At 37.0% G+C, this 144,179-nt stretch overlaps 1 protein-coding gene across 1 annotated transcript; it reads left to right on the forward strand.

The window, feature by feature from the left end:
• Positions 1-130,299: 130,299 nt before the first annotated feature.
• On the forward strand, positions 130,300-134,274 carry LOC131051801 (linoleate 9S-lipoxygenase A-like). The gene is made up of 9 exons (XM_059216478.1): positions 130,300-130,740; positions 130,834-131,120; positions 131,215-131,455; positions 131,564-131,893; positions 132,000-132,085; positions 132,191-132,298; positions 132,402-132,706; positions 132,800-133,063; positions 133,223-134,274. The coding sequence occupies exons 1-9, from the start codon at positions 130,509-130,511 to the stop codon at positions 133,995-133,997; spliced, it is 2,628 nt and encodes an 875-aa protein (XP_059072461.1). The 5' UTR covers positions 130,300-130,508; the 3' UTR covers positions 133,998-134,274.
• Positions 134,275-144,179: the final 9,905 nt, after the last annotated feature.

Raw genomic sequence — 144,179 nt, forward strand, 5'->3', positions numbered from 1 at the left:
AGTGAAAGAACTATTGTTAGAAATTTATTTGATGTATATCAATCTATTGGTTCAAAATCACATAGTAAAGATTCTAATGCTACTCGATGTGTCATTACATCAACCATAATGAGCAAGAAAATAAAAAAAGATCATTTGATAAGCAAAATAAGTAAGTCATTAAATGTTAGTAGAACAACATTAAGTAAAGCATTAAAGAGGCAGGAACAAATAGAGGAACCTAACAATAATTCTCTTTGGGCATTCTCGGGTAGACTACCACGCAAAGACAAGGTTGTTGTTGATGCACTAAAAGCATTAATTGAAATTTTTTGGCATGACAACACAAGAGTATCGCCCAACCAAAGAGATGTTGTTAGAAGGTGAATTGGGTCTACAAATCATGAGCCACATGCCAAACACTATTTGGATATGACTCAAACTAAATTATATGAAAGATTCCTCCAAAATTTTCCTCAAATAAGAATTTCTCAAAGATTTTTTGAAATGGAAAAACCTTTTTATATTAAGATTAATCATGTACGCACCACGTGTTGTTGTAAGATGCATATTGAATTTTCCATGCATTATGATATTTTTCGTCATATTTGTTCTACTTTGCACACTAACGATGTTTTGCAAGAATGTAATATACAAGCACCTCCTAAGTCAGTAAGAGAATTTATTTCAAGTGTGCTATGTAATAGACATGATGGTTGCATTTATTATAATATGCCTTGTTTGGAAGGTTCTTGTGCTATATATGGTGGTTTGCAACATTTACCAAGATGCGTACATTTGGAGAGCACACATGAAATTGGTACAAAACTAGTTTCTTTCAGAAAATACAAGACAATCACATATGGAGTTAAAGATGGAAAAGATTTGAAGAGATGTGAGCTAGTGAAAAATGATATATGTGTAGCTCAATTTATGAAAATGTTTCAAGAGAAACTAGTTTATGAGTACATAATGCATACACATAGAGCTTGATGGTTAGATGAGCAATTCAAGTTATGTAAGGACACATTTCCTCTTGGCACCACTATCTCTATCGTTGATTTTGCTATAAATTATACACTACAACCTCAAAATGAAGTGCAATCCATGGATTATCACTCTACACAAGTTTCTATTTTTGTACACATAGCATTCATGCATGTAGATGATAGCAAAGAGGAGGATAGAAAGGTTGTATGAGAGTACCACTTCTACATAAGTGATGATCATACTCATTCATCAGAGTTTGTACAAGGATGCTTTGACATCGATTTGTGCACATGACGAACTGAATCAATTCTAGCCAATCTTGCAACTTTGCATTTCATGCAACTGATGGTTTTTGGAGTAGGCGAAAAAATGTTAATAATTAAAAATGGCTCCTAGTTGTCAAAAAAAAAGATAGGCCATTGTAAAGGAGCCTCATGTGACCCCATAGGATCAAATAAATCAACCATATGTGTCCTGGATTTGAAGAAATATCCCGTCAAGTTTTGACAAATTTTTGGATTCAGGGCAATTGAGAGATCGCATCGGTACGGTATGACTCTCGACGTTCCGGTGCTTTGGGATGCACGACAGGGGCATGCCTAGCATAAACCTTTCCACTCGGACATGCTCGCAATGTTGGTTTGTGCACACGATGAAAAAAAATTGACCATTGCAAGCGTGAGGGTGCTCTTGCACCAAACACATTGTTGTTTATATTCATATTGTCGATTTCTGTTGTTTATATTCATATTGTTGATTACATATGCAAATATTCATTTAAATTTATAAAAGGGTAGCCACCAAATACAGCGAATACACAATAATGAAGTGAATACAAGGAGTTTTGTAGGGTTAATTCAACATTTTAGAAATTTTATCAAATCATATTCCACAATTGCAATGTTTTATATCATATATTTTTGTTGTTTATATTCATATTGTTGATTACATATGCAAATATTCATTTAAATTTATAAAAGGACAACCACAAAATACAACGAATACAAAATAATGAACTCATTACACATTTATTAGATCGAATATCGATATTTATATATATATATATAAAGGCATGTTTGCCAAGTCAATACAAGTATTACAAAAATGTGGCATATGCCATGTCCAAATCGATATACAATAAAAATGTAGAATATATCTACATGTATTGGTCATTCTATGACCAAAACTAACACTATATGATCCTAAACTTGTGGTGGATCATCAAAATCAAGCCTCTTCAATGCAGTACGCGGCTCTGTAGATGGCTGCAAAACCACAATTCAAAAGCCAAGTTAGAATTCTTTTGTAGAAAATAGTTCACAATTAACAACATTAATATGCATTTAACTTTAGTTTCTTTTCAATTGAAATGTAGATTACCTCATCGGCTGATCTAGGAGCTAATGTCTTCACTCTCTTCTCCTTGTCACTCTTAGGAGTTGTCTTGAAGAGATACTTAAATGGATCCACATTATGGCTGTACCGTGAAGGGGTCTATTGTAGATTAAATGTACAATTAATACAATGTACTAACATAAATATATCAAAAACACTTAAAAGCTATAATATAGAGAACAATGACATACCTGTGCCTGAGATGCTTCTCCAATGGACTGAGGATGACTCACCATCGATGTAGAAACTGTCGCTATTACCTATACAAAAAATGTTCAAAGATTAAATACAATTAATATAATGATAAGTATTGAAGGTTAAAAAAATTAATTTTACATATCAAACAAAATTGTACCAGATCCTGAGATGCTTCTCCAGTGCAAGGAGGAGGGTTCACCATTAACGAAATAGGTATGGATATTTCCTGTATGAAAAAAAAAAAAGATTATAATATATCACAAGTTCACATGTATGCATGCATATAATCATGAAATTAAGAAAATAAAGTAGAGATACATACCTCCACCCTCTCTTGATCCATGGGCGAATCAGGAGCATTCAACAAATCCACAAAGCTCAATGGCCGTTGTACATGTAAAATAGACAACAAACACTAATCAATCTACAAACCCCAACTAATACTTTATTTCAACATTTTCAAACAATTGTACAACTAAAAATGTGTTCAATTACCTTCTTCCCACATTTTGGCATCTTCGAGGAATTCTTTTTCTTAGGACGAGCCCTAGACGCGGAAGGGGTACCCTAAAAAAAACAAAATTAACATGAGATATTAGTATAGATAATAAATTAAACATAATTTAAAAAATATAAAATGAAATGACTTGCATATTCCATCAAAATAATACATAAAAAGAGTTGTACAAAATATGATACCATATAGCCTTGTAGGCCAAAATTGATCCCTGAGAGCGTGATGTCATCAATATGGGACATTTTGTCCCTTGTCAACACCTACAAACCAGAAATTAGACCAAGCATTAAAGATAGTTAGTATATCTTGTATTTTTTTGAATTCAAAGTGTACTATTCTATTTTAACATGTTACAAAATTTATACCTCAGGCATCGAAATTGCAACTATAGTAACTAGGGGAGGTGTATGGGATACCGCTGCTACATCCTGAAATGCATATTATTTGTCTCAATTTAAATTGATGTATAAATGAAAATTCATTTATGTAATTACAAATTTAAAGTGACTAATAACTAAAATGTTATGAATTCAAATCAACACACTTGTTTCTATGGCTCATGGTAAAACACCATGTCCATCAACTCATCTGTCAGCGTGACATCCTCAACCATGTGAGCTTGACATCTACAACCATAAATCATGCACAGATGATACGAGGATCCATCTGCACTGGCTGCATCATCTATCCCTAAGCATATCCCCGAGCAACTGACACACATATGCTGGATGGGCTCTCTGTCACCCTATAATGGCTCATCATCCAATACAATAGGGTGTGCTAATGATGTCCCATGCTGGATGATGGCACCAGTCAATGATGTGGCCACCTGAAGAGTTTGTAGCTCCATCGACTCTTTCAGCTCTAATGGGACAACTTGATGCACCTTGGGTTTGGGTGCTAGGGGGCGGCAAATCTCCATGGGTAATTGCCTACGGGCTCCAGGTCTATCTTGGGTAGAGCCACCACCTCTACCATGAAACTCTCTCATGTCAAAATAGTTTAGCTGCACATTGAGCACAAACTCACAATATATTTTTCTCAAAAAATATAATGGCACCTCATAATTATTACAAGGTGGATCATCAAAGACCATCCACCACCTCTACCAAAAAAGATTCTTCATCTGCACATTGGTACACCAATGTATGGGAAACCTCTTTGCATTAAGAGGTAATGATTGACCAATTTTGGGATCAACAAAAAGGGCACATATTTGTTGTTTAGTAATATTTTTTGTTTTTTACTCCATCGTATGATAGCCCATTGGCATAGAATTGACAACACCTATCCCTAAAGCTTCCCCATTTGGTAATTTATGTGGAAACAACTATGGCACCACTAGCTAATGTTTCTAGGCCAGTGGCGAGGGATTGATGATGGTCAAGTTCAAAAGTTTTCAATTTAACAATCAGTCTATTGATTTTAGACGTATTTTGTCCTAACTGATTAATTAATTCTTCCTGTGTTTCGAGTGTCCGGTCAAAAGGAGGAATTGGGAGTTGTTCTTCTGTGTTTTTAGGAGGTGTATTTGGTTGTTCTTGTTCTAGATTAGAAGAATCTAGTTTTTGAAACAAAAAATGAAAAAACCTAATCAAAATTAATGAAATTAAATTCAAAATGTAAAACAAATTGCATAAACCGGAAAGAAAGACAAAAATAAACAAAAACTAACCTTGATCCATAGGTTGGAGGACAAATATAGCACCCCATTTATAGTTTAGGAGAGGAAATGGGGAAAAAACAAAGTTAAAAACGTGCTATTCATGGGTAAATGAGACCCGGTTAAAAAAAATAAAAAATTACTAGGCACTGCGTATGCGGTTTTATTTGGATTATTAGTGTGTATGCACTCATTTTCCTATGAGCAGCGCGTACACGCTCATTTTCCTAGGCGTAGTGTGTATGCGCTCATTTTCCTAAAGGCAGCACGTACGCGCTACCTTTTCTAGGTTCGGGAAGAACAAACCTATGTGCATACGTGAGAATTTCAAATTTTAAAACCGCGTATGCGCTGGTTGTTTTTCCATGTTTTTTTTGGGTGGTGTCTTGTTTTCTGACCACCATCTTTGTGCACACACCCAAGGATACATAACTAACACCCTTTGAACATAAGACCATACTGCAAGGTGTAGGTAGGAAATTCTCCATGAAAAGCATTTGCAAACTCACAGCATACCTTTATATATTTTCTTAAAATGTTGGTCCTCTTCATACAATCCTTTGAGTGCTCCAATACCCATACTCTGCAACTGCACTTCTTGCTTTGACAACACCCTCCTACTTAGAGCATATGTAAGCTTATTGGCTACCCCTTTCTTGTGCTTGATGATGAAGGTGTATTCTTGAATACTTTCAACCCATTTCAAATGTCTATGACCGAGTTTCTCCTATCCATTCCTAAAACTAAGAGCATGATTGTTAGTATAAGCAATAAACTCCTTAGGAAGCAAGTAATGCCTCCACTTTTTTAGAGCTTGTACCATGGTGTACAACTCTAAATAATATGAGGAATACTTCCTCTTTGCTTTATTTATTTTTTCACTCAAAAAGGCCACGGATCTCCCCTCTTGGCTCAATACTGCTCCTATAGACAAACCACTTGCATCACATTTAATGGTGAAAACCTTACTAAAATCAGGCAATACTAGGACTCGGTACTTGACAACTTTCTGTTTTAAAAACTCAAACTTCTTATCTACTTCTTTGTTCCACACAAACTTCACCTTACCACCACCCTTGATGGTTTCTAACATAGGTGCACAAATATCACTATAATTTATAATGAATTTCCTATAAAATATTTCCAAACGATGAAAAATTCTTACCTCTCTGGTTGTCTTAGGTGTAGGCTAGTTCAGAATAGCCTCTACCTTCAAATAATCCATCTTCAAGTCACCCTTAGAGATGACAAAACCTAAGTACACCAATTCCTACTTCATGAAGTCACACTTCTCTAAATTTATCATCAACTTATGCTCCTCCAGCCACTTCAAGACTATCTCCAAGTGTTTCAAGTGCTCATCCTTGCTCTTACTAAACACTAATATGTCATCAAGGTAGACTGCCACAAATCTCCCTATAAACTCCTGCAACACTTCATTCATTAGTCTCATAAAGGTGCTAGGGGAATTTGAATGACCAAAAGGCATCACAAGCCACTCATACAACCCTTCATTGGTTTTAAATGCAGTTTTCCATTCATCCCCCTCTCTTATTCTTATCTGATGGTACCCACTCTTGAGATCAATTTTAGAGAAATAGGTAGCTCCCCCTAAATAATCCATTAGGCCCTCTATCCTTGGAATAGGAAACCTATATCTAATGGTTATCCTATTGAGAGCCCTAGAATCAATGCAAAGCCACCATTTTCCATCCTTCTTTAGGGATAAAACAATAGGCATTACATATGGGCTAAGGCTCTTTCTTATCAACATGAGCCAATGATGCCTAGCTATTTCTTCATTCTGATGTGGGGTCATTTTATATGCTGCCTTGTTAGAAAGTACTGATCCTGGTATGAGGTCAATTTGATGACTAATATCTTTGATAGGTGGTAGGGAATTAGGTATATCTTCCACAACCACTCCTTTGTATCGGTCTAGCAGTTCCTGACCTTGTTAGGTCCAACCTCACTCACACCCTTCTTCCTTTCTTCCTTGGGCTTCACAATCAAAGCAAAACCTACTCCACATTCCTCTTTTAGTGTATCAAGGAATTATTTTTCTCCTAACATCATCACACTATAACCTACATGTTGTGGATCCTCTTGTACCACTGACTATATCCTAAAGGTCATACCATCCTTTTGGAAGGAGTAAGCATTATTTTCTCCACCATGATGAGTTTTTCTTTCAAACTGCCATGGTCTTCCAAGGAAAAGATGGAGAGCATCCATTGAAAGTATGTCACACAAAATTTTATCTTTATACCCTTCAGTACTAAACTCTACCCATGCTTGTTCATTGATGAGTATGTGTTTCCCTTTGTTCAACCAACTAACTCTATATGGACAATTATGGGGTATTCTCTTCAAGTTCAACTTTTTTACTGCTTCCAAAGATACAATGTTATCAGTAGATCTCAAATCTATGAATACTTTACAAACCTTACCTTGAATCTTGCAGTTGACTCTAAACAAAGCCTTCCTTTGGGGTGGCTCAGTCTTTACTGGTTCCTTGAGAAGTTCCCTCTTGATCATCAGGTTCTCTCCCATCTTTGATGTCAAATTCACTTCAAGAGATGTCACACTCCTTGCATCTTCTTGAGTCAAAGTGGTTCTCCTCTCATCACCATGAGAAGTTAAGGCCTTCTCGGGGCACTTGTAGGTTAGGTGCCCCATCTGATTGTAGCTATAACATCTCATATTGGAGAACTTGGATCCTCTCCCTCATCCATTTATTCCACCACTTCCATTAGGTCTTCTCCCATGGTATCGTCCTCTGGTACTTGAGTCCATAAATTTCTCTCCTTGGCTAGACTCACTAGTAGACCCTTGGTTAGGATTTCTTCCTCCAAAACTGCCTTTGCCTCTGAAAATTCTCCCTCCTTTACCTCTATTACTCTGCTCACTTCTTCTTTTTAGTTTCTCTTATGCCCTTAGGTCCAATTGAAAACACTTGTTCACTATCTCTGGTGCCAAGATGCTAATCTCATTTTCGATATTCATCCCTAGGCCATTCAAGTACTTGGCCACTTTCTTTGACTCTTCTTCTTGTCTCTTTGATATGAGTTTGAGTTTATGAAACTCCTCCATATATGCATTCACATCAAGGTCTCTCTGTCTGAGGTTCTACAATTTTCTATACATCTGCACTTCATAGTCAATGGGCATGAATTGTGCCTTGACTTCACCTTCCATCCTTTCCCAAGAGGTTATCATACTTTTTCCCTCCTTAACTCTCTCTCCTTGTACCTAGTTCCACCATGTAAGAGAAGACCCCTTCAACCTTTCTTTTTCCAACTTCAACCTCTTATCTTCAAGGATTTCTTTGTACTCAAAATGACTGGTCAATGCCTCAATCTAGTCTATCACCTCTTCTTCTTCCTTACTTCCACTATATATAGGCAACCCATCAATGGTGTCCCTATTGACTGACCTCATGGCATCTACAAATGCCCTCTTATCTGCACGTATCTCTTCTACTCGCTTAGAGGATTCCCCATATTCTTTATCCCCTTCTTCATTAGTGTCACTTTCATCTTTCTTATCCTTAGTCTTTTTCAATTCTTCAAGATTGGACTCAATCATCTCTTTAATCAACTTCTTTATCGTATCTTGTGACATGCTCTTAGGAGACATTCTATTAGTCCCTCTTTGAATCTCTTCCTCTGACATACACTAAGACCAAACCATCCAAGTGATCTTCAAAATCCTACTCTAATACTAATATGATGAGGAGGTAATAGACCGGAAGGAGGGTGACCTTGAACCAACCAACCTCTAAGGCTCACAGACTCAACCGATAATCCTTGTTTCCAAAAATACTTACACAATCATTAAGTTAAGCAATGGTTCAATGACACCAAAAAACACCTTGGAAAATCCCAAGCCTCCACTATGTCCACTTACAACTAGCTAACACTTCTCAAGTTCTTGTTTGGCTACACACACCCTTGCATACAATGAGTGGGCTACTACTAGGCTTAAGGGTTTGAATGACCCACTTGACCAATTCAATACAATAATCCTTGAAGGGATGTTCTCACAATATCTGAACACAAACAAAATAATATTTCATGGTTTAGATCCACCAGAACAACAATCTTGACTCATTCACCCACAAACCTGAACCGGTTGCTATTAGGGCTCCCTTTGAGGGAATCGGGTGATAAATTTTGACACCCTGCGGTTATATACAAACAAATTATGTTTTCAAATACCGTTTTGGGATTTCTCAACAATTTCTCAGTTTCTGGTACTAGATTAACTGGCAGATATTCCAACCGTTGCTGCACTAACAAACCTAATAGGGCTTTTAGACCTATTTGATTGAATGCCTTTCACAAACTAGTTTGGTTCTCCTAATGGGTGACCATCACTGACCATGAAATGTCATGAAAACCTCAAAAGTTCTCTTCTATCACATTCAAACCCTTTCCCAGTGCTCTATCTCTCAATTCTCATGCACTGCACTCATCAAACCGGTCTGTCACATAGAGATGCTAGACCTAAGGTTAGTTCTCCATCCTCTTCACCCTATTGTATCCTCTTAATGGCTTTTGGTACTGACATATGATACAGTGGTCTATCATCTCCGTGTTGTCCTTGATTTTAGTGGGGCTAAAATTGTGAGGCAACCCTACGAAACTGGTTTATTTCGTACCTTACATCCTCTAGGAAAGGTTGATTGACTCTGTCGGTTAGCCTCTTTTGCTTTTCACCTTTTTTTTTTTTTCTCATTTTTAGGTTCTTTAGATTTTACAGTTTTGCTTGTAGGTTAGACTTTAAAGTTCGACATGCAAGGTGTTTTGTTGTCAGAATGTGCAATGTTTTGGTTCATTTCCCTGTAGATCGGACTTTAAAGTCTGACTTACAGGCAGTTCTTTTCCTACAGATCGGACTTTAAAATCTGACTTAAAGAGAATTTCCAATTGCATATCGAGCTTTAAAGTGTGATGTGTAGCTTTGCAAAAAGGGAGATGCATGTCGGACTTAAAAGTTTGACTTGCAAGGAGTCTTTTCCCACATATTGGACTTTAAAGTCCAATATGTAGAGTCTGGTTTATCTGGTTGACATGTCAGGTTTTAAAACCTGACATGTCAACCTTTGTTCTTCCCCATGCACATCGGACTTTAAAGTCCGATGTGCATATTTCTTTTTGCATGTTTTTGTTGCACATCGGACTTTAAAAAGTCCAATGTGCTAATATCTTTCCCCCAATTTGTACATCAAACTTTAAAGTCCAATATACAAATTTTTATGCTTAAGGTGCAGATCGGACTTTTTTCCTCGACCTGCTAGTTTTTGATAGTTTTGTTCCTAAGTCCATTCTGGCTCCGAATTCTTGATCCATTTGATAAAATTCAGTTTTCTGATGATGATTATTGTCAAAAAAGATAATCCCCAGTGTTGGATGTAGTACTTTGCAAATGTCAAAGCCCTCTAAAGACGATTCAGAGCCTTCTTCAAGTCAATTGGAATCCTCCCCAAGCAAGTTGTCAGCAAAGAAGATGAAGTACAAGTATGATAAATACTTGAATATATATCCATAATGGTCATTTGACTCCAATATCAAGGAGATAAGAGATACAAAGATTGGTCATATGAGAATGCAAGATTTCATTGATCAAGTTGAGAAAGCTCCTTCATGTGTATCAAACCTGATCAAATCAGAGCTACACAAGTATGCTTCCTTTCCAGTAGCAGCTCATGATCCAGATTTCGTACTTGTAGTAGCGGATCATTTTGATCCAAATATGACATAGATAAAGGATGCTGACTATAATGTGGTCATGACATTAGACAACGTTTTCTTCAATAGTGTGTTCAAGGGTTCTACGGTTGAGGAGGTGGTTGATATTACTTAGGAGAGTGCTCAAGAATATTTTGAGAAAAATGATGTAAAGTGTAAGAAGATAATTGATACAATTTTTCTCTCTACTACCAGAAATTCCACCACTTCTATATGGCCAAAGTATTTTCATAGAAGTGACTTCAATGAAGAGTATAATGATATGGTAACCATGTTGGCATGAGTGAAAGGCCTGAAGGATTCCCATTATTTCTAGAATTGGATGTGTTACTACATGAATATAATCAGGAAAGGAGCTGTCAAGATAGATTGGGGTGAGCAAATCAATGATGCGCTTTGTGCACAACTAAAGAGGTCAAGGTAACACTAAATTCTACATGACCTCATACCTTGTATATGCAGCTGCTCCATGAGGCAATATCCAGGTCTGTCTACAAAGGGTGACAGAAGGTTAGTACCTGTTTGGAACTATTATGACCAACTCGCAATCAATAATCAAGGGAGTCATTTAAGAAGGGTTAATGACATTTTCTTTGTTGTATGGAAGTGTATGTTTGATAAAGACTTGTAGAACAAGAGACTATCAGAAGAAGCATATAGAAAGGTTTCTCATTTTGGATGTGTCTTTCTTCAGTTCCCTACATTCACTTACATCCAGATAGGATGTTTCTCAGGAGAACCCTTCATTTTGCCAAGATATCAATCTGACAAAATTATACTCATGAAACTATGTCGGCAATTGATTTATGTGCATGAAAAGAAGTCATAAGCTCATAAGACTGACTTAAAGTTACTAGAATCTATTGATCGGTATTCAATTATGACCAATCCCAAGGCTAAGAACATGGAAGAGGAAATGCAATGGAATACCATGAGGAGGTTCAAAGCCCAAAATAATTTTGATTTTCATGGCATAAAAATTAAAATCAAAAGGAATTACACTCATCTATTCAGATTTGAGGATGTATGGGCAGATTTCCAGGACGAAGAAGATGTAAGGAGAATGGATTTCAACCGCCTTAAATTGAAGCAAATTGAAAATCTAGATTTGGCCAAAATCCTGATGACCATGGAGGATACTGATGACATAGTAGACCTAGTCTATTATGAATGGAAAATTGATGATTCTCCACTCCCACTTGTGCAATGGTCAAAGAAGGAGAGTAAATCTATTACTCAAAGAATTGCCCCTATTTTGGCAAATACCAATGCATGGTTTCTAAAGAAGAAAATCATAATGAAACAACTTCCTTCTAGTTCTAATGACGATGAAAATAGTGATGGTCCAATTGGTAAAACAACTACAGCTGAAACAAGGACCAAAAGCAAAGCGGATCTGCAAGCGCCACCATCAATCCCTTCGACACAATCTAAGGGTAAAGGGCCTAAAATTAAATTCACAATCAAAGGGTCTAAAAAATGTGAGTCTTCTTCCATAGTGCAAGAGACAACAATGAAAGAGCCAGAGTAGTAGTTTATTAAGGAAAATAAGAAAGAAAAAGAACTAGAATAAGGGGAAATTCCTCATCAAGAGGAAGTATAGGTTGAAGAACCAACACATCAAGGAGAGGGTAATACTCCCACCACCTCATAGGTATCAACTCATTCAGGGGTGGTTATTTATTCTATTAAATCTGACTCAGATCAAGAAGATGAGGGATTTGATGATGAATAATTAGATATGGAAATGACACAATCAGAGAATTCTCAATAGTATCTCACACTATCCAATTTTTCCAGTTTGGATGATATTCCTTCATCCACTATTGAATCCTCGATGTTAGATTTTATTGAAGCTATGGAGCAGGCATTTGCAGAACAACAAATGGTGACTTTACCTTCCACAACGATTGTAGCAGAAGTTCCACCCTATGTAAGTACTAAGATTACCACCAGTGTACCTTCCATTCTTCCATCTATAGTGGTTACAAAGGAGGTGTCAATAGCAACTACTATTGCTACATCAACTAGCATATCACTGGACACTTCAACCTTGATACCGGTGACAACATCTACAACAACTGCAACTTCAAGTCAGTTTGCTTCTCAAATACCAGTTGCAACTCCATCTGCCAACCCAGAATCAACACCTTGGATGGATGTAGTAGCACCCAAAAGAAATAAATAGGTGATTTCACCAGATGAGTTTGATTTCGAACCATTGGTTCCTCCCAAACCCAAAGGTACTAAAAAGCCAAATATAGTTTCTCAGGTATCAGTGGATCCAGCTACCAAAAGGAAATATGTTGAGGTCATGGTACCTTCATCAGACAAGAATAAAGGTAATATACAACTTGAGGACTATACTATGCAAACTATGGAACTTGGAGTGGAAACACATGAAAGTGTCAAGTTGGATTCCCAAACTTCTTTCAACTCTTTGGTGTGGAGATTTTATCAGGAAAGAGATGAGAAGAATGAGTTAAAACAAAAATGTGAGCAATTAACAATTGTGCTTCTCAAGGTTACACAATCCTCCTAGGAAATCGAGCCAATAGTTTCCTCAATGGATATTGAGGCTCTCAAAAAGGTTGAACAAGTGGGAATCAAGGGCCAGGTAGTGGATGAGTAGATTGCTCGATTGAAATCAGAAGGTTCTCATCTTCTAGATTCAACAATTAAGTTGTTGGCTGATTTTGAAGCTATTCAAAGTCAAATGCAAGGTATTAAAACTTCTTTATCTCAAGAAATAGAAGATATTGAGAGAAGTGCAACTCTTTGGAATAAAATAGAGGATTTCAGAATTGACATCCTTGTGGAGATTAAGGTAATTTCAACCAGAGAGAAGTATATCCAAATCCTGTCATTATTGTCTCATAAGAAAGAAACAATAAGGTTGATGATTGCAGAGTTGGATCAAGAAATGAAGGAAGGTGATAATGAGATTGATCTCATTTCACCGAGAATTGCTGACATTCCTTGTTACTTATATGATGATAATCAAAACCTTGTGACCAGTGACACCATCACATAATATTTTCTTTCCCTAATGGATCATTGTACAAGACAAGATTTCTCTTTGAGTGCATTTGATAAATTGTTGGAAATTCAAGTCAGTTTTTAGATCCTTGCGTCCATGTTGAAAGATGGAAAAGAGAAATATATAAAGGTTGAAGATGCAGTTTCCCATGTTCACATCATCACCAACTCTACCCCAATGCCGGACAAAGCTGAGATGGAGGCCATCTTGGCCAAGTTTGAAGAATTTTAGAAATCTAATGAGTAGGAGAAAGATGAATAAAGTGTCCCCTTTTCAACATTTTCTTTTCATGTAGTTGCATAGTTAGATGCTGGAAGTTTTCTTTTTGCTATAGTTATAGTCAAGTGGGACTGTGCAGTTGAATTATTCAACTATGCCCACATTTTTCTCCACTCTTTTCCTATACAAAGAGGAACCTCATTTGTAAATATTTATCTTTTATTATGCTAAGCAAGACTGTGCCAAATTTTTGCCTCAACTAAGGCTTTGAGATTTTGTTGTGAAGATTCAATCAAGAAAATACAAAAAACAATTCTATTTGATCTCAAACTTTGTGTTGTGTCAAAGATTGTTTATATGAGTTAATGTTCCTATGTTGATTACTTATATATGTTCTTTAATTCCTTGATATTGGAGATATTGTTATGTGGGTAAGAGATCTCTCTAATTGTGAAAGTAGACTTTGTGCTCCTTGCATATTTTGGAAATTTTCTGATGTTAAGTGATTAGTGGTAGGATTTGTATTGCTGCTATTACTTGTAGTTTTAAGGATTGGGAAAGTACACTTGAAGACTTTGAGTTGCAAGTTGGATTTCTTACCATTTGTGATAATTAGTTAAGTTAGTGTTACATTCAAGAGAGACTTTGTGCTTCCTGATTGTAAGTTTTGGTATAGTTTGTTGGATTAGTTTGTTCATTTATTTTAGTATCGGAAGCGATATATAATTGTAATAAAGTGGAGGGAGAATACATAGACTTTGAAAAAAGAGAGTTATATGCCCAAAACTTACCCAGAGATTTTAGTTTCTTGTTAATTAGAGAAGAAATTTCAAAGGGAACCTCCCCTTGATGAGAGGAGAGATTAATTTCTCAACATAGTTGTGTGTGAATCATACATTTTGTCATTGGTATACTAGTGACAAAATATTCACCCAACACTCCTATAATGGTAGAGTGTTCAGTGAAGGATTGATAGGACAAAACCCATTATTGTAGTCAAACCCTAGCGGTTTAATAGTTTTAGGCTACTGGGTAGAGATTTGCTTGTAAAATAGGGCAGAGATCACTTCAAGACTTCACACTGAAATAAAAACAAAGGTAAACTAATCTAGTTACAGGATTTATGCCATGAGCACTCTTACCAATCCACCTTCAGTATGCAATCAATAGAAATTAGACATTTTTTCAGAGTTTTCCAATAGTTCTTGATGCTTCAATTTCCTTTTCAAAACAATCAACTCAACCAACATACATTATTCATTGTTGGGGCCTTTAAAGGTGTTTCCCAAATGACCACAACCTTGTCCAACTGTTTTTCAACCTAAATGACCATTGGATAATCCCGATTTACAAAAAGTGAAAAACAATATGACAACTTTTGCATAATTCGATCAACTTAGACTCTAGACTCTCATAGTCCCCCAAAATAATTACATTTGATTCTAAAACATCAAAAATGACTCAAATAGACTTGTGGTCACTTGATCCCTCAATTTAGACCATTGTGACCCTTATTGACTCAATTTTCTCTACCAGACCCTAGATGACAATTTGACCCAAACATGAACAAACTTGTCACACTCCTATGACATTGAATTACAAAAAGGACTCATACAATCTTATTACATTGCTTCTAACTAATAGAAATTCATCTTGTTCCTGGCTCATGCCTTCACAGGTAGGTGCTCCTACACCATACTCCCCAGATCAAATTTGTGTCAAGTCCTCTTAGAGACTAACTACTACAAATCACCACCTTGCTTCTTGATATCTTCCTCCAGCATCCAGGTAGCTTCTGAGTCAAGAAGGCCATGCCATTTGACTAAGTGCTGAAGATAGGTCATGTACCTTATTTTCTTGGCTTCCCTTCTGTCCAAAATGCACTCCATTTTAGGCGTCTCCTTAGATGGTAAGTGTTTTAACCATTCTTCACTTTACTGAATAGATTCACCTGCACATTCTCCTACAGTAGGACTCCTATACAATGTTAGATCAAAAACATTAAATATAGGTGAAATAGCAACATCATCAGGGAGTTCAATTTTGTAAGCATTGGGACCACATTTATCCAAAATTTTACAAGGTCCAATTCTTCGCATCCTCAACTTTCTATGGCTTCCCTTGGGCAACTTGTGCTTGATAAGATGAACCATTACCATGTAACCCACTTAATACTGCACATCTCTCCTTCTCTGATCCACTCTTGGTTTAACCTTTTGCCTATTCTATTGTACGGTATCTCTGACTTGTTGATGCACCTCTTTTATAGCCTCTGCAAATTCATCAACATGTCCACTCCTATTGTCCAACCCCTGGACATCTCTCAATTCAAAGAGTCCTCTTGGATGACTACCATACACAATCTTAAAAGGACTTAGACTTGTACTCCTATTTATTGAATCATTATAGGCATACTCTAACTGAGGTATCACCACATCCCAACTACTTCTGTGATCCTTTGTCAAACATCTAAGAAGATTTTCCAATGACCTATTCACAACTTCAGTTTGGCCATCGGTCTGAGGGTGACAGGCTGAGCTAAAAGATAAATTTGTAGCCAACCTTTTCTACATAGCTCTCCAAAAATGGCCTACAAACTTGCCATCCTGATCATATATAATACTCAAAGGGAACCCATGGATTCTAACAATTTCTTTGAAAAACAATGTTGAAATATAGCTAGAATCATTTGTGGTTTTACAAGGAATAAAGTGAGCCATCTTACTGAACCCATCAACCACAATAAACACACTATTATAGCTTGTCTTTGTCTTGGGTAAGCCCATCACAAATTCCATACTCAAACTTTCCCATGGTCTACTCGGTATAGGCAAAGGTTGTTACAATCCTGCATTGGTTGAGCCCCCTTTTCTCTCTGACAAACAATACAACTTTCCACAAACTTTTTGATATCAATCGACATTTTCAGCCAAAAGTAAAATCTCCTAACTAGGTCCAAAGTCTTAGTTATCCCAAAGTGACCTCCTAAACCACCACTATGTTTCTCCTTTACTACATTATCCTTCTTTGAACATCTAGGGGTACATAACTGACACCCTTTGAACAAAATACCATCCTTCAAGGTGTAGTCAGAAAATTCTCCATGAAAAGCATTTGCAAACTCACAGCATACCTTATATATTTCCTTAAAATCTTGGTCCTCTTCATATAATCCTTTGAGTGCTTCAACACCCATACTCTGCAACTGCACTTCTCGCACTATCAACATCCTTCTACTTAGAGCATCTGCAACCTTATTGGCTACTCCTTTCTTGTGCTTGATGATGAAGGTGTATGCTTGAAGATTTTCAATCCATTTCATATGTCTAAGACTGATTTTCTCATGTCCATTCAAAAAAACTAAGCATGATTGTTAGTATACACAATAAACTCCTTAGGAAGCAAGTAATGCCTCCAATGTTTTAGAGCTTGTACGATGGCATACAACTCTAAATCATATGATGAATACTTCCTCTTTGCTTCATTTATCTTTTCACTGAAAAAGGCCACTTATCTCCCATCTTGGCTCAATACTACTCCTATAGCCAAACCACTTGCATCAAATTCAATAGAAAAAACCTTACAAAAATTAGGCAATACTGGGAATGGGTACTTGGCAATTTTTTGTTTTAAACACTCAAAACTCTTATTTGCTTCTTTGGTCCACACAAAATTCACCTTACCACCATCCTTGATGGTTTGTAACATAGGTTCACAAATATCACTATAATTTCTTATGAATTTCCTATAAAGTGTTTTCAAACTATGAAAACTTCTTACCTCTCCGACTGTCTTAGGTGTAGGCCAGTTCAGAATAGCCTTTACCTTGGAAGAATCCATCTTCAAGTCACTCTTAGAGATGAAAAAACCTAAGTACACCAATTCCTGCTTCATGAAGTCACACTTTTCTAAATTTATCATCAACTTCTTCTCCTCCTGTCGCTTCAAGACTATCTCCAAATATTTCAAGCTCTCCTCCTTGCTCTTACTAAACACCAATATGTCATCAAGGTAGACTACTACAAATTTCCCTATAAACTCCTGCAACACTTTATTCATTAGTCTCATAAAGGTTCTGGAGGAAGTTAAAAGACCAAAAGACATCACAAGCCACTCATACAACCCTTCATTGGTTTTAAATGTAGTTTTCCATTCATCCCCCTCTCTTATCCTTATCTGATGGTACCCACTCTTGAGATCAATTTTAGAGAAATAGGTAGCTCCTTCTAAATAATCCATTAGGTCCTCTATCCTTGGAATATGAAACCTATATATGATGGTTATTCTATTGATAGTCCTAAAATAAGTACAAAGCTGCCATTTTCCATCCTTCTTTGGGGCTAAAATAGTAGGCACTGCACATGGGCTAAGGCTCTTTCTTATCAACCCTCTATGAAGGAGCTCTTAAATTTTCCTAGCTATCTCTTCATTCTGCTACGGCGTAATTTTATATGCTTCCTTGTTAGGAAGTACTGCTCCCGATATGAGGTGAATTTGATGAGTAATATCTCTAATAGGTGGCAGGGAATCGAGTATATCTTCCACAACCAGTCCTTTGTACCGATCTAGCAGTTCCTTGACCTCGTTAGGTCCAACCTCACTCACACCCTTCTTCCTTTCTTCCATGGGATTCACAATCAAATAAAAACCTTCTCCACCTTCCTCCTTTAGTGTATCAAGGAATTATTTTTCTCCTACCATCATCACACTAGATCCTACATGTTGTGGATCCCCTTCTACCAGTGATTGTATCCTAAAGGTCACACCATCCTTTTGGAAGGAGTAAGAATTCTTTTCTCCATCATGATGAGAATTTTTTTCAAACTACCATGGTATACCAAGAAAAAGATGGCAAGCATCCATTGGAAGGATGCCACATAGAATTTTATCCTTATACCCCCAATACTAAACTCTACCCATGCTTGTTCATTGATGAGTATGTGTTGCCCTTTGTTCAACCAACTGACTCTATATGGAAAACTATGGGGTATTCTCTCCAAGTTAAACTTGTTTATGGCTTCCAAAGATACAATGTTATGATTAGATCGTGAATCTATGATAACTTTACAAACCATACCTTGAATCTTGTAGTTGACTCTAAACAAAGCCTTCCTTTGGGGTGGCTCATTCTTTATTGGTTGCTTGAGCACTATCCTCTTGATCATGGGGTTCTCTCCCATCTCTGATGTCAAATTCACTTTGAGGAGATGTCACACTCCTTGCATCTTCTTGAGTCAAAGTGGTTCTCTTCTCACCATCATGAGAAGTTGAGGCCTTCTCTTGGCACTTGTAGGTCGGGTGCCCCATCTGATTGCAGTTATAACATCACATACTGGAGAACTTGGATCCTCTTCCTGATCTATTTGCACCACCTCTTCCATTAGGTCTTCTCCCATGATAGTCTCCTCTGCTAATTAAGTCCCCAACTTTCTCTCCTTGGATAGACTCACCACCAGCTCTTCGGTTAGGACCTCTTCCTCAAAAACTGCCTCTTGCTCTGAACCTTCTCCCTCCTTTACCTCTTATACTCTTCTCAATTATTCTTTTTAGTTTCTCTTACACCCTTAGGGCCAAATTAAATCACGTGTTCACTGTCTCTGGTGCTAAGATGCTAATTGTTAGGAACCAAGAAGGACAACTAAGAAGGGGGGGTGAATCAGTAATCAATAAATTATAACCCAAAACTAATTATTTCAACTTAAAACTTAGTACAAGTAAAACAAACTTAATGGCAGTAAAATAGATTAATAGTTATAGTAGTACAGGTATAACTTAATGCATGAAACATAAAGCAAAACACATCCACAACACGACACATAGATTTTGATGTGGAAACCTTGTAAAGGGAAAAACCATAGTGGGAAACCTTACCCACAATCAGATGATACTACTATAGATAGTAAGTGAATACAATAAGGGGTCTGTACATGCAGAAAGGCCAACCTCCTAGAGTTCATTGCTCAATCAAAAAATAGGAGTCACACTGACTACAATTGGATTCTTAAATCCAATAACAATGTACTGTTACTACTTATCAAGTTGCCATTAGTTTTATGTCAAAGTTATTCTATATACTCTAGTCGGTTACTACTATCGAAACATTCAGTCGGTATGAATAGTCCAGTCGGTTATTGAAGAAAGTAGTCTCAAAACATAGTATACACTGAGCTGTCTACTGAGTATCATTCCATGTCTATTGAGTAGCAAAGATGACACACTGAGTGAAACGTGTTACCAGATTCATTGAACACAGAGGTCTATTTATACAACATGGATTAAGATCAGAAATATACATATAGCATGATAGAAAGGAAGATATAGAGATATATGAAGCAAGACATGTGAAAGCACCAAGTGTTATGACTGTTACAGAGACACAGAGGTCACCGAGAAGGATTTCAGAGAACAATCAAAGAACAGAGTAAACAGAAGGGTTTACTGAGTTACTATATGGGTTACCGAGGTATGCTATAAGCAAGGTAATCTAATTTTGAGCACATAGAATCTACTATAACATTCCAGATGTAAAGTTGCAGATAATTGTAATGATTTATTGTAATATTTTGAAGTTGTAAGAGAAACCTTTAATAGGGTAAAAGACTCTAATCAAGTCTATAAATTGTAAAGCCTTTAACCAGGTGCAACATTTAGATTAAGTGTTGTAATATCCTTTAGCAAGGTAGATCTAACAGGTCTTGTTACTCCTAACAGGGTAAGCTATCAGAAATAGGTAAACATGTAGCTCTTACTGAGCACTCTTTATTATTGCAATAGTGAAGTTGTGGGTGCCATCCCCACCATAGTTTTCTCTCTAACTAAGAGTTTCTACGTAATCAAAATATATGTGTTATGGAGTGAATCATGTATGATTGTTATCTATTTGTTTTAGCTTTATATTATGTTACTGCACTATTCAGTTGATGCATAACAGTAAAGTTATTATTGAAGAAAAGTTTTGAAGTACTGATTCACCCCTCCCCTCTTAGTACATTAGCTTTCCATATTGGGCCTAATAATTGGTATCAGAGCTTGAATCTTGGAAAAGGGTTTAACTGCCTAAAGAGAAAGATCTTATCAATGGAAGGCTATAAACAATCTTGGAGGATTGTGCATCTGCAAGAAGAACTAGATCATGCTAATCAAGTGATTGCAGACATGCAAAGACAAATGCAAAGATCTCTGAAAGTAAGAAGAAGATTATCTAATGATTTCCAAGACTCTCAAGAGTTAGTGGAACAAATTGAGACATGATCTGAGAATAGTATATCTAAAGAGACTGAAGAAATGATTGGAGTATTGAAAGAAAAGAACAAAGCACTGGCTGATCAACTGAAAGCAATGAAAAGAGAACATGAACATTTCAGCACACAGATGACTGAAAATCTTGATGCATTGAGGACAGCCGAGGATAAAGTACGAGATCTACAAAGAGAGAAACAACAACTTGAAGTCTTAGTATCTGATAAGAATGATGAAATCACAAGGTTGACTGGAATTCAACAAAATCTATCAGATCAACTAGGTTATGCACATCATGAAGCAATTCTGAAGGATGATGAGAATCAAGCAATGAAACTTGAAGTATCAAGGTTGACCGATGAACTTGAAACAAAGAAGAAATCTAAAGAAACACTGAAGAAGAGTTATGAAGCATCAAAGATGTTGGATGAGCAACTGAATACAAGAAGACCCAACAAAGATGTAGGACTTAGTTACAAAGGAAACAACTCTAACGAGAAGGGAATTCATACTATCGAGAGAGGAGAATCATCAAAGCAAGCTAGAAAGAAGAATAACATCAAAAGAAAGAAGCCTATTTGCAACTACTGTGGAAATCAAGGTCCTACTGCCAACATATGCCAAATCAGAAAAGGTAAGCAACTGAATGTTACTAAGTCCAATGGTTATTGTTACAACTGCAATGAATATGGTCACACATCTAAATAATGTAGGACAAAGTCTGTAAACAATTATCAGAAGGCAAAATTCAAAGGGTTTTGTAAAAACTACAATAGATATGGACATAGTACCGAGAAGTGTTGGTTTAAGCAAAAGAACTATATGTGGTATGGACACCGAGCAAATTCTAGAGGTTACCGAACTCACACAAATCCTTACTGACAGTATTCTGCAGTACCATGGGATTACAATACAAGGATATGGTGTAAATGTTGTGGAAGACATGGACATATAAGTGCCAACTGTTTTATAAGGTTTGGAATGAACAACCGAAGATCATGGAGAAATCCTGGTATGGCATGTTTTCATTGTCACAAAGTTGGACACTTAGCTGGAGATTGTAGAGATCAACCTAGAAAAGACACTGAAGAAATAAAAGAAAAATTATAGATGATTTGGAAAAAGAAGGAAATTGTGTCAAATGAAGAAAGCACCTTACCTACCGAGTTAGGTGCACCTATTCCAAATTAATCGGTAAAGGTATGAAGGGACTGCATTATCTCAAGGTTAAATCTTAACAGTTCCTATTTTATTATTTACTTAATTCAAATCTGCATAATTAAGATGTATTATTAAGATTGAAATTCTATCAAAGTCTTTTGGAGCACTTTACAGGAAACCTGTCAAGTCGGTGTATACAGGAAACCTATCTAGTCGGTGAATGAAGGAAGTTTGGTTACTTGATTAAAGTGGAAAAAGGAAAGAAAGTTAAGTGGAACTGAGTGTATTGAATATTTTTGATCTAACCCACACAAAGCCCGATAAGGTATATTGTGTACTTAAAAGCACTTTCGCTATCATTTTTACTTACCAAGTATTCAAGAAAGCAGAGCAAGTGAATCTAAGGTGATCAAACCTCCTACAGAGCAAATTAAAGGTATTTACATCAATCTCAATGCATTGTTAAACTAGTTTACCGATCTTATCAAGTTGCTATTATTTGCTAAGTGTGAAGCATCTGCCGTTTGAAATCCTAAAACCCTAAGGATCCTTTGTTATCTTTTATCTGAAATCTACAATGGCATCTAAAATCCAAGATCCCATTGTTGTTAAGAATGTAGAGAAGCCCTCACTAAAATACTCTTTGACTCCCAAAGTTGCATCTAAACTAGATGACAAAACCGCATTTTCACTCATCCCCGATAGAGTGTTGTTAGCCGAGGATGTGAGATTCTTCACCAAATGTCATGTTGAAGAACTCGGTCATGTTGAAATCAAAGACACCTATGATGAACTGTGCATAGATGGTAAATTGAATAGCAAGTATGAACACATTAAGATCAAGGGATTAACTGAAGCCCTAACCTATCCCTGTGTGTTCAAACCCCAGTGGGTAAAGTTTGTTCTGAGCAGAGTTCATGATGATTTCATGTGGCTAGAAGAGAAACCATTTAAGATTACCAAGGAAATCATTCATTTGATTATCGGTTACCCCATTTATGATCATGCTCGAGCCCAAAAGATGATATCACAAAAGGAATTGATCAGTTTAACCAGAGTGGAATCAGATTGCAGAGGATTGAAATTGAACAATGTCATAGATGAAGAACTAAAATTTTCCATAAGAGTAATGGGTTATTGTTTCTTCCAATCAGCAAGGGAAAACAGTGTGCCCTATGCAGCAGTAGACCTGGCATACAAAATTGTGAAAAAGGGAATGAAAATTGATCTATGTGAGGTGTTGCTGAAGAACCTGTTTGAGAATCTGAACACCATTAGGAAGCCGAAGAAGAACAACTCGCGTAATACACTAAAGTTTGGATCATTATTTGTATGCATGTTTTTCTATTTTAAAAAATTCTTTCCATCAATTGGTAAAGTTGTTTGGGAACTACACCGACCAATCACCCATAAGATCAATGACTTCATCAAGAAGTTAGGTGATAATTTCAATGATATTATGGATGATTACTTCAGAAAGTTCCAAGATAAAATGCATAACAGATATAGGATTCCACCCCAGCTAGTGGAGAAATACAAAAATGACATATGTTTTGAAGTAGACACTGATTACTGTTATGTGAATGCCGCGGAACCAAGAACTCAATCTTTGTCACCGATGGGTTATGAGATTGATTTTGACATCACACAACAGCAAATTGATGCATTTTTTACATTAGCGAGGCATGCTACCAAGCTGAGGTATGGAACCTATGAAGAAGTAAAGGAAAAAGTAAAGATGAGCATTGTAGTACCCAAAGCTACAAGAAAGGTAACAAAGATGATAAAGGCATTATCGAAGAAATTCAGAGAAGATTCTTCCTCCACACCTATCAAAAGCACTTTAGCTATTACCGAAGAAGAATCTGAAGCCCAAGAGGCAGCTATAACACTGAGCACCAAATTGCCTAGGGGAAAAGTGTTGAAGAGAAAGAAATAGGACACATCAAAGGCCTCACCGACTCCACCTCCAAAGCAACCTAACACTAGAGTATCTGCAACTTCACCGAGTAAGAAAAAAAAGAGTGTTACTGTTCCCAAGGTAACAAAGACCTACAAGAAATCTACTCGGAGACTCATTTTGGCAAAAGAGTCTAGTGATACCCGATGCTTTGCAAAAAGGGAAGGTTAGTCAATGATATCAAGACACAAAACAAGAAAATAAAGGAAACCATTAGTATCAGAAATCACAAACAAAATACTTTCCTACACAAGCATATCAAAAGAGATATCAAAAGCATGATGAAACATCTAACTAAAAAGGTAAATATGATGAGGCATCTCCAAATTCCTCCTAACATGCTCTTGGTTTCTTCTCCCTTGTTTCTCTCCTCTCCAAGTTCCAAAATAGTGTAGCTCTTAGCAGCTTTTTGCACTATGGATGCTTATGGAGGTTTGAGATTGAAATATTGCTCTAAATGTAAATAAAGAAGCTAATATTAAGCTATTGATACTAAAATGATTTATTTTAACCAAAATGATAATATATGAGTTGATTATGCTAAAATGCTCTCTCAAAATGCCTATAGCTTAAATGCATACAAGTTTTCAGGATCTGGTTTATGAAGAAATGGGCTCTATTTATAGGAAAAATGGAGCAATGGATGGTTGAGATTGAGTAATCTCAACAAGGGTCAGGATTGAATGATTTTCAATCCATGTGAGGGCTTTCAACCCAATCCCAAGATGACAAGTGTCCATGTGAGATAGGTTGAGAGGAGAGGGAATAAGTATTAAATGCTTAACATGACCTTGGGAGTTAAGGTCAAGGTTAGTTGAATGAATAAACTCTTTATTCAAAGAATAAAACTTTTATCCAATGGATAAAATCTTGTGCAAAGGCAAAAGGGATAAACATGGTCAAAGAAATAAATGCTTGAGGAGACAAGTTGAATTAACCATAAATGGCTATGTAAGAGCCATTAATGGTCATGTAAGAACCATAAGTGGTTTGGAAGACTTTGGAGGTTAAATTGTTGAACACACAAAGCATTAAATGCTTTTCAACTTTTCCTCTTTTAAATAAATTAACAATTATTTAAATCATTTACCCCCCCACTTGCATTTTCCTACAAATGCAACTTGCACACATTTATTGAAATAAATAAATTTTTATTTTAATAAAATTCTATTTTCCCTCACCCACCAAATCCACTTGCAAACCTAACCCCCTTCTAGATTCTTCTAAACCCTTCCTAATTAGCCTAATCCATTCCCTAATTTTTGTCATGTTTTTTGCTGAGTCCAAGTTGAGTCAGAACAATAGCGCTAAAACTACGTTTTGGCACTATTGTCCAATTAACTAGCACTATTATGCCGCAATGGCGCTATTGAGGTGCTGTTTGAGCGCTTTTGAAAATTGTAGCGCTATTGTAGGCTAGTTTAGGCACTTTTGATGGATAAGCACTATTGAGTGCCTAATTGAGCGCTTTTGTCATGAATCAGTGCTATTGTGTTGTTGTTCTAGTGCTTTTGTAGTTTGAGCGCTATTGGATAGCTGATTGAGCGCTTTTGTTAGGAGTTCAGCGCTATTGTAGGTAAGTAGCAATTTTGTGTGCAAAATAGCGCTTTTGTTTGCAAGAAAAGGGATGCCCCAGTTTGTGTGATAATCTACTGATGCCAAAGATGGATGGATAGGGAGGCGAAGTGGGGGTTGTTTTGAACCATAGCAGCTTGATGAGACTTAGGTCATTTGTAAGATAAATGCCTGTTGAAGTCTAGGTTGCCATGATTGCTTACCTGTTGAGACCCAAAGATACTTGATCAAAGTATCTATGGATAATCTAGGTTTAAACTTAAGAAAGTTTGAAGCAAAACAACTGATGTTGATTGATTGATACCCATGTGCAGGAGGATCTACATGTGTTGCAGTTACGCAAGAGATATCCGGTGACACAGGGGTTGTGGGATCGGCTGATAAAGGCCAAGATCGATTGTATAGCCGCGACTAGGTTATATGATGTGATGCACATGCCCATGATTCAGATGAATCATGGATTGATTACTGCATTAGCAGAGCATTGGCACAATGAGACGTGCACTTTTCATCTTGCACAGGGGGAGATGACAGTGACCCTGGAGGATGTGTGGCGCATCCTGCGTATTCTAATTCGGGGGGAGTTGGTCACATATGACAGATCATGGGGGACTCTAGCAATTCAGAGATTCTTCGATGAGGATGTTTTCAGTGATGATGGCTCCATTGCTTGGGAGGAGATCGCTGGTTTATATGAGCCTTTACTGGCAGTCGTGTCTAGCATTGTGGGAGGACTACTGTGTCCTGATAGGCGATGACATGGTCTGGACATTAGTTGGGGGTAGGTGATCAAGATGATGATTACCGAGGGGACCCGATTTTCTTGGGGGCCGTGCATGCTGGCGCACCTTTATCAGGAGCTGCATGAGGTGGTATACCATGGGAGGGGTTCCTTAGTAGTGGGAGTGACGCTGCTACATATTTGGGCATGGGAGCACCTACCAGTGACTTGACCAGTGAGTCTCTGGTTCCAAGCAGTGGATCAGCCATATATGTTTATGTATAATGATATGATGAGTCAGCCCCACCTAGGGAAGTTAGAGTGGTGGCAGCGGGCATTAGATGATCTTGATACAGTTATATGGAGACCTTACCTGGAGTGCAAGCCTTGGGATGATGATGTGGAGGCACTGCCCTATATGTTCATGACCCGATTCCTCATTGGGAGGACCTCGTACCATGTAGAGAGACAGGTGCCTGGGAGAATCCTGAGATAGTTTGGGTGGCGACAGGGGTTACCGAGTGGATCAGGGGAGTATGCTTGGGTGATACAAGAGAGATATGCATGGGGGCCAGTGCTACCATATGACTAGGCACTTACGGAGTTTCGGATGCTACAGGTGAGACCTTGGGACATACGACCGAGGGTCGTGGATATAGGGGTATCAGATGAGTACACGCAGTACCTGGCGGTGCATCCGATTCTACGGATATCTGATCCAGCAGAGCCAGTGCCTGATTTTGAGGATGAGAGGGGATGGAGATGGAGGAGGGCAGGAGGTCAAGGACCAATGGTAGCTAGATGAGGTAGAGGAGAGGGTGGAGATGGGGGAGGAGATGATGGAGGAGGAGGGGGGGATGGTGGAGGTGGTGGAGGAGGTGATGGAGGAGGTGGAGGTGGTGGTGGTGGTGGTTTAGGCTTTTGGGGCCAGCGGAGAGGGAGAGGTGGATTGCCACTATGGATATCATAGGGACCCTTGATGCAGGGAGGAGTTAGATTAGGTGGTAGAGGTATGGAGAGGGAGATCCCAATGGATAGAGGGGAGAGAGCCACTGAAGAGGGTGATACAGGTGAGGCCGCTATGGATACAGGGGAGGGAGCCACTGGAGATCTTAGGGATCATATGATAGTACATTTGCAGACCCGTGTAGAGGATTTGGAGGTGGAGGTTGTAGCTAGAGATGTGTAGCTATTTGCACGGGAGTCAGAGCTGACTATAGTGCTGCAGGAGAGAGATCAGGCCATGGAGAGGGTGATTCAGTTGCAGGAGAGAGTGAGGGTTTTGGAGGGAACACAGGGACAAGGGCCATCTATGGAGGCATTGGTGAGGGAGATACAGAGAGCATGTGAGGAGGTGGTTTACTGGCGGGGCTTATATGAGCAGGTGGTACCATCTAGTCAACGAACATTGAGCTATTCGTAGATGTGGCAGGCTAGATCAGAGCGATCACAAAGGGTGCAGAGCAGTGGGGGTGTGATGGGTCCTCTACGGAGGGATAGATCAAGGGATGTAGGAGTGAGTGGGGGTTTGATGGGGCCTCCATGGAGAGATAGATCGGATGGTGCAGGGACCAATGGGAGATCAGGTGGCTATGGTGGTGCAGCTTCTGGTCAGAGTGGCATCTGAGAGAGCATTTTTTGCATATATGTATTTCATCATTGTTTATTTTTGGACTGTATCTTGGATGCCTCGTGGTAGCCGATATTGTGGACTTCATTGTACTCTGATACATGAGATGATATATATATATATATATATATATATATATATATATATATATATATATATATATATATATATATATATATATATATGAGGAGATCCCATATTTTGATGATATGCATTTGTGCAGGATGGTGATTGTATGAGTTTATTGCTTAGATGGATATGTATGCATTGATGAGATGATTCTTATATGCATGTTTTTATGATGATTTATGATGTTGGATACTAACATATGAATGCAGGTTTATATATGCATGATTTGTTTGATGCATTGTTTTTATGTATGTAATGTCATGATGAGGATGTATGCATAATGATGATTGATGAACCGGATTTTGGTGTTTCCTATTTTGATATAATGATGAGATAATGATATGCAATGATGTTAATGCAATGTTTGAATAAATGATGTTATGTATGATTATGCATCTAGATGTTTTTAAATGAATGTAATATGGATAAACAAAATGTAAAGTACAAATGTTTATATGATGATGTCTAGATGAATGCATATGTATAATGGACATATAAAATGATATGAACCAATGTTTTTGGAAACAAATGGTTTTATGATTTTTAAATGCTTAAATATGATTAAGTAAAAATGATAATGTGATGATACTACAATTTATGGTTTAATAACTGCACCTTAATGCAATTAAAAAGAGGATAATGAATGCAATGTAAATGAATCCTAAAATGAGCATAATAAGATACTTAATAATGGATGAATGAATGCACCTTTTAACTAATGAATAGATAAATGAATGTATGCAACAATAAATGATAAAGGATAATGAAATGATAATGGATAACTGACACTAAATGAATGCATAGTAAATGGTTTAATACAATCAAGGACAATTTGATCCTATGAATGAATCTAATTATTTATGATTATGCAATGATGCAAATGATTAATGAAGACTAATGTCAATAAACTAAATGAACTATATCCAATTTAATTAAAATGTCATGAATGTACTTAATGCAAAATGCAACTAAATGTAATGATGATATGATCCTGAGGAAGGCAAGGTTTTTGAGACTTTGCATGATGCATTGATGATGTATCAGAGTACTCGATCGTGATTGTATCCAAGACCAGCTTAATGTTCACATAACTGTTCATATGAACCTTGCTCACATTTGCATATAAATCATATATATGAATGAGTGAATGGATGGGTGATATGCAACAGAATGAAATATATAAACAGATGAGATGAAATGACGATCCATAGTGCTCTATTTTCATCATTGAGCTTTAAAATGTTGGAAGAGAATACAAGCATCTTGACATAATGATTCAAGATGACCTGAGTATTTCTTACATGGATTTTATATAGCAAGTTAATACAAACAACTTGATATAAGGGTCAAGTCAACCAGAGTATTGCTTGTGGAATAGACAAGGATCATCATTGTTCATGCATGACTTGGATCATCCTCCTTGATCTTAGGTTGATCATATCCTAAGACAAGTGCATACCGTAATAAGAGATAAAACCTTTATACAAATTGGATGAAGAGGAACCAAAGAAGGAGCATTGTTCATCCAAACAAACAATATATACATAAAGAATAAAGAATATGGATCCTTGGTAATGGTTCATGCTCATATGGTTGAGGTATATGCTATAGTCAGCAAGCCATAGTGATCTATGACTGTATTTTTGCCTATGATTACTTAGCTTAGTGAAATTCCCACATAGACACCATTAGTACATGCCCCAGAACTTCATCGAAATAATGCGCGGATGACACACAAACAATGTGGTAAGAACCTGATACATATAAATGAATAAATTAATTCACAAATCCACCAAGTATTTGATAGCTTAACACAATTTTCTTGTCAAAGAAAATGTCATTTTGTCTTTGTTTTGGTAAGGAAGGATGCATCCTTGTTAAAGACAGTTTGATTGTTGATGTCGACTGTTTTGGTCAATTTGAGAAGTGATCATCGTGCGAGGATTTTTCAATGTTGGTTTGGCATCTTCTTGGATGAGTATGTACAATGTGTTGCCATGTTTTTGTGTGATTTTTGATGTTTTTTTTTTTTTTAAATTTTTTGAATTGTTTTGAATGTTTTTGGATTTTGAATTGTTTTGAATGTTTTTGGATTTTGTGAGATAGTTTTGAATGAATAACTTTGAATGAATCATAAGACAATGTAGAATCCACCTCCATCAATAGGTTAAGGCAATTGCCCCTAGTTTAGGCATGACTATAAAAAAGCGGGATGCAGGATGCATGCAGTACTTTCTTGGATTTGTAGATTTATAACAAGCCATGGTTGATGGATGGATGGATGTATGTATGAAGTAGATGTGATCGCAACAAGTCTGAAAGACAATGGAGCCATAGCCTTTACGAGTGGCACCTGTTTGCCAGGTTTTCACCATCGCACTTAACCAAGGTGCCACTGGAGTGGTTGTTCACCATTTGGATGCATGATTTTTCTTTACTTTTTTTTGATGTTTTTGTATTTTCTTTAGGTCATTTATCTGGATGTTTTTGGTATTTTTGCCAGTATATATGGGATCCTGATGCTCTATGCAGCTTATGTGTAAAACCGTTTGAGGTGCATGTTGTTGATTGGATCTGCTAGTGGTTCTCCTTCAGAAGTAGCCAATTGATATGCCCTGGACCCAAATACAGTAGTGACAACATACGGGCCCAACCAATTTGATTCAAACTTTCCTTGACATTCTCTGTTTGGTTGTTTATGAGGATTTTCTTGAAGAGCAAGATCACCCACCTCGAATGTACGAGGTTTAACTCGATGATTGTAGCTTCGGCTCATGCGTTGTTGATAGGCTTTGAGGTGGTTGTATGCAGCTTGTCGCTTCTCATCAAGTAGTTCTAAGTCCTGAAGATGGGATACTTTGTATGCTTCATCATCAGTGAGATTGTACAAGGAAACCCGTAGTGATGGGATCTCTACCTCAGTAGGTAAAATAGCTTCGGCACCATAGACCAATGAGTAGGGAGTTGCACCTGTAGGGGTTTGAATGCGAGTTTGATATGCCCATAGTGCTGGATTCAATTGAATGTGCCAATCACGGCTAGCATCATTGACTGTCTTCTTTAGGATCCTCAATATGTTTTTATTCGATGCTTCGGCCTGACCATTGCCTTATGGGTAATAGGGAGTGGAAAAATGGCGTTGGATGTGAAATTTCTCACAAAGTTCACGGACATCTTGATTTTTGAAAGGAAGACCGTTATCTGTGATGATGGACATGGGTACACCATACCAGCAGATGATGTAATTGAGGATGAATGAGGCGATCTGCTTGTCAGTGACTTGGGTAAGTGGAACAACTTCGATCCACTTTGTGAAGTATTCGGTGGTGGTAATAATGAATTTATGGCCATTGGATGAAGGTGGATGGATTTTACCCACAAGGTCAAGACCCCATTGACAAAAAGGCCATGGTGTTGTGATGGGTTGCAATTCTTGTGCTGGTGCATGTATCAGGTCGCCATGAACTTGGCATTTCTTGCACTTTCTGACAAAGTAATATGAGTCTTTTTCCATAGATGGCCAATAGTATCTAGTGCGCAGGAGTTTCTTGGCTAGTGACAGACCACTTGCATGGGTTCCGCAAATTCCTTCATGTACTTTTTCCAAGGCCTTTGTTATCTCATCTTGTTCTAGACATCGAAGGAGAGTACCATCAAGACTGCGTCGGTATAGGGTTTCGGCAATAATGGTATATCAAGCAGTTTGGCGAATGAAGGTTTTACGTTGGTTATTCGATTGGTTGGGAGGAAGGGTGTGATCATGGACATAGGTGTAGAACTCACCATACCATGGGGATTTAGAACCGACAAGGCGACATATCATCTCGGATTCAGGGATATCATAAGCGGGGATCCAAAGTTGTTCTACCAAGATCTCATAGCGTGTTGAGTTCTATGGAAGATCTAGGAGAGATGCGATGGTAGCCATAGCGTCAACAACTCAATTTTGATCTCTTGGTATCTGCTCAAAGGTAATTGTAGTAAACGATGCCTTTAGATTGTCCACCATTTGCTTATATGGCATGAGTTTATCATCCTTGGTTTGATATTCATCTGTTGCTTGTCGAATGACCAGTTGTGAGTCACCATATACTTGTACTTTTTGTAATTTCCATTGTATGGCTAGCCTGAGTCCTGTGATCAAGGCCTCATACTCTGCTATGTTGTTAGTGCATGGAAATGTGAGCCTATAAGACTTCAAGATGCTGTCACCTTGAGGTGTGATAAACAGAATGCCTGCCCCCGAGCCATGCCTAGTGTATGAACCATCAAAGTATAGTTTCCATGGTTGTGCTGTTGTGAACATGAATATCTCTTCATCTGGAAAATTGGAAATGAGAGGATGATCACCTATGAGTGGTGCATTGGCCAACTGATCTATAATAACTTGACCTTTGATAGCTTTACGGTCTACATACTTGATATCAAATTCACTTAGAATCATCACCCATTTGGCCAAGCAGCCTGTCAATGCTGCTTTGCTGAGTAAATACTTTAGTGGATCAATCTTTGCAATGAGTTGTACCTTGCGTGTTAATAGATAGTGCCTCGGTTTAGTGGTTGCCAAGATTATTGCTAGGCAAGCTCGCTCAATAGGTGTGTAATTGAGTTCATAGCCAACCAGTGTTTGAGAGATGTAGTAAACAACACATTCTTTCCATTCGGCATTATGCTGTGCCAGTAGTACACCCAATGCTATACTTGTTGCTGAGATATAGAGTAATAACGGTCTACTTGGATCTGGTGGGATCAACAATGGTGTATTCATGAGATAGTCTTTAAATATCTGGAATGCTTGCTGGCATCTAGCATCCCACTTAAAGCAGATGTTCTTGTGTAACAGGTGTGTAAAAGGATGACACTTATCTGCCAGTTGTGCAATGAATCTTCGGATGGATTGTAGCCATCCTTGTAATCTCCTTAGCCGACTGATGTTCTTTGGTGGTGGCATTTCCATGATTGCTTTTACCTTTGCTGGGTCGACCTCAATACCTTTGCTTGAGACAATGTATCCTAGAAGCTTCTCGGAGGTTACTCCAAAGACACATTTCTTTGGGTTGAGTCGAACATGATATTGTTCCAATCTATCAAATATTTTATCTAATATGTCGAGATGACCTTCTCTAGTGAGTGATTTTGTTAGTAAGTCATCAACATAATATTCCATCATAGTATGCATCATGCCATGGAAGATGGTGGTCATTGCTCATTGATAGGTTGCTCCTGCAATCTTGAGGCTGAAAGGCATTATATTCCAGCAATATGTGCCCCATGGACATGTGAAGGCTGTCTTATGTTGGTCCTCTGGTGCGATCTTTATTTGATTATATCCTGAAAAGCCATCCATGAGTGAAAGCATGGCATGTCCTGCTGTTAGGTCCACTATGATGTTGATATTTGGTAGGGGGAAGTCATCTTTAGGAAATGCCTTATTCAGATCTCTAAAGTCGGTACAAATGCGGATGCCCCCTTTTGGTTTGGAGACAGGCACAATGTTGGAGATCCAATCTGCATAATCAATTGGTCTAATGAAACCAACATCTAGGAGTTTCTTGAGTTCTGTTTTGACTAGCACTGCAATCTGAGGATGCATCTTACGAAGCTTCTGCTTGACAGGTTTGGCTCCTTCTGCTATGGTGAGGTGATGCATGACTAAATCAAGATCAAGCCCAAGCATGTCTGCATATGACCATGCAAAGTTGATCTGATGCTTTTGAAAGAACTCTATAAAGTTAGGTTGTTCCTTTGGAGTGAGAAGAGATGCCAGATGTATGAGGTGGGGATTTTCAGGAGTTCCCACATTGTATTCTTTGGTTATCTCGATGAGAATTGTTGATCGTTCCTGTTGTGTACTAGCAGGGAGAATGTCAAACCCTTCATCCTCAGGCACCTCAGAGAGGTTTTCACCCTTGGATACGCTCTTTCTTTTTACTTTTGTTGAATCAAACAGTGCCATGGTGTGGTTTTCACTGGAAGATCTATGATTTACTGTTATATTTTTGCAGTTGAAAGGTTTGGCATCTACTTCGAAGTATGCTGCGCTATTTAGTTCTATGGCGAATGCAAATTTGTGATCCCCACTTGGTAGGTTATCCCTTAATTCCAAAAAGTCAATGATGGCCTCATCATTTTGGAAGAGGTCAAGACATGGGGGATTCGGTTGGTTCCATTCGATGAGTTCAGGATGGATAATGGGCATTACTTCATCGATTAGGTTAAGTTCATTAGATGCATTAGTGAGGGTTAAGATAGTGTGGTGAAGGTCATTGAAGGTACTCTCCCTATCAGAATCAGGCATTGGATGAGACATAGGTTCTATGGAAGATGTTTCCAACTTAGGAACCCAAGAAGTCTTTATCTGTGCTTCTCTATAAATAGGGATGTCTTTGCGTGGTGGAGGTAGTGATGTGTCTTCCTCATCTGAAGTATTAAGCTGTATGGAATCAAATTCCCATTCATGTGAGTCAGTCTCTGAATCACTTTCTAGCATCTGATTACTATACCATACTGGGATGTCCTTTGTGTTAAATACTGCAGGTGTGATCAATTGATGTACCTTTGTAGATGAAATGATCGGTGCTGCAGGAAGGATGATGGGGATCAATGAATCTGATACGAGGAGTGTTGGTATTGTTGACTCAGTTGCTTCTACTGGAACTGTTGGTGTTGTAGATGCTACTGTGGGTTCTGACACAGTTGCTACTGGTAATGGTGCTATTGATGTTATTGTTGTTGCTGATGGGATTACTGGTTTGTTTGGTGAGATGATTGGCATTGTAGATGGTTGTGTTGGGATTTCAAGCCTCGCTGGGGTAGTTGCAATGGTGTTTGATGCTGCTTTGATAATGAAAGGTCCTCTTTGCAATAGGATGATATAGTGGTTTGCTGGGTTTTCCTTTGAATCTGAGCTTAGGAAAGATCGCCCTTTCAAAGCCTAGGCCTGTATTATCTTTGGGCTTTAATTCTGGTAGAAATGGCTCATGTCTTCCTTGTTTGCAAGATCCTAAAGCACTCTGACCATCATAACCCATTCTTTGCATAATGAGGAGGCCTTTGCCATATTGATTCGTGGGAAGTGTAGCTTGCGGCATATCAGTGGTGATAGGATCTTTATAGATCCATTCCACTAAGTCCTCATCTTGGGTTTCTTCTTCTTGACTCTTTCCAAGGATGAAAGGCATCAAAGCACATGCTAGCATGATCAGTGGTTGTTGGCATAACTGTTGTGGTTTACCATGTGTTCTAGGAGAAGTGGGCATTTGTCCCACACAAAAGAGTTGACTCAAATTGTATTCCCTAGGACCTTCCTCTGCTATTTTCATTTTAAGATTTTCTTGCTTGGGTATAGTGGTGTTCGAACTAGCAAGAGAGGCGAGACTTATATATGATGTGGAGGAAATGGCTTCTCTATTATTAGTAATGGTAATCTTTGGTTGATGGCTGATATAATGACAATATGCAAAGGGATTTGTATCGCCCAGGATTGTGATCTCTACACAATAATGTGGGAACTTGATACATTGATGGTAGGTAGATAGAATGACTTGCATGACATGTATCCAATGTCTTCCTAACAATAGATTGTATGGCAGAGGAAGGTCCAAAACCTGATAGATGATGTGCTTTACCACAGGGCCCACTCGGATTGGTAGTACCACAACTCCTTTGGAGGAGCGTTCTGCATCATCATAGGCTTTGATTGCAATCTTCTTGCGAGGATCCACTAATTCTATTGCATATCCCAATGCTGTGACCAACTGTAGTGTACAAATATTCAGGCCTGCTCCATTATCGATCAAGACTCCCTCGATCCTATGTTGGTTGATAAAGCCTTCAATGTGTAGCGAAGCATTATGAGGTTGCTGGAAGGACAAGTTGTCACTTTCGGAAAAAGTGAGAAAAGGTGATGACTTTAGACTTCCAACCATGGCTTGAAATTGGTTTATATTCAGGTTTGCAGGGACTGACACCTCTTGGAGAGCTTGATCCAAGATTGTTTTATGAGATGGCGATAGGCGCAATAGCTCTAAAATGGATATAAGTGTGGGCGTTTTATCTAATTGTTCCACAAGATTGTACTGCTTTGGTAGGGAGGTGGTGCCTTGTGGAGCTGCCTTTATGGTAACCTTGCCGTGACGTGTAACAACATTGCAATTGGAATTGGGATTCTTGATGGTTATAGTTGCCATTTGTTCACTGGCATCATACAGGTGATTTATAGTGTAATTATATGCAGCCTGCGTATAATCCGTGGTATCAGTGCCTCTCTTGGAAGTGGAAGGACCCCTTTGATCTTGTGATGGAAGTGGATTTTTGAACATCAGATGATCATTGTTTGTTGTTTTTGGGTCATGTCCTTCTATTTCAATTTCTCCTCGGTCAATGAGATCCTGAATAAGATCTTTCAATCTGTGATAATTACTAGTCTTGTGTCCTCTTCCTTGGTGGTAATCACAGTGTTCAGTATCTCTCGACCATGCAGGTTTGACCTGAGGCTCATAGTTTGATGTTTTAGGTAGAGTGATCAAATTTTGAGAAATGAGTTGTCACAATACTATTTCAATGGGTTCCCCTAAGGGAGTGTATGTTCATTTTTGTTTTTGCTGATGAGGTCTAGGTTCGTCGTGAGATGTGATGCAACTTGGATTTGAAGGAACATTTGTGTTATTCTGAAGTGGAGGATTCTGTCCTACAAACCAAACCACAGGTTGTGCACTTTTGATAGTCCTGGCATCCACAACCCCATCGTTGACGATATTCTTGTTTTTGTTCCAGAAGCTTGGTTTATCACAATTGAAGCATGGGCAATGACTATCATTTGGTTCATTATAGATTTTGATAAGTCCTTTCTTGATGAGGGCCCGCTCACATTTCAAACCCTTGGTGATCATGTCATTAAAAGAGTCTGTGTCATTGACATCCAGGTGAAATTCCATTTCTTCGTTTAAGTTGGAAATGAATATTTCCACTAGTTCTCATTCAGGTAACTAAAGAGAACATCTGCTAGACATTTGACGCCATTGTTGCAGGAATATTGAGAATAGTTCACCTAGTTTTTGTTTAGTGTTGCACAGATCAGCCATGGTGATGTCGCGTTCAATGTTATGAGAGTAATGTGCTAGGAACTTCTGGATGAGTTCCTCAAATGTTCTAATGCCACCTAGTAGTCAGGAAAACCATGATGTGGTTGTTCCTCCCAAGCTTTGGGGAAAAAGGCACATTAGGTATGTGTCTTCATATGCCACTTCGAGGCAAGTGGAATGAAATTCTCTGACATGATCACGAGGATCTCCCTTTCCTCTATTTTTTGAATTTGGGTGTTTCGAATCCTCATGGAAAGGGTGGCATATAAAGATTCCTATCAAAAGGATAGGGACAGATGTCATTGAGTGAGAATTGGTTAGTCTTGACACCACTATGAAGTTGTTGGGTGAGATTCTCGACTTGTTGCCGCAACATCTCCGTTTCATTTGGAGGAGGAGGTGGTGGGTTACCTCGAGGAATGTTATATCTGATGGGATCTCTACCTCTTTCCTCTTCATGGTGACTTTGTCATTCCGATGCTTGTCTTAATTGGGCAAGATCAAAGTCAGAGGGGAGTATTGCTCCTTCTTGAGCGAGCTTTAAAAAGTGAGCATCCGCATTGCTCCTGAGCATTTCATCAAAAAGTCTGTTAAAGAGAGGGTTATGCTGGGCCCTTTCTATTGTTACAAGAGTGGGAGTACTTGGGTTTCCATCATTCGCATTTCCTCCAAGTGCTTCTTGGAATTCATTGAGATTTTCTTCCTCTTCTTCTTCAATTTTTGCTTCTCATTGCCTTGAGTGTGATTGGGTGTGAGCCATTTTGTTTACAAGTTTTTGTTGAAGTTGAGTGAAAATGATGATGAGTTGTTGATGAAATGAAAGATTGATGGTTGGTGAATTGTGTTGCATGTGGATCTCTAGCACTTTTAAGGTAGATGTAACTGAAATTCCTTCTTTGAATTGCTTGTTCATTTTTGATAAGGTTTGATGTGATAAGGTGTAGAGAAATCTGAGATGTGTTACAGATTTAACTACCTAGTAATGAGAGGATTCACTCATGAACTAGTTTTAACCTATGTAGATGTGTCTCTTAGGATGAGCTTATCCTAGATGTAGAAACAATCTAAAAAGTGATGTGATGTGTTTGATTCAAGCAATATCTAAAAAGAGAACTTGGGACAAGAACCTCTTAATGTTTTGAGAGTTGGAACAGATTGATAATGAAGTGATGATGTATGAGTGAGATAATGGATGAAATGTTTTAACTTCAATAAAAGCTTTGTGTCACGAATGGAATGAATTCTATCTCTTCCCTTTCAGATGTTGGTGGCATTTCTCGAGCTATGTTATATGTGATACAAATGTTTGGGAAGAAGTTGGGATTAATCTTGCCTCCTTGGTTTTTGTGATAACTCAAAGCTCTATATTGCATAAAATCTCTACGGTTCAATGACTTTGAATCAAATTCGTTTGTTTTGCCTTGAAGGTAGAGACGCATGTGATGTAGAAAAACTCTATGGGAGACAAAGATTTGTCTATTTAGATAGAATAATTTCCTCCTTTTGATCAAAGCCTTTGAGCTCAATGGTCTTCTTTTCAAGTTGATGTTTTGATGACGATTCTTCTTTCGCAAGATGTGAAGAATGGTCATAAAGTTTGATTCTTTTCTTTTTTTTGTTTTTGATCTTTTGGTTGTTTTGAAAGATGCTTGGTTGTGTTATCACTAATTACAAATGGGTTTTTTTTTTCCCATAATTGGCTATGGTTTTTTGAAATTTTGAGTAAGGTGCATTTTCAATTGCTTCAGCTCTGTGTAGGGTCTTGAGGGTTTAGGGTTTTTGATTTTAAATCGCATAATGTCTATTTAAAACCCTTTGGTTTCTATTCTTTCATTACTTTATCCACTTAAGTAATGGGTCATGGGATCGTAGGAAGTTTCCCCCCTTGTTTTTGCCTAGGCGGTCATGTTAATTAATTGCAAAAAAATTATGCCTTATGTGTATTCCTCCTAAAGTTGGCGGGCCCAGTAACTAGTGTGCATCTCGCGGATGGATCTACGGCTTTTGCTATTTTGCTAGGCGAAGTTGCGCGTAGTTTAAAGTTGCGAAAATGACATGGCATGCCACCTAAGCGGTCTAGATGGTTTATGAGAGCAAGTAAAATGGCGACACGCAGCATAAGTCACAATAGTTAGCAGGTCGGGACTAAAGGTTAAAAGGCGGGCCCCAGAGGTGAGTTAGGTAGCAAGTTAGGAGATGACCTGGCGGATACAGGTGTCAAGAATTAATTGGAGCCCAGTGCTTTCTCTTGGTAAATGAAAAGGCGACATGTTAGCTCTAAAGGTGACTGGATGCCAGGTGTTCAAAGTGAGTCAGAGGTCCCACCCCTCCCGGAGCCTATTCAGATGGTTAAAAGCCGATCAACTAAAAAATTATCTGACGGCCCGTGCTATTTCGCAAGGGTAAGATGCTCGTGCTTTATACCTTGCGAAATAGCGAAAGTGAATGAGGACCGTCCATGTGTCATGATAGATGGTAACATGTTCAGAGACACGTGGTCTTAGAAGAAGTCGTGGGCCCGTCAAGGTGGAACCGGCGGTATAAAAAGGAAGACACGCGGCCGATGTTGAGTTTAATGTGAAAAGTATTTCAAGGCCAGTGGTTGAGTGCCACGTGGTAGCACGTAGCCAATAGAGAAGTGGGACCCAGTGCGGAGCCAAGGCTGTTAGTCGGTGTAACGGTCGATCAGGTTTCTTTTGATCGGACGGTCGGCGCTATTTCACAAGACCAAGTTGCCCGATAGTTAGGCTTCGCGAAGTTGCGAAAGAGTGAAAAGAAAGACTTGCAAGAACTTTGTGACCCGTTGGTGCGAAAAACATGAATTCTCCTATGAATTCAATTTTGAAGGGACAGCCGAAGCATGCAGAATCAATGTTGTAGTTAAGACCCTGGGTACAATATATGATTTTCCTATCAACCGGATGAAGATATCCTTTAAAAAAAATTATTGCAGAGGAACGGATACAGAGCTATCTTCTTTAGATACAGAGCAAGTCAATTCAATTGCAGAGCAAATTCCTTCAAGTTAAGAACAGGTTTTCTCATACTCTTGTGTAGTAAATTTCTATGTGGTGTGTTTCAGATAAGATATTGATTCATCATAGAATTATTTAGGGGTGGTATTCATTTCTTACATTTTTTCAAATGGCACCTAAAAGAGAATTTTCTAGCAAAGTCAATTATTCAGAAAGAAGTATTTGTGATGATTTTCTTGAACAATTGACGTTGTCAACTAATCCGGCATCGAAGGCAAAAGCATTAGTGCCTAGAGCTCCCTGTTTGAAAATAGGAGAAGGACTGTATGACAAGGGTAACTGGTTGAGAGACCCACAAGTTGGATTGTCTGGGCTGGGGTTATTTAAGGTTGGATTTGGAATGAGAAATTCTCCAGCCTCGCAAAACAGTATTTGGGAATTAGATGTTGGGAAGTTGGTAGTCCCAGGGGTATTTATGGACATAGATTTGTTGACCCAAATAGCACTCAACTATGATCCAGTCACAAGAAGCATTCGAGACATAAATGGAAAAACCCTTATTGAGATTAATGCTGAAGAATTCAGAAATGCTTTTGGGCTTAATGAGTTTACCAATTTTTTAGAACCCATAAATTTCAAATCGTTAGCTCAAATTTATAGTGCATAGAGGAGTCATCTCAGGAATGGGCCTCTCAAGGAGTTTTTTGTGAAGATAGGTGGGTTGACAGTTGTAGGACCCAACACAAAAGAGCCCGTTTCATTGAGTATGTTCACCCTTAGGGCTAAGGGAATGTATTGGGCACTTTGCCAAATTTTGGGAGAAGATGCTGAAACAAATATGCCAAATCACTACCTGTTAATGATTGCTCAGATTTTGAATCCTTCTCTTGCAATTACATTTGATTATACTTCTTTCATTGCTGATGCTATCCATGGAGGGTTAACAGGAATAAAGAATGGAAAGGTGGATAGGCCTTTCAGATGGTACTCACTCCTGATGCATCTATTTCTTTTCAAAGGTGGTGATTACTTTGCCAGTGGATTGGACTTTATCAAGGAGAAAGAAGGAGAAAAGATGCCAGTACAACTATGGAGTACTGTGTTGTCATGGGATAGAGAGGATGCCAGTTTCTTTAAGTTTGACAAATACTTTGCATCCAAGATCAGGACTCTCCTCTACTCGAAGAACCCAAGAATCCCCAAGGTTCTTTTGGAATTCATAAGACCAAAAGAATTTGCAAAGAACATAAAGATTGTTCACAATTGGGGTGATATTTATTTGTATCCAGTCTCAACAGTCTTCAGAGTGTTTGGTTTTAGAGGCACCCCATTCTTGTTACCTTATCAGGTTCCTCTCAAAGTGGGAATTGCAGAGATCCTTAGACAAATTGGTGGTGTACAAGAGGCAGAGCTGACAGGTAGGGGTAAAGGGACTATTTTCCCTACAACTACCATAGCCCACTAATTTGTAATAACAAAGGGAGGTTGGAATTTCTTTGAGGATTTTTTCAAGCCTTATCATTTGTCTACTGCAGTGTCCAGGTGTGCTGATCCAGAAGACTTCTTCAACAACATGTTTAGAAAGAAAGCAACATGCAGAGGTAGGCCCCATCAATTTCAGTTTCCTGAAGACCTCATCAGAAATGAGTTTGATCTAGATGAGCAGGAGCTGAGGAAAGAGAAATGGGTGGCTTATAAAAAATCCTTGGATTTTGTGCATCAGTTTGATGCCAGCTATGACCCATTGTCTAGTTTCTTCCCTCTGGAGGAGAAAATAAAGTTTTTAATTATTTTCTTTGAGGATGTGATGTAGACCCTGAAGGAGAAGAGGGAAGCTGTGATTAAAGGCAACCCTGAAAAGATAAGAGTGATCTTAAGTAGGCCAACTTCCAGGAAAGAAATGCCTCCTGGTGATTATACACTGCACAAGAAGTCTAGTTATAGTGTGCTCATGCCTACAATAGGGGAGCCCTCTACCTCTAAAGGAAAGATGAAGATACAAGATATCATTGATATCTAAGAGAACCCAAAGAAGAAAAGGGTAGGGAAAGAAGTACAATCAGATGCACCTTTGCATTCTCCATCCCAATCTCCTATCCACATAGGAGATGAGCAAGCAGCAGCTGAGCAACTCCTACAATTAGGCAGTCTAGGGGAAATTGCCTACACTTATGATGAAGTGGAGGAAGGGATGCCAGAAGAACCCCTTGCTGCTGAAATGGACATTACCACCACTAAACTCAAAGGCTAGGAGTGGGATCCAAAGATAAAGCAGGCAAGTAATGCCTTCTTGGCTGACAACAATTTTGTCACATCAGAAGCATTTATGCAGTTTATATGGAAGCATAACATAGATAAATATAATGCTAGATGTGAAAAGAGAAAAGCTAAGCAGCCCAATAAAGATCCAGCCCTAGTAGAAGAGGAAATAAAGCAAGAGATGATGGAAGAATTCAAGACCATCACCCCTGAGCAAGGGAGAGATATGGTGGCACAAGATGGAGTGCTTATTTTACCCGAGTGGGATATAGCAGATGCCCTGGTACTAGACGTAGTGAGGAAGGAGACTAAACCCATGGAGGGAATTACTTTCAGTAAGGATAATGTTGCACTTGTCATGTGGTCTCTCAAAAGAAATGAGAGTAAGAAAAGCAAAGATACCCCAAGGTCAAGTTACCTCGGTGGAATGATGGTGAAAAGAGTACAAAATATAGGGGTAGTGGAAGCTACTAGCACTGTGCTAAAGACTGCAAAATTTAGTGTTGCAGTAGCAGAAAAGGAAGCCAAAGAAAAAGAGATCCTCCAAGTCAAGTTGGAGACAATTTTGAAGGCCTATAATAGTGTTAAGGAGGAGGTAAGAGGCAAGGATATCATCATTGCTAAGCTGCAGAGGCAGTTGACTGGACAATACCATCAAGGTGAGTCTTCAACACTAATGATTTCCTCTTCTCCTGCAAGACCTCCACCTACTAGCCCTATCATTGAATTTCCACCATCTCCAGGACCTTCCAACTCTCAAATGGTCGAGATTACTCCTCAAGAATTAGAAAACTTAAAATAGGCTCAGGCCTTATATGCAAACAAGTATGAGGAGAGAGTAAGGGCTACAATTTCCAGTTTTGTAGATACAATGAATGCGTCATTGCTCTACAACAATGTAGGTAAAATTTTGGATATATGGAATGAGCTCAGGGGAGACAAGGCCATTTTGACACCTATTTTTGACAAATGGAGGCCTAGGGAGCAAGATTTAGAGTTTATGTGTGTATCTTGTGATGAAGCAAGGGCCAATCCTATCATTAGATCCACTTCTGACATCACTAAAGATTTAGTACAATTAGCAGCAGGGGTGGATAATGTTGATAGGAAAGTTAATTTGTGCAAAAAGGAATATGCTGATCAAGTTTTTGAGTTGCTCCCAGGAGTTTTTACTAGCCCAGATCAACTGAAGGACAAACAAATGTGGCTTAAAGAGGTAGAAGCCAAGCTGTCAGCAAGAATTGAGGGAATTATTGATCTAAATTATGCTTCTTTCTTTGTTTTGACAATACAAGAGATAGAGAAAATTAAGTCACATTATGGTTTTCTCAATTCAGAAGTCAACAAAATGAGAAACTCTTGGAAAAGGTTGACCAAGGCTAAGGATAAAGTGATTAATTTCTCATGGCCGACAAAATATGTGCATGATGAGTGGACAACAAAATATGCCACCCATGATCCGGAACAGTTGGAGAGCGCCTCTGAAAAGGTAGAAGAGGTTGCAACCGAACAGCCTGTTGAAGAAGCTGCAGAGGCTGAAAAGAACTTGTAACTGTTTTTGTTGAAGGCTTGTAACTTATTTGTTTTGAAAGAAATGATTGTAACAAACTCTCCTTGAAAATTCTGAAGCTTTGTGCATCCATGTTGTTATAAATGGATGCCAGGACTAGAGGGAAGAGGATCGCAAAGAATTGTAAGAAAACGCTGCAGAAATTTATCTGAGCTTTTCTAAGTCTAATGGAGAATATTCAAAACTTCTTGTAATATTTTTCTGAACTTAATATCAATATACAGACCATCGGTTTTGAGTGAAGCTTTGTGTCATCTTCAAGTGTGTTTACAATTTTTTTACTGTTTTCATTTTGAATAATCTAGGGTTATTTTGTTTGAATGAGATTGCAAGGCAATTTTCAGTAGAAGTGTTCGCTAGCTTTTCTCTTTAGGAGGGAAATTAAAGATGCAGAGATCACTCATACCAGTAAACTCTTTGGAACAAACTTTGAATCTTGATGATCATAGTTTAATTTGGAATGCATAAATTCTTATAGGTGTCAGACATATACAAGGATTAATAGAAACCAAGCCAATGGGATGCGTAAAGATATTTTGTTTGAGGAGTATTATCTGAGTTTAGATGACTCTATGACCTTGGATAAGGCACTGGTATTGATTGAAGTTGTTTATTGCATGTTTTGTTGATCGAAATGCCGAATTTAAGTATAATTTCCATTATTTTGTTTTCAGTTAATTTCAAGGTGAATAGATCCACTGGTTTTCTGGACTGGTTTGCTGTGGGTTTATGTTTGAAAGTGTGAATTTAATTCACAAAGGTATACCCACCTGGGCTCTGAGTAAGTCCGAAGTGTAGAAGGTTCAATCAAACCTTGTCATATATTGTCTTGAGAATTTCCTTATCTTTGATATCTCTTCTGCACCAAGTTCAATCATATTATTTTAAGGATGTTAAAGAGAATCAGATTTTGAGGACAACAGGTTGGATGAACACTTGTGTTGATTTTTGATTCTTCTTTGACAAGAAAACAAAGCAAGCACACAAACACAAGAATGTTGCCTCAAAAAGGCACAAATGAGTATGGGTCTAGATCAACCCAATCTTTGAACTTTTTATGACCCCTTCCTTTAAGTGTATTTTAGGTGTTTTCTTTCCAAAGTCTGAAGTCAGCTCAATTTGTACTTGGTCTTGACTAACACGAAAACACTTTAAACATTTTGTATCCTTAAGGTCAAATGGCCAGTTGTGATAAATTCAGCCCACATCTTGATATTTCTTCGACTTTGGTACTACATACCTTATGAATCCAGCCGTGATAGGTAAGGATGTGATATACTAAGTCTTGCATGAGTATAAAAAATAGATTATCCCTATGATGGAGGAGTCACCACTTTTATCAAGCCACACGTGACCTTTCAAAAAGCTATATTTCTACTCAAGGAAATATGTATGGTGAGTATCTTGGGAGCAAAACCATCTATGCTCTTGCACTGAATTATATCTCAAATATTCTCAATCAATAGAACAGGTGGGCTACTACTTAAAGGTGTTTAGTTATTTTTGATGTCTTTGGACATAAGTTCATTCTGCAGTGACTCACTTAAGAGCCTTGTAACTTGTGGTGGGGCCCATTTGTCCTTTTGGCAAGTTACACTATAGGAACAACTATACCCAAGGCTACAACTTTCGCTCTCACCTAATTTCTATAGTGGCTCGAAGGATTTACCGCGCGAGGTCGTTCCCAAGAGTGATGTGTCTCTTGGCAGGCCTCTATTCAAAAGATAAAATTTTTGAGTGTTACTAACACTTTTCTCTTGCACCTAGGACCACGAAAGCCAAGGGAGAGGTTAGTGTGTGTTAGAAGTAGGACCACTCGACCAACCTTTTGCATAAGTGTGCCAATCACGAAAAACAATTGTTCTTTTTAACTTGTCATTGCAATGATTTTCTATCTAATTGGAGATGTTGCTCCAACAACCATGATGTTCTTTTTAACTTCAAAGGCAATATGTTTAAGTAAACTAGAATTTTGAAAATCCTGGTCAACTGAAATTGAAGCACGTATGCATGAAGGAAATTTGCTTTGCAAAATTTAAACAAGTTGATTGTGAATTTAATTTGCACCAAAAATTGAAGTGTGGATTGTAAATTCTTAGTTTGATGCAAGAAAGAAATTTGCCTTGTTGATTTTAAGCACCAAATAAAGTGTGTCTCCTAACTTGCAAGAAAACCAATTTTGTTTTGTTCAGTTTTAAGGCACCAAAAACAAGTGATCCTAACTGGAAAGCAAGGGAAAGTTTGCTTGTTCAATTCTTAAAACACCAAAATAAAGTTTTTGATTTTAAAGAGGTGAGTTTTAAACCTGCCAAACAATAACCAGTTAGTAAAAATTCATACCTAAGGGGGGCTTCCCCAAACCTAAAATATTTTAAATTTTTTATTACAAGGCCTTCCTTACAACATTCTGTTACAATAGCACTAGTCTGTGTGAAAATAAAAGTGCTAGTTTAACAGAAGCACGTTTTTCTTATGACAAAAGTGCTAAAAGACCAATATTGACTGAAACAACAAAAGTGCTAGAACAGGTTCAAAAGCGCTAAAAGAATATCAAAAGCACCTAAACAAGCACAATAGCGCTTAAATAAATGACAATATCGCCAGGCTTGGTACAATAGCGCTATTGTAAGAACAATAACGCTAGAATATCAAGTTTCAATAGCGCTAAAACAATATCAAAAGTGCTAAAGCGCAACCTGTGTGTCAAGATCAACATTCAAAAAGTAAGTTGTGTCAAAAAAAAATAATTTTTAGGTGTTTGGAGATTCATGTCGGGTTCACCAAATGATTCTCTGCAAAAAGGGAAGGTTAGTCAATGATATCAAGACACAAAACAAGAAAAGAAAGGAAACTGTTAGTGTTAGAAATCACAAACAAAATACTTTCCTACACAAGTATATCAAAAGAGATATCAAAAGCATGATGAAACATCTAACTAAAAAGGTAAATATGATGAGGCATCTCCAAATACCTCCTAACATGCTCTTGGTTTCTTCTCCCTTGTTCCTCTCCTCTCCAAGTTCCAAAATAGTGTAGCTCTCAGCAGCTTTTTGCGCTATGGATGCTTATGGAGGTTTGAGATTGAAATATTGCTCTAAATGTAATTAAATAAGCTAATATTAAGCTATTGATACTAAAATGATTTATTTTAACCAAAATGACAATATATGAGTTGATTATGCTAAAATGCTCTCTCAAAATGCTTATAGCTTAAATGCATACAAGTTTTCAATATCTGGTTTATGAAGAAATAGGCTCTATTTATAGGAAAAATGGAGCAATGGATGGTTGAGATTGAGCAATCTCAACAAGGATCAGGATTGAATGATTTTCAATCCATGTGAGGGCTTTCAACCCAATCCTAGGATGACAAGTGTCCATGTGAGATAGGTTGAGAGGAGAGGGAATAAGCATTAAATGCTTGACATGACCTTAGGAGTTAAGGTCAAGGTTAGTTGAATGAATAAACTCTTTATTCAAAGAATAAAGCTTTTATCCAATGGATAAACATGGTCAAAGCAATAAATGCTTGAGGAGACAAGTTGAATTAACCATAAATGGTTATGTAAGAGCCATTAATGGTCATGTAAGAACCATAAGTGGTTTGGAAGACTTTGGAGGTTAAATTGTTGAACACACAAAGCATTAAATGCTTTTCAAAGACTTTGAAGTCTTTGAGAAGTGACCCCAAGTTGCTTAGGAATGTGACAATAATTAGGGAATGGATTAGGCTAATTAAGAAGGGTTTAGAAGAATCTAGAAGGGGGTTAGGTTTGCAAGTGGATTTGGTGGGTGAGGTAAAATAGAATTTTATTAAAATAAAAATTCATTTATTTCAATAAATATGTGCAAGTTGCATTTGTAGGAAAATGCAAGTGGGGGGATAAATGATTTAAATAACTGTTAATTTATTTAAAAGAGGAAAAGGGAGTTTAATTAAATAAATAGATTTTATTTATTTAATTAATTATGAATTTGGTATAGTGAATTAATTAAAATAAATTGAATAATTTATTTAATTAATGGGAGAATGTTTGAAGATGAATTAATTAAATATTAATTTAATTAACTGATGGCTAGTGAATTTTTAATCAAATAAATAGCAATTATTTATTTAATTAAGCTGGACAGATTTGTGTGACTACAATACCGAATCAGAGGATGCAAGCAAATTTCAGATTGTCAAGAGCAAGAAGGTAAATGTACATTGTGTTGAAAACTTCTGTGCTAATCTGAAAGAATATGGAGGATTTGGATCATTCAGATATGTAAAGTATGAAACCAGAAATAATGATGAAAAGAGACAAATTGAAGAAGCTATCATCTGCATACTTCTAAAATTCTAGTTAGCTCCATTGGAACTAGCTAAGTCACTTCCAAATGAAATTTATTTGCATATTGATAATAGGTGGAATTATGCAATGGACCTGGAGAAATAGATCAAAGAAAGAAGTCTGGTTCATCTCTTTCCTGACATGTCAGTAGCTAAAATAAAAGAACATCTGACAACCTACAACTCAAAGTTTCTTGTCAAATAGAGAGCCTTTAAACTGATAAATGGGCTATATATTGAAGTTGAAAATGAGACAATAGCAAAGTGGCAGGAAATCTTTAAAATCAAGGATGCCGGTGAGCAAGCTACAGTTGAAATTGTCGATGTCACCGAGCAAGATACTGAGGCTACCGAGCAAGACCCTGCTGACACGATTCAAATAGATGAAGATGTCATGGATATAGAGGCACCGAAACAGGAAATGATAGAAGGCAATGCATATGCAAAACTTGTATCTAGTGAATCAGTCTTGAAACAAGTTCAGCCTTATCCACCGGTCAAGCAACCTGTCTCAACCGAAATCCCTCAGGATATGGAGCAAGGCACCAAAGGTCACAAGTCTACAAAAGGAGAAGGTACTACTCAAGAACAAACATCTCAAGCACCTTCTAGCACTGAAAATGTTGCAACTGAGACACCGAGTACTGAGACACCAAAGGACTCTACAGAGGCTAAAGAAACCGATCAAAGTGTTGCCTCTACCAAGCAACCTATCGAGGGTCATCAAGCCTCACAAGCCATTGTCTTAGTTCCATCGGTGAAAGGTAAAGAAAAGAAGATGAAAAAGCATAGTTTTAAAGTTGATTTGTCAAAACCAATAGTATTTCCCAATGTAGATATATCAAAATTAAAGGGGCAAGTACTCATTGATTTCGGTGAACTATGCAAAGCAAAGGCTGAACAAGAGAAGTAAATGACAATTCAAAAGAAAAATAAGGTACTTCAGAAGGTAAAAGCACTCTTAATAGATATGCTACCTGAAGCTACAGTGTCAACAGATGCAACCATCCACATTCAACTAGATGAACTCCTAAAAAAGATAGAGACATCTGGAGTAGATGCATCAGAGTATTTGAGCAAGCTAAAAGACAAAGAGCTCATTGCAAAAATGTTATAGAAGAGGTACAGAAAGCTATAGCTATTGGCAAAGTTAAACTTGTCAAATTTATTGTTGAGTTGACTCCTCAACTCAAGCACATTCTTTATTTATTTCAGAAACTCTGCACATTTTCTTTATTCATTAAAGACATTAAAAATAAAACAAAGGCAATTGAGAAAGAGATCACCAATCTCTCAAATAAGTTGACCATAGAGCCAAATTCAGTTCAGAATTTCTATACAAGGTTACAATAGCTCATGGCTCAACAATTGGACCTAAGAAATGAAGAACACAAGATCAGGATGGACATAATGACACTTTAGACATTATTCCTTCCTCATCTTTCATCCATCCAAGAACAGATCAACCGAGCCACTTCCTTATGTACTACACAAGAGGGAAGCACTCTAGATGGCTTAATATCATTATTGACTGATATTCAAGCACATAATTCTTTAATGGACAGTGTAAAGATTGCACTCTCTGTCACTCTCACCGAAGCCCAGACCAAGTACAAATCAATTTTTGACCAGTTACCACCCCCGAATGGTAATTAAGTTTTGATGTTTGTCAAAAAGGGGGAGTGATACAGTATTGGGGGAGTGATATAGTATTCAAAGTATCAAACAAAAGGACTATAGTATACAGGAGGAGTATACCGTGCAGAGTAAGCAGAGTATCCAAGAGCAGTGAACTGAGTAGTAAACAAAACAGTAAGCAAAGAACGAGAACAAATCACCGAGCATACAGAATCAAAGTTTTGTACAATATATCAATAAGGGGAGTATATCCGGATTTACTATTTTCATTGACTATTATATATATTGTTAGTATAGTCAAATTTTGCAAGTATATACATTATTGAGTTATAACTTTGAAAGTAGTTTTTGTCAAACATCTCAACTAATGTCAAAAGGGGAGATTGTTACTACTTATCAAGTTGCCATTAGTTTTATGTCAAAGTTATTCTATATACTCTAGTCGGTTACTACTACTGAAATATTCAGTCGGTATGAACAATCCAGTTGGTTATTGAAGAAAGTAGTCTCAGAATGTAGTATACACCGAGCTGTCTACCGAGTATCATTCCATGTCTACCGAGTAGCAAAGATGACACACCGAGTTGATATACACCGAGTGAAATGTGTTACCAGATTCATTGAACCTAGACATACATATAAAAACATGTTACAAGATCGAGGAACATCTAACCATTATCACATTGGAAATTGCACTTAAAGATTGTGTATGATTTTGAGGTCATCTAACCAATGAAATATTTTGCATGGTTATTCATTTGATAAAACATGTTTGTAAGATCGAAGCAATGAAAGGATCACCGTCATAAGAGATCTATTTATACAACATGGATTAAGATAAGAAATATGCATGTAGCATGACAAAAAGGAAGATATAGAGATATATGAAGCAAGACATGTGAAAGCACCAAGTGTTATGACTGTTACAGAGACATAGAGGTCACCGAGAAGGATTTCAGAGAACAGTCAAAGAACAAAGTAAACAGAAGGGTTTACTGAGTTACTATATGGGTTACCAAGGTATGCTATAAGCAAGGTAATCTAATTCTGAGCACATAGAATCTGTTATAACATTCCAGATGTAAAGTTGTAGATAATTGTAATGATTTATTGTAATATTTTGAAGTTGTAAGAGAAACCTTTAACAGGGTAAAAGACTCTAATCAAGTCTATAAATTGTAAAGCCTCTAACCAGGTGCAACATTTAGATTAAGTGTTGTAAAATCCTTTAGCAAGGTAGATCTAATAGATCTTGTTACTCCTAACAGGGTAAGCTATCAGAAATAGCTAAACATGTAGCTCTAACCGAGCACTCTTTATTATTGCAGTAGTGAAGTTGTGGGTGCCATCCCCATTGCAATTTTTCTCTCTAACCAAGAGTTTCTGCATAACTAAAATATATGTGTTATGGAGTGAATCATGTATGATTGTTATCTATTTGTTTTAGCTTTATATTATGTTACTGCACTATTCAGTTTATGCATAACAGTAAAGTTATTATTGAAGAAATTTTTTGAAGTACTGATTCATCCCTCCCCTCTCAGTACATTAGCTTTCCATATTGGGCCTAATATGCACTGCTTCAATATAGCATCTACAATGTTGGATTCAGTACCAGTTTAGGCTCTGACCATGAGTGCCAAACACCTTCATAACCTTTCCTTCAACCTTTAGATGATGTTTGCGTGATTCGCATAAGGATCTGCTTCTTTTCGCTCTTCATAATGATCTCCAATATTTGCACACACTCATAATGATCTTCAAATAAGATCTTACAATTATATATACAAAACCTAAGACCTCATGATTAGGTCAGCTCCCTAAAGATATTACATTTACAAAATAAATCTTGATGCAATACAATATGTTGGCCTCAATACATTTATACATTATCCAATCAATAAACCATTTCCAAAACATGTTGTGCTGATCTGGAACATGATATCTTGTACCGGTCCATAACCTAGAACTATCTGTTGGTAAAGGCAAATACGTAAACTAGATCAGACTAATAAGCAAAAAACAAAACGTAAACATCCAATCCATGTCTTCGAAATAACCAAATGATCTCTAGATGATAACAAGTCATCATCAACTTCCTGAGTTGTCGGTGAAACATATATCCTACTGGTGAAACATATACTGGTGAGTGTGCATAAGCCAATATCCATATCGAGACCACAATGTGTCGGTTCAACAACAAACCAATATAACTAGAGTGCCAAATCAACAATATAGACCTCCAAAAAAATAAGTGTTGACATCAATGACAAAACCAATACAACACATGACGAAGTCATCCATAATGCCAAAAATCTCCCCCTTTAGCATTGATGGCAACACTAGATGGAAAAATATCTAAGTGCCAAAAACAAAATGCCAAATACCAACAATCTCCCAAAATAGATCAATAAAAAGTTCTATACCAAAACAGAAACAATATAACCAAAACCAAAATACATCTCTCCCCAATCTTCAAAGTACAATGTTTTTCTATAGACATCTCTCCCCCTTTGACATGAAATGCCAAAGTAGTCAAGAATCAAAATTAGAACATGACATAAAACTAACTACTCCCCCTGAGCAATAGCTCTCCCTCATCAAAGCCGAAAAAATATTTTTCCGCTAGTCCCTGCCATTTTGATGTCAATCTTTATCATTCAAGTCTCTGCCGGTGTGGTGATTACCCCAATCTTCTCTCTAAGATATTCAAATATTTCCTTAGGAAAAAGCTTTGTAAAAATATTTGCAATTTGCTCTTTAGTGTTCAAATAAACCAATCTCACTTCATTTGCTTCAACATTTTCTTTCAGAAAATTATACTTAATAGAAACATGTTTTGTTTTTAAGTGAAATACCGGATTCTTTGATATATCTATTGCTGCTGAATTATCACAATGAATAATTATCGGTTCATTGTATTTTACCTTTATATCCTTCAACATTTTCTTGATCCATAATACTTGAGTGCAATTAGTTACTGCTGCAACATATTCTGCTTGTCCTGTAGATAACGATGCACAAGTCTGCTTCTTGTTGATCCATGAAATTAATCTTTTGCCAAGAAAGAATGCACCGCCAATGGTACTCTTCCTGTCATCCACATCTCCTGCCCAATTTGCATCTGTATATGCACATAACTCAAAATTGTCATCCTTAGGATACCATAAACCAAGATTAGTTATGCCTTGTAGATACAGGAAAATCCTTTTTACTGCAGTTTCATGATTTTCTTTAGGATTGCTTTGAAATCTTGAAACAATACACACTGCATTCATTATATCAGTTCTGGTTTGTGTCAAATATAGTAACCCTCCAATCATAGATTTGTACCTTGTCAGATTTATAGGAGCTGAATCATCCTTTAATGTCAATTTATCAGTTGTAGTCATAAGAGTGCTTGTCGATTTGGAGTTTTCCATTCCAAATTTCTTCAAAAGTTCCTTCAAGTATTTTGTTTGACATTTGAATATACCTTTATTTATTTGAGAAATCTACAAACGTAAATTTTTTTTTATCTCTCCAATCATAGACATTTCGAATTCTTCCTGCATCTTGTTAGCAAAGTCTTTACATAACCCTTCTTCTCCTCCAAAAATGATATCATCCACAAATACTTCAATAACCAAAATGTCATCATTGGTAATTTTATAATACAAATTACTGTCATCATTACCTTTTGTGTATCCGAGCTTTAGAAGATATTTATCTAGTCTAGCATACCAAGCTTTGGGATCTTGCTTCAATCCATATAAGCTTTCCTTAACGTGCAAACCATATCCTTATCATCTATAAATGAAAATCCATCAGGCTATTCAATGTAAACTTCTTCTTCAAGATCTCCATTCAAAAATGCATATTTTACATCTGTAAAGCGGAAAATCGCGATCGAACCCTAGTTGCTCTCCCCTCTTCCAACTCCAAGGAGAGAGAAGGGAGATTCACTAGGGTTGATGGTTTTCCCTTAAGGGAGAGACTTTACATTCAAAAGAGGGGTTGAAACCCACAAGATCCAATCCCACACAATGCAAGATTGGATGCTAAATGTGTTTCAAGGGTTAAGACAGCAAGGCTACCCTCTTTTGTAAAGAATGTTGATAGAAGAATTAAGCTAGGAATGCATAGAAAGTGACAAAGATTCGCTTATAAACTGAGATGGGGATATAGGATGAAGCTGCGGACCTGGAATTAGCAGTAAAATGTCGATACGGCGCTGCCCTGCAAATTTGAGCAAAAGTTGTCAGGACGATGGCGCCCGGTGCCACGGTCCTCCGAAAAATCCGCGAAACGAAGGGGGATCTGTTCGTCTCTGCACAAGGATTCCAGATCTTCAATTTCAGCCGCGTACCTGCAACCTACACACAGAAAAGCGAAGACAATTGGGGGGTTAGGGATTAGGGGTTTGCCTTTAGGTCAAACCCCGGTTTTGGAATTAACCAAGAAATGAGCAATGCTGTAAATGTAAATGTCTGTAATGTAAAACAAGTACTAATACCTTGTTGTAAGGATGTTTGTATCCTTATGTGTGAAGGTATAGATGTTGTATGTTGTATGTTGTAGTAGTATGTAGTAAGTGATCTCCTCTTCAATGGTTGAATCCTTGTCTTGAATGCAACACTTAGCCTTGAATGGAGACTTAGAATGATCAATTTCTTGAAAGAATGCTTGAATGCTTGAATGCTTGAGTATAGTTTTCACGCCTTTTCCCTCATGTATGTATATATCCAAATGAGAGAGGAAAATGTAGTTTATATACTTGCCAATTAGGGTTAAAAGACTGATTTTCCCGACCTTAGGCCGACCAGGAAAGATAATTTTCCAATTTGCAAACATAAAGACCCGAAGTCCAAAAGAGACCGGGCCCAAAATAGGACCCAAGGACCAGGGCGCTGGGCGCCATGGTCCTGGGGGACCAGGGCCGCCCTGGTCCTGAAGGACCAGGGCACTGGGCGCTCTGGTCCCACCTCCCGGGACAACAGGGTGCAAAGGAGGTTCAGGCCAGGGTGCAAGAAAATGCAGTTTTCAGTGTCATAATCAAGTTTCGGGGTCTCCATTCAGGTTGCGTGTTGCGTCGCCCTTGTGAAGACCAAAATGCAGTCGAAATTGCAAGTGTCACAATTTTAGGACGCTACATTTAGCCCCCACTTTAGCGGGAGTATGTATGCTCATACTTCCGGTAAAGTACAAGGAAACAATATTGAAAGACTTTCACCACATCAAAGAGGCAAGATACACCAAGCCCCCAGTGGACTAAGGATCTTATGACTTCGATTGACAAAGTAAAAGGGAAGATCACGAGGGAGAACCATGACTGTCAATAGTAAGGTTCCCTCACTATGAGTCATGCAAGAGAAATACCGAAAATTTTCAAGGCAAAGCTGAGTTCTCCAAGAAATTTTCATGTATCTTGAAGGGATAGACAGGGTGTATGCCCCCCTACGTTAAAGCGATTGCACACGCCTCAATGGGGGTGATTGCTTTAAGGTAGTGATAGATATAAGAATGAGAAAGGAAAGGAGCACGTTATCACAAGGATTTAGCCCCCAAGTGTGAGATAAGCCCAAGGATAATAGACACAAAACACAAAGAACAAGGTGACTTCGCTTTCCTCGGGGTCAGTATGCTGTATGATAATTCATGTATATATATCATATGTATGTATGCATAATTGTTCTTCATTCCCCAATCAAGGAAGGTCACCTAGAAGAAGGGAACACATGTGTCTTTTGAGTCAACATGAGAGAGACCAAAAGAGATCTCAATGCTTTGCATCGTCCTCAAGTAGACAACACCAAGGACAACAAATAGAAGAATGAGAATAACGTATAGAAGAAGTAACACAAGAGAGGAGGAGAGAATCTGCTATGCTAATGTAACTAGTCTAGCACGTCATCTACCCCACGATCTTACTGATCAATGTTTCGGGAAGGTAGGGAACACGCTAGAGGAGGAACATCCAACACAGCAGATGGAGCTATCACAAGATCCAAACAAGGGCTATGTTCATGTTCCAAGCAACGTTGTTCTTGTCTAGGAGCTAGGATAAGTGCTTTAGAAAATTTATTAGATAAATGGTTATCAATATCAACAAGTTCATATTCACTATCAGAAGCAAGAGGAGTAACATGAATAACATTTTCATCTATAGCATCATCAAGATTTATAAAAATAGGGTCTTTAATTCGCACAGGATCAAGACCATCATGCATCTTATGTTTTGGAGATTTTGGAGAAAATGGAATAATGCTTGTTGAAGGTGTTTTTGGAGATTGCAAAGTTTGAGAAGCAGCTGCTTGAGCTCTAAGACGACGCTTTCGTCGACGTTCGCGTGCAGAACGATTTCGTCTAGTCTTAGTAGGAAGTGGAGAAGATTGAGGAGGAGGAATGTTCTCATCCTTATCACTTGGGTGTTTAGGTTGTGGTCTCTTAGGCTGAACAATAGGAGAAGAAGAAGGTCTCTTCTCTCTATAGAAGAAAGGAGGTGGAACTGCTCCATATAAAGGAGGAATATTTAGTTTAGGAAGGAGACCAAGTCCATCATGACGAGGAGGGATAGGTCTACTTTTAGGAAGTTTATTAGATATAGACATAGTCACATCCATAGGGATGGGTTGGGAATCTTCTTGAGGAAAGACATTAGTTTTATCTTTCAAAGGAAGAACTTCCTTCTCAAGAACGATAGGAATATCAAGTTTGGGTGTTCTAGGTTCACTTAAAGATAGGATCATATCTGTTTTCCACTTTTGATAAGATTTGAAAAGATGATCACTTCGCGGAGGAAGAGATTGGAATTGTTTAGGCCAAAAGTAATCAATAGGAACGCTAGAAGTTCTTTCAGCTGGTTTAAAGAGACTATGATTGACAATAACAAATTCACCATTATGGGGAAATTTCAAACACTTATGAATAGGAGAAGCAATAGCTTTCATGGAAGATAGCCAAGGATAGCCAAGCTTCACACGAAATTGTTCGGAAGATGGAATAATAGCAAAGTTCACATCAAGGGATTTGTTATGGACCTCAATAGGGAATGTAATAGAACCAATTGCAGGAGAAGAAAATGCATCAAATAGTTTCACAATCACATCTGTTTTGTCATATATAACTTGATTCAATTGCAAAGTAAAAAGAAATTCTTCAGTAATGACATTAACCATACAAGAAGGATCAATAAGCACTCCACGGCAAGGTGTGTTCTTGACTTTTGCAACTATATATAAAGGACCATCAGGTGCCCTGATAGTTTCACTGGAATCAAATGTGATGGAAGGTTCTTTAGGGATTTCTTGCTGCTCTACAAAGTTAATCACATTTGGAGTCATAGACACAAGACCATCAGATGAAAAAGAGGAATCATTAGTCTCAATCGCATTAGAGGTATGAGAAGGTAATGGATCAGTGAAAATCTGAAGATTTTGATTAGGAGGAGCTACAGATGTATTGCCTTTATCATTCACTCTAGAAACAGAAATAGTATTATTATCAATCAAATCTTGAATTTTACCCTTTAAAGAAAAACATTTTTCAGTATCATGCCCAGGCTGACGATGAAATTGACAAAAAGCTTTGTTATCAAAATAAGGTGAAGTAATCTTTGCAGGATCAATTTTCCTTATAGCAGGAAGAGTAAGCACATTTTGTTCCAATAACTTATTCATAATACTATGCAATGATTCATTCAAAGGAGTATACTTTCTTTCTTTCTTGAAAAACTTAGAAATAGGAGGCACACCTGATGCTACATTCACATTGTTGTTGATGATGTTTTCATTGAATTTGATGGAATCTCTGTTCGGTTTAAACTGCCCAAATGGTTGTTGACTGCTATCACCCTTATCACTCGGAGCCATAGGATGTGATTGTTCCATTTGACTCACAGTCAGTTGATAATTGTGAAGAGTTGCACACAACTGTTGGAAAGAAGTAAAATCAGAAAATAGAAGTTTGTCTCGAATATCTTTTTGTAAATTAAAAATAAAGATTCTTTGAATATCATTGTCAGGCACTGGAAAGGAAATTTGAGCATACAAATGCTTATATCTACCAATGAAATCAGTCACTTTTTCTTTAACACCTTGTTTGCAATGCATTAAATCAATCAAAGTAACTTTAGGACTTATATTGTTTTGAAATTGTTGAATGAAAGCATTTGCAAGTTGTTCGAAAGAAGTAATAGAATAGGAAGGCAACGAGAAATACCATTGTAGGGCTTTGTCTCTTAATGTTCTAGTAAACAATTTTGCAAGCAACCTTTGGTCATAGGCAAAATCGGTACATATTGTTTGAAAGGTCTTAACATGTGTTAGAGGATCACCCTTACCATTATAAAGCTCCAAATGTGGAATTTCAACATGTTTAGGGGGAATAGCTCGAACAATATCAACAGAAAGTGGGCTCGCAACATCAAATGTGGGCACACTAAACTTAGATTGATTCATAGAGGCAATTTGTTGCTATAAAGAAGAGACAGTTTGTGCAAGATTGTTAATGGTCGCTTCAGTCGAAGAGTTCATATTAGATATGTTAGATTGAGATGGAGGTGTTATGTTGTTGAAAGAAGGTAAAGAGTAAGGTGGTGGGACTCTATGATAATTAATCATAGGAGATGATTGGACAGGAGGAACACTACAAGGAGGAATGGAATGGTTAAATGAATTGCCCCCTTGCATCATGTTCATTTGTGGAGATGTAATAGGGACACTCATTGAAGGAGTGAATGAAGAAATCGGATTGAATGAAGAAAGAGGGTTAATTGAAGAGGAAGGATTGCCCCCATGACTGGTGATCACAGGAGGAATGTCTTGTGTAGAAGTAGCCATTATGTTTGATGTAAAGGTAGGTATGCTAGCAATAGAAGTCATCAAAGGAATAGAATGATTGACTTGAGTAGGAGGTTGTGTATAACCCATATTTTCAGCACAACTCTTCATAGGCATCACATTCGAATCCACAATGTGTGCAATACCACGCAAAATATCAATTCCATTCTTATCACTTTGAAGCATACGTTTTAAACCCTCAATTAAAGGAAGAGCTTGACTATCGGGGTATTCTTGAGACATCCATTGTCGAAAATCGTCAAATTGGTTATCCAATTTTGAAAGTTGTTCTTCAGAAACCTCATGGAGAGCTTCTTCATCATTAGGAGGATTAGAGGAATTACCCATGTCCTTGTTAAAAAGGCTATTCAAATTAGGTTCCATTTCCTCGGTAATTAAACCTCAGAAAGACTTAATTCTATGGCTTCGTCTAACGGGAATAGTGTAAGTAGGGCTTATTGTTGTAAAACTCATGCATTAGAGAGGGAGAGAAAATCTTGATTTTAGAGGTAGTAATTTTCAGTAAAATCAGCCAATCTTCCAGATTTAAGCTGTTAAATACAATCAGGACAATCTCCCGAAATTTCAGAAAAAATGTCAGGGACCGTGGCGCTTCGGAGTGCACACGGTCCCGACAACTTTTTTCGAAATTTGCAGGGATGAAAGTTATGATGATTTTGGAGCTAATCTGAAAAAATTGAGTGGTTTTACGATCTGTAGATAGGCCAAATTAAAGTTGCAATCTCGAAATTGAACCCTACCAAGATTGTCGAAAAATGCAAAAATTTGAATTTTGAAAAAGAGAGGGAAACTGAAATTTTGAATTTTATGATTTTAGAGGGAATACCGAAAGCAATGCAAGTTTTGAAATTCAAAAGTTCACTCAATTTCACGCAAAATTCAATTTTGAAAGCGGAAATTGAAGTTGTTGTAATTAAGCACTTAATTTCAAAAGTCACAAATTGCAAGAATTTAAATAAAGCACTGAAATTTTGAATGAATGATAACACACTTTTCAGATTTAGGATAGTAAGAACACAATTTTGACACAAAATTTCAGTTTCACCAATTTTTGAATGTTTAGAAGCCTTAATCCAAGCAATCACAAGACCAACTTTGACTGTAATTTTGAAGGTGTTAAAATTGATAAAATCAGCCAAAATTCTGGATTTTAGCAGGAAAATATAGTAAGATCTCGCTCCCAAAATTTCGGAAAAAATGTCGGGGACGATGGTGCTCGGAGTGCACACGGTCCTTGCAACTTTTTTCCAAATTTTCAGGGATGAAAGATATTGTAATTTTATTGCGGAATCCAAAGTTACAGCTGATTTGGAGATGTTTTGATTAGTGAAATTGTCAGACAAAGGTTGAATCAAGAGGGTTTCAAAAATTAGGGTTTTGACACTTAACCACTTAATTTTCAAAATTAAAGCATAGATATGAATTGATAATTTGTAATAGAAGGGTAGATCTGAAACAAGCATTAACATTTAGACATTTCACAAGTTCAATTACTAAAAAGAAAATTTAGGGTTTTTATGCAATTAACCTCTAAAATTTTGCAAAAGATCAAACATGGAAATGTAATCGAGGAATCCAATTTTCAGATCTAACTATGAATAATCAGAAAGGATGTTCACATCGGGTTCACCAAAATGTAAAGCGGAAAATCGCGATCGAACCCTAGTTGCTCTCCCCTCTTCCAACTCGAAGGAGAGAGAAGGGAGATTCACTAGGGTTGATGGTTTTCACTTAAGGGAGAGACTTTACATTCAAAAGAGGGGTTGAAACCCACAAGATCCAATCCCACACAATGCAAGATTGGATGCTAAATGTGTTTCAAGGGTTAAGACAGCAAGGCTACCCTCTTTTGTAAAGAATGTTGATAGAAGAATTAAGCTAGGAATGCATAGAAAGTGACAAAGATTCGCTTATAAACTGAGATGGGGATATAGGATGAAGCTGCAGACCTGGAATTAGCAGTAAAATGTTGATACGGCGCTATTCTGCAAATTTGAGCAAAAGTTGTCAGGACGATGGCGCCCGGCGCCACGGTCCTCCGAAAAATCCGCGAAACGAAGGGGAATCTGTTCGTCTCTGCACAAGGATTCCAGATCTTCAATTTCAGCCGCGTACCTGCAACCTACACACAGAAAAGCGAAGACGATTGGGGGGTTAGGGATTAGGGGTTTGCCTTTAGGTCAAACCCCGGTTTTGGAATTAACCAAGAAATGAGCAATGCTGTAAATGTAAATGTCTGTAATGTAAAACAAGTACTAATACCTTGTTGTAAGGATGTTTGTATCCTTATGTGCGAAGGTATAGATGTTGTATGTTGTATGTTGTAGTAGTATGTAGTAAGTGATCTCCTCTTCAATGGTTGAATCCTTGTCTTGAATGCAACACTTAGCCTTGAATGGAGACTTAGAATGATCAATTGCTTGAAAGAATGCTTGAATGCTTGAATGCTTAAGTATAGTTTTCACGCCTTTTCCCTCATGTATGTATATATCCAAATGAGAGAGGAAAATGTAGTTTATATACTTGCCAATTAGGGTTAAAAGACTAATTTTCCCGACCTTAGGCCGACCAGGAAAGATAATTTTCCAATTTGCAAGCATAAAGACCCGAAGTCCAAAAGTGACCGGGCCCAAAATAGGACCCAGGGACCAGGGCGCTAGGCGCCATGGTCCTGGGGGACCAGGGTGCTAGGTGCCCTGGTCCTGAAGAACCAGGGTGCTGGGCGCTCTGGTCCCACCTCCCGGGACAACAGGGTGCAAAGGAGGTTCAGGCCAGGGTGCAAGAAAATGCAGTTTTCAGTGTCATAATCAGGTTTTGGGGTCTCCATTCAAGTTGTGTGTTGCGTCGCCATCGTGAAGACCAAAATGCAGTCAAAATTGCAAGTGTCACAATTTTAGGACGCTACAACATCCATCTGATAAACCTTATAGTGATGAATACTAAGAGGGGGGCTGAATTAGTATACCAAAAATTACTGTACTCAAACACTTTATCAGTCTAGCAGTAAACCGGTATAATATTTTAACTAACAAACCGATTAACACAAATGCAAACCAAACAGCAAGTAAGGCATTCACCCACAGAAGCACAATCACCATAACACAAGAGATTTTGACATGGAAACCCAAATGGGAAAAACCACAATGAGATGAAACTCACAAGTAACTATCTGCAGAATAATAACCAGACCGGTTAAGGTCAGACCGGCTAAGGTCATACAGTGTTCTTTACTAGAATAGATTCTGTTAGGAATCTCAATCTCTGTTAGGAGATAAGTCTGATTAAAGACTACCTTGTGAGAGGATTTTAGATCCATGGATGTGAACCACGTTGTTAGAGGATTTACAAAGGCTTTTTTGGGCCTACCCGGTTAAGGGTTTCTAAGTTGTCAAAGATGTGAGTAATCAATAAGTGAATGATCTAGCAAATAGTATAGTCTGCTTGGTTAGATCCATGATAGCTCATTGCTAATGTATTTCAACATTACTTCAGCCTTCAGTAAATCCACACCCTGTTTCAGTACACAGAATTGATCTTTTCTATTAAGATCGAGCATACAAGAACTCATGAACCACTTCAAACTCTAACAACTACACACACATATTGAAACCTTAGATATGATGTCCTTAAAAGGAATCTGATTTCATGTCGGTCCAATAGGATTATATTGCAAGTTCCTAGGTTCATTGTATCTAAACACATTTAGTAAGACGACACAAAATCACCGTCAAAGTGTTGGTGGATGGTAACTCATCACAAAGATATACCGGTTGGTAACTCATCACAGAGTGTTACAGGTTTATACAACTTTACTAATTGCTGGTTGGTAACTCATCACAGAGTGTTACAGGTTTATACAACTTTACTAATTGCCGGTTGGTAACTCAGAGTAATACTGGTTTAACAGATTACCAGTTGATAGAAATGAAGACTGAGAAAATGATAACTGCCGCTTCTAGTTCCTTTGCTTCGTTCCGCTTGAGGTCCTCATGCTGCTTGAGATCCTCATGCCGCTTGAGATCGATAAACACTTTCTGCAAGACACGATAGTCTAAAGACTATAACATAATACCGGTTTGAAACAAATACCGGTTGAGTATAACTCATACATACAAAAAATGATCTCATAGCAAGTGTGTGTCCATCAATGACAATCACAACATAATCATCAAAAATGCCAACAACCTCCCGCTTTGGCATTGATGGCAACGCTTAGGAAAATTTTGATGTCTAAGTGTTTTTACAAAAGAAAATATGCCATAATAAAAAATACTCCCCCTAAGCATATACACTATCCTTTTGCAAAAAAGAAAATGTATACTACTTCCTTACAGAGATAAACATGAGTATACATAGCATGCATCAAAATTTTAAATACCAGAATACTTCTCCCCCTTTGCCAACAATGACAAAATACAGCTAAATAACCCCTGTTTCTATTAGCTGAATAAATGTTTGTGACAATAAAGAGTGAAACTTGTCAAAAACTGATTTAAAGTCCTGCATAAATTGCTTCATGGATAAGGGCCATGACTCAAGTAATGAGGTAGCAACCTCACTCTCCGTTTGCATCTGGGATACCTGTTCTTCCATGGCATCCAAAATACTCATCTCTTGAGTAACCGACAAGGCATCTAGATTGAGATAGCATTTCTGAAGTATTTGCAGTCTTGGTAGTAGAACTAGTTGTAGTTCCTGCAAATCCTTGGTCCGATTGCTGATCTCCAAATCAATTCGTGCAGCCTGAAGTTTAAACTGGTGAACGGTTTGACCATAAGCGGTAAAGGAGTCAAATGGGGTCTTGAAGGTGCTTTTGAAAGTCTGCAAATCAGTTTGCAATTTGTCTTTCTGGGCAAGCATATCATCACAGAATAGATGGGGTAGACATATCTTACTGAGCAACAATTTTCCCTCATCCATTGCATCTTTGATGTCCTTCTGTGCCTTTTGCAGATCAGACCGGAGCTCATGTAACTTTTTCACCAAGGCAGTGTTTAAAGCCTTTTGATGCTCCTTCTTGGCCTGTGCTTCAACAACCTCTTCCAAGCTTTGTACCTGGTCCTCCACAACCATGCATAAAAGTTTTAGTTGGGCTAGAGAGGAATCGGTACTGGGGAGGTTGGTACCGGGTATCAAACCGGTAAGAGTGTCCACTACAGCTTGGATGTAAGGTCTACCCCTGACTTGACTTGTTTGACTAGAGTTGACCTTTAATTCATGCGTGATAGACACTATTGGGAATAGGCTATTTCAGATTATTTATAGGATGTTGATACTATCATTAATGATTGTGTGATTTATTAGACACTATATGCTTATTATGTGATTGACTATCGAAAGATTATATTGATCATGTGATTTGATGAGCATAATTATTGATGGATTTTACATGCCTTACCATAATCGTGAATTATACTAATCCTACACTTGATGATGTTTTTATGTACTAACTATATTTAATGATTATCTGTGATGAGTTGATCTTATGGTGTGTTTGATTGTTGTATGGTTGTCTTCAAGATAGAGACAATTCCACATCACTCATTGCGAGCGGGATGTGTCGTTGCAATTCTCTAACCCTTGACATATGCTTATATATATATATATATATAAGCATATGTCGTCTTGTTGCTTTGTGGATGCAGGATTTGCAGGTACCAGACATCGACTCCACCTGGCTCCATAGGTCTGAGCATGTCTTTAAATCCCAATGGTATGTGGTTCAGAGTTGGCACAATTTCCCCTCACATATTTTAGGTCTAAGTTGTTCACTGTGAGTCGTTAGTGTCTTGGCGCAAGTCATCATGATAGTTAGTAAGCTGGGTTTCTTTTGTGTTGTGAGTATGTTAGTATTGGTTGGTTAATCCTGTTATGTTGAGGCTGATTGATTATTGATGCGAGATTAAATAATTAATGATGTTTATTTTAATTATTTTGATTAATAGCGATTTGATTATTTGGTTATCTAATGTTTAATTTAATTTATTGGATTCTTGCCTTTTTGGTTATTTGATTATTTGATATTTAAATGTTTATTTATTTTAATGATGATTTAATATTTATTTAATTTTTATTGTTTAGTTTATGATGTGTTTTATATTTATTTGTAATTTGACCTTTATTGGTATTTATTTATTTATTTAATCGCCTATGGTTTAATATTTTTTTGGCTTTTAATGTTTATCTGGTTTATTAATTCATTTATGAGACTTTGGTTTATTTAATTTAATTTCCCCATTTGATTTATTTAATTGTGGCTCATGTTTTATTTATTAGTTGACTTTTATATTAAGTAGGTTGTATAAATAATAAAATGATAAAACATTCCCACCAAAATGTAAAAGCATGATTTATATTTACCTTACCTACCCTCTTCTCTTATTGGTAATTTAAAAAAGGAGGTAAAACTATATTATATGGTGGGGTTGGTAAACTACATTATAGATTGGAATATTTTGATTGGCTGAGATTGAGGCTAGGGTTTTTGGTTAATGTTTGTCTTTTTATTTTCTTTTCCATAAAGTTTTCAAGGGTTGGTTCCTCTCTGGAAAATTTTTTCCAGCAAGTTTTCTTTTTGGTTTTGGTTTTCTTCTCTCTTGGATTTTGGCTAGAGCTTGGGTTGGATTTGGTTGGCTGGTGGAATCTCTTCTTCAGCTTCTTTCATAACATGGGTTGCAGGTTGGAGATGTATTCTACCTTTATATATTTTATTTTACAATTTTCCTGTATGCTCCATGTCTACAGATTGAATGTGTGAGCTTGGGGAAATGAATCTAAAATTTGTATAGTGAGGAAGGAAATATTTGAAGGCATAAATTTGTTATAAGGTTTTATTTTATAGTTTGTGGGAAATATTTGTATTTTTGGGTTTGCTGAAGCTTTCTGAGTCTGTGTCGTGCATGGAGTTTTGATTTAATATTGGCCTTCAAGTGTTTATTATTTCTTTAATGTTGAAGTGAATTTTATTTATTGGGTAATATTATTTTACCCATTAAGTAATTAAAAGGGGGTAATTTGTATTCTGTTATTTAAAAGTTAGTTTCACCCCAGGTCAATGGTTTAATTTATTTTACCTACCCTTGGATTTAATTGGCTGGAAGTTTATGGTAGGTAGAAAATATATTTTATTTTAGTGAACTTTGGGAAGGTAGGTATGGAATATAATATTTTTGAAATATTTTGATTAGAGCATGGTTTTGCTTGGTTTTTTTTTTTTTTTTTGATTTTTTATAAATAGGCCTTCATTTGCTAGTTGCTTGATTGTGTGGTACTTTCTGGATTAATTCTTGTACTAGAGGCATTGTTGAGGGTGTTGATGATTTATAGTTTTATATCTGATTTTATTTGATGTATTTTGTTGGTTTCAAGCATATTTGCCTTCCTATGTTATTGGAGAAAGAATTGTGCTTTCATCCATATTGATGTGCTATGGTTGGGGAGTTGGAAGTGTTGCGGTTTTGGGGCAACAAGTGAGTTGGCCTTGCTGTGTTTTTACTTTCATTAATGACAACAAATTTAATGGCTTGATATGCCTTTGTTTATTGCTAGCCAAGAGGCTCATTTTGTTATATTGATGTTGTTGTAGCCTTGCATATGTTGTGAGAGTATGTGTGGAAGTTATTGGCTGCATTGAGTATTATTTTAATGTATTTATTGTCGGCATATGGACACTCCAATGAGACATTGTGTGTGATTGAAGATTTTGTCATTGATGGCAACCTTGCAATCCTATGGCACCAGCAAGACATTATACTAGCAAAGCATTACACAGGCAACCTTGCAATCCTATGGCACCGGCAAGACATTATACCAGCAAAGCATTACATAGGCAACTTTGCAATCCTATGACACCGGCAAGACATTCTACTAGCAAAGCATTATTCAAGCAAGACAGTGCACCGACATCAGCAAGAACAATCTACATCGGCACCGACACAGAAGAAAAGATGTATACCGGCATAGAGGCCGATAGGATTTTTGATATGTAATATTTTGTTTATTATTGTAAGGTGACTTGGCAAATTGTAAAATGACTCTTGTATATAAAAGAGATCATTGTAGACATTTGTAGAATATAGATATGAAGCATAAAGAAAATTATTAGGCAGACCTAATGTGCGAATTATATGTCAAGGGTATATGTAAAGAACAGAGCAAGAACCGGTACTGAATCTGGCATTGAAGATGCTATTGTAAAGCAGTACAGATCATTAGATTTGCATAATCCTCATTGTAAGTCAGTGTGACTTCTTATTGAGCAGTGTGCTCTAGGCAGTTGGCCTTTCTGCATGTGCAGGCCCCTATTGTAAGTAATATTCTCTTATTGGCTAGTAAGTGAATATTGTGGGTCACAAATCCCACCAAGGTTTTTCCCACACTGGGTTTCCTCATTAAACATCTTGTGTTATGGTGTTCTTTTCATGTGGATTCTTTTGATTATGTTAATTACATTAATTCTTGCATACCGGTATACTGTTACTTTATGTTCTGCATGTTTTGTATTAAGAAAGTCACATTACCGGTCAGATACTGATTCACCCCCCCCCTCTCAGTATCTATGGGAACCCTAACATTTATGTTGGTAGAGCCTCTTGTGATGTGTTGTTGGGCCATGTTAGGAGGAGTGGGCTTCCTTGTGATGACCGGGGTCATGAGAGATAGGCTGGCATGAGGTTCCTTGTAAGGATGCATGAAGTTTAGACCACTAGGGCACATTGGGGTTTTCCATGATTTGTAAGCAAGTGATAACATTGATAATGAATTAATTGGGATGGGAAAATTATAACTCACTTAAACAAGATAATGAATAGTTTTGAGCCTCATGACTTATGTCCTAGGGAGGATGTTTTAGGATAAGCATGAGAAGGCCATGAAGACGGTAAGCTAATCTCCCTTGGTCTCTCATAGGTTGAGATGGTTCCACATGTCCATTAGGCTAGTGCCTTGTGTTATTATGTTATGAGGATGGCATGTGATGACACTCCACTCTTACATGTGTTCCCCCTTTATGATTTATGATTATGCTTATTGGATGCATTTATGTCCTGATGAGTTTTACACCTCTGGGAGTTTATTCTTGTGGCTCTATGTGAGTTCTTGCTTTGGAGTCCTTGTTAGTTAGTCTCTTTGGTTTTGAGTGTCAGCTGTCATGCCCAAACTTTTGGGCACAAACAAAATAAATTTTTTTTTTTTTTTTTTTTTAAATACTTAACTTAATACAACTAACTTAATAAAATAATGCAAACTAGTTTGGTCTTAACTATATTTTGAGTAAATCAAACCATTAATTTAATTTGGTGATAAAATTAACCAAGTTATAAGCGAGCTAATATTACTTCAAGAGGTTTATTACTAACTTCCCCTAACAAACAATTAAAGTCTCGAACCTAACAATTAATCTCAAATAAAAATGATCAATATTTATTTATAGTTCTTAAATTACCGTGGGTCTAAAATTGATTTACCCTAACTCTTTGATTTACAAATCTATTAAATAAAAATATCCATTAATGAAAAAGTGTCTAATAAATTTCAAATAAATGGACCAACAGGGCACTACATAAATCATTATGTTTTCCCAAGGGTTTATCCTACCCAACGTTTTGAGTTTTTTTTTTCACTAGATGCTCCTACATTCATTTATTAATTAAAAGCACAATCTTTATCTTACAACTATCTATTTGAACCCAAATAAATATAGAAATTAAACTTCATACATATATATATATATGCTTATGAATATATTCTAAAGAGAGAGGGGGGGGAAGTCTTTATTTTAATTAATTAACCCCTTTTAAACATTCCCACATACACATTCCTATTTTAAAAGCCTAAATGTGTTTTGCCCTAACCCGAAAATAGGGTTAGGGCATGTGTGTAGAAAACAACATTCACACTTTCTCCTTTTTTTTGTGTGTGTGTGCTGTTTGTGTATGCTCCTATTTTTTTTGTGTATGTGTGTACAGGTGCGGGCGCGGTGGCCTGAGCTTCATTACCCAGCGGCGCATGCAGGCCGAGCTGGGGGGTTTATTTTTTTTGTGTGGCGGAGGAGTAAGGAGGGGGCGAAGCGGAGTATGCAAAGGGAGGCAGTGCGGGGGTGCTGCAGGCTGCGGACAACGCCACCCACAGACTACGGCTCTCGCAGGCTGCGGACAGCGCCGCCTACTATCTGCGGGTTCCGCAGCCTGTGGACGGTGCCGCCCACAACTGCAGCTTCCCATAGCCTATGGACGTCGCCGCCCACAGCTGCGGGCTCCCGCAGACTGTGGGCGTTGCTGCCCAAGGCTGCGGCCCCCGCCATTTGCCAAACGTTATTTTTTTTGAAACTCCTTGTTTCATGTTAAAATAAAATACGAAATTCTTTTTTTTTCTTTTATATATATATATATATATAAAGGTAAGGAATATATATATAGTTTTATTTGAAATATACAGATTTCACAAATAATGAATGATATATATATATATATATATATATATATATATATATATATATATATATATATATATATATATATATATATATATATATATATATATATATATATATATATTTGAATGGCTTGATTAACTAGCTTATTAGTTTTCCCCTTTTTTTTTTATAAACAGGTTTTCAGAATGCCTTTTAAAGGAGTAATATATATATATATATATAGATATATTGCTGCATTTTTAAACTATAACTCATTTAGGCCTTCTTTTGAGTTTATTATTTTTATATTTCCCTAAAATGCATGCAAGGATTTCCTAATGTTATTTGCAAATTGAATAATGGGGGAAATATATATATATATATTTTTAAAGAAAACGGTTGAAGAAATATATGTTGAATATTCTATTTTTTTTTGGTTTAAAAATAGCTTTCTGCAACTAACATTTACAATGCATCCTAACAGCAACTTAATATATATATATATTTTTTTTTGTAGGCAAAATAAACTAAGACTAAATGCTAATTTTTTTTGAAAAGAAATAGACTACTATAATAAGTTTCACTTTCAGCATTAAATGGGAAAATAAATGACTGATTTATTTATTTTGTAGCAGCATAAATAACAAAATAATCATGTAGTAATAAACTAAATTTTATTTTCAGAATACACAAAAATGCATCTACTTCATTTTTTTTGTAAAACATGAAGATTTAAATACAAGCTAATACTTTTCTCCTTTCATTTTGCAAAACTAACCAAGTAGGAAAAATATATATTTCTTTAGCAAAGGTAGATACAAAGTAAATATGAATACAAATGGGTTTGAAAACCCAACAATATTTTTCTTTTCATGGTAATATGAATAAAATAACTACACTTCTTTTCTTGAAAATTAATACAACATAGCACACATCCCTTTTCTTTTATACAAGCTACAACATTGAATACATTTTTTTTTTTTTCTTCAACACTTTTCTGCAACACAAAACAGCAACAAGCTCTTTATTCTTTCTTTTCCCATCTCAAGCAACCTGCAACAAAAACACAACTTGACCATGGAGAGCTCACCTCCCAGCCTAGGCTTACTAGAAGCCACCCCCGAGCTTGGAGAACCAAGCACTAGACGGGTTATAAACAAGCAAACAACACAACAAATAGGGCAAACACTCAACATGCATCTTCCCATCCCAGGCTACACTTTCACCACATCTTGTGATGATCTTTCCACGGGTTGAAGTGGACCAAGTACCATTGGGGAGATTGCAAGCCAAAAAAAATTACAACTCAAGCCACCTCATGGAAATACAAAATACAACAAAGATACATCTCCATACCTTATGGCCCCCAAAGGCTCAAAGGCCATATTTTCTCCCCTTATGACCCCCAAATGCATACACAAGGCTATGCAGCAAGGGTCACAAAGGACACCCTTGAGATCACTCTCCATAAGGAGAGCCTCTCACCCAAGGCTGTCATACTCCTTCCACCCCAAGACCATCCTACTCCCCGAAGAGTAGGAGATCTTGGACACTCCCAAAAAAAAACAAGAACACATAAACCAAACATAGAAATGAAAGCTATATTTTTTTTTTCAACAACAATTTACATAAACACATCTTTTTCAACAAGCATTTCTTTCCTTCAACAAAACAACATATACAACATAAATATGAGGAATTAAAAACCAACCTTATTCCACCAATAGGTATGTTAGATTTAGTTCGAGATGAACTGCCCAAATCCACACAAACTTTTCTCCAATCTTTCCCAAAAATTCTATTCTACTACTAATTTTCAAAACAATGCATAATCTCCAACAATGGAGAGTGGGTGATTGCTCACTGAGTCCCTAATCCTTGCCTAAGAAGAATTCTCACACATTTCCCAACCCCTTGGGTGAGGTGAGAGTTCCCATTGGTTGCTCTTCCCAAACTCTTACACATTACTAAAACTGGAAAGGGAAAAGGAGAGAGAAGATGGGGAAGAGAGTTTGACATCAAAAGGGAAGGTTGTCTATCCTTGGAGGAACTTTCTAAGTTGAATTTTCCTTTACCTTGGAAAAACCACTTTTTGAGGTGACTAAACAGTCACATGGGAGTAGTCACATGTTTCAAAATACCCCTAACCCATAGGTATACCCTTTGGACCTTTGGAAAAGCCCTAAAACTGACCCTAGGAGTCCATTTAACCCCTTAGAAAGCCAACTGAAGTTTACCTACGGGTCAGACCTGAGTTGACCACTCCCAAGACTCCCTACCCAAAGAAAATTTGGGACCAAACTCCTATGTTTGAATGGCTTTGGTAGAAACAAAACTCCCTCCAAGAGACAAGTCAAAAACAATGACACTAATCAGCACATGTGTCAAGTGACACAATAAAATACAATATAAAAATCACACATGGAATTTGTCTCTTGTAGGATTACACATATACATAAAAAATTAATTTTAACATTCAAGCATCATACACTTCACAAATAAAATACATTACAAACGGGGTGTTGTCTCTCCAAATAGACAACCCCTGACTTAACAAACGTACATTGGTCTAGGTTTGGTTCTCCATATAAATTCCATGGTCACATGGATAATTTTCCTGTGCATCTCAATTAACACATTAGTAATTCCAAATATTCACAATTATACATAATTAAATACATGGATTTCATTACACATCAAACACTCATACATTTGGAAACAAAAATTCAATATCTCATTCATTCAAATTCTATTCCACATAAGCAATTAACATAATTCTCAAAATTGAACCATTCATAAAATAAGCATCATCTTTCTATCATCAAAATGAAGTCCTGCAATTCCAATAATGACATTCACCATTTCAAAGTAATTCTATTCTAGCAACATATAAAGTTTCATAATCATCATGCATAAAATAAAGCATCAACATATGTCAATGTGAACCAAATCATAGAATCATGTAAGTTCTAAATCCATAAAGCATAAAATAAAGCATCCATAATAGTCTCAATATGCAAATAACTGAAAATGTCAAACTGAGTTTGGGTAGGGCCTCACACCCTCCCCCTCTAGGCATGAACTTCCTCCTAGAGTTCATCAAAAAGGTGGGGGTACTGTGATCTCATACGTGCTGCATCCTCCCATGAGGTTGTGACCTCATCATAGCAATCCCGCTGGATCCTAACTTAGTCTAGCTCTCGACCTCGAAGGCCTAGTGTCCGGCGTGCCAAAATGCGAATGGGCTCCAAAGCTAGCTGCACATCCGACTCCACCTACAAGGCATCCCAATCTAGAATATGAGACTCATCATAGATATACTTCCTCAAAACTGAAACATGAAACACATCGTGGATGCGTGACAGGCTAGGTGGCAATGCTAAACGGTAGGCAATAGGTCCTATCCTCTCAAGGATCTTGAATGGTCCTACAGATTGAGGTGTGAGCTTAGAACCCTTTCCATATCTGATTGGACTCTTATGCGGTCGCACTCTCAAGAAGACTCTGTCTCCAACCAAGTAGCTACGATCTATCCTCTTCGCATTTGTATATTTCTTCTGTCTATCCTATGCCTCTCTAGGACACTGTCTAATCAAATCCACCTGCTGCTCCATATCCCGAACTATCTCAGGACCAATAGCAACTCGGTCCTCAATGCGGTCCCAACTCAATGATGTCCTACAAGGTCTACCATATAATGCCTGATAGGGTGGCATCCCCAAGGACATGTGATGCCCATTGTTATAGGAAAACTCTACTAAGGGAAGGTACTCTTCCCATCTGGTCTAGTGATCCATGATATACATGCGAAGCATATCCTCTAACACCTGATTAACCCTCTTTGTCTGGCCATCCATTTCCGGATGATAGGCTGTACTGAAATTGAACTTGGTACCCATAGCTCCCTATAATGCCTTCCAAAAAGAAGATGTGAAGAGGGAATCTCTGTCGGAAATGATCTTGCATGGAACACCATGAAGTCTGACAATGTCTCGCAAAAACACTTGTGCTACTGCTGGTGCTGTGAAGGTGGTACGAACTGGTGAAAAGTGAGCCACTTTGGTCAACTTGTCAACCGTCACCAAGATGGCATCATGGCGATGAGATGACATAGGGAGACCAATGATGAAATCCATGGATATAGTATCCCACTTCCACTCTGGTATAGCATGAGATTGGAGCAACCCACCTGGATGGCGGTGCTCCGCCTTGACTCTCTGACACTCAAGGCATCGGGCTACCAACTCGGTAATAAGCTGTCGCATTCCTGGCCAATGGTATAATTCCCTAAAGTCTGCATGCATCTTCTTGACCCCGAGATGTGCTACATAAGGAGCTCTATAAGCCTCTGAGACAATGAACTCCGACAGTCCCCCGGAAGAAGGTACATAGATGTGCCCTCTATGGCGTAATAAACCATCGGACTCTAAGGAATAATCCGCATATTTCCCTTCTAAAGTTTCCTGAGATTGTATAGCCTGGCAAACCTCTAAATACCATTTGTCCTCTGGCAACCGCTGCATGATCTGATCTCACAAGTGCATGCACTACTGCTACAAGCTCAAGGTCATGAGTAGGGTAATTAAGCTCGTGATTCTTGAGTTTCCTAGACTCAAAAGCTATAGCTCCGCCACCCTGCATAAGGACTGCTCCTAAACCCTCTAGGGAAGCATCTGTGCAAACCATGAAATCAGCTGAAGGATCTGGTACTACAAGGATAGGTGTAGTAGTAAGTGCCTTTTTAAGTTCCTGAAAGGCCTTCTCGCAGTTCTCCGTCCACTCAAATTTCTTCCCTTTGCGTTGAAGAGAAGTAATAGGATGAGCAACTCTAGAGAATCCCTCAACAAAACGTTGGTAATAACCTGCTAAGCCCATGAAGCTCCTAACCTCTGTCACACTGGTAGGTGCTGGCCAATCCATAATGACTCTAATTTTCGATGGGTCCACTGAGATCCCATCACTAGATATAATATGACCAAGGTACCTGACATCTATTCTAAAGAAAGCACACTTCGACAAATTGCCATACAACTGATTTTCCCTCAAACATTGCAAAACCTGTCTCAAGTGCTCCTCATGTTCCTCCTCATTCCGTGAATATATCAATATGTCGTCGAGAAACACAATCAAAAACCGAGCGAGGAATGTGCAGAATACTCCATTCATGAGACTCATGAAAACTACTGGGGCATTCGTAAGACTGAATGGGACCATGGTGAACTCATAGTGGCCATAGCTAGTGTGAAATGTAGTCTTGTGGATATCACTATCCACTATCCTCAACTGATGGTACCCTGACTTTAGATCAATCTTGGAAAATACTTTGACACCCTGAGGTTGGTCGAACAGATCATCGATTTTGGGCAACGGATAATGGTTCTTGATGGTTACTTTGTTCAACTGATGGTAATCCATACATAATCGGAGAGATCCATCCTTCTTCTTCACGAAGATGACTGGTGCACCCCAAGGAGATACACTAGGGCGAATGTGGCCCTTCTCTAGGAGTTCCTCAAGCTGTATCTTGAGCTCATTAAGCTCATTTGTGGTCATTCTATATGGTGCTCTTGAAACTGGTTCGGCTCCTGGAACAAGGTCTATATGAAAATCAATCTCTCTATGGGGCGGCATACCGGGTAACTCTGAAGGAAATACATCTGAAAATCCCTTAAGGATAGGATGGTCGTCAATAGATGGTTCCTTTTCCTCTTCTTCTACTCTATCACTAATCGTGATGGCAAATAACTGACATCCCTTTCGCATGCTCCGCTTAAGCTGCATGGCGGAGATCATACGAAGAGACATGGGTCTCTGAGTTCCTGTGATCACTATGGGAGAACCATGATCATCCTCACACTCGATCCTTTTCAGGCGACAATCCATCTTGGCTCTGTGGGCATAAAGCTAATCCATGCCAAGTACGATGCCATATGATCCAAGTGGTGTAACTCTAAGGTCTACTATGGTGGTGGTATTACCAATCTGAAGCTGACAACCCTTAACCTCTGATTCCACTGACACTCTAGCCCCTGTAGCTAATTCCACTTCCCAACTAACCTCTTGTCTAATTGCCACTAGCCCGCAACGCTCCACAACCAATTGAGATATAAAAGAGTCAGTAGCTCTTGAATCAAATAATATAGATACATTGCTACCTCTGATCATACCAGCTACCTCAATAACCATGGCCTGATGCTCTGCCTGGCGGTTGTCAACCGCTGCGAAGACCCTATGGGACTTGCCCATATCCCCAACTGTCGGCTCTGATGCTGCCATCCTCTGATTTCCTGCCATCTGACCCTGAGGACACTCTCTCGCCATGTGTCCCATGGCTCCACATGTGAAGCAAGCGCCACGTGCCTGAAACTGCACTCCCTGTTGTCTGGAGAAAGACTATCCCCCTGTCCTACTAGAACCACTGTACCCACCTCTGGAGGACTGCTGAGTCCTCGCGGGAGGTGTGTAAGGAGCGTGAGATCTCTGATCTCGCCTCTGACCCTATGACTGCCACTGCTTGGGTTTTGTGCCCTGCGGACTCTGCGGAGGCCTTTGCCTCTAGTTTTGCTGTGACTGCTGCAGAGGAGGGGGTTTGGAGAGCCCCGATGCGTGTCTGTTGTTACCTTTCCAATGGGGTTTCTAAAACCCGTAAGTCTGTGGTGTAGGGTTACGGTTCTGGAACCGATCCCTCAAATCCTGGGGTCTGACCTGAGTCTCCTCGGCTATCAAAGCCTTCTCCACGGCAACCCAAAGGCTCCCTGGAGCTGCCATTCTCACTGGTCCTGCTATGCCGGAATTCAATCCTCTGATAAATCGGTTGACGAGAAGATTCTCATCTTTCAGGTAGTCTACATACGGTAAGAGTTTAAAGAACTTGTTTTTGTACTAGGTCACTGAAAGACCCTTCTGCTGGAGGTCATGAAACTCATCCACCCTACGCTGTCTGAAATGCTCTGATAAATACCTCTCCCTGAATCTCTCTGTGAAAATTTCCCAAGTGAGGGTTTCTATCTCTAAGCCAAACTTATACTCTTCCTGTCTCCACCATGTGGATGTTGTTCCTCGCAATAGGTGAACTGCTGCACGTGCTTTTAGATTGCTCTCATAAGAGCGCAATGCAAAGCACCTATCTAGGCTTAAAAGCCATGCCTCTGCTTCTACCCCGTCGGTAGATCCCCCAAAAGATGGTGGCTGAAGATGCATAACCTCTTTGATTAGATCCCCTGGATCTCGACGTGCCCTCTCAATATACACTGGTGCTACGGCTGGAGGTGGTGCTGGTAGGTGAACGGACTCGGGCTCATGCCCAGCCTGACTCTCTACGGGATTAGGAGGTGGACTCCTACTCCGTTCCCGTTCTACTATTCTATGGCTTCGTAAGTTTTGGTTCTCAACATTATGATCTACTGTCGAAAGCCTATCTTGAACTATGCCAATCAGGGTCTGAAGAGCTACCAAGATGTCTCGGTTTGGGTCAACTGATCGTTCGGGAGGAGCTGCTGGGTTCACTTCCTGAACCAATTCCTCCCTAATGACCTCTTCGCGTGCCATGCATTCACGCCTAGGGCCTCTACCATGTTTGCGAGCTTGTCGCGTAGTTGGAGGCATCGTTTTTAAGAAAATAAAATAAAATGAAATAAATAAATATTCTAGGAGAAATATTTTAGCTAATTTAAAAATAAATATAATAAAATTAAATATAATTTAATTAATTAAATAATTATAGCGAAACGTAATGGAGTAAGGTTCCTAGTGTTGGTAACCTTGTTTTGATACCAAAATGTCATGCCCAAACTTCTGGGCACAAACAGAATAATTTAAAAAAAAAATAAAAAAAAATACTTAACTTAGTACGACTAACTTAATAAAATAATGCAAACTAGTTTAGTCTTAACTATATTTTGAGTAAATCAAACCATTGATTTAATTTGGTGATAAAATTAACTAAGTTATAAGCGAGCTAATATTAATCCAAGAGGTTTATTACTAACTTCCACTAACAAATAATTAAAGTCTCGAACCTAACAATTAATCTCAAATAAAAATGATCAATATTTATCTTATAGTTCTTAAATTACCGTAGGTCTAAAATTGATTTACCCTAACTCTTTGCTTTACAAATCTATTAAATAAAAATATCCATTAATGAAAAAGTGTCTAATAAATTTCAAATAAATGGACCAACAGGGCACTACATAAATCATTATGTTTTCCCAAGGGTTTATCCTACCCAACGTTTTAAATTTTTTTTTTTCACTAGATGCTCCTACATTCATTTATTAATTAAAAGCACAATCCTTATCTTACAACTATCTATTTGAACCCAAATAAATATAGAAATTAAACTTCATATATATATATATATGCTTATGAATATATTCTAAAGAGAGAGGGGGGGGGGGAAGTTTTTATTTTAATTAATTAACCCCTTTTAAACATTCTCACACACACATTCCTATTTTAAAAGCCTAAATGTGTTTTGTCCTAACCCGAAAATAGGGTTAGGGCATGTGTGTAGAAAACAACATTCACACTTTTTTTTTTTTTTTTTTTTGTGTGTGTGCTGTTTGTGTATGCTCCCATTTTTTTTTTTGTGTGTGTGTGCAGGTGCGGGCGCGGTGGCCCGAGCTTCATTACCCAGCGGCACGTGCAGGCCGAGCCGGGGGTTTATTTTTTTTTTGTGGCGGAGGAGTAAGGAGGGGGCGGAGCGAAGTATGTGAAGGGAGGCGGTGCGGGGGTGCCGCAGGCTGCGGACAGCGCCGCCCATAGACTGCAGCTCCTGCAGGCTGCGGACAGTGCCGCTCAAAGTCTACGAGTTCCACAGCTTGTGGATGGTGCCGCCCACAGCTGCAGCTTCCCGCAGCCTGTGGACGTCGCCGCCCACAGTTGCGGGCTCCTGCAGACTGTGGGCGTCGCCTCCCACAGTTGCGGGCTCCTGCAGACTGTGGGCGTCGCCTCCCAAGGCTGCGGCCCCCGCCATTTGCCAAACGTTATTTTTTTTGAAACCACTTGTTTCATGTTAAAATAAAATACGAAATTCTCTTTTATATATATATATATTTATATTTATTTGAAATATACAGATTTCACAAATAATGAATGAAATATATATATATATATATATATATATATCATTCATTAATATATATATAAATATATATATATTATATATATATATATATATATATATATATATATATATATATTTGAATGGCTTGATTAACAAGCTTATTAATTTTCCCCCTTTTTTTTTTTTATAAACAGGTTTTCAGAATGCCTTTTAAAGGAGTTATATATATATATATATATATTGCTACATTTTTAAACTATAACTCATTTAGGCCTTCTTTTGAGTTTATTATTTTTATATTTCCCTAAAATGCATGCAAGGATTTCCTAATGTTATTTACAGATTGAATAATGGGGGAAATATATATATATATTTTTTTAAAGAAAAAGGTTGAAGAAATATATGTTGAATATTCTATTTTTTTTGTTTGTTTAAAAACAGCTTTCTGCAACTAACATTTACAATGCATCCTAACAACTTAATATATATATATATATATATTTTTTTGTAGGCAAAATAAACTAAGACTAAATGCTATTTTTTTTTGAAAAGAAATAGACTACTATAATAAGTTTCACTTTCTGCATTAAATGGGAAAATAAATGACTGATTTATTTATTTTGCAGCAACATAAATAAAAAAATAATCATATAGTAATAAACTAAATTTTATTTTCAGAATACACAAAAATGCATTTACTTCATTTTTTTTGTAAAACATGAAGATTTAAATACAAGCTAATACTTTTCTCCTTTCTTTTTGCAAAACTAACCAAGTAGGAAAAATATATATTTCTTTAGCAAAGGTAGATACAAAGTAAATATGAATACAAATGGGTTTGAAAACCCAACAATATTTTTCTTTTCATGGTAATATGAATAAAATAACTACACTTCTTTTCTTGAAAATAAATACAACATAGCTCACATCCCTTTTCTTTTATACAAGCTACAACATTGAATACATTTTTTTTTTTCTTCAACACTTTTCTGCAACACAAAACAGCAACAAGCTCTTTATTCTTTCTTTTCCCATCCCAAGCAACCTGCAATAAAAACACAACTTGACCATGGAGAGCTCACCTCCCAGCCTAGGCTTACTAGAAGCCACCTCGAGCTTGGAGAGCCAAGCACTAGACGGGTTACAAACAAGCAAACAACACAACAAATAGGGCAAACACTCAACATGCCTCTTCCCACCCCAAGCTACACTTTCACCACATCTTGTGATGATCTTTCCACGGGTGGAAGTGGACCAAGTACCATTGGGGAGATTGCAAGCCAAAAAAAATTACAACTCAAGCCACCTCATGGCAATACAAAATACAACAAAGATACATCTCCATACCTTATGCCCCCCAAAGGCTCAAAGGCCATATTTTCTCCCCTTATGACCCCCAAATGCATACACAAGGCTATGCAGCAAGGGTCACAAAGGACACCCTTGAGATCACTCTCCATAAGAAGAGCCTCTCACCCAAAGATGTCATACTCCTTCCACCCCAAGACCATCCTACTCCCCCAAGAGTAGGAGATCTTGGACACTCCCCCCAAAAAACAAGAACACATAAACCAAACATAGAAATGAAAACTACATTTTTTTTTTTCAACAACAATTTACATAAACACATCTTTTTCAACAAGCATTTATTTTCTTCAACAAAACAACATAAACAACATAAATATGAGGAATTAAAAACCAACCTTATTCCACCAATAGGTATGTTAGATTTAGTTGGGGATGAGCTGCCCAAATCCACACAAACTTTTCTCCAATCTTTCCCAAAAATTCTATTCTACTACTAATTTTCAAAACAATGCATAATCTCCAACAATGGAGAGTGGGTGATTGCTCACTAAGTCCTTAATCCTTGCCTAAGAAGACTTCTCACACACTTCCCAACCCCTTGGGTGAGGTGAGAGTTCCCATTGGTTTCTCTTCCCAAACTCTTACACATTACTAAAACTGGAAAGGGAAAAGGTGAGAGAAGATGGGGAAGAGAGTTTGACATCAAAAGGGAAGGTTGTCTATCCTAGGAGGAACTTTCTAAGTTGAATTTTCGCTCACCTTGGAAAAACCACTTTTTGAGGTGACTAAATAGTCACATGGGAGTAGTCACATGTTTCAAAATACCCCTAACCCATAGGTATACCCTTTGGACCTTTGGAAAAGCCCTAAAATTGACCCTAGGAGTCTATTTAACTACTTAGAAACCCAACTGAAGTTTACCTACGGGTCAAACCTGAGTTGACCACTCCCAAGACTCCCTACCCAAGGAAAATTTGGGACCACACTCATGTGTTTGAATGGCTTTGGTAGAAACAAAACTCCCTCCAAGAGACAAGTCAAAAACAATGACACTAATCAGTACATGTGTCAAGTGACATAATAAAATACAATATAAAATTCACACATGGAATTTGTCTCTTGTAGGATTACACATATACATAAAAATTAATTTTAACACTCAAGCATCATACACTTCACAAATAAAATACATTACAAACGGGGTGTTGTCTCTCCAAATAGACAACCCATGGCTTAACAAACGTACATTGGTCAAGGTTTGGTTCTCCATATAAATTCCATGGAGACATGGATAATTTTCCTGCGCATCTCAATTAACACATTAGTAATTCCAAATATTCACAATTATACATAATTAAATACATGGATTTCATTTCACATCAAACACTCATACATTTGGCAACAAAAATTCAATATCTCATTCATTCAAATTCTATTCCACATAAGCAATTAACATAATTCTCAAAATTGAACCATTCATAAAATAAGCATCATCTTTCTATCATAAAAATGAAGTCCTGCAATTCCAATAATGACATTCACCATTTCAAAGTAATTCTATTCTAGCAACATATAAAGTTTCATAATCATCATGCATAAAATAAAGCATCAACATACGTCAATGTGAACCAAATCATGGAATCATGTAAGTTCTAAATCCATAAAGCATAAAATAAAGCATCCATAATAGTCTCAATATGCAAATAACTGAAAATGTCAAACTGAGTCGGGGTAGGGCCTCACACCCTCCCCGTCTAGGCATGAACTTCCTCCTAGAGTTCATCAAAAAGGTGGGGGTACTATGATCTCATACGTGCTGCATCCTCCCATGAGGCTGTGACCTCATCATAGCAATCCCACTGGACCCTAACCTGGTCCAGCTCTCGACCTTGAAGTCCCAGCGTCCGGCGTGCCAAAATGCGAATGGGCTCCAAAGCTAGCTGCCTGTCCGACTCCACCTGCAAGGCATCCCAATCTAGAATATGAGACTCATCATAGATATACTTCCTCAAAACTGAAACATGAAACACATCGTGGATGCGTGATAGGCTAGGTGGCAATGCTAAACGGTAGGCAACAGGTCTTATCCTCTCGAGGATCTCGAATGGTCCTACAAATCAAGGTGCAAGCTTAGAACCCTTTCCATATCAGATTGGACTCTTATGCGGTCGCACTCTCAAGAAGACTCTGTCTCCAACCAAGTAGCTATGATCTATCCTCTTCGCATCTGCATATTTCTTCTGTCTATCCTGTGCCTCTCTAAGACGCTGCCTAATCAAGTCCACCTGCTGCTCCATATCCCGAACTATCTTAGGACCAATAGTAACTCGGTCCTCAATGCGGTCCCAACTCAATGGTGTCCTACAAGGTCTGCCATATAATGCCTGATAGGGTGGCATCCCTAAGGACGTGTGATGCCCATTGTTATAGGCAAACTCTACTAAGGGAAGGTACTCTTCCCATCTGGTCTGGTGATCCATGACATACATGCGAAGCATATCCTCTAACACCTGATTAACCCTCTTTGTCTGGCCATCCGTTTTCGGATGATAGGCTATACTGAAATTGAGCTTGGAACCCATAGCTCCCTGTAATGCCTTCCAAAAAGAAGATGTGAAGAGGGAATCTCTATTGGAAATGATCTTGCATGGAACACCATGAAGTCTGACAATGTCTCGCAAAAACACCTGTGCTACTGCTGGTGTTGTGAAGGTGGTATGAACTGGTGAAAAGTGAGCCACTTTGGTCAACTTGTCAACCGTCACCAAGATGGCATCATGGCGACGAGATGACATAGGGAGACCAATGATGAAATCCATGGATATAGTATCCCACTTCCACTCTGGTATAGCATGAGATTGGAGCAACCCACCTGGATGGTGGTGCTCCGCCTTGACTCTCTGACACTCAAGGCATCGGGCTACCAACTTGGCAATAAGCTGTTGCATTCCTGGCCAATGGTATAATTCCCTAAAGTCTGCATGCATCTTCTTGACCCCGAGATGTGCTACATAAGGAGCTCTATGAGCCTCTGAGATAATGAACTCTCGCAATCCCCCGGAAGAAGGTACATAGATGCGCCCTCTATGGCGTAATAAACCATCGGACTCTAAGGAATAATCCACATATTTCCCTTCTAAAATTTCCTGAGATCGTATAGCCTGGCAAACCTCTAAATACCATTTGTCCTCTGGCAACCGCTGCATGATCCGATCTCTCAAATCCGTGCTCATAGACATGGTGTATACCTCATGATGTCTCCTACTCAAAGCATCTGCAACTACATTTTCTTTCCCTTTGATGTAGTGAATGTCAAAATCATACTCACACAAGAATTCCATCCATCTCCTCTGACGTACATTAAGATTCGGCTGAGTGAATATGTACTGAAGGCTCTGATGGTCTGAGTGCAACTCAAAATGATGACCTAAAAGGAAATGTCTCCATCTCACAAGTGCATGCACTACTACTGCAAGCTCAAGGTCATGAGTAGGGTAATTAAGCTCGTGAGTCTTGAGTTTCCTAGACTCAAAAGCTATAGCTCCGCCACCCTGCATAAGGACTGCTCCTAAACCCTCTAGGGAAGCATCTGTGCAAACCATGAAATTGGCTAAAGGATCTGGTACTACAAGGATAGGTGTGGTAGTAAGTGCCTTTTTAAGTTTCTGAAAGGCCTTCTCACACTTCTCCGTCTACTCAAATTTCTTCCCTTTGCGCTGAAGAGAAGTAATAGGATGAGCAACTCTAGAGAATCCTTCAACAAAACGTCTGTAATAACCTGCTAAGCCCATGAAGCTCCTAACCTCTGTCACACTGGTAGGTGCTGGGTAATCCATAATGGCTCTGATCTTTTATGGGTCCACTGAGATCCCATCACCGGATATAACATGACCAAGGTACCTGACCTCTATTCTAAAGAAAGCACACTTCGACAAACTACCATACAACTGATTTTCCCTCAAACACTGCAAAACTTGTCTCAAGTGCTCCTCATGTTCCTCCTCATTCCGTGAATATATCAATATGTCATCGAGAAACACAATCACAAAATGGTCGAAGAATGTGCGGAATACTCCATTCATGAGACTCATGAAAACTACTGGGGCATTCGTAAGACCCAATGGGACCACGGTGAACTCATAGTGGCCATATCTAGTGTGAAATGCAGTCTTGTGGATATCACTATCCACTATCCTCAACTGATGGTACCCTGACTTTAGATCAATCTTGGAAAATACTTTGGCATCCTGAAGTTGGTCAAACAGATCATCGATCCTGGGCAACGGATAACGGTTCTTGATGGTTACTTTGTTCAACTGACGGTAATGCATACATAATCGGAGAGATCCATCCTTCTTCTTCACGGAGATGATTAGTGCACCCCAAGGAGATACACTAGGGTGAATGTGGCCCTTCTCTAGGAGTTCCTCAAGCTATATCTTGAGCTCATTAAGCTCATTTGTGGTCATTCTATATGGTGCTCTTGAAACTGGTTCGGCTCCTGGAACAAGGTCTATATGAAAATCAATCTCTCTATGGGGCGGCATACCGGGTAACTCTGAAGGAAATACATCTGAAAATCCCTTAAGGATAGGATGGTCATCAATAGATGGTTCCTTTTCCTCTTCTTCTACTCTATGACTAATCATGATGGCAAATAACTAACATCCCTTTCGCATGCTCCGCTTAAGCTGCATGGCGGAGATCATACGAAGAGACACGGGTCTCTGAATTCCTGTGATCACTATGGGAGAACCATGATCATCCTCACACTCGATCTTTTTCAGGCGACAATCCATCTTGGCTCTATGGGCATAAAGCCAATCCATGCCAAGTACGATACCATATGATCCGAGTGGTGTAACTCTAAGGCCTACTATGGTGGTGGTATTACCAATCTGAAGCTGACAACCCTTAACCTCTGGTTCCATTGACACTCTAGCCCCTGAAGCTAATTCCACTTCCCAACTGACCTCTTGTCTAATTGCCACTAGCCCGCAACGCTCCACAACCAATGGAGATATAAAAGAGTCAGTAGCTCTTGAATCAAATAATATAGATACATTGCTACCTTTGATCATACTTGCTACCTCAATAACCGTGGCCTGATGCTCTGCTTGGCAGTTATCAACTATTGCGAAGACCCTATGGGACTTGCCCATATCCCCAACTGTCGGCTCTGATGCTGCCATCCTCTGATTTCCTACCATCTGACCCTAAGGACACTCTCTTGCCATGTGTCCCATGGCTCTACATGTGAAGCAAGCGCCACGTGCCTGAAATTGCACTCCCTGTAGTATGGAGAAAGACTGTCCCCCTGTCCTGCTAGAACTACTGTACCCACCTCTGGAGGACTGCTGAGTCCTCGCGGGAGGTGTGTAAGGAGCCTGAGATCTTTGATCTTGCCTCTGACCCTGTGACTGCCACTACTTGGGCTTTGTGCCCTGCGGACTTTGTGGAGGCCTTTGCCTCTGGTTTTACTGTGACTGCTGTGGAGGAGGGGGTTTGGAGAACCCCGATGCGTGTCAGTTGTTACCTTTCCAATGGGGTTTCTGAAACCCGTAAGTCTGTGGTGTAGGGTTACGGTTCTGGAACCGATCCCTCGAATCCTGGGGTCTGACCTTAATCTCCTTGGCTATCAAAGCCTTCTCCACGGCAACCCGAAGGCTCCCTGGAGTGGCCATTCTCACTGGTCCTGCTATGCCGGAATTCAATCCTCTGATAAATCGGTTGACGAGAAGCTTCTCATCTTTCAGGTAGTCTACATACCATAAGAGTTCAAAGAACTTGTTTTCGTACTGGGTCACTGAAAGACCCTTTTGCTGGAGGTCATGAAACTCATCCACCCTACGCTGTCTGAAATGCTCTGATAAATACCTCTCCCTGAATCTCTGTGAAAATCTCCTAAGTGAGGGTTACTATCTCTAAGCTACACTTATACTCTTCCTGTCTCCACCATGTGGAGGCTGTTCCTCGCAATAGGTGAACCGCTACACGTGCTTTTAGATTTCTCTCATAAGAGTGCAATGCAAAGCACCTGTCTAGGCTTAAAAGCCATGCCTCTGCTTCTACCCCGTCAGTAGATCCCCCAAAAGATGGTGGCTGAAGACGCATAACCTCTCTGATTAGATCCCTTGGATCCCGACGTGCCCTCTCAATATACACTGGTGCTATGGCTGGAGGTGGTGCTGGTAGGTGAACGGACTCGGGCTCATGCCCAGCCTGACTCTCTACGGGATTAGGAGGTGGACTCCTACTCCGTTCCTGTTCTACTGTTCTATGGCTTCCTAAGTTTTGGTTCTCAACATTATGATCTACTACCGGAAGCCTATCTTGAACTATGCCAATCAGGTTCTGAAGAGCTACCAAGATGTCTCGGTTTGGGTCAACTGATCGTTCGGGAGGAGTTGCTGGGTTCACTTCCTGAACCGATTCCTCCCTAATGACCTCTTCGCGTGCCATGCGTTCACGCCTAGGGCCTCTACCACGTTTGCGAGCTTGTCGCGTAGTTGGAGGCATCCTTTTTAAGAAAATAAAATAAAATGAAATAAATAAATATTCTTATGAGAAATATTTTAGCTAATTTAAAAATTAATATAATAAAATTAAATATAATTTAATTAATTAATAAATTATAGCGAAACGTAATGGAGTAAGGTTCCTAGTGTTGGTAACCTTGCTCTGATACCAAAATGTCATGCCCAAACTTTTGGGCACAAACAAAATAATTTTTATTTTTTTTAAAAAAAAATACTTAACTTAGTACGACTAACTTAATAAAATAATGCAAACTAGTTTGGTCTTAACTATATTTTGAGTAAATCAAACCATTAATTTAATTTGGTGATAAAATTAACTAAGTTATAAGCGAGCTAATATTACTCCTAGAGGTTTATTACTAACTTCCACTAACAAATAATTAAAGTCTCGAACCTAACAATTAATCTCAAATAAAAATGATCAATATTTATCTTATAGTTCTTAAATTACCGTGGGTTTAAAATTGATTTACCCTAACTCTTTGATTTACAAATCTATTAAATAAAAATATCCATTAATGAAAAAGTGTCCAATAAATTTCAAATAAATGGACCAACAGGGCACTACATAAATCATTATGTTTTCCCAAGGGTTTATCCTACCGAACGTTTTAAGTTTTTTTTTTTTTTCACTAGATGCTCCTACATTCATTTATTAATTAAAATCACAATCCTTATCTTACAACTATCTATTTGAATCCAAATAAATATAGAAATTAAACTTCATACATATATATATATATATATATATATATATATATATATATATATATATGCTTATGAATATATTCTAAAGAGAGGGGGGGGAAGTTTTTATTTTAATTAATTAACCCCTTTTAAACATTCCCACACACACATTCCTATTTTAAAAGCCCAAATGTGTTTTGCCCTAACCCGAAAATAGGGTTAGGGCATGTGTGTAGAAAACAACATTCACACTTACTTTTTTTTTTTGTGTGTGTGTGTGCAGGTGTGGGCATGGCGGCCCGAGTTTCATTACCCAGCGGCACGTGCAGGTCGAGCCGAGGGTTTTTTTTTTTGTGTGGTGGAGGAGTAAGGAGGGGGCGGAGCGGAGTATGCGAAGGGAGGCAGTGTGGGGGTGCCGCAGGCTGCGGACAGCGTTGCCCACAGACTGCGGCTTCCGCAGGCTGCGGACAGCGCCGCCCACAGTCTGCAAGTTCCGCAGCCTGTGGACGGCGCCGCCCATAGCTGCGGCTTCCCGTAGCCTGTGGACGTCGCCGCCCATAGCTGCGGCTTCCCGTAGCCTGTGGACGTCGCCGCCCATAGCTGCGGCTTCCCGTAGCCTGTGGACGTCGCCGCCCATAGCTGCGGGCTCCCGCAGACTATGGTCATCGCCGCCCAAGGTTGCGTCCCCCGCCATTTGCCAAACATTATTTTTTTCGAAACCCCCTGTTTCATGTTAAAATAAAATATGAAATTCTCTTTTTTTTCTTTTATATATATATATATATAAATGTAAGGAATATATATATAGTTTTATTTGAAATATACAGATTTCACAAATAATGAATGAAATATATATATATTTATATATATATAAATATATATATATTAATGAATGATATATATATATATATATATATATATATATATATATATTTGAATGGCTTGATTAACAAGCTTATTAGTTTTCCCCCTTTTTTTTTATAAACAGGTTTTCAGAATGTCTTTTAAAGGAGTAAAAAAAAAAAATATATATATATAGCTACATTTTTAAACTATAACTCATTTAGGCCTTCTTTTGAGTTTATTATTTTTATATTTCCCTAAAATGCATGCAAGGATTTCCTAATGTTATTTGCAGATTGAATAATGGGGGAAATATATATATATATTTTTTTAAAGAAAAAGGTTGAAGAAATATATGTTGAATATTCTATTTTTTTTTTGTTTAAAAATAACTTTCTGCAACTAACATTTACAATGCATCCTAACAACAACTTAATATATATATATATATATATATATTTTTTGTAGGCAAAATAAACTAAGACTAAATGCTAATTTTTTTTGAAAAGAAATAGACTACTATAATAAGTTTCACTTTCTGCATTAAATGGGAAAATAAATGACTGATTTATTTATTTTGCAGTAGCATAAATAACAAAATAATCATGTAGTAATAAACTAAATTTTATTTTCAGAATACACAAAAATGCATCTACTTCATTTTTTTTGTAAAACATGAAGATTTAAATACAAGCTAATACTTTTCTCCTTTCTTTTTGCAAAACTAACCAAGTAGGAAAAATATATATTTCTTTAGCAAAGGTATATACAAAGTAAATATGAATACAAATGGGTTTGAAAACCCAACAATATTTTTCTTTTCATGGTAATATGAATAAAATAACTACACTTCTTTTCTTGAAAATAAATACAACATAGCTCACATCCCTTTTCTTTTATACAAGCTACAACATTGAATACATTTTTTTTTTTTCTTTAACACTTTTTTGCAACACAAAATAGCAACAAGCTCTTTATTTTTTCTTTTCCCATCCCAAGCAACCTACAATAAAAACACAACTTGACCATGGAGAGCTCACCTCCCAGCCTAAGCTTACTAGAAGCCACTCCCGAGCATGGAGAACCAAGCACTAGACAGGTTACAAACAAGCAAACAACACAACAAATAGGGCAAACACTCAACATGCATCTTCCCATCCCAAGCTACACTTTCACCACATCTTGTGATGATCTTTCCACAGGTGGAAGTGGACCAAGTACCATTGGGGAGATTGCAAGCCAAAAAAAATTACAACTCAAGCCACCTCATGGCAATACAAAATACAACAAAGATACATCTCCATACCTTATGCCCCCCAAAGGCTCAAAGGCCATATTTTCTCCCCTTATGACCCCCAAATGCATACATAAGGCTATGCAGCAAGGGTCACAAAGGACACCCTTGAGATCACTCTCCATAAGGAGAGCCTCTCACCCAAAGCTGTCATACTCCTTCCACCCCAAGACCATCCTACTCCCCCAAGAGTAGGAGATCTTGGACACTCCCAAAAAAAAACAAGAACACATAAACCAAAAATAGAAATGAAAACTACATTTTTTTTTTTCAACAACAATTTACATAAACACATCTTTTTCAACAAGCATTTATTTCCTTCAAAAAAACAACATAAACAACATAAATATGAGGAATTAAAAACCAACCTTATTCTGCCAATAGGTATGTTAGATTTAGTTGGGGATGAGCTGCCCAAATCCACACAAACTTTTCTCCAATCTTTCCCAAAAATTCTATTCTACTACTAATTTTCAAAACAATGCATAATCTCCAACAATGAAGAGTGGGTGATTGCTCACTAAGTCCCTAATCCTTGCTTAAGAAGACTTCTCACACACTTCCCAACCCCTTGGGTGAGGTGAGAGTTCCCATTGGTTGCTCTTCCCAAACTCTTACACATTACTAAAACTGGAAAGGGAAAAGGTGAGAGAAGATGGGGAAGAGAGTTTGACATCAAAAGGGAAGGTTGTCTATCCTAGGAGGAACTTTCTAAGTTGAATTTTCGCTCACCTTGGAAAAACTACTTTTTGAGGTGACTAAACAGTCACATGGGAGTAGTCACATGTTTCAAAATACCCCTAACCCATAGGTATACCCTTTGGACCTTTGGAAAAGCCCTAAAACTGACCCTAGGAGTCCATTTAACCCCTTAGAAACCCAACTAAAGTTTACCTACGGGTCAAACCTGAGTTGACCACTCCCAAGACTCCCTACCCAAGGCAAATTCGGGACCAAACTCATGTGTTTGAATGGATTTGGTAAAAACAAAACTCCCTCCAAGAGACAAGTCAAAAACAATGACACTAATCAACACATGTGTCAAGTGACACAATAAAATACAATATAAAAATCACACATGGAATTTGTCTCTTGTAGGACTACACATATACATAAAAATTAATTTTAACACTCAAGCATCATACACTTCACAAATAAAATACATTACAAACGGGGTGTTGTCTCTCCAAATAGACAACCCTTGGCTTAACAAACGTACATTGGTCTAGGTTTGGTTCTCCATATAAATTCCATGGTCACATGGATAATTTTCCTGTGCATCTCAATTAACACATTAGTAATTCCAAATATTCACAATTATACATAATTAAATACATGGATTTCATTGCACATCAAACACTCATACATTTGGCAACAAAAATTCAATATCTCATTCATTCAAATTCGATTCCACATAAGCAATTAACATAATTCTCAAAATTGAACCATTCATAAAATAAGCATCATCTTTCTATCATCAAAATGAAGTCCTACAATTCCAATAATGACATTCACCATTTCAAAGTAATTCTATTCTAGCAACATATAAAGTTTCATAATCATCATGCATAAAATAAAGCATCAACATATGTCAATGTGAACCAAATCATGGAATCATGTAAGTTCTAAATCCATAAAGCATAAAATAAAGCATCTATAATAGTCTCAATATGCAAATAACTGAAAATGTCAAACTGAGTCAGGGTAGGGCCTCACATCAGCCTAGATGTAGAGTGTGTGTTGGGACCTTATGTCATCTCCTAGCACGGGGGGTGGTTCCTTTGGTTCCACATGGTCGGGTAGTTGGTGCTTTTAAACCATTGGGATGTTCTTGTCTTTGGATTCTTCTGGCGTGGATAAGGATACTTCTTCATATTGTTCATGGATAATAATTGCAGCAAGAATGTAAATTGTTATGTGATTTATGTAATGAAATTCTTATGTAACGGTTGTAAAAGAAGTCATGTATATGAGAAATGACTATGTTTGTTCTAGTTATAGCGATGTCTTTTGATTATGGTAGATGATTATAATGATGAACCTTGAGTGGTGTTGTAATGCATTTATATTAAATGAAATGTATGCATGAGATGTGGATAAGTATTGTTGTTCAAAACTAAATGATGCATTTTGTATTCTTGATGAACCATGTTAAAAGTAAATCGGGTTAACGTTATGATAATGGTATTAGATTTGAAATGGTGTCTTTAAGTAATGATTTAAGTAGAAGAGATTTTATATCTTGATAGGATGTATGAGTTTGAGTAATGTTGGAAGATATCTTACCACATGTTTATGAGTTATGATTAAAGAATTCGAAATTATAGTATCATACTTCGTAGTTAGTGATCTAATGGTAGGATTGAAAATCTTATATTGTTTGGGATGCAGTTGAATGTTCCTTATTAAAATATTGTATGGATGTCCTTAGTGAATGAATTGCTAATCTTATTAATGGAAATTACTAGTAAGTGTATGGGAAGACGATTAAATGAGTTCTTGTTTTTTAGGAAAGGATTAGAATGTATCATGTGTTATAGTTTAAGAATTATATCTACATTTGGTGGATGCTATTAGTTGTTATGGAATTAGGATATTGTACCTTAATTTGTGTTGAGATGAATTCGTGTAGTTACTTAATTTGTAATGAGATGATTGTTGGTTAGTTGATATAGTGTAAGAGATTTTATGAGTATTAAACGAGCTATGGGTTAAATGGTTTGTGAGTATTGGCTTATGTACTTTAGGAATCATGATGAAGTAATGAGTATGCTAGAAGCATAGAATCATAAATGATTATGTGGAAGTTAATCGTAAATGGAAATTATGTTAATGCAATGTAAGGGTTAATCCTGATATATGAATGGTGATGTCCATAGTCGAAGGTTGGTTAAAGGTAATAGGAACATTTGGACTTGGTGTATAAAATGAATCTAAGTGAACAGGGAAATAGATGTGCATTGAAAGATAGAATCTCATGTTAAATGAAAGATTAAGTAGATTGCATATCATGAGTGTTAGGTATTCCTATGATGTATCTATGTGTGTATAATGATTAAGATTATGTGGTTTTTATCTGGAAGAAAGTAAATGCTTATTCCTTATGTAGGTAGATTAAGTAATGTTGTTGAGATACCCTAGGGAGTAGTAGAAATTATTTATTGTATTCCGCTTGCGTAATTGTTTGAATAGCTTGAGTGAATTATTCTATGTTCATAACACTTAAATGTTGTTGTGTGCTCACTGCATTGCTTAAGTGATGTTATGTGCTGTATTGTTTTAAAAAAATAAAAATTAAATTAGCATGTTTTTAGCTATATTTCTCTGGGGTATTTTGGCGGGCATTACATTTGGTATCAGAGCCCAAATTGCAACACTGGGATCTCTGGTTAAGGATATTTTTATTAGTCTTGTGAATGTTCCTTGATGTTCCTTGAATTAAGTTACTCTTTGAGATTTGTGTTAGAAGAAGTGTTATTGGAATTTTTGGAATCTTAGATATCTATGCCTTGTGTTTCTCTCTAATTCCTTTTAGGAATCATAACTTTAAGTAAAGGGTGTATTTATTCCTGTAAAGCGGAAAATCATGATCGAACCCTAGTTGCTCTCCCCTCTTCCAACTCCGAGGAGAGAGAAGGGAGATTCACTAGGGTTGATGGTTTTCACTTAGGGGAGAGACTTTACATTCAAAAGAGGGGTTGAAACCCACAAGATCCAATCCCACGCAATGCAAGATTGGATGCTAAATGTGTTTCAAGGGTTAAGAAAGCAAGGCTACCCTCTTTTGTAAAGAATGTTGATAGAAGAATTAAGCTAGGAATGCATAGAAAGTGAGAAAGATTCGCTTATAAACTGAGATAGGAATACAGTATGGAGCTGCGGACCTGGAATTAGCAGTAAAATGTCGATACGGCGCTGTCCTGTAAATTTGAGCGAAAGTTGCCGGGACGATGGCGCCCGAGCGCCACGGTCCTCCGAAAAATCCGCGAAACGAAGGGGGATCTGTTCGTCTCTGCACAAGGATTCCAGATCTTCAATTTTAGCCGCGTACCTGCAACCTACACACAGAAAAGTGAAGACGATTGGGGGGGTTGGGATTAGGGGTTTTCCTTTAGGTCAAACCCCGGTTTTGGAATTAACCAAGAAATGAGCAATGTTGTAAATGTAAATGTCTATAATGTAAAACAAGTACTAATACCTTGTTGTAAGGATGTTTGTATCCTTATGTGCGAAGGTATAGATGTTGTATGTTGTAGTAGTATGTAGTAAGTGATCTCCTCTTCAATGGTTGAATCCTTGTCTTGAATGCAACACTTGGCCTTGAATGGAGACTTAGAATGATCAATTGCTTGAAAGAATGCTTGAATGCTTGAATGCTTGAGTATAGTTTCCACGCTTGTACACATATGACCTTCTTACCCAAATGGGAGAGGAAAATGTAGTTTATATACTTGCCAATTAGGGTTAAAAGACTAATTTTTCCCGACCTTAGGCCGACCAGGAAAGATAATTTCCAATTTGCAAACTAAAAAGACTCGAAGTCCCATAGGAGACCGGGCCCAAAATAGGGCCAGGGACCAGGGTGCTGGGCGCCCTGGTCCTGAAGGACCAGGGTGCTGGGCGCCCTGGTCCTGAAGGACCAGGGTGCTGGGCGCCCTGGTCCTGAAGGACCAGGGTGCTGGGCGCCCTGGTCCTGAAGGACCAGGGTGCTGGGGGCCCTGGTCCTGAAGGACCAGGGTGCTGGGCGCCCTGGTCCCACCTCCCGGGACAGCAGGGTGCAAAGGAGGTTCAGGCCAGGGTGCTTGAAAATGCAGTTTTTGGTGTCGTGGACAAGTTTCGGGGTCTCCATTCAGGTTCTGTGTTGCGTCACCATCGTGAAGACCGAAATGCAGTCGAAATTGCAAGTGTCGTAATTTTAGGATGCTACATTTAGCCCCCAATTTAGCGGGAGTATGTATGCTCATACTTCTGGTAAAGTACAAGGAAACAATATTGAAAGACTTTCACCACGTCAAGGAGGCAAGACACACCAAGCCCCCAGTGGACTAAGGATCTTACGACTTCGATTGACAAAGTAAAAGGGAAGATCACGAGGGAGAACCATGACTGTCAGTAGTAAGGTTCCCTCACTATGAGTCATGCAAAAAAGATATCAAAAATTTTCAAGGCAAAGCTAAATTTGTCAAGAAATTTTCAAGTATCTTGAAAAGATATGAACGGGATGTATGCCCCCTACGTTAAAGCGATCGCACACGCCTCACCGGGGGTGATTTCTTTAAGGTAGTGATACATATAAGAAATGAGAAAGGAGCACGTTATCGCAAGGATTTAGCCCCCAAGTGTGAGATAAGCCCAAGGATAATAGACACAAAACACAAAGCACAAGGTGACTTCGCTTTCCTCGGGGTCAGTATGCTGTATGATAATTCATGTATATCATATGTATGTATGCATAATTGTTCTTCATTCTCCAATCAAGGAAGGTCACCTAGAAGAAGGGAACACATGTGTCTTTTGAGTCAACATGAGAGAGATCGAGAGATCTCAATGCTTTGCATCATCCTCAAGTAGACAACACTAAGGACAACAAATAGAAGAATGAGAATAACACATAGAGGAAGTAACAAAAGAGAGGGAGAGAATCTGCTATGCTAATGAAACTAGTCTAGCACGTCATCTACCCCCTGATCTTGCTGATCAATGTTTCGGGAAGTTAGGGAACACGCTAGAGGAGGAACATCCAACACAGCAGATGGAGCTACCACAAGATCCAAACAAGGGCTATGTTCATATCCCAAGCCGCGGTGTTCTTGTCTAGGAGCGAGGATAAGTGCTTTAGAAAATTCGTTAGATAAATCGTTATCAATATCAACAAGTTCATATTCACTATCAGAATGAACAGGAGAAACATTTGCATCATGAATAACATTTTCATCTATATCATCATCAAGATTTATAAAAATAGGGTCCTTAATTCGCACAGGATCAAGACCATCATGCATCTTATGTTTAGGAGATTTAGGCTCAATTTCTGGCTGAGGGGAAAATGGAATAATGCTTGTTGAAGGTGTTTTTGGAGATTGCAAAGTTTGAGAAGCAGCTGCTTGAGCTCTAAGACGACGCTTTCGTCGGCGTTCACGTGCAGAACGATTTCGTCTAGTCTTAGTAGGAAGTTGAGAAGATTGAGGATGAGGAATGTTCTCATCCTTATCACTTGGGTGTTTAGGTTGTGGTCTCTTAGGCTGGATAATAGGAGAAGAAGAAGGTCTCTTCTCTCTATAAAAGGAAGGAGGAGGAACTATTCCATATAAAGGAGGAATTTTTGGTTTAGGAAGGAGACCAAGTCCATCATGACGAGGAGGGATAGGTCTACTTTTAGGAAGTTTATTAGATATAGACATAGTCACATCCATAGGGATGGGTTGGGAATCTTCTTGAGGAAAGACATTAGTTTTATCTTTCAAAGGAAGAACTTCCTTCTCAAGAATGATAGGAATGTCAAGTTTGGGTGTTCTAGGTTCACTTAGAGATAGGATCATATCTGTTTTCCACTTTTGATAAGATTTGAAAAGATGATCACTTCGCGGAGGAAGAGATTGGAATTGTTTAGGCCAAAAGTAATCAAGAGGAACGCTAGAAGTTCTTTCAGCTGGTTTAAAGAGACTATGATTGGCAGTAACAACTTCACCGTTATGGGGAAATTTCAAACACTTATGAATAGGAGAAGCAATAGCTTTCATGGAAGATAGCCAAGGATAGCCAAGCTTCACACGAAATTGTTCGGAAGATGGAATAATAGCAAAGTTCACATCAAGGGATTTGTTATGGACCTCAATAGGGAATGTAATAGAACCAATTGCAGGAGAAGAAAATGCATCAAATAGTTTCACAATCACATCTGTTTTGTCATATATCACTTGATTCAATTGCAAAGTAAAAAGAAATTCTTCAGTAATAACATTAACCATGCACGAAGGATCAATAAGCACTCCACGGTAAGGTGTATTCTTGACTTTTGCAACTATGTATAAAGGACCATCAAGTGCCCTAATGGTTTCACTAGAATCAGATGTGATGGAAGGTTCTTTAGGGTTTTCTTGCTGCTCTACAAAGTTAATCACATTCGGAGTCATAGACACAAGACCATCAGATGAAAAAGAGGAATCATTAGTCTCAATCGCATTAGAGGTATGAGAAGGTAATGGATCAGTAGAAATCTAAAGATTTTGATTAGGAGGAGCTACAGATGTATTGCCTTTATCATTCACTCCAGAAACAGAAATAGTATTATTATCAATCAAATCTTGAATTTTACCCTTTAAAGAAAAACATTTTTCAGTATCATGCCCAGGCTGACGATGAAATTGACAAAAAGCTTTGTTATCAAAATAAGGTGAAGTAATCTTTGCACGATCAATTTGCCTTATAGGAGGAAGAGTAAGCACATTTTGTTCCAATACCTTACTCATAATACTATGCAATGATTCATTCAAAGGAGTATACTTTCTTTCTTTCTTGAAAAATTTAGAAATAGGAGGCACACTTGATGCTGCATTCACATTGTTGTTGATGATGTTTTCATTGATTTTGATGGAATCTCTGTTCGGTTTAAACTTCCCAAATGGTTGTTGACTGCTATCACCCTTATCACTCGGAGCCATAGGATGTGATTGTTCCATTTGACTCACAGTCAGTTGATAATTGTGAAGAGTTGCACACAACTGTTGGAAAGAAGTAAACTCAGAAAACAGAAGTTCGTCTCGAATATCTTTTTGTAAATTAGAAATAAAGATTCTTTGAATATCATTGTCAGGCACTGGAAAAGAAATTTGAGCATACAAATGCTTATATCTACCAATGAAATCAGTCACTTTTTCTTTAACACCTTGTTTACAATGCATTAAATCAATCAAAGTAACTTTAGGACTTATATTGTTTTGAAATTGTTGAATGAAAGCATTTGCAAGTTGTTCGAAAGAAGTAATAGAATAAGAAGGCAACGAGCAATACCATTGTAGGGCTTTGTCTCTTAATGTTCTAGTAAACAATTTTGCAAGCAACCTTTGGTCATAAGCAAAATCGGTACAAATTGTTTGAAAAGTCTTAACATGTGTTAGAGGATCACCTTTACCATTATAAAGCTCCAAATGTCGAATTTCAACATGTTTAGGGGGAATAGCTCGAACAATGTCAAGAGAAAGTGGGCTCGCAACATCAAATGTGGGCACACTAAACTTAGATTGATTCATAGAGGCAATTTGTTGCTGTAAAGAAGAGACAGTTTGTGCAAGATTGTTAATGGTCGCTTCAGTCGAAGAGTTCATATTAGACGTGTTAGATTGAGATGGAGGTGTTATGTTATTGAAAGAAGGTAAAGAGTAAGGTGGTGGGACTCTATGATAATTATTCATAGGAGATGATTGGACAGGAGGAACACTACAAGGAGGAATGGAATGATTGAATGAATTGCCCCCTTGCGTCATGTTCATTTGTGGAGATATAATAGGGACACTCATTGAAGGAATGAATGAAGAAGTTGGATTAAATGAAGGAAGAGGGTTGATTGAAGAAGAGGGATTGCCCCCATGACTGGTGATCATAGGAGGAATGTCTTGTATTGAAGTAGTCATTATGTTTGATGTAAAAGTAGGTATACTAGCAATAGGAGTTGTCAAAGGAATAGAATGATTGACTTGAGTAGGAGGTTGTGTATAACCCAAATTTTCAGCACAACTCTTCATAGGAATCACATTCGAATCCACAATGTGTGCAATACCATGAAAAATATCAATTCCATTCTTATCACTTTGAAGCATACATTTTAGACCCTCAATTAAAGGAAGAGCTTGACTATCGGGGTATTCTTGAGACATCCATTGTCGAAAATCGTCAAATTGGTTATCCAATTTTGAAAGTTGTTCTTCAGAAACCTCATGGAGAGCTTCTTCATCATTAGGAGGATTAGAGGAATTACCCATGTCCTCGTTAAAAAGGCTATTCAAATTAGGTTCCATCTCCTCAGTAGTTAAACCTCGGGAAGACTTAATTCTACGGCTTCGTCTAACGAGAATAGTGTAAGTAGGGCTTATTGTTGTAAAACTCATGCACTAGAGAGAGAGAGAAAGTTTTGAATTTAGAGGTAGAAATTTTAAGTAAAATCAGCCAATCTTCCAGATTTAAGCTGTTAAATACAATCAGGACAATCTCCCGAAATTTCAGAAAAAATGTCAGGGACCGTGGCGCTTCGGAGTGCACACGGTCCCGGCAACTTTTTTCAAAATTTGCAGGGATGAAAGTTATGATGATTTTGGAGCTAATCTGAAAAAATTGAGTAATTTTACGATCTGTAGATAGGCCAAATTAAAGTTGCAATCTCGAAATTGAACCCTACCCAGATTGTCGAAAAATGCAAAAATTTGAATTTTGAAAAAGAGAGGGAAACTGAAATTTTGAATTTTATGATTGTAGAGGGAATGTCAAGAGCAATGCAAATTTTGAAATTTGAAAATTGACTCAATTTCACGCAAAATTCAATTTTGAAAGCGGAAATCAAAGTTGTTGTAATTAAGCACTTAATTTCAAAAGTCACAAATTGCAAAAATTTAAATAAAGCACTGAGATTTTCAATGAATGCAAACACACTTTTCAGATTTAGGACAGTAAGAACACAATTTTGACACAAAATTTCAATTTCAATGATTTTTGAATGTTTAGAAGCCTTAATCCAAGCAATCACAAGACCAACTTTGACTGTAATTTTGAAAGTGTTAGATTTGATAAAATCAGCCAAAATTCTGGATTTTAGCAGGAAAATACAGTAAGATCTCGCTCCCGAAATTTCAAAAAAAATGTCGGGGACAATGGCGCTCGGAGTGCACACAGTCCTCACAACTTTTTTCCAAATTTTTAGGGATGAAAGATATTGTGATTTTATTGCGGAATCCAAAGTTACAGCTGATTTGGAGATGTTTTGATCAGTGAAATTGTCGGACAAAGGTTGAATCAAGAGGGTTTCAAAAATTAGGGTTTTGACACTTAACCACTTAATTTTCAAAATTAAAGCATAGATATGAATTGATAATTTGTAATAGAAGGGCAGATCTGAAACAAGCATTAACAATTAAACATTTCACAAGCTTAATTACTTAAAAAGAAAATTTAGGGTTTTTATGCAATTAACCTCTAAAATTTTGCAAAAGATCAAACATGGAAATGTAATCAAGGAATCCAATTATCAGATCTAATTATGAATAATCAGAAAGGATGTTCACGTCGGGTTCACCAAAATGTAAAGCGGAAAATCGCGATCGAACCCTAGTTGCTCTCCCCTCTTCCAACTCCGAGGAGAGAGAAGGGAGATTCACTAGGGTTGATGGTTTTCACTTAGGGGAGAGACTTTACATTCAAAAGAGGGGTTGAAACCCACAAGATCCAATCCCACGCAATGCAAGATTGGATGCTAAATGTGTTTCAAGGGTTAAGAAAGCAAGGCTACCCTCTTTTGTAAAGAATGTTGATAGAAGAATTAAGCTAGGAATGCATAGAAAGTGAGAAAGATTCGCTTATAAACTGAGATAGGAATACAGTATGGAGCTGCGGACCTGGAATTAGCAGTAAAATGTCGATACGGTGCTGTCCTGCAAATTTGAGCGAAAGTTGCCGGGACGATGGCGCCCGAGCGCCACGGTCCTCCGAAAAATCCGCGAAACGAAGGGGGATCTGTTCGTCTCTGCACAAGGATTCCAGATCTTCAATTTCAGCCGCGTACCTGCAACCTACACAGAAAAGTGAAGACGATTGGGGGGTTAGGGATTAGGGGTTTGCCTTTAGGTCAAACCCCGGTTTTGGAATTAACCAAGAAATGAGCAATGCTGTAAATGTAAATGTCTGTAATGTAAAACAAGTACTAATACCTTGTTGTAAGGATGTTTGTATCCTTATGTGCGAAGGTATAGATGTTGTATGTTGTAGTAGTATGTAGTAAGTGATCTCCTCTTCAATGGTTGAATCCTTGTCTTGAATGCAACACTTGGCCTTGAATGGAGACTTAGAATGATCAATTGCTTGAAAGAATGCTTGAATGCTTGAATGCTTGAGTATAGTTTCCACGCTTGTACACATATGACCTTCTTACCCAAATGGGAGAGGAAAATGTAGTTTATATACTTGCCAATTAGGGTTAAAAGACTAATTTTTCCCGACCTTAGGCCGACCAGGAAAGATAATTTCCAATTTGCAAACTAAAAAGACCCAAAGTCCCATAGGAAACTGGGCCCAAAATAGGGCCAGGGACTAGGGCATTGGGCGCCATGGTCCTGGGGGACCACGGCGCTGGGCGCCCTGGTCCTGAAGGACCAGGGCGCTGGGCGCTCTAGTCCCACCTCCCGAGACAACAGGGTGCAAAGGAGGTTCAGGCCAGGGTGCTTGAAAATGCAGTTTTTGGTGTCGTGGACAAGTTTCGGGGTCTCCATTTAGGTTCTGTGTTGCGTCGCCATCGTGAAGACCGAAATGCAGTCGAAATTGCAAGTGTCGCAATTTTAGGACACTACAATTCCATATGCATTTCTTTAGAATAAGAGAAGTGTCTATATGTTCTTACTTGCTCTATAAATTTCTAGTGCTTACTTGGATGATTAGGGTTGCTTTCCTTATACATAATTAATTATGTTGCAGAATGAGAAAAGAATGTGCGTATCCTCTTAACTAATGCGATGATCATAAAATTAGTCTATTATGTTGATCTTCCTATGAATAGAAGGATGAAGTGTTTGTATTATACATTTATGAATAATTTGGTATAGATCATGATGTGAAAATCGAAGGAATTGTATGTGGTGCTTAATAGAAGTAGTTGGAATGTCTTTTTCCTTATTTTTAATCTCTTATGTGAAATGTAAGGAAGTTAGTTGGTAATGTAATGATTACCCCATAGAACTATTGATTGTTTTGGTATATGTGTGATTTTGTATGTAATAAAAGATTATCTGAGGAAATCATAGCTATCAAAGGATTTGGGATTGCTAGTTGCACATGTATTGGTAGGAGATCTTATGGAAGTTGAAATTGCATACCTTTAAAAGTGGTAGTTGCATTTGGCATGACTAGGAAATTCAAATTGAGTTTGTATAAATTTGTGTGGCAGTATCCCTTCCTTCCTCTTCTCTCTTTGGGGTAAAGGATTCAAATACTTGGGGGTTATTGATATTAAGTAGAAGGATTGGATAATGATTTATGAATATGACTCGTAAACATTAAAGGGAAGATTAGATGAAGTTAATTTGCATTGGAGACTGAAATTTAGGTATTGCATTCATGAGCCTTATTCTTTAAAGGAAGAATTGATTAAATAGAATATCCCATAATTTAATTAGGAAATGTATCGTGAAACTAAAAGGAGATAAATATGTGTATTGAAGCAAGGATTGGTGCATTGCATATGTAGAAATCAAAATGATATCATTGTGTCTTTATTTGGTTTGGCAAGATAAAAGTTTTAGCTTTGTGTAGGAATTGTGTGGCATTGAATAAATATTTCTCTTAACTAGATGGATAAATTAAGAAAGGTTACTATGTCATTGCCTTATTTGAATTTTAAGAAGTGCTTCCTTAGAGAATTCTAATGAGATAAAATAATAATTAGTTATATGAAATTGTGTTGGGATTCTAAATGCCAATTTTTCTTGAAATGTTGAAAATACATAGTCTATGAATGATAGTAATCAAGTAATAATAGGAAGTGATTTTAAATAGAATAATGTGTGTGATCTTGTAATTTAAGTGGTATTAGATGAAAAGAAAACTAAGTTCTGGAAGTGGGACTGAGATATTATTAACTTAGATAACTAGAAGTATGCCAGAAGATTATTATTGGTAAGAGTAGAAATTGATATTAAACTTTGGATTTTGTAATGAGACCTATTTTTCTTGTTTAAATATATGATTGACTAAATTGCTTAAAGACCTTATGAAGGAATTTCTAATCTTCTATAGGTTATTAGTTGTCCATTAACGGAAATAATGTGTGTTGTAGTTTACTATCAAGTGAGTAATTGAAGCTCTAACCTCTATTTCTGTTATAACTTAGTGAATATGATCATGGTATAGATAAGATATCATGAACATTAGTAATGGTATGAGTATATTGCTTGTGCATGTGTGAGTGCATAGTTGCTTTATCTCTTCCTACCTATGTCAGCTTTCATAAAGGATAATTGCCTATATTTTTTAAAATATTGAATTGCATAAAAATAATGAAAAGAATACAAACATACAGATTAAAATAAAAGTCTTAAAATATGGCATGCACTCTCTAACACATTCAAGGGATTTCACCCTTGGATGTTGTGTAGCAGTTACTCCCTTTGGTGTGACTAATGTTGGTCACCTCGTGATATGGGATTGCCTTGAATTAATTTATGATTTATGTGATGTGTCGATAGGAGTAATGTGTACTTTTGGGTTTTTTTTACTTTTGGATGACCACCGAGTTCTTCTTTCTTTTATTTTTCCCTTGTGGTGGCACTTGTCACACTTAAACTTCTTGATTGATTTCACCGGCAAATTTTCTTCTCTTTTAATTTAATGAATTGATTTGAAGATATTTCTTTTGAACTCCTCTTTTGTTGTCTATGGTGGTCATTTTGAGTGTCGATGTATTGTGGGCCCAAATCTTGAGCCAGTGTTGTCTCTATCATGTTCGTTTTGAACCTTTGATAGTGTGTGTGAGGGAGGACATCGCGGAAAAGTGCACTAGACTAAGAAAACAATTAGATAATGTTGTTATTAGCCGAGTAAATGAAGTGTTAATAAGATGAAGTTTATTGGTAAGTTTCTAAAAGTTTATAGTAGATAGAAGTGCCTTGGAATTGTGAAGTTTGAAATTATGGAATAGTTAAATAAAAAGCAATTGCTGATTTCTTGCCTTCAAATCTTTGTGTACACATACTGGATTAAGGATGCCCTTTGAATGATTTGATTGGATAAGGATTGCATCTAATGTTTGTATAAAGTGTAGCGCAGTGTAAGCATGATGGAAATTAGGACATTTGAATGTCATGAAATTTGTTCTTTTAAATAAATAGGTTATTTATGCTTGGTTATTGTGTGAGATCTTGAGTACATTTAATTTGAGGAAGCTTAGTTCTAAGAAAATTTCACTCATTTAGGCTTATGACATGATTTGTTCAATAATATAATAGGTGCCTATGTGTAAGATATTATGTAAATGTATATATATTTCTCTCTCTATTGCATGCAACTAGATGTTGAGGGAGTATTATTATGAATACTACTGCGAAATGTAGTGATTTCTTCTTATTGATGCTTGAATCAGTGATTGAAAGTACAACTTTGTATTGCAAGTGTGGTTAAAATGAAGCTCCCTTGTAAGTATTTTAACAAATTAGTTTACATATCATAATTAATAACAATTGGTGCTTCATTTACCTTTTGTGTAACATGTTTATTTCGAATAATTGAAGCATAAAGAGGAAATTTATTTGCTGTTATCTTTCTTGGAGTTAGAAAATATTATAATATGTTTGTGTTAAAAGAAATTTTTTGATTTATGTGTGCTAGTTGTCACCCTAAATCTTATGACTTCCAGGAGTAAGTCGAGTCTAAGGAGGGGAGGATGTAGGGTCCACCCCTGACTTGACTTGTTTGACTAGAGTTGACCTTTAATTCATGCGTGATAGACATTATTGGGAATAGGCTATTTCAGATGATTTATAGGATGTTGATACTATCATTAATGATCGTGTGATTTATTAGACACTATATGCTTATTATGTGATTGACTATCGAAAGATTATATTGATCATGTGATTTGATGAGCATAATTATTGATGGATTTTACATGTCTTACTATAATCATGAATTATACTAATCATGCACTTGATGATGTTTTAATGTACTAACCATATTTAATGATTATCTATGATGAGTTGATCTTATGGTGTGTTTGATTGTTGTATGGTTGTCTTCGGGATAGAGAAAATTCCACATCACTCATTGCGAGCGGGATGTGTCATTGCAATTCTCTAACCCTTGTCTATTATTATATATATATATATATATATATATATATATATGCATATGTCGCATCGTTGCTTTGTGGATGCAGGATTTGCAGGTACCAGAGATCAACTCAACTTGGCTCCATAGGTCTGAGCATGTCTTTAAATCCCAATGGTGTGTGGTTCGGAGTTGGCACAATTTCCCCTCACATACTCTAGGTCTAAGTTGTTCACTGTGAGTCGTCAGTGTCTTGGCGCAAGTCATCATGATAGTTAGTAAGATGGGTTTCTTCTGTGTTGTGAGTATGTTAGTATTGGTGGGTTAATCCTGTTATGTTGAGGCTGATTGATTATTGATGCGAGATTAAATAATTAATGATGTTTATTTTAATTATTTTGATTAATAGCAATTTGATTATTTGGTTATCTAATATTTAATTTAATTTATTGGATTCTTGCCTTTTTGGTTATTTGATTATTTGATATTTAAATGTTTATTTATTTTAATGATGATTTAATATTTATTTAATTTTTATTGTTTAGCTTATGATGTGTTTTATATTTATTTGTAATTTGACCTTTATTGGTATTTACTTATTTATTAATCGCCTATGGTTTAATATTTATTTGGCTTTTAATGTTTATCTCGTTCATTAATTCATTTATGAGACTTTGGTTTATTTAATTTAATTTTCCCATTTGATTTATTTAATTGTAGCTCATGTTTTATTTATTAGTTGACTTTTATATTAAGTAGGTTGTATAAATAATAAAATGATAAAACATTCCCACCAAAATGTAAAAGCATGATTTATATTTACCTTACCTACCCTCTTCTCTTATTGGTAATTTAAAAAAGGAGGTAAAATTATATTATATGATGGGGTTGGTAAACTATATTATAGATTGGAATATTTTGATTGGCTGAGATTGAGGCTAGGGTTTTTGGTTAATGTTTGTTTTTTTATTTTCTTTTCTATGAATTTTTCGGGGGTTGGTTCCTCTCTGGAAAATTTTCTCCAGCAAGTTTTCTTCTTGGTTTTGGTTTTCTTCTCTCTTGGATTTTGGCTCGAGCTTGGGTTGGATTTGGTTGGCTGGTGGAATCTCTTCTTCAGCTTTTTCCATAACACGGGTTGCAGGTTGGAGATGTATTCTACCTTTTTATATTTTATTTTACAGTTTTCCTGTATGCTACGTGTCTGCAGATTGAATGTGTGAGCTTGGGGAAATGAATCTAAAATTTGTATAGTGAGGAAGGAAATATTTGAAGGCATAAATTTGTTGTAAGGTTTTATTCTATGGTTTGTGGGAAATATTTGTATTTTTGGGTTTGCTGAAGCTTTCTGAGTCTGTGTTGTGCATGGTGTTTTGATTTAATATTGGCCTCCAAGTCTTTATTATTTCTTTAATGTTGAAGTGAATTTTATTTCTTGGGTAATATTATTTTACCCATTAAGTAATTAAAAGGGGGTAATTTGTATTCTGTTATTTAAAAGTTATTTTCAACCCAAGTCAATGGTTTAATTTATTTTACCTACCCTTGGATTTAATTGGCTGGAAGTTTATGGTAGGTAGAAAATATATTTTATTTTAGTGAACTTTGGGAAGGTAGGTATGGAATATAATATTTTTGAAATATTTTGATTAGAGCATGGTTTTGCTTGGTTTTTTTTTTCTTTTTTTGATTTTTGATAAATAGGCCTTCATTTGCTAGTTGCTTGATTATGTGGTACTTTCTGGATTAATTCTTGTACCAGAGGCATTGTTTAGGGTGTTGATAATTTATAGTTTTATATTTGATTTTATTTGATGTATTTTGTTGGTTTCAAGCATATTTACCTTCCTATGTTATTGGAGAAAGAATTGTGCTTTCATCCATATTGATGTGCTATGGTTGGTGATTTGGAAGTGTTGTTGTTTTGGGGCAGCAAGTGAGTTGGCCTTGCTGTGGTTTTACTTTCATTAATGATAGCAAATTTAATAGTTTGATATGCCTTTGTTTATTGCTAGCCAAGAGGCTCATTTTGTTATATTGATGTTGTTGTAGCCTTGCATATGTTGTGAGAGTATGTGTGGAAGTTATTGGCTGCATTGAGTATTATTTTAATATATTTATGTTGGTAGAGCCTCTTGTGATGTGTTGTTGGGCCATGTTAGGAGGAGTGGGCTTCCTTGTGATGATCGGGTTCATGAGAGATAGGTTGGCATAAGGTTCCTTGTAAGGATGCATGAAGCCTAGACCACCAGGGCACATTGGAGTTTTCCATGATTTGTAAGCAAGTGATAACTGATAATGAATTAATTGGGATGAGAAAATTATAACTCACTTAAACAAGATAATGAATAGTTTTGAGCCTCATAACTTATGTCCTAGGGAGGATGTTTTAGGATAAGCATGAGAAGGCCGCAAAGACGGTAAGCTAATTTCCCTTAGTCTCTCATAGGTTGAGATGGCTCCACATGTCCATCAGGCTAGTGCCTTGTGTTATTATGTTATGAGGATGACATGTGATGACACTCCACTCCTACATGTGTTCCCCTTATATGATTTATGATTATGCTTATTGGATGCATTTATGTCCTGATGAGTTTTACGCCTCTGGGAGTTTATTCTTGTGGCTCTATGTGAGTTCTTGCTTGAGAGTCCTAGTTAGTTAGTCTCTTTGGTTTTGAGTGTCAGCCTAGATGTAGAGTTTGTGTTGGGACCTTGTGTCATCTCCTAGCACGGGGGGTGGTTCCTTTGGTTCCACATGGTCGGGTGGTTGGTGCTTTTAAACCATTGGGATGTTCCTGTCTTTGGATTCTTCTTGCGTGGATAAGGATGCTTCTTCATATTGTTCATGGATAATAATTGCAGCAAGAATGTAAATGGTTATGTGATTTATGTAATGAAATTCTTATGTAACGGTTGTAAAAGAAGTCATGTATATGAGAAATGACTATGTTTGTTCTAGTTATAGCGATGTCTTTTGATTATGGTAGATGATTATAATGATGAACCTTGAGTGGTGTTGTAACGCATTTATATTAAATGAAATGTATGCATGAGATGTGGATAAGTATTGTTGTTCAAAACTAAATGATGCATTTTGTATTCTTGATGAACCATGTTAAAAGTAAATCGGGTTAATGTTATGATAATGGTATTAGATTTGAAATGGTGTCTTTAAGTAATGATTTAAGTAGAAGAGATTTTATATCTTGATAGGATGTATGAGTTTGAGTAATGTTGGAAGATATCTTAGCACATGTTTATGAGTTGTGATTAAAGAATTTGAAATTATAGTATCATTTTTCGTAGTTAGTGATCTAATGGTAGGATTGAAAATCTTATATTGTTTGGGATGCAGTTGAATGTTCCTTATTAAAATATTGTATGGATGTCCTTAGTGAATGAATTTCTAATCTTATTAATGGAAATTACTAGTAAGTGTATGGGAAGATGATTAAATGAGTTCTTGTCTTTTAGGAAAGGATTAGAATGTATCATGTGTTATAGTTTAAGAATTATATCTACATTTGGTGGATGCTATTAGTTGTTATGGAATTAGGATATTGTACCTTAATTTGTGTTGAGATGAATTCATGTAGTTACTTAATTTGTAATGAGATGATTGTTGGTTAGTTGATATAGTGTAAGAGATTTTATGAGTATTAAATGAGCTATGGGTTAAATGGTTTGTGAGTATTGGCTTATGTACTTTAGGAATCATGATGAAGTAATGAGTATGCTAGAAGCATAGAATCATAAATGATTATGTGGAAGTTAATCGTAAATGGAAATTATGTTAATGCAATGTAAGGGTTAATCCTGATATATGAATGGTGATGTCCATAGTCGAAGGTTGGTTAAAGGTAATAGGAACATTTGGACTTGGTGTATAAAATGAATCTAAGTGAAAAGGGAAATAGATGTGCATTGAAAGATAGAATCTCATGTTAAATGAAAGATTAAGTAGATTGCATATCATGAGTGTTAGGTATTCCTATGATGTATCTATGTGTGTATAATGATTAAGATTATGTGGTTTTGATCTGAAAGAAAGTAAATGCTTGTTCCCTACGTAGGTAGATTAAGTAATGTTGTTGAGATACCCTAGGGAGTAGTAGAAATGATTTATTGTATTCCACTTGTGTAATTGTTTGAATAGCTTGAGTGAATTATTCTATGTTCATAACACTTAAATGTTGTTATGTGCTCACTGTATTGCTTAAGTGATGTTATGTGCTATATTGTTTAAAAAAAAATAAAATAAAATTAGTATGTTTTTAGCTATATTTCTCTGGGGTATTTTGGCGGGCATTACATTGGATCATGTCTTGCTCCTACTTCTTCCTTATCACCTCTAAGCATTCTTGAGAAAGCTTAATGCTTTGTAGAAGCTCCGGTTCATTAGCAGATTGGAGGTCAATGGGATTGGTAATGTCAGCCAATTTTGCTTGACTACCGGTTGTCTTTGGGGTCTCCACCTATGTGCTCTGTGCCACTGCTTGCTTCTCTTTGGCTCTTAACTTATCTTCTTCTACCTTCTTTTGCTCCTCTCCTTCTTCCTTCTTCTTCTCTTCTTCCTTCTTCTTCTCTTCTTCTTTCTTCTTCTCTTCTTCTTTCCGCTCCTTTTCTTCTTCATGCTTCTGCTTCTTCTCGTCTTCCTACTTTGTTTTCTCCTCTTCCTTTTTCTTTTCTTCTTCCTGCTATTTCTCTTCTTCTTTCTGTTCTTCTTCCTTCTTCTTCTTCTCTTCCTCTTGTTTCTTCTTCTCCTCCTTTCTTTTCTTTTCCTCTTCTAGTTTCCTCCTCTCCTCCTCCTTTTTCTTTTCTTCCTCTTTTCTCTTCTTCTGCCTATTTCTTCTTTTCAACTTCCTGTTGCTTCTTCTCTTTTTTCGCTGGCTCCTTGGCATCCTTTTCTTTGTCCTATTTTTCCTGTCCTGCCACTTCTAATGGTGTACCTGGAGTGACATTTTCACCATTCAAGGCATCAACAACAATAGGATCCATTTGATTAGTGACCTGTTCTCCTTCACTGTCATATACCTCATCCAGTTTATTGGTTGCCGGTTCTTGCTCAGCTTTCCTGTTGGCTTCAGCCACTTGATGCAACCTTAAAACGGCTTGGGCATGGGAGTGGGTATCTTTTACCACTACAGGAACGTTTCCTTCTAGCAACAAGAGTCTCCTTCTTCTCATGAAGAAGAGGCCCTTGTATCTTTCCACTACTTCATAAAGTTCACTTTTAGGCACACTAGGAAAGTATTGTGCAAATACTTCCTCTCTTATTTCCTATTCTTTCTCTATGACAATGCACTACTTGTTATCTAAAGAATTATACAAAGAATCAGGTGTCTCAGATTTAATTTCTGATGGCCACCGATGTCATCCTGTTCAACTTCCTTATTTTCATCATCATTAAAATCATCAAAGCACTCTTTCAAATCACCAAGTACTTTTCTTCTAATATTTTTAATAGTTCTTTGACAATGTGTCAAAGGTTTGTAGGAGGAAATATCAATATTTACCGGTGCAGATGTTGCCGATTCATTCTTTGTCTTTTTCCTCATTTGCCTAGTCTTCTTAGGCTGTTCTTCAGACACAGTGTCCTCTGAGTCTGGTGTGGTGTCTTTTGTCTTCCACTTTCTCTCAAAGACTTTGGTGGGTGCAGCTTCTGATTTCTTCTTTGCTAGTGATCGCTTGGTCACTTTGGGACTTGCTGTGGTAACCGGTGCCGATACTGAAGGCACTACCTTTTCCTTCTTTACTGATGGTTCTTCAACCGGTGTAACCCTTTTCAAATAGGTGCCGGTTCTCTTTGCCTTTGGATCAAGGGGCGAGGCAAGTAGGGTAGAGGCATACCCATCTAGCATGTCATACATTACCTCATAGCCCATCGGTTCTACTTCTTCCTGTCTAGGCTCAACCGCCTCCATTATGCACTCATCAACTCCAATGGTGAAGAAGATGTCATCTTCATATTTCTTGACAATATCACCTGATATTCTCACTCTTTGGCTCATTTTATGTCTGAACTCATCAAAGTATTTGTTTAGATCTTCTGGATAACCAGTTCCAACCGCTTAAAGGATTTTCTTGATTTTCTTTGTAACTAGTTGGTCGGCAGACCACTGAATATCTCCGACTCTTGGGAAGTAACCTTGGAAGTAGAAGAACAACCCAACCAATAGTTGTCCAAACTTAAATCTCAAGGCATTGTCCTATTTAATTGACTTTAGGTTCAGCAAAAGTTGCCTTTGCATACAGGTGCATAAGTCAAAAGATGCATCTTCCATGATCATCCGGTAGGCAGCATTTACCGCTGCAGCAGAGACTGAGTTGATTCTGCTGGCGTGGAACATCCGGTATCCTATCACCATACATGTATATTTGACTAGATCATCCTTGATGGAATTGACAGTCATTCCCCGTGAGTCACTCACAGAACTGATGAGCTTGGTCATTTTTGTCTTGCTGATCTTCCTTAGGGTTGGCACTTCACCGACATTACAGAAATCGGTGATGACATGAATCGCTTCTGGTGTGATATCATTTGTCCGCTCTAAGTACATTTTATCACCATGCACTCTACTCAGAATGATGCGAATGTGATCATCTAAAAACTCTTCAATGAAATAGACTGCATTGTGAAGCTTCTTCTTTTCCAGGATGCTAAATTCTGGTTTAATCTTCTTGTCCTTCCTGTAGAACAAACTCAATTGGGAATGGATTACAAGAGATCCTAAGTCTTCAATCTTGCAGTCAATGTAATTAGAAATTCCTTCCTCCACTATAACACCAACGGGTATTTGAGATAGGGCATTGTATTTTGCCTTCTGTTGAATGAAGTCTACTGGATCAACGGGTGCACTAGGGCTAGAGTGTGATACGTAAGCCATGATAAACAGAGAGATTTTGAGAAATACCTTCATAATTCAAAATTTAGGGCTTGCAAATTACACTTCGTCACTCACTCCTTCGGTTGCTGAAATACCACTTTGTGCTCTACACTTGACCGATTTATATTCGCTTTTGATTCTTCTTCAAGATTTTGAGAATTCTTCGAATCGCAATCCAAATCACTTTTCATCGCTCAGTGCTTAGAAAAAAACCTTCTTCGCTCGAGAACTGATAAGTGAAAAATGGCTTGAAAAATCCTTTTAAACAAGTTCTCCACCTACCATAATAAATGGTCCACTATTAGGACGTAAACCCTAATTTGCCTCTTACTGTTTCCGGTCTTCTACCAGTTGACAGGTATCACTTACCGGTTTAAACCGAGGGTTCGATATATTTCACCATTTGCTTCCCCTAAGCTTTTCTGATGCTTAGTTTGTCGATTCAGTGACTTCCACACTAGGTGCAGAAACCGGTTCTTCTTGAACCACTTCTTCTAGCTTCTTCTTCCAGGTTTTCTTCATATCTGTTTGAATGGTTTCAACATCTATCTTTCCTTTCGGAGTTACTGGTATATCATCCGATATATTCTTTCTTGTTCTACAGAATCTTGCTGAATGACCCGGTTTGTTGCAATGATAGCAAATCATTCCAGGTGCTCTCCAAGGTCCATTGTTCATGTTTCTATTCTTCCTTCTGCATGTTGCAGCAGTGTGACCATTACCATGACAGATCAAACAGGTTGCTCTCCATCCAGTTGTCGCTTGATAGCCACTACTTCCTGACTAATAATTATAGGTATTAAACTAGTTTGGGTTGCGGTTCCCAGAGGGTTTAGAAAAAGATCCTTTACTCCTTTGAGGATACCTTCCGGTGTTGTGCATGACAGACCTGCATTCAAATGCTCTATGCCCAAAATTGTTGCATGCATAACAATTACCATTGAATCTATTGGGTCTAGGCTTATCATTTAGAAAATAAGGAAAGTTATTGTAAGCCTTACTTCTACATACATTAGCAGTGTGTCCTTCCTTGAGACAATTAAAGCAAACAAGTTTGAAATTTTTCTTACCTTTATCCTTTGGTGTCGGTTGTTTCTTTGATGCTCTATCTTTTGTTCCAGAGGTATCACCTTCCTCATATTCAAAGAAACCAAGTCCATTGGTATTCTTTACTAGTATAGCTGACTCAAGCTTCTGCTCTAGCTTGATAGTGCTCTTATTGAATTTGGCAAGTATTTCCTTTGACTCAGTAAGTTCTTTGGTGATAGCAACATTGAAATCCTTCAAGGTTGCATTCTCAAAAACAACCATGTGTAGTTCACCTTGTATTTCTTCCTTTTCCATTTTATTTTCATGAAGATGAGCGGTAAGTGCACTAATCTCTTACTTCAGCTTGGAGATCTCATTATCTTTGTCTTTTACTAGATCTTCAGCTTTCCTCCAGTTCTCAAGTTCTTGACACATTCTGATAGTTAGTCCTTCAAGTTCCCTTCTTAGGTTGGCATTGGACTCATTCAGTTTTTCAACTTCTTGAACTAGGGCTTCCATGTCCACTTCATCAGAAGAACTGTTTTCAGTTAGCTCCATCAGTTTTTCAACATGCTCTCTTCTTTTTGCCTGAGAGGCCTTATATTTGACTTTAAGTTCATCATAGGCTTGCTCAGTCTGAGTGAGCCGATGAGTAAGTTCCCTCACAATGTATTCCCCCATATCTCTTTCCAAGTGGTTAGACTTATAGAAAGGTTGGCTCTGATACCAATTGATGAATACTAAGAGGGGGGGGTGAATTAGTATACCAAAAATTATTGTACTCAAACACTTTATCAGTCTAGCAGTAAACCGATATAACAGTTTAATTAACAAACCAGTTAACACAAATGCAAACCAAACAACAAGTAAGGCATTCACCCACAGAAGCACAATCACCATAACACAAGAGATTTTGACATGGAAACCCAAATGGGAAAAACCATGGTGAGATGAAACTTACAAGTAACTATCTGCAGAATAGTAACCAGACCGGTTAAGGTCATACAATGTTCTTTACCAGAACAGATCCTGTTAGGAATCTCAATCTTTGTTAAGAGATAAGTCTGATTAAAGACTACCTTGTGAGAGGATTTTAGATCCACAGATGTGAACCACCTTGTTAGAGGATTTGCAAAGGCTTTTCTGGGCCTACCCAGTTAAGGGTTTCTAACTTGTCAAAGATGTGAGTAATCAACAAGTGAATGATCTAGCGAATATCACAGTCTTCTTAGTTAGATCCATGATATCTCATTGCTAATGTATTTCAGCATTAGTTTAGTCTTCAGTAATTCCACACTCTATTTCAGTAGACAAACTTGATCTTTTCTATTAAGATTGAGCATACAAGAACTCATCAACCACTTCAAACCCTAATAGCTACATGCACATATTGAAACCCTAGACATGATGTCCTTATAAGGAATCTGATTTCATGTCAGTCCAATAGGATTACATTGCAAGTTCCTAGGCTCATTGTATCTAGACACATTTGGTAACATGACACAAAATCACCATCAAAGTGTCGGTGGATGGTAACTCATCACAAAGATATATCAGTTGGTAACTCATCATGGAGTATTACCAATTTATACAACTTTAGTGATTTCCAATTGGTAACTCAGAGTAATACCGGTTGACAAAAATGAAGACTGGGAAAATGATAACTGCCACTTCTAGTTCCTTTGCTCTGTTCCGCTTGAGGTCCTCATGCCACTTGAGATCCTCATGTCTCTTGAGATCGGTAAACACTTTTTGCAAGACACCGATAGTCTAAAAACTATAACATAATACTGGTTTGACACAAATACTGGTTGAGCATAACTCATACATACAAAAGTGATCTCATAGCAAGTGTGTGTCCATCAATGACAATCACAACATAATCATCAAAAATGCCAACATATAGTTCTTGTGAGCTGCAAATGCAAGAAATAGTCTTACAACTTCAATTATGGCTACCAGTGCAAAGGTTTCATTATAATCAATTCCTTCTTTCTGAGAATAACCTTTACAAACTAATCTTGCTTTGTTTATGATTACTTTACCATCTTCATTAAGTTTATTTCTAAATACCCATTTAGTTCTAATTACGTTTTTGTCTTTAGGTCGGGGAACTAATGTCCAAGTATTATTCTTATCAATTTGTTCTAATTCATCTTCCATTGCTTTTATCCAATGTTTATCTTCAAATCTTCAACATTTGATGCTGGTTCAACTTGAGAAATTAAACACACTTCTTCACCTGCAAATCTTCCTCTAGTCATAACACCTTGATTTTTATTTCTAATTATCCGATTTTTTGAATGATTCAATCTTAAATACCTGGGTTTATTCTGATTTCCACTTGCAGGCTGCTGTTCTTCAGTCACAGTTGAGTTTTCTGATGATATTGGTGTGACTAGTTCATCATTCTGTTCCGGTGTAGTCTATGCCGGTTCATTTATAATCATTTCTACTACCGGTTTAAAACCTATAGAGCTTGATTCTCCTCTAAAATGTTCATCAATCTTCACATTAGCACTTTCAATGATTTTCTGCAATCTTTTATTATAACATCTATATGCCTTGCTTCTAGTTGAATAACTAGGAAATATTCCTTCATCACTTCTAGGATTAATTTTTCCAATATATTCATCTCTCCTAATATAGCATTTTCTTCAAAATATTCTTAAATATTTAAGAGTAGGAATATGACTGAACCATAGTTCATAAGGGGTCTTACCAGTTTCACCTTTGATGTGAACTCTGTTGAAAGTATAAATTGTTGTATTCACTATGTCTCTCCTAGACATATGAGGTAGATTTTCTTCCATCATCATGGTTCTTGTTGCATCGAGTATAGTTGTGTTCTTCCTTTCCACAACTCCATTCTATTGGGGTGTCTGGGGTGTTGATGGTTGTCTTTTGATTCCATTCTCTTCACAAAATGCATTGAATTCCCTATATGTAAATTCTCCTCCTTGATCGGATCTCAAACATTTGATTTTCTTGCCAGTTTCATTCTCTACCATTGCCTTGTATATCTTGAATCTCCCGAAAGCTTCTGATTTCTCCCTGAAAAAAATAACCCCACATTTTAGAATAATCATCAATTAATAGCATAAAGTATCTATCACCCTGAAGACTTCTTGTTCTTGCTAGACCACATAAATCAGTATGAATTAAATCAAGAGTATTATTGGATTTCTCAAAAATGCTCTTAAATGTTGTTCTAACTTGCTTTCCCATTTGACATTCCTTACATACCGGATTATGAGGTTTCACAATCTTAGGTAAATCCCTTATTGCCTTGGTTGAATTGATCTTTACAATACAATCAAAATTCACATGATAGAGTCTTTTATGCCATAACCAACTTTCATCAATCTGAGCAATCAAACATGTCTTATCACTGGTATTCAAATGGAAGATATTCCCTTTAGTCTGATTATCGGTTGCAATCTCCAATCCAATCCTATTTATTATTTTGCATTTTCCATTCTTAAATTATAGTTGAAATCCTTTTTCCACTAACTGACCAACACTCACAAGATTATGCTTTAAACCTTCAACATAATAAACATTGTCAATATTGTGCTTACCATCCAAAGATATAGTGCCTCTTCCTTTGATTAAACAAAATTTTTCATCTACAAATCTTACTAGACCTCCATGACATTCTTGAAATGATAAGAATTTGCTTTTATCACCAGTCATATGATGCGAGCAACCGCTATCAATGATCCATTCATCCTTTTCTTCAATTTTTGCTGCTAGTGCATGCTCTACCGGTTTGACAACAGGTGTCGGTTGATCTTCTGTTATTGCAACAAATGCCCATCCACTATCTACTGGATCTTCATCAGAGTCATCGGGTGAACTCACAATACTGGTTCCCACTTTTTGACCAACTTTGACACTTAGATGAACATTTTGCAAAAAATATTCACTTTCCGACACCTATAACTTTTAAACTGTTAATAATTTGAAGATGATGTAAAATAGTGATTTGTAACATATTTTTTGTAGATTCTAAATATAGTTTTTTCAATTTTTTTTTGAATAAAATTTTATTGATTTTTCCATCTCCCTCAAAAGTAGTTTTTTATAGCAAACAATTTTTTTAAGAGTGATAAGCATCCCGAAACGTATAACTTTTTTTCTATAAATGATAAAAACTTATCTCTTTTAAATTTTGGTTTGTAACATCAATACCCAGGGCATGCAATTGGTTTGATAGTGATATGTTGAATATTTTTTATTTTATTAAGTTTTGAAGTCTGACTAATTATAATTTAGATATAGGTGTACGTTTGAACACATAACTTGTTCTATTTATATTAAAATTCAGTTGTTGTTTTTTTGTTAGAAAGAAGACATAAATACCTAGTACATAGATATTTTTTAGAATTTTTTAGAATTTTTTTACTATTTTTCCCAATGCATTGAACAAAGAAGTTCATGTTCGGTGAAAAACCTACATTCATAAAAAATAAAATAACAATATATTCATGAAATTAAATATACTAAAAATTATACTATTTGGAAAGCTTATAATAAGGACTCAATCCTTAAGAAAACAAAACTTCTAAATGAATTCGTTTTACCCCTCAAAGGCTAATGTAAAATTGGTTTTTTATCAGCATTTGATACATGCAAAGGAGACTCCATTGAAAGTATGATTTAGAAGTAGAGAGGTTCTATCCAAGAAATTTTGATCTAAGAGCCTTTGATCTAACTCTCCTTAATTAATTACTTCAAATGGGACCTCTTAAAGCTTAAATCATTATATTTTCCAAAAAATGTATGATTTCAGCAAAAATCAGGATGTACCAAAAAGTGGGAACCAGCTTTGTGAGTTCACCCCATCTGTAACACCTTCATCTGCATAGTAACATGACTTATCTTTGTTTTTCTTAAATCTGTATCTCTGATATTCAAGGTTAGATTTATATGTTCTTTTTTTTCCTCTCTTAGTCTTGAATGTCTATCAAGAACCTAGATGCCATATGACCAACTTTATTGCAATTAAAACATTTGAAAGGTGCTTTACCTTCATACTTACTTCCTGCTGGACCTTTAGGCATCTTCCTTGCAAATAGTGCTTCAAGTTCTTCAAGTTCTTCATTTTCTCTTCTGATATCTTCAAGTTCTTTCCAATCAGATTTGTCAGATGATGATGATGATGATGATTCTTTGAAGGTTATATCAATCTTGACTATAGCAACAAGACCAAATTCTTCAAGCTCAAAAGTTGAAAGTTTTCCAACCAAAGTATCTCTAGATACTGATGTATTAGGCATTGTTCTCAACTCATTAATAGCTGTCATTTTCATTTTGTAAGACGGTGGCAAATCTCTTAAAAGTTTAGAAACAATTTTATCTTCACTTAAAGATCCTCCACAACATTGTATTCCTAAAACAATTTCATTAACTCTTTCCATAAATACAAAAATTATTTCATCCTCTTCCATTTTTAAATTTTCATACCTGACCTGGTAACATTCCAATTTTGCAATTTTGACAATGGTATCTCCTTCATTCAATGTTTCCAGTTTATCCCAAATAGCTTTTGCAGTACATCTGTCTGATAATCTCATGATTTGTTGATCTAATAATGCACTCAAGAATGCTTCTCTTGCTTTGCAACCATTCTCCAAGTCTTTAGCCAAGGTTGGTGGATTAGGGTTATTCTGATTAGGAGCAACATAGCCATTCTTTGTAACATCCCATATATCTCTTCCAATGCAATTCGGATGTCTTTTCATTCTGATCTTCCATATACCATAGTTAGTTCCATAATGTTTAGGACTGTCCTTCCTGAAGATATTTGCTGCCATAAGATCTCATCAAGCTTTTAGGCTTCTACAAAAAGAGGACTAGGCTCTGATATTAATTGTTAGGAACCAGGAAGGACAATTGAGTGGGGGGGGTGAATTAGTTGTCAATAAATTATAACCCAAAACTAATTATTTCAACCTAAAACTTAGTGGTAGTAAAACAAACTTAATGCTGGTAAAACAGATTAATAGTTATAGTAGTATCGGTATAACTTAATGTATGAAACAGAAAGCAAAACACATCTACAACACATGACACAAAGATTTTGACGTGGAAACCCTGCAAGGGGAAAATCCATGGTGGGAAACCTTACCCACAATTAGATGATACTACTTCAGATAGTAAGTGAATACAATAAGGGGTCTGCACATGTAGAAAGGCCAACCACCTAGAGCTCATTGATCAATCACAAAATAGGAGCCACACTGACTACAATTGGATGGTTAAATCCAATAAAAATATACTGCTTCGGTATAGCATCTACAATACTAGATTCAATACCGATTTAAGCTCTGACCATGAGTGCCAAACACCTTCATAACCTTTCCTTCAACCTTTAGATGATGTCTGCGTGATTCGCACAAGGATCTGCTTCTTTTCGCTCTTCACAATGATCTTCAATATTCGCACACACTCATAATGATCTCCAATATTCACACAAACTCAAAATGATCCTCAAATAAGATCTTACAATTATATTTACAAAACCTAAGACCTCATGATTAGGTCAGCTGCCTAAAGATTTTACATTTACAAAATAAGTCTTGATGTAATACAATGTGTCGGCCTCAATACATTTATACATTATCCAATCAATAAACTATTTCCAAAACGCGTCGTGCTGATCTAGAACATCATATCTTGTACCAGTCCATAACCTAGACCTATCTATCGGTAAAGGAAAATATCTAAATCCGATCAGACCAATAAACAAAACACCAAATGTAAACATCCAATCCATGTCTTCGACATAACCAAATGATCTACAGATGATAACAAGTCATCATCAACTTCCTGAGCTGCCAATGAAACATATATCTTGTTGGTGAAACATATACCAGTGACTGTGCATAAGCCAATATCCATACCGAGACCACAATATGCCGGTTAAACAATAAAACAATATAACCAGAGTGCCAAATCAATAATATAGACCTCTAGAAAGATAAGTGTTGACATCAATGACAAAACTAGTGCAACACATGATGAAGTCATCCATAATATTAAAAATATCCCCCTTTGGCATTGATGGCAACACTAGATGGAAAAACATCTAAGTGCCAAAACCAGAATGCCAAATACCAACAATCTCCTAAAATAGATCAAGACAAAGTTTTGTACCAAAATAGAAACAATATAACCAAAACCAAAATACCTCTCTCCCCAATCTTCAAAGTACAATGTTTTTTCATAGACATCTCTCCCCCTTTGACATCAAATGATAAAGTAGTCAAGAATCAAAATGAGAACGTGATATACAACTAACTACTCCCCCTGAGCAGTAGCTCTCCCTCATCAAAGCCAGAATTTTTTTTTTATTAGTCCCTGCCTATTTGATGTCAATCTTCATAAATCAAGTCTCTGCCGGTGGGGTGATTACGCCAAGATTCTCTCTGAGATATTCAAATGTTTCCTTAGGCAAAGGCTTTGTAAAAATATCTGCAATTTTCTCTTTAGTGTTCACATAAACCAATCTCAATTCATTTGTTTCAATATTTTCTTTTATAAAATTATACTTAATAGAAACATGGTTTGTTTCAATGTGAAATACCAGATTCTTTGATATACCTATTGCTGCTAAATTATCACAATGAATAATTATCGATTCATTGCATTTTACCTTGATATCCTTCAACATTTGCTTGATCCATAATACCTGAGTGCAATTAGTTGTTGTTGCAACATATTCTGCTTCTGCTATAGATAATGATGTACAAGTCTGCTTCTTGCTGATCCATGAAATTAAACTTCTACCAAGAAAGAATGCACCACCATTGGTACTCTTCCTATCATCCACATCTCCTGTCCATTTTGCATTTGTATATGCACATAACTCAAAATTGTCATCCTTAGGATACCATAAACCAAGATTTGTTGTGCCTTGTAGGTACCAAAAAATCCTTTTTACTACAGTTTCATGATTTTCTTGAGGATTGCTTTGAAATCTTGAAACAATACACACTGCATTCATTATATCAGGTCCGGTTTGTGTCAAATATAGTAACCCTCCAATCGTATATTTGTACCTTGTCGGATTTATAGGAGCTAAATCATCTTTTAATGTCAATTTATCAGTTGTAGTCATAGGAGTGCTTACCGGTTTGGAGTTTTCCATTTCAAATTTCTTCAAAAGTTCCTTCAAGTATTTTGTTTGACATATGAATATACCTTTATCTATTTGAGAAATCTGCAAACCTAGAATTGTTTTTATCTCTCCAATCATAGACATTCCAAATTCTTCCCGCATCTTGTTAGCAAAGTCTTTACATAACCCTTTTTCTCCTCCAAAAATGATATCATCCATAAATACTTCAATAACCAAAATGTCATTATTGGTAATTTTGTAATACAAATTACTGTTAGCATTACCTTTTGTGTATCCAAGATTTAGAAGATATTTATCCAGTCTAGCATACCAAGCTCTGGGAGCTTGCTTCAATCCATATAAAGGTTTCCTTAACCTGCAAACCATATCTTTATCATCTGTTAATGAAAATCCATAATGTTGTTCAATGTAAACTTCTTCTTCAAGATCTCTATTCAAAAATGCACATTTTTCATCCATCTGATAAAACTTATAGTTCTTGTGAGCTGCAAATGCAAGAAATAGTCTTACAACTTCAATTCTGGCTACCGATGCAAAGGTTTCATTATAATCAATTCCTTATTTCTGAGAATAACCTTTACAAACTAATCTTGCTTTGTTTCTAATTACTTCACCATCTTCATTAAGTTTATTTCTAAAGACCGATTTAGTTCCAATTACATTTTTGTCTTTAGGTTGGGGAACTAATGTCCAAGTATTATTCTTTTTAATCTGTTCTAATTCATCTTCCATTTCTTTATTCCAATGTTTATCTTGACATGCTTCAACAGCTGATGTTGGTTCAACTTGAGAAATTAAACATACCTCTTCATTTTCCAATCTTCATCTAGTCATAACACCTTGATTTTTATTTCCAATTATCTGATTTTCTGAATGATTCAATCTTACATACTTGGGTTTATTCTGATTTCCACTTATAGGCTACTGTTCTTCAGTCACAGTTGAGTTTTTTGATGATGCTGGTGTGACTAGTTCATCATTTTGTTCTGGTGCAATCTATGCCGGTTCATTTATAATCATTTCTACTACCAGTTTAGAACCTATAGATCTTGATTCTCCTCTAAAATGTTCATCAATCTTCACATTAGTACTTTCAATGATTTTCTGCAAACTTTTATTATAACATCTATATGCGTTGCTTCTAGTTGAATAACCAAGAAATATTCCTTTATCACTTCTAGGATCAAATTTGCCAATAGACTCATCTCTCCTAATATAGCATTTGCTTCCAAATATTCTAAAATATTTAAGAGTAGGAATATGACCAAACTATAGTTCATGAGGGGTCTTCCTGGTTTCACCTTTGATGTGAACTCTGTTGAAAGTATAAACAGTTGTATTCACTTCTTCTCTCCAGTACATATGAGGTAGATTTGCTTCCATCATCATGGTTCTTTCTGCATTCAGTATAGTTCTGTTCTTCCTTTCCACAACTCCATTTTGCTGGGGTGTCCGGGGTGTTGATAGTTGTCTTTTGACTCCATTCTCTTCACAAAATGTATTGAATTCCCTAGATGCAAATTCTCCTCCTTGATCAGATCTCAAACATTTCATTTTCTTGCCAGTTTCATTCTCTACCATTGCCTTGTATATCTTGAATCTCCCAAAAGCTTTTGATTTCTCCCTAAGAAAAGTAACCCAACACATTCTAGAATAATCATCAATTATTAGCATAAAGTATCTATCACCCTAAAGACTTCTTGTCCTTGCTAAACCACATAAATTAGTATGAATTAAATCAAGAGTATTATTGGATTTCTCAAAAAAACTCTTAAATGTTGTTCTAACTTGCTTTCCCATTTGACTTTCCTTACATAACGGATTATGAGGTTTCACAATCTTAGGTAAATCCCTTATTTCCTTGGTTGAACTAATCTTTACAATGTAATCAAAATTCACATGACAGAGTCTTTTATGCCATAACCAACTTTCATCAATCTAAGCAATCAAACATGTCTTATCATTGGTATTCAAATGGAAGATATTACCTTTAGTCTGGTTACCGGTTGCAATCTCCAATACAGTTCTGTTTATGATTTTGAATTTTCCATTCTTGAATTGTAGTTGAAATCCTTTTTCCACTAACTAACCAACAATCAAAAGATTATGCTTTAAACCTTCAACATAATAAACATTGTCAGTGTTGTGCTTACCATCCAAAGATATAGTGCCTCTTCCTTTGATTAAACAAGCTTTGTCATCTCCAAATCTTACTAGACCTCCATGACATTCCCGAAATGATAAGAATTTTCTTTTATCACCAGTCATATGATGCGAGCAACCGCTATCAATGATCCATTCATCATTTTCTTCAATTTTTGCTGCTATGCCTGCTCTACCGGTTTGACAACATGTGCCAGTTGATCTTCTTTTATTGCAAAAAATGCCCATCCACTATCTGTTGGATCTTCATCAGAGTCACCTGTAACACCTTCATCTACATAGTAACATGACTTATCTCTATTTTTCTTAAATCTGTATCTCTGATATTCAGGGTTAGGTTTATATGTTCTTTTTGCTTCCTCTCTTAGTCTTGAATGTGTATCAGAACACCTAGACACCATATGACCAACTTTATTGTAATTAAAACATTTGAAAGGTGCTTTACCTTCATATTTACTTCCTGTTGGACCTTTAGGCATCTTCCTTGCAAATAGTGCTTCAATTTCTTCAAGTTCTTCATTTTCTCTTCTGATATCTTTAAGTTCTTTTGCATAAAGTGCTTTTCAATCATATTTTTTCAAATGATGATGATGGTGATGCTGACGATGATGCTTTGAAGGCTATATCAGTCTTGATTGTAGCAACATGACTAAATTATTCAAGCTCAAATGCTGAAAGTTTTCCAACCAAAGTATCTCTAGATACTAATGTATTAGGCATTGTTATCAACTCATTAATAGCTATCACTTTCATTTTGTAAGCCGGTGGCAAATCTCTTAAAAATTCAGAAATAATTTCATCTTCACTTAAAGATCCTCCACAACATTGTATTCCTAAAACAATTTCATTAACTCTTTCCATAAATGCAGAAATTCTTTCATCCTCTTCCATTTTTAATTTTTCATACCTGACCTGGTAACATTCCAGTTTTGCAATTTTGAGAGTGGTATCTCCTTCATTCAATGTTTCTAGTTTATGTAAAATAGCTTTTTTAGTACATCTGTCTGATAATCCCATGATTTGTTGATCTAATAATGAGCTCAAGAGTGCTTCTCTTGCTTTGCAATCATTCTCCAAGTCTTAGCCAAGGTCGGTGGATTAGGGTTATTCTGATTAGGAGCAACATATCCATTCTTTGTAACATCCCATATATCTCTTCCAATGCAATTCAGATGTGTTTCCATTCTGATCTTCCATATACCATAGTTAGTTCCATCAAGTTTATGACTATCCTTCCTAAAGATATTTGTTGCCATAGGATCTCCTCAAGCTGTTAGGCTTTTGCAAAAAGAGGATTAGGCTTTGATACCAATTATTAGGAACCGGGAAGGACAACTGAGAGGAGGGGGGGTTGAATCAGTTGTCAATAAATTATAACCCAAAACCAATTATTTCAACTTAAAACTTAGTGCTGGTAAAACAAACTTAATGCCAGTAAAATAAATTAACAGTTATAGAAGTATTGGTATAACTTAATGCATGAAACAGAAAGCAAAGCACATCCACAACACGTGACACAAATATTTTGACGTGGAAATCCTATAAGGGGAAAAACCACGGTGGGAAACCTTACCCACAATTAAATGATACTACTGTAGATAGTAAGTGAATACAATAAGGTGTTTGCACATGTAGAAAGCCCAACCGCCTAAAGCTCACTGCTCAGTCACAAAATAGGAGTCACACTAACTACAATTGGATGGTTAAATCCAATAACAATGTACTGCTTCAGTATAGCATCTACAATGTTGGATTAGTACCAGTTTAAGCTTTGACCATGAGTTCCAAACACCTTCATAACCTTTCCTTCAACCTTTAGATGATGTCCGCATGATTTGCATAAGGATCTGCTTCTTTTCACTCTTCACAATGATCTCCAATATTCACACACACTCAAAATGATCCTCAAATAAGATCTTACAATTATATAAACAAAAACTAAGACCTCATGATTAGGTCAGATCCCTAAAGATATTACATTTACAAAATAAGTCTTGATGCAATACAATATGTCGTCCTCAATAAATTTATACATTATCCAATCAATAAACTATTTCCAAAACGTTTCATGTTGATTTGGAACATGATATCTTGTACCGGTTCATAACCTAGACCTATCTGCCGGTAAAGGCAACTATGTAAACCCGATCAAACCAATAAGCAAAACACCAAATTTAAACATCCAATCCATTTCTTCGACATAACCAAATGATCTCCAAATGATAACAAGTCATCATCAACTTCCTGAGCTGTCGGTGAAAGATATATCCTTCTGGTGAAACATATACCGGTGACTGTGCATAAACCAATATCCATACTGAGACCACAATTTGTCTGTTCAACAACAAACCAATATAACCAAAGTGCCAAATCAACAATATAGACCTCCAGAAAGATAAATGTTGACATCAATGACAAAACCAATGCAACACATGACGAAGTCATCCATAATACCAACACTAATCTCATCTTGGATGTTCATCCTTAGGCTGTTCAAGTACCTGGCCACTTTTTCTGACCGTTCTTCTTGTCTCTTTGATCTGAGACCGAGTTTATGAAACTCCTCCATATATGCATTCACATCAAGGTCTCTTTGTTTGAGGTTTTGTAATTTTTTATACATCTGCACTTCATATTCCATGGGCATGAATTGTTCCTTGACTTTAGCTTTCATCTTTTCTAAGGAGGTTATCATACATTTTCCCTCCTTAACTCTCTCTCCTTGTACATAGTTCCACCATGTAAGAGCAGACCCCTTCAACCTTTCTTTTGCCAACTTAACCTTCGTATCTTTAGGGATTTCTTTGTACTCAAAATGATTGGTCAATGCCTCAATCCAATCTATCACCTCTTCTGCTTCCATACTTCCACTATATATAGACAACCCATCAATGTTGGCCCTATTGACTAACCTCAAGGAATCTACAAATGCCCTCTGATCTACAAGTATCTCCTCTACCCGCTTAGAGGATTCCCCATATTCTTTATCCCCTTCTTCATTATTGTCACTTCCATTTTCCTTATCCTTAATCTTTTTCAATTCTTCAAGCTTGGACTCAAGCATCTCTTCAATCAACTTCTTCACCGCATCCTGTGACATACTCTTAGGAGGAATTTTATTATCCCCTCTTTAAATATCTTCCTCTAACATACACTGAGACCACATCACCGAAGTGATCTTCAAAATCCTGCTTTGATACCAATATGATGAGGAGGCAATAGACCGGAAGGAGGGTGACTTTGAACCAGCCAACCTCTAAGGCTCACAGACTCAATCGGTAATCCCTGTTTTGAAAAATCCTTTCATAATCACCAAGTCAAGCAATGGTTAAATGACACCAAAAAACACCTTGGAAAATCCCAAGGCTCCACTATGTCCACTTATAACCAACTGACACTTCTCAAGTTCTTTTGTGGCTACACACACCCTTGCATACAATGAGTGGGCTACCACTAGGCTTAAGGGTTTGAATGGCCCACTTGACCAATTCAATAAAACAATCCTTGGAGGGATGTTTCCACAACATCTGAACACAAATGAAACAATATTTCATGGTTTAGATCCATGAGATATTCCTTACCCTTTTGAGATTTCTCAACAATATATCAGTTTGTAGTACCAGATTAACTTACAGATATTCCAAGCAGTGTTGCACTAACAGACCGAATAGGACTTTCAGACCTATTTGTCTGAATGCCTTTCACAAACTGGTTTGGTTCTCCTAATGGGTGACCATCACTGACCATGAAATTTCATGAAATCCTCAAAATTACTCTTCTATCACATTCAAACCCTTTCCTAGTGCTCTACCTCTCAATTCTCATGCACTACATTCATCAAACCGGTCTGTCACATAGAGATGTCGGACCTAGGGTTAGTTCTCCATCCTCTTCAACCTATTGTATCCTCTTAATGGCTTTTGGTACTGACATATTATACAGTGGCCTATCATATCCTATAATGGTAGAGTGTTCAGTTAAAAATTGATAGGCCAAAACCCATTATTGCAGTCAAACCTTAGGGGTTGAAGGGTTTTAGGCTACCCGATAGAGATTTGCTTATAAAATGGGGCAACGACCACTTCAAGACTTCACACTGAAATTAAAAAAAAGGGAAAACAATCTAGTTATAGGATCTATGCCATGAGCATTCTTACCAATCTACCTTCAATATGCAATCAATAGAAATTAGATGGTTTTTCTGAGTTTTCCAACAGTTCTTGATGATTCAATTTCCTTTTCAAAATAGCCAACTCAACCAACATACATTCTTCGGTGTTTGGGGCCTTTAAAGGTGTTTCCCAAATGACCACAACCTCGTCAAACTATTTTTCAAACTAACTGACTGTTGAAGAATCCCAATTTATAAAAAGTACAAAATTGTCATGAGAACAAATTGACAATATGACAACTTTTGCATAATTCGACCAACTTAGACTCTAGATTGTCATAGTCCCCGATTACATTTGATTCTGAAATATCAAAAATGACTCAAATAGACTTGTGGTCACTTGATCCCTCAATTTAGGCCATTTTGACCCTTATTGACTCAATTTTCTCTACCAAACCCTAGATGACAATTTGACCCAAACATGGACAAACTTGTCACACTCCTAGGACATTGAAATACAAAAAGGACCCATAGGGTCTTATTACATTGCTTCTAACTAATATAAAATCATCTTGTTACTAGCTCATGCCTTTAGAGGTAGGTGCTCCTGCACCAATGGGTCACCAAACTTGTAGAGGGAAACCTTTTGTATGAGACAAAGACTCAGAAACTATAGAGGGCATAAGTCTAGAACTTGAGAGGCCCACAAAGAGAGCTATAAGAGGAACCCCATGAGGAGGATTGGGGTCCATGCCATCGAACTAGATAACCTAGCTAGAGAAGGAGGTGCCAAATTTGTAGAAGAATCTAACTCAACATCTGAAGAAGCTAAAAAGAAAGTGAGATGACAACAGTCAACATCCTTCCACTACGTAGGGGAGGAATGTAGATGAGAGCCATGCATATATGAAGAAGACAAATGACCTGTAGGAAAACAACATCTGTACTAAAAGGGGATCCCTTTATACTCCAAAATTTGATGCCATGATTGGTCATGCATTCATAGAGAGATCTTAGTAGGTAATAGCTTCAAAAGTTTTATATCCTCTAAAATCCAAGCTTTAGAAGTGTATTTTAAATAGCTTGTAGTTGTAAAAAAGTAACTAATTACTAAACATTTTCTGACACCCTCCCTTAAGTGAAACATAGGTTGAGTATCAAGCAAAAGTTCTTGCTAGCCAAGAGGTTTTATAGCTTCATTAGTTGTTGACAGAGTTTGGTTTTCCTCCTGATGGTCCCATTGTTCTTTGGTGTGACAATTAGAGTGTCATTCATATTTCTCACAACCTAATGGAGCATTATTAAACTAAGCACATAGAGATCCACATGCACTTGATTTAGTAGTTGATTTAAGATGGTCTTCCCAGCTTGGATTACATACCTGTAGAGGAGCAAGTTGCAGACATCTTCACTAAACCCTTGGCGTCTCCACTTTATCTTTAGTTGCGACCAATACTCAAGGTGAATGAAATTGTCCTTCCAGTTCACATTTGTTTTCATGCATTGCATCTCTCACTTTTGAAGGTTTTTTTTCCACGTGGTTTTTCTCCTTTTCTCTTCTTAGTCTAGACTTCATTGGTTTGTACATAGGTACCTAATCATGCCTTTTTTTGTCGGGATCCATTTTTACATTCATGCATTTAGAGTTTTTATACTCACCCTAAGTTTCACTTAAGGGGGGGTATTAGAGAATATTTATCTATTCATTTCTTTTTCACAACTAGTTATGCTTGTTTGCTTAGGTTCACTTAGGAGTTTTTATTTTAGTTGTGCACCTAGTTTAGCTTTTATGCATCTAGCTCAGCTAGAGTTAAGAGTTATTTACTTCCCCATGCTTGCAATCACCCATAGCCATGAGACCATATTTGCAATCACCCATAGCCAAGACAACACCAAGGTCCTCTATAGAATCAAAACATATGACAAAAAAAACATGGGTATAGGGGCAAATCTTGACCTACCCTGTGACCATCAATTTCCAATGCTAAAAAATCTAGGAGTTCAACTAAGTAAGTGAGGGCCACAAACGATCAAACCTATAAATTAAACCCTTCCTTTAGAGGTAGGAGATGTGGTCCAACACCTTTGAACTAGAACCAACTCTTGAACAAAGGAGACACATGGGGGACAGTTCTTAGCCATACTTGAAGAACCCTTTGAGGGGTTTTATAGTAAATTGGCGAATAACTTATTTATCGATGTGTTTAACAAAGCCTTAGGAAAGAAAAAATCACCAATGGTGACAAGAAGAGTTTTGGCAGGGGGAAACAAAACTGTATTGGAGATGTCTAATACCAGGTCGCAAGTTGAGGAGTAGTTAACCCCTATGGTCTTGGGAGGGAGACAAGAATTTGCAAATGGGGAGCAGGAGGCAATAACAAAAAAATATTGTCTCTCATATGATTTTCTATAGAGGTTAATAAGGTTCTCATTCTTTTCTTTAGGTATTGACTACTTTCATAATCCTTCTAGAGGCAATCTCCACATCCTAAAAATATATTTTGTTGACCAAAATTTCTTTTTCTTTTTTTTTATAGAAATCATAAAAATTAACTAAATATACCATTATAGTAAATTTCACCATTAAAATTGTTCAAGAAAATTGATCAATACTATTTAAAAAAATTTATGATTAACATAAATATTTTATTTTCAAAAATTTGGTAAAATATAACTTAGAATAATATAAAATTATCCCATAGAATATACTATGATATATAATATATTTGATCATTAGTCCCGCTATCTATAGTATTCTAGAAGGATCAACATACTATTCACTTCCTAACATTTAGAAGAAATCACTAGCTTGGAGAGCTTCTACTTCATCTTAAGATGCTTAACATTTGGATTCATCAAACCTAGACTCTTATTTGACTAGTTTAATCTTAGGTCAAATTTCAATTGTCTATTACATTACACCTTTGTTGAATGGGTCCTTAACCTTTCATGATCCTAGGCCATCACCGAGTCATGTGATGTTATCTAGAAATTAACAAGGTGCTCATTATTTGCTTGTGTGGAGGTATTGGCTAGTTTCACAATCCTTATAGAGGGAATCTCCACATCCTTTGTTGGCCATATGAAGACTAACTAAATCTATCATTAATATATGCAAATTTCACTACTAAAATTGTGTACAGAATTGATCAATAAGTAAATTTGAAGAAATTTGTAATTAATTGACACTCTTTTTTTAATGTTTATTGAAAATTGTAACTTAGAATCATAAAAATTTAGCCAATGTGATATTTCTTTTATTTTTTCTGGATTCGATTGTGTATGTAATTTTTCATCTTATGCTGAATCACGGAGTATGATTTGAAATGTTGATGATAAAAAAATTGCATACACAATTAAATCCAGAAATATAAAATTATAGATTGTGGAAATCTCATAACATTAATCAATGGGTCGTTTGCAAAACATCTGTTGTGAAAACATTATAGATAAGGAGGAAAAGCTCATTTTAAACGGGCATGATTTTTAATATTTAGATCAGAGTCATCTGTGCAAGTTGCACAACGTGCGTTTCCAACTCTCTTATTTAAATAAAAGTTGCTGTCGACCCATAGTTTTCATCTCCGTAAGACTAGGTCGGTGCAAGTTTTAAATGAAAGATCTTATCTAGCCCTGGATCTTATGACACCTTCAACATGCATTTGGGAAGAAAAACAGAAATGCCTACATGTCGAATCTTTGGATAGGCGGGCATAGGACAATGACATATTGTCGCCCGAAGACGTTTTCAACTCGGATCCAGTGCGCACATGGGAAAAACTAAACACAGTCTTTACGCTCCAAAATGTTTTCCGTAATCCGTTAAACAAGGCGTTTCGTTTCGCCCATCCGTATCAGTTTTGAAATTTGATTCGAGCAGAAGTGCCGGCAATTTTGCATGACCTTTCCGCTGCGATGAAGCATTAAACACGTTTTTTTAAAACGAACTGAAGCCATTGCCGTCGAAGCTCGCCCGTCTGTGTATAAATAGAGATGTGGAGTGGAGCAGCAAAGGTATCTCAATCTCAATCTCAACCGGTGTGAGTGTTTTAAGAGTTGGTTTGATCGCCCAAGTTACACGTTAAGCCTTGGCGAGGGAGATCACTTTGGAGCAGGATATAGTATTTTAGGTATAGCCTGCAAGATGAATGTCAAAAGTTTATTGAATAACATCTCTGCTCCAAAAATTCCAACAATTCCATTGACCTCTCAAAATGGGAATGCGGAGAAGTTTGAAATCAAAGGAGAAGTGGTGTTAATGAAAGCATATCTTGCGGATGTTACCGACTACTCTGCCACGATAGCGGACACGGTCTCTGAATTGCTCGGGCGGAAAGTCTTTCTTCAGCTCGTTAGTAGCGACAAGATTGATCAAGGTAATATAGTTATTAGCACTTGCCACATTAATATTTTCTCTTCTTCACCTTGGTAATAATTAACTTATACCATTGTCCGACCTACCTGTGTAGATTCGGGATTGGGGAAGAAAGGAGAGGAGGAATCAATAAGCTGGAACCCACTGGATGGTCCCATCGCTGGTGACTCGAAATTCTCCGTCAGCTTCACATGGAACGCTGATCTGGGAGTGCCCGGTGCATTGATGGTGAGGAACTCGCACCCGAGGGAGTTCTTCTTGAGATCGCTCACTCTTTCTGCTGTACCCGGCAAACTTCCAGCGCTACGTTTTGTGTGTAACTCCTGGATCTACCCTTACTATTTATTCAGCAAAACCGACCGGGTCTTCTTTTCTACTCAGGTATAATTTGAAACAGATAATTTGATAACTTGCAAGTAATCACGTAACGGCGTATTATTAACGTATGTTATATCGTGAATATTAATGATTTCAGAGCCATCTTCCCAATGAAACGCCGGCGGGGTTGTTAACGTTGAGAAAGAGAGAGCTGGCTTCTCTGCGAGGAAATGGGACCGGAGAGAGAAAGTTTTACGATCGTGTGTATGACTACGATCTTTACAATGATCTCGGTAACCCAGACAGCAATCCTGATCTCCGCAGGGAGGTGCTCGGTGGATCGCAGGACCTTCCTTATCCCAGAAGATGTAGAACTGGACGTGCCCGGTGTAAAACAGGTCCTCTAAATATTATAAAGCTTCTAGCCTTTGTGTAATGTTTATTGATTTTAGTTTAAACTGCTTGGGAGATTCAATCATTGATAATATTTATAATAAATATGACAGATCGGAAGTTCGAGAGCTTGCCTCTGTTGTCCACCACCCAATACTTCATTCCGCCAGACGAGAAGTTCCCTCATATCAATCTGTCCGACTACAGGTCTAATTTGGTGCGAGCCTTGGCCAAAAAGGTGGTACCCACCATCAAATCCATATTTGGCGATGAGTTCCACTCGCTGCAAGACGTGAGAGATATTTACAGCAAAGGAATCCCCAAGTCTATCAACAACGTCATGGATCTTAGTCGAGACCTAATTCCTCTTCAAATGGTGAAAGGATTGCTCAGCACACAGGACCAAGCTCTCATACACTTCACAGTTCCCCAAGTCATTAAGGGTGCGAGATCAAAACTATTTATCAACTTAAGTTTATGCGATTCCTTCTAGTAGATTACATGTAACTGATGATATTAAAATTTCAATTTTTCATTTCTGACTTGCAGCTGACGAACATGCGTGGAAGACTGACGAAGAGTTTGCACGCCAAGTTCTTTCCGGTCTCAATCCCATGGCCATTCAATGTCTGCAGGCAAGCCAATTTAAAATCTCCTCCATTTTTAGTAGAATGCTAATGTTGATGTTGTAGTTGAATATTGACTACAATGCTAGTGTTCTTCTCTTGAACTTGGAACAGAGCTTTCCTCCATCAAGCAGCTTGGACGCCCAGTTATATGGCCCTCAAGAGAGTTGTATAACGGCAGAGCATATCGAGAGAAACCTTGATGGGCTTACCGTGCAGCAGGTACGTTATATCCATTTAGAGATTTATCTAGTTCCACATGATATCGAAAACAAAAGGGACAGAGAATTCTGATACTTTTATTAAATGCGAATGACTTGATCAGGCTTTGGAAGCAAAAAGACTGTTTATTTTGGACTACTACGACGCGTACATGCCCTACATCGAACGCATTAACAAAGAATCAGATCATCGTAAAATGTACGCTTCCCGCACTCTCTTCTTCCTCACAGACCAAGGAATTCTGAGGGTTGTTGCGATCGAGTTGTGCTTGCCTCACACCAGTCTCACCCAATGTGAAAGTAATGTTTATACCCCTGGCCAAGAGGGAGAAGAAGGCGCTCTGTGGCTGCTCGCCAAAGCACATTCAAGAGTTAATGATGCCGGTTATCACCAGTTAATCAGTCATTGGTAAGGTCACATCGACCCAAGAAACAGTAATTCTATTTACATCAAGTAGAAAAATTAATGTCATGATGATTAATTTTTCCCTTCTTCATGCAGGCTAAGAACTCATGCTGTCATCGAGCCTTTCATCATTGCTACTCACAGGCAGCTAAGCAAAATGCATCCCCTTCACAAACTATTACTCCCTCATTATTTTGACACCATGGACATTAATCAATCTGCCCGGCAGATTCTGATTAATGCAAATGGTGTTATTGAAGAAGGATTCACACCCTACAGATACGCCATAGAGTTGTCCTCTAAAGCATATAAACACTGGAAACTCAATGAACAAGGCTTGCCCGCCGATCTAATCAAAAGGTAATGTGTTTTTGTTTGCTCTCTTACTCTCTACTGCCATTGTATCATATAGATCATTCTAAGGCTTGCACGCCCATCTCATTAAAATGTATAATACTCTCTGCTCTGTCCTGTCATATAAATAATTCTAAGCTAGGAGACGTACCTATGCAATTGCAGAGGGATGGCAGTTGAAGACTCAACGGCACCTCACGGACTGAGGCTTGTGATAGAAGACTACCCATATGCAGTTGACGGTCTGGAGATCTGGGGTGCTTTAAAGCAATGGGTGAGTGATTATGTGTCTCTCTACTACAAGAGCGACGATGCAATCAAGGAAGACGCAGAAGTGCAAGCATGGTGGAAGGAGGCGGTGAATGTGGGGCATGGAGACCTGAAGAATGAAAGTGGATGGTATCAGATGGAGTCAGTGGAGGAAGCGGTGGAAGCGATTACAACCATCATTTGGATTGCATCTGCTCACCATGCAGCCGTCAACTTTGGGCAATATGCGTACGGAGGATACATGCCCAATCTCCCCACCCTCAGCAGACGCCTCATTCCTGAGCAACATTCCCTTGACTACGCCGAAATGATGAATGACCCAGAGGGGTTTATGCTCTCATCTGTCTCCACCCCCAACCAGGCCACCACGGTGATGGCGGTGTTGGAGCTTCTGTCGAAGCATTCAACGGATGAAGCCTACTTAGGGCAGGTGAAGGGATCCACTCATGAATTGACTGACGATGAGGGCATCGAACAAGCGTTTGGAAAATTCTCTGCAACTCTGGCGGGCGTGGAGAAAAATGTGTCAGAGAGGAACAAAAATTCCAACCTGAAGAACAGGTATGGGCCCTCCCAGGTTCCGTACACGCTGCTCTATCCGGGCACTACTGATCTCTCCAAGCAGGGCGGATTGACCGGCAGGGGAATTCCAAACAGCGTTTCTATTTAATCTTTGTCTCCTTTTATTCCAGCGTTTGATTTACAAGTTTTTGTTTAAAACAGCAGCTGCCACGATTATGCATCACTGTCGGGCTCACTCACTAAATGTAATTCAGTAACGTGTGCACTTATGTAGAACTGGGTGTAGTTGGCACCCGCCCAATTCATCATAGTTTAATAAAGAATTGCCTAAAGAGGTGCAGCTTTCCTTCCCTTTTGTTTCTCCGTATTACCCTTAGTCCCCACCTGATAGTCACTGAAGTTTTATGGCTTATGGCTATCTTATGTAATAAATACTAAATATAATATTCACTGTGCCTAAAAGGATTAGACCTATCAGATTGATTATGACTAGGGTATATATTTAATAATATACATAAAATTCTATTGTATTTTTATGTGAAAAGCTGATTAAAAATAGATGCTTCAAGAAAGACATCTCTATATATAAGTTAGTAGCAATCATGATGCACCAATTAAACTATAATTATATAGTATTATATTATTATATTATTAAATATAATAATATTATATTAATATATTTAATATTAAAATATTATTAATATATCACAATTCTAATAGTATAACTGTTATATTATTAATAGTATTATATTATCAAATTATTCGATTAGTGGAAGGGTTACGGTTAGAGGCAGGATAAATGATAGGGTTATGGTTAAGATTAGGGATATTTGGTTAAGGGTTAGGGACCAAGGTTAAAGATAGAATTATGATTAGGGTTTGTGTTAGGATTAGGATTCGAGTTAGAATTAGGGTTAGGGTTAGAGATATGGCAAAAGATTGTCTCTCATTTTATTTCTAACCCTAATCCTATGTAACAAATACTAAAAATAATATTCACTATGTCTAAAAGGATTAGGTCTATTAGATGGATTATGATTATGGTAAAATAATTTATAAGTTAAAGTTTTGTTAGCGCAAACAAAATCATTGAGATTTTATATATTCACAATCATACAAATAGAGAAACAATATGAAAGGAAAACAACACATCAAGGGTACTAACTTTAGGTGTGATTCAACTTTTATAACTTTGGGAAAAAAAAGAAAACTATTTTTATGTAAAATAATTTATTTTGATTAAAGATATAAGGTAAGCAAGCGATAATTGATTTTGATTAAATAAGTTTGAATAGATTATTCAAATATTTAAATTAATTGTAATATTTGATTTGAAATTTTATGATTATTTTTTAAATAGTTGTAAGAAATCGATTTATTAGTGTTTTAGAATTTTAAAATGATCTCAAATTATAAAAAAATGATCATCTATTACTCTGGGTCACTTAAGTGAGTGCAAACTTGAGCTCTGCATCCCTACTAATATAAAAAAACTAATTTGATCTAGCAAAAATGTGCTCTTTTAGATTTCTCTTATCTTAGAAATATTTTCTATAAATATGAGAAAGAGTTAGTGATGTTTACAAATATAATTAGAGAATCATCTCAACTGTGTGGGTCTTTTCCTCCTAAATTAGACCCCTTGAAAACTAGGTTTGAAGTTGTGAATGAAGGATTAAAGATAGTAAGCATGAAATAGGCCTAGGATGATGAAACAATTAAACAAAAGTAGAATATATTATGCTTTAATCTCTTAGATCTAGATATTATTCTTATAGTGAAGTTAACTTCAAAAGAGTGAATAAATGACATCCTAGACCGCAAATCAATCAAATATGCACTAGGTTGGCTCACAAAAACTAAATGAAGTGACAAGAAAGGAAATAATTTGAATTTTAAATTTTAAGAAATCAAGATTTAGAGTAATGACTATAAAAGTGGCTTGGTCCATGTCTGCACCCACTAATTTTATTTTCTATGGGTTAGGAATACAATTATAGTGATCAATGGTAAAGGGTATTGGGATGTGTGATATCATGATCTAAATCTACACAAGAATATATATATAGCATATAAGATAATTATGACATTTAAAACGCCCTAATAAAAATAATTCTTAAACATAAAAGAAAAGGACATGAGTATGCATATTTCCTCAACTCACACATTAATTTGACATGCAAAACACTTTGTATTGTAGAGGAAGTAGTGTTAACACATATATTTAGCTATGCATAAATATAAAATATATTAAATACACCATGTACAACAACCAAAATATAATGACCATGAAACAACTTTCACACCAATGTCAAATTAACTACAACAATTATTTGCATAGCTGTATTGGCTTCCTTCATAACCACTTGCATAACACTAAGGGTTTATGAATCACAATAGACATGCATAATACATAACACAAACATGGACAAAAATAATTATTCATGCACCGACAACATATTATATTACTACTACCTATGGATCAACATTAAAATTTGGAGATGTGTTTGGTAGGGATGAAAATTTTGGGTAAATATCAATTCAAAGTTTTAGATTTAAAAACAAAGAAAAATGTGTAGATTGGAGAGCCAGAAACCTATTTTAAAAAATTGAAGAAATGAATGAGGCAATGTAAGAAAGAACTTATAAATTACAAAAAAATACGAAGAAATTTTTGGGCAAATATCAATTCAAAGTTGTAGATTTAAAAACAAAGGAACATGTGTAGATTGGAGCAAGTCATAAAAACTGTATAAAAACCTTTTGAAGAAATGAATGAGGCAATGTAAGAAAGAAATTATAAATTACAAAAAATAGGAAGAGAATGCAGGTACTTGCAATGAGATACTGAATTAAAACAAAAAGGAGACAAAGAAGAGTAGAGGCTATGTGAAAAAAGGCTACACAAAGAAAAAACTTTAAAAATATGCAAATGCTAGATAGAGAAGGGCATCAAAAGGGAAGAATTTGTGGTGGAGTAAAGTAAACATAAATTTATATTTTTATAATAAACATTTTAAAATAATATATATCAATATTATAAATTATAATAGTATTAACTATTATGATTTTTTATAGTTTATTAATAATTTTAAGTGTCATATATATGGTTTTAGAAAAAAATAGCATGTCAATGCATGCAGTCCAATAATTTTATAAGTTGTTATATATGGTCTAAAAGTGAAAAAATGGCCATATAGCCTGTCAAATTCCAGGCTTGAGTGTGGGTAATTTTCTCAAGCCACAGTTTGCTGCAACATCAAAAATGCTTCAAAATTTCCAATTTTAACGCTTCCTTTCTTTTTCTTCCTAACCTTCTATTTTGGTATTATCTTTCCTTGTAAGTGTTTTTTTTTGCATTGGATCTTGGGCATTAAATATCGGGAAATTTTTTTTGTCGAGGCATTTTTCTAGGTTGCAACCTTGTGGTTTGGCTATATTGAATCTTCACTTCATGGTACATCTTCATTTTTGTGTGACTTGTGAAGTTTCTTATAAGGGATTTTGGTTGTAAATTATTGCTTTTTTTTTAAATTTAAAAAGAAGTTGGTGTTGGAATGATGTGTTGTCATTGATGTCAACATATTCTTTTGTGTATTCCAGTTTTGCAGTTTAGTTGGATGAGCTGGTTTAGTCTATGCATTGTAGACGAGCTGATGCAAATTAAAGGGTTTCTGGTATATTGTTTGTAGATGGTTCATTCCTAGTTGCAGAGGTCTGCGTGATGTTTTGATTGAGTTATGCGGTTTGGTATTGAGGATGTTATTCAGTTGTTTGTATTATGTAGTGTTCTGATATATGCTTCGTATTGCTTTGAATTGTAATAACTTTAGTTGTAGATGCATGGGATGCATTCTGGATGTTGATGTGTGTCCCCAGTTTGATTGGTTCATGATTTGGAAATCCACAAGAAAATATTTCAGGTTGATTGCCAGTTATGTTGGTGTTCTTGAGCACCGGTAGTGAGATGGAGATGATTCTAGTAATTTGAGTTGTTGCAATTGTTGTGGTGTAATTCATGTTTCTTGTGAATATCTCTAGATCATGTTCTATGTGTATTGGTGATTCGCATTGGTTATTGTGCGCATTATTGAAGATTTTCCTTGTCCGGTGATGTTCTTTATGTTATGCGACATTCTTGGTGTGGTAGCGTGTTGTGGATGATCGAGGCATAATTCTTGGAGGTGTTTCATATTTGTAGTGCTTTTTTAGGTCCATAGTATGTCTTGTCTGACATTTTTTGGTCCACATGCATTGTTATGGCATGTGTGATTATATTTTTGTAATACATAGCGTGTGTTGAGTCGACCTATGTTTCATGGGTTGATTACTTGTATAAATGAATATAATAATCACTGAGAGAGATAATGCTATGTGTGAATATTATATCAATCATTCAGTAGTAGGGAAGTGTGAAGTTATGCGAAGAAGTGTGTTGCAGAGAAGTTTTGACAGTAAGCTTAACCAGAAGTTACCTAGGAATATGGAGATGCTATTTTCATAGTTCATGTAATTCAGATTATTGTCTGAATGTTTCTGTAAGTCAATGAGACTTTAGGTAAGGCAGTGAGCCTTCCCTAAGCGTTGTAACCCTTCTGGGTTTCTTGTTTGAGCGGTGAGCTCTAGGCAGTATGCCTGAATGCATGTGCATTCTCCATTGTAATATTTACATTTACATCTAACAAGGTATTATCTCATTTTGGGTAGGTTTCCACTGTGTTTTTTCCCTTAACTGGGTTTTCCACGTCAAAAATATTCATGTTATGTGTGTTATAGATGTGGCGTTGTTTCATGCTTTAAACTATTAATTATCAAATTTGACTTGTGGTTTAAGTTGTAGTGAGTTTTTGTGCAAACTGATTCACCACCCCTCTTAGTTTGATGTATTTTTGCCAACAATTGGTATCAGATCTAGATCCTTCAAAAGAAGCTTGATCTCTTGAGGAGATCCAAGATGAAAACCTTTACTTTCAAGAAGGATAGTCCAAGATTTTATGGAACTAACTACACTCTCTGGAAAAGCCGAATGCAATATCATTTGAGATGCATTGGAGAAGAGTACTGGAAGATTACTAAGAATGCATATAATGTTCTTCAGAGTGATCCTAATACATTGGATGAGATAAAGGAAGAATACAATATTAGAGCTAAGCAAGCATTGTTGAGCACCTTGTGAGATTCTAAGATGACTAATATGATGGACTTAGAGAATACTCATGAAATTGGAGACCTTTCATGAAGGTGATAGTCATGTGAAGATTGCTAAGTTGGAGAGATTGAAGGGTAAATCTGAGAACTTGAAGATGAGTGAAGATGACAACATTACTTATTTTATGTATAAAGTGAATGAGCTTGTGTGTGGAATTAGATGTGTTGGTAGAGTATTAGAAGAATCTAAGATTGTTGCTAAAGTGTTGAGATCCTTGCATCTTGCTTACAAACATAAAGTTGTTCCTATTGATGAGATCCAAACTGTGAAAAATGTGACAAGAGACATGTTGATTGGTAAACTTGCTGCTTTTGAGCTGAGTGAGTTTGGACACCCTCTTCCTAAGATGAAATCTTTATTCAAAGCTACTATTTATGAGAAGCAGAGATATGATCTAGGAGAAAGTTCTACAAGAGTATCCAAATATGAGAAAAAGATGAAAGAGATGGAAGATGAAGAAAGAGAGCTTGAGGAGCTTGAAGAAATTATTGCCATAATATTTCCTAAAGGTGTGATGGAAGATGAAGAAAGAGAGCTTGAGGATCTTGAAGCACTTATTTCCATAATATTGCCTAAAGGTGTCGGTAAGTGTGAAGGAAAGTTACCTCTTAAGTGTTTTTCATGTAATAAGATAGGACATTTTTCATCAAGGCCATGTCCAAAAAGAAATAGAAATCCTAAGAAGCCATTTGAGCCTAAATATCATAACAAGTGTTATTATGCTACCAATGAAGCTGTGAAAGATGATGAGTCAGATAAGGGAAATTCAGGAGATGAATTTGTGTTCATTTCTATCAAGGAAGATGATCCTGTAACTATAGATTCCACAAGTTGCATTAATGAGAAGAAATCTTTGGCTTCTAAAGTTAAGGAGAAAGATGAATGGGTAATTGACTGTGGTTGCTCTCATCATATGATAGGTGATGAGTAAATTTGTAAATTTTGAAAAGTATGATGGTAGTATAGTAACATTTGGTGATAAAAATGCTTGTGTAATTTGTGGTAGAGGTTTTATTTCTCTTGATGGTAAGAACAATACTGATGATGTGTTGTATGTTGAAGGTTTAAAGAGCAATCTTTTGAGTGTTGGTCAGATGGTTGATAAGGGATATAACTTGCAATTCAAGAATGACAAATGTGAGATCTTGAGTAGCTTCAAAACCGAGATTGTATCAGGGACAAAGACTAAAGGTAATATCTTTCACTTGAATGATGGTGGTAAAAGTTGTTTGATTGCTCAGATTGATGGAAGTTGGTTATGGCATAGAAGGATGTGTCATGTAAATTTTGATTGCATGGTTAAGATAAGTTCTACTCAAGCAGTGAGAAATCTACCAAAGCTAATAAAGCCTTCTAATCTGGTATGTAAGGAATGTCAATTAGGGAAGTAGACAAGAGTTACTTATAAGACCAAACAGTATAATTCTAATGGATTGTTGGATCTTGTACATACTGATCTATGTGGTCCTTCTAGAGTGAGAAGCTTGTAGGGTGATAGGTATTTCATGTTGTTGATTGATGATTATTCAAGAATGATGTTGGTTACCTTATTAAGGGAGAAGTTTGAAGCATTGGAAAAGTTCAAGGATTTCAAAGCTAGAGTTGAAACTAAGACTTGATTGAAGTTGAAGTGACTAAGATCTGACAAAGGTGGAGAATTTACTTCTGATGAGTTTAATGCATATTGTAAAGAGAATGAATTTAAGAGACATTTATCTGCTCCTAGGACTACTACAACAAAATGGTGTAGTGGAAAGAAAGAACATAACAGTTCAAGAAGCTGCTAGAACCATGACAATTGAAGGAAATGTTCCGCATGTATTTTGGAGAGAAGCTGTGAGTACTATAGTATACACTCTTAATCGGGTAAATGTCAAAAGTGATACTCGTAAGACTCCTTATGAGCTATGCTTTGGTCATTCCCCTACTATTAGACACTTTAGAATTTTTGGCAGTACATGGTATATCAAAAGAGATGAATATCTTGGAAATTTTGATGCTAGATATGATGAAGGAATCTTTCTTGGTTATTCTACTAAGAGTAAGGCCTATCGGTATTATAATAAAAGATTGAGAAAGATAGTTGAAAGTGTTAATGTGAAGATTGATGAAGGTAATGTTAGATAGATTAGATCTTGCGGATATGATTGTGATGATCAAGATGCTAGTTCAGATAAAGGAAAGAAAGTGCAAACCCAAAATCAAGTTTAGATTGCCTGAATGTAGATGCTAATGCAGAAGAAAGAGTTCAAGAGCCTGAAATTCAAGAAAATATTAAAACTCCCAGGTATGCGAGGTTGAATCATTCATAAAATCAGATTATTGGTGATAAGAATAAAGGTGTGATGACTATGAGAAGACTTACTAAATAAATTTGTTTGATTTTTAAGATTGAACCTAAAAATGTTAATGAAGCATGTAAAGATGAAAATTGGATTAAAGTTGTGGATGAAGAATTGAATCAGATTGAGAAAAATGATACATGGATTATTGTTCCTAGACCTAAGGATAAAAATGTAATTGGAACCAAATGGGTATTCTAGAATAAGTTGAATGAACAGGGTAATGTTGTTCAAAATAAAGCTAGACTTGTTTGTAAAGGTTATTCACAGGTGGAAGGAATTGATTATGAGGAGAATTTTTCTCCTGTAGCTACAATTGAGGCTGTTAGATTATTTCTTTCCTATGTTACTCACAACGATTTCAAGGTTTATCAGATGGATGTCAAATCAGCCTTTGTTAATGGTGAGTTGGAAGAAGAAATCTACATTGAGCAACCGGATGGATCCAACTGATGGATGAAAAGGACATGGTTTGTTGGTTGAAGAAAGTATTGTATGGATTGAAGCAAGCCCCTAGAGCCTGGTATGCCAGATTGGATAAGTATTTGATGAAGCTTGGATTCAATAAAGGTACCGTTGACAATAATTTTTTTTTCAAGATTGATCAGAATAACATTCTGATTGTTGAAGTTTTTGTTGATGACATTATCTTTGGAGGAAATTATTGCCTATGTAAGAAATTTGTTGAAGAGATGCAAAATGAATTTGAGGTGTCTATGATTGGTGAAACAAAATTATTTTTGGGATTGCAAATTACTCAATTGGATAAAGGTTTTTTCGTATCTCAATCCAAGTATGTGAAGGAATTATTGAAGAAATTTGGTTTTGAGGACTCTAAATTAGTTGGTACACCTATGGTGACCGGATGTAAGTTGACAAAAGATAATGACTCTTCAAAAGCTAATCAGATCAGATATAGATCTATGATTGGTGGTTTGTTGTATTTGACTCAGACAAGACCTAATATAATGAATGTTGTGTGTCATGTTGCTATATTTCGAGCTGATCCTAAGGAATCTCATGTTATTGCTATAAAAAGGATATCTAGGTATTTGAAAGTGACAGTTGATTTTGGTTTGTGGTATCCTAAGAATGATGACTTTACCTTGAGTGCTTTTACATATGATGATTATGCAGGTGATGTTGATGATTGGAAGATCACTACTAGTGGTGCATTCTTTTTGGGTAAGAAGTTGGTCTCTTGGGCATGTAAGAAGCTGAATTTATTTCCTTATCTACTACAGAGGCTAAATATATTGCTGCTGCTAGCAATTGTATTTAGGTAATTTGGATGAAGTAGATGTTGAAGGATATAGGAGTTATTTATGATGAGCCTATTGCCATATACTGTGATAATATAAGTGCTATCAATATTTCAAAGACTTCGGTGTTGCATTCCAGAACAAAGCATATATCAATCAAGTTTGATTTCTTTAGAGAAAAGGTGAATGAGAAAGAAGACAGATTGGAGTATGTATCTACAAGGGAACAAATTGCAGACATCTTTACGAAGCCTTTACCTAGAGATGATTTTGAGTATCTCATAGAGAAGTGAGGGGTGATTGCCCCTCCTGATGAGAACTAAGATGCATGGATTTACATCAATCTAGTGAACTTCAGAAATATATTTTGTGATCTGGATTGATGAGTAAGGCTGCTACTTAGGGGGAGTAGTCAGTCTTGGTGTTCAGTGGTTCAAATGTACATATTTATGGGGAGAGAATCGTGATTTGTAAGCCTTTTTCATTAATGTCAAAGGAGGAGAGAAGCATGTGAAAATTATGTGGGAGAGTAAAGCATTTTGAGATTTGGTATTTGAGTTGTCTGTCTAAGGGGGAGCTGATCCTTGTGATTTTGAGGGAGATTGTTGTGAGATTATTTCTTTATTTGCATTGATTGTTTTTCACATTCATATGTTGCCATCAATTCCAAAGGGGGAGATTGTTGGATATTGTTGAGAAGTTTGCTAGAATAATGTGTTTCCATTGATGTCAACATATTCTTCTGTGTATTCCAGTGTTGCAGTTTGGTTGGATGAGTTGGTTTAGCCTGTGTATTGCAGATGAGCTAATATGGATTAAAGGGTTTCTAATATATTATCTATAGATGGTTATTCCCATTTTCAGAGGTCTGCATGATGTTTTGATCGATTTATGAAGTCTGGTATTGAGTATGTTATTCAGTTATTTGTGTTATTCGGTGTTCTAATTTATGCTTCGTATTGCTCCAAATTATAATATCTTTAGTTGCAGATGTATGGGATGTATTGTATATGCTGATGTGTGTCCTCAGTTTGATTGATTCATGATTTGGAAATCCACAAGAAAATCTTTCAGGTTGATAATCAGTCATGTTGGTGTTTTTGAGCTCTAGTAGTGAGATGATGATGATTCTAGTAACCAAGTTTTTGCGGTTGTTGTGGTATAATTCACATTGCTTGTGAATATCTCTAGATTGTGTTCTATGTGTATTGGTAGTCCGCATTAATTATTGTGCGCATTATTGAAGATTTTCCTTGTCTGGTGTTATTCTTCATGTTATGCGACATTCTTAGTGTGCTAGTGTGTTGCAGATGATCAAGGTGTATTTATTGGTGGTGTTTCATATTTGTGGTGCTTGTTTAGGTCTAGACTATGTCTTAGCCGATGTTATTTTGGTCTGCATGCATTGTTATAGCATGTGTGATTATATTTTTGTAATATATAGTGTGTGTTGTGCCAACCTATGTTTCATGGGTTGATGACTTCTATAAATGAATGTAATAATCATTGAGAGAGAT

This window comes from Cryptomeria japonica, chromosome 1 (assembly GCF_030272615.1).
Source record: "Cryptomeria japonica chromosome 1, Sugi_1.0, whole genome shotgun sequence".
NCBI classification, from domain to species: Eukaryota; Viridiplantae; Streptophyta; class Pinopsida; order Cupressales; family Cupressaceae; genus Cryptomeria; species Cryptomeria japonica.

Coding starts and splice junctions, on each gene's coding strand:
- LOC131051801 (XM_059216478.1), top strand. CDS start 130,509: ATGAATGTCAAAAGTTTATTGAATAACATCTCTGCTCCAAAAATTCCA. Junction 132,299..132,401: donor ATGGGCTTACCGTGCAGCAG/GTACGTTATATC, acceptor TGACTTGATCAG/GCTTTGGAAGCAAAAAGACT. Junction 133,064..133,222: donor CCCGCCGATCTAATCAAAAG/GTAATGTGTTTT, acceptor ATGCAATTGCAG/AGGGATGGCAGTTGAAGACT.